The sequence below is a fragment of the Apium graveolens genome, chromosome 9 (assembly GCF_009905375.1).
Source record: "Apium graveolens cultivar Ventura chromosome 9, ASM990537v1, whole genome shotgun sequence".
NCBI lineage: Eukaryota > Viridiplantae > Streptophyta > Magnoliopsida > Apiales > Apiaceae > Apium > Apium graveolens.
This window is the reverse complement of record NC_133655.1, coordinates 253,770,562-253,914,740: the sequence shown is the minus strand read 5'-3', so window position 1 is coordinate 253,914,740 and position 144,179 is coordinate 253,770,562. Positions and strand designations below refer to the sequence as shown.

The following is a 144,179-nucleotide window of genomic DNA, read 5'->3' as shown; positions in this document are numbered from 1 at the left end:
AACACTATTCATAAGGGTTTCAAAAATTCCCAAAAATTGGGGTTATTACAGCTAATACTCTCGGTAACTAAGCACATTTGTTTTAATTACAGTATTGCATAACAATTCCAATTGGAAGATTGGGACATTCACCGGAGCCGCCGCCATACGATAATCAGTCGTATATCGAAAAATTTGTAAACCGTTCCTACTAGTAAAAGGATGACACATTCGTATCCCGGTTATCACCCTGGCCGCATTCGGGCTATGTGTCCCATTTTGGGTATACACACACTTCATAGGCTCCTGAGTACACATAGTAACTTCACATGCGGTACATGTTGGGTATAATTCTAAATAGAACTAACACTACGCGCAACAATAGGACAGTTATATATAACAAATTAACAATAACATGAAAATTCAACCAAGGAACGAAACAAACACGAAGGCACAAACAATATATAATTAGTGACCGAATTGACAAGAAATTAGAGAAAATCACTTAGCTCTATGAAGCTTTATCATAATTAGAGAATCAACTGAGTCGTCAAGCCCTCGAGAAGACTTGACTGTTCTTGAAGAGATTATTGTTCCACTTACGTTGTGATGGGTTGCCGCAATATCACTTCCAGGATAAAACAGCTCAGAGCAATTTGTTCACAGATACAAGAAGGCTCAACAACGACCAACACCTCAATTCACTAAGAATTTCAATGAATATATGTATGTATATGTGGGAGAGAGCCAGAGAGATGATATTCTGGGGTTTCTTTTTCTATTTTCCCCAATCTATCTCCCTCTCAGATTTTCACACACTTCAACTTTTGCTCTTCTTTACAAAAGTAACGTTTGTAATCTGATCTATTATATATTGTATAAGAGTCTAATTATTATTATTATTAAAATAATAATAATAATACTCACTCACATATTAATATATAATATACTTATTTATACAAAACATGTTTATATAGTTTTAGCTATTGGCTTCCAATTCAGGCCCTGAACATAAGCCTCAGGCCCTAAACAAACCAAAACTTTTCAGCACCTCAGGACCTGAACATCTAGCCTCAGGCCCTGAACATTCCAGAAACGTTTTCAGCATACCATCAGATCCTGAGCTTCCAACCTCAGGCTCTGAACATTGCAGAAACTTATTTCAACACATCATCAGGCCCTGAACCTCTAGCCTCAGGTCCTGAACATTGCATAAATTTCACAATATGCTTCTCAACTAAAACTGAAATAACTCTTATACAAATAAGCATTCTTGCTCTTATTTCTACATGGATTTCACTAAGAAAATGTCTTAGATCCAAATATGAAAGTTTATGTCCTTATTGCAAGGAACAACCTCCACTTGTTATTAACCGGAAATTACATCAAGAAGACATATTACATGTGTCCTCAAATTTCCATTTTCTAACAATACATTTGGTAGTCTCCTTAGTACTCGTAGTACTAGAGTCTACCCCTCTCAGTCCTTTTAAAGAATCTATCATATACTTAGAACTCGAACTATATCAGAGTTTCCCAAGCGTTTTGCTTGTTGATAGGCACATCTCATCTCATATATGTATATATGTACTTCCGAGAATTTTCATATGAAGTCTTAAGATAATGTGAGTTTACCGTTGTCAACATATAAATAATTAAGGGGAAGTTTCTTTTGACATAATTGTCAAATTATTCAAAATAGATTGGAATAATATTTTTCGAAGATTGAATGATCTAAACTGATTTTCTAAAATTCAAAAAATATTTTAAAATAAGGGTTATGATTTTTAAATCATACTAAATCATTTAATAAATATTTAATAATTAATATTAATTAATAAATAATTAAATCTCGAATAATTCTATTTTAAATGAATATTTGAAATAATAATCCTCAACTGATTTATGTTTAATATAATAATTTAAATCTAAAATAAATAATAAATGCTTGAAGTTAAATAATTAAATAATCGTCTATAAATATTTTCTCGTCTAAATGAATGTTTAAAATAATATTCATCAGTTAAAAACATATAAGTTGAGGGAATATGATATTTGGAAGTCGTTTAATAAAAGTTCGAGGTATTAAATATACCGCAAGGGCATCGAGTCCCTCAGAGTATTTACTTTAATAACAAAATAAATATGGACTTTATAATTCCAAACATCTCCGGAATACTTCCGGATTTTCATTAACTTATACTAACCAAATCTCGGTCTAAATATACATCTCACATATATACAACACTACTCTCTAGCATTACAATTGAGATCCGGGATTATACTTATAAGTTATAACAACATCATCAACATATTTTATGATATTAAATATCACGCAAAACATTGTAAATACAACATCATGTATGTATCACAGTTATTGAAAATATTAACAACACAACAGTTTGTAAATGTAAGGTTTGAAAACTTGTCTAGGGATTTCGAGGTGGAGGGTGCTCGTGAGTTTGTCCGGTAATCTATAAACAAGAGCATTATCGTTCTATTAGTTATAATTCGTACTTAGCGTCGCTTGTTAAGTACGTAACATATTATAATCGTATAATGCGACTCTTCCTACTCTCGTCATTTTATTAAAGATCGATTTAGATTTTCAATCCTTATTGTCTAATTTACTTATCCAAATTACAAGTCGGCTCCCCTCGCGAGTTATAGGGAATTCTACTTGCACAATCCCGGCTCCGACATTTTATAAAATTAAAAATTTATTATTTTTACTTGAAATTTTAATGGCAGCTCATTTACTCCACATCCCAATCTATGTTAAATTTTCGTGACTTTTGAATAGTTTTAAGTCGGTCATTTACACTCCCAAAATTAATAATTCGTAACAGTTTTTGTCACGTAAATCGTGTTTACTAAAATGGACCTAACTTTTAAATCGTAAATTGAAATTAAGCGATTCAGGTGCCTAAACGATCCTTACGACAAGCTCTATCATTTAAAAGCCTTAGTTTTCAATAAAAACAGTTTACTCATTCTGTAACTCTGCAGAAAACTAAGTCGTCACGAATCGAACATTATAACGACGTAACGCTACGATCCATTGTTTCATTTTAACGCTACTACATTACCGATCACCCAAAATTATGTTATCAATCTTGTACGATATAGACATTATTATATATATTGAATATATAACTAATTTACAAGAACATTGCTAATTCTTAAATCACATAAGCATATAAGAATTAATAATTAAATTAGGAGAAGGGTTTGAGAAAATAAACAGAGATTGGATTTAATCTCGAATCCAGAAAACTGTCTCATTAGGGCAGTTTCGCCCGCACCATCCGTGTTTAGCGACCTGCTTCCCAGGATAAATCGAGATACTAGTATAATTGATATATCGAAAATATTCTCAGCGAACTTGAACTGAGCCCGAGAACTATCACCGGAATAATTGGAAAATTTAAGACTGAAGAGACCGAGAATTAAAGAGACGACTCTTATTTTCTCGACTTAATAAAATTGGTGCCCTAAGACTCTATATATAAAGAGAGGCTTGAAAGGACTTGAATTTCATTTCAATGTGGTACATGGTATTTATAAGAAAAACCAAGGAATAGGTTTGTGCTACTCTCGATGTGGTACAAAACCCACTTTTCACATTAAACGGTCACACTTTGGAACATCAGTTCTCATTCACATTTTACTCATTTTGAGCGTGTACGTTCCAATAAATATACGCCACTAACAAATAATATGTCTCACTCATATAGAGTCTCAAAATAATTCACAACTTAGTCTAAAATACTAAGTTTCTCCAACAATCCCCCACAAATGAGATTGATGGCCCAGTAGCACGCACCACATAGACAGACAGACACGGAGCTTGACTTGGTGATAGTTCATGCTGTCAAATATAACATACGATAGGTAGAAAATCCTCCTTGAACCTTTGCTCGAATAAGTATACCGACTTTACTGGTAGACCAGTATGACGCGATGTCCTTGAACTGTTCGACCGTTTGTGTAAACGATGATATACTTATTACTGTATCTTTCCGAACTCATTCAGTTCTCATGATTATGTCCATTTTGGCCCTGGAACATCGTCTTGGTTATGCAAGAGTTTCTAAAGAATCGTGCCTCAAAATTCTCCTTTGAAGCGGCCCCACTTCTTTCTCACATAGGTGATCTTTATCTTATAGAGTAACCCGTATTTACTCAACCGAATTCCATGTATTCAAACTTGAAATTCATGTATTCGTCAAAGATCATTAAAAGCATAAAGCTTAACCTCGTACCTTACGGGTCTCACTGTTTCATCATCATAGAAATAGGCCAGGGGTTACCCCTACAGTGATTTGGTCATCATGATTTAGTTGTCCCATTGAACCAAGTTCGCGGGATCTCCAGTCAGCAAGGTTGGGTGTCCACCATGACGCCGTTAAGCAATAGGCAAGGCCCATTCCTCTCGATGATTTTACAATTATCTCTCGGTCTAACTAGATTCCCTTGGTTTAAACAGATTCGCTCAGTTTAACCATCTGGTTAGTGGATCCAAATATTATCATTTGACTTTACATAGTCAATCATGATAATTCTCGTTGAGAATAGTTGTTTAATGGTATTATGTCATCATCATAAATGTGAGATGTACCATTGCATACACAACAATGTGATCTCCCAATCTGTAAATTGATTACACAATATATGCATATTGAAGACACGTTTTCCTTATCATTTAGGAATATCCTTATAAAGTGGCTATTCATCTTTGAAACTACATTTATTTTATGCACCGGACTCGTATTCCATCATGAATCGAGCTAAGTTGAGGATTTCCATGACACGACTGCTAAGTGTGGAATGTATTCTCTAATGACTTTTAAGTTCTTAAATTCAAATATCTAACTTACACACTATATTCACATAGTACAATTAGATATCTTTCGTATTGCATTCCAAATTCACGAGCACATATCATACACCTTAAATCCCATTGCAATTACTTCCAAGTGACCAATTTATGTTGTACTCGTGCATCTACTCAGTTTACGAACTATGTAGCAAGTGTCTGATTTTGTATAAATTTAAAAAGTACAACAGACTTGCAATCCTTCTTGAGAGATCCTTGATCATCTAAGCTAGGATAAATACAAATCCATTTTAGCTATGACAACTTTAGCTTCGTTGATCTCTTCAAGAATCACATCACCAACATGTAACATGTATCATTTAAGATTTCTAAAGTCACGAAGATTGTAATCTTCAAATCAAAACTTTTCAATCTCATTAACATTTTCAGAGATGATCTTCTTGTCATTACTTCTCGTAATGATCAGATCACTCACATGCAATCAATTATGACTTGCATATCATGTGTAAATAACATATACACACTTGTCAATTCTCTAATTTTGAATCAGTTTGACATCTCATATTTTATATTTATGAAATAACGTTACCAGTTATTACTCAAGGCTTCCACTTGTTATTGATATTACCAGTTTTTAGCGTCCCAAAAACCAGCAATTTCAGTTTGCATCATTACCGAGTTTAAGCGTCCTTAAACTGGAAATCCTTATTCACATAATGACTAATTTTGAGATTCCTCAAAATGGAAACCATGTCGTTTATTTGAAGCCATTGTTTATCATAACAATATCAAATTTAATATGCCATTATTTCGTGTCCATGTTGTTTCACTCAACATGATCACCGAAAATACAGACTTTCTACTCTTTCTTTATCTAGAGAAACCTTCAGGTTCACGTAAATAGATATTTCTCCAAATATCTATTTAGAAAGACTGTATCAATGTTCATTGATGCATTTTAAAATTTCACAATACGATAATTTTAGTATCATCTTAATGAACCTTATTCTCAAAACTCGAGAATATCTCATAAAGTATATAAGGTCATCACTTTTGACTGCAATATTTTATTACCAGTCTGACCTTTTACTTCCTTCCGACCCACATATATTTTCCCAATTTGAAAATTCATTTGGGTCCTAATGCTTCTATCTCGTAAGAAGATCCATATATTTTTTAAACAAGATTCTGTCAAATAGAACCACTTTCTCTATTTCTTAAAATTCTTTCCCCCACAAAGGACATAAAGAGAACATACACAATCCATTTTCTAGTACACGTGCTAGAAAATCTTGATTTATTGATTTCTTAATAATAGTCAAATTTTCTCTTGATATATTCACTTATCAAGGAATTATACGAGAAGCGCATTGCTTCTATTAAATTTACAGGTTTACCTTCAAGCAAATTATCAAGACATTTGGGACTAACAATTACCCAAGTCTTTTTCTCTCTACAGGTTCATTCTCACATTCATCCAATAACTCGTAAGTTCATTTAGATGACTTTTAATTACAGATCGACTAGGAACTACTAGCTTACCGCATAAGCATTCTTAAACTCTGTAATAGTATTCTTACGAATCTCATAAATTAGATTCATATATCGGATATTATTAGACTCAACCATTGTCTATATATCCATCCAAAATATCTCAATTGATTTTGGATCTCATGTTACCAATAGAGGTATTGGTATCAAGTTTTGAGATACCCCCACATTTCAATTATTTTCAAGAATGTTTCATTACATTCCACTATTCATTAAAAATTCAATAATTTTTATTCTAGATACCACCACAATTTTAATATTTTATAGAATGTCAGAAAACATTCCAAAACTAATAGGAAATTTAATTATTTCCTTCCGTGGTATCTTGTTTAAGGAACGATTAGCCCTTCGTAACTAATATCCTCAAATTCAGTGATAGTCTTAGCTGATCACAATTATTTTGCATCTCCCTCAGGGCGCAACTCAAGCCAGCATCAACTTCATTTATTTAATACGAGTAAGGTGCAACGACATCATGAATATTCATGTTACAAACAGAATTTTCATGATGATTATTCATCATTAAATTTATTCACTATCATCTTAATTATCTGTATTAAGTTGGTTTTACCCTTGAGCTTATAGAGCACACATCTCTCTATTTAGCGTCAATATTGACTCGATTACAAGTACGAGCAAATGTTTTACTATCAAACCGAAAAGTAAACACATATGTTGGGAATATGTTGTGAACTTGATGATTACATTAACAAAATACCTTAGTAGATTCAAGTTAGTGAAAAATGTAGCACTCGGCGGATAATCAAATATAGTACCGACGGATGACTCAATATAGTCCCGACGGATAATGATTTGACATCCATCGAGTGAGTAGCTTATGTAACAATAAGTCATGTAGCACATTTCTGCAAACATCTTTGTATAGATTCTGTAGTAGCATAAAAGTCATGTTGACTTTAATTTGATATGCAGAATAGGTTGATTAATTATAAATATAAAATGTCTTGTAATTCTGCATAAATGAAATGAAGTCAAGTGTCAAATAGCTACCTGATGGATGATTAACAAAGCTACCCGACGGATGATCAACAAGGAAGCCCGACGGATGATAATCATGTACCTGACGGATGATCAATTCAAACATCTGTTGACAGTGACAACACAGTCACATGCGTCGAGTGTTTGCAAAAGGAATGTGGCAGCCTATTCAGCTGGGTTTTTGAGAACAAAGAAGCATTACCATTTCCATGCTATTATGAAGATATTCAAAGATACTGGAATAGAGTTGTGAAGCAGCATGATATTAGATTTGATAGGTTTTGTTTTATTATCTTGTCTTATTACTATGTAATCTTGGTGATATATAAACCAAAAGTAGCAAGTAGAACAACAAGAAGACTAAGCAAATACATTCTCAGAGAAACAATTGTAAGCTGAATCCTGTAGCATTTCTCTTTAAGTTTAGTTGTTCATATTTGTAAGCAGATGTGAGCTATTCAAGCTTCACAGGGTTCTCTTGATATATATATATATATGGTGGATACATTCAAATCCATCAGAAAGTTTTTAAAGACTTGTATTTTTAATTACTTGTGTTTTGATTTATCTAACTCTTCATTCCGCACTTTCCAAATCAAACACTTATATATTATTAAGTTAGAACCATTTTTCTTTAATCTCAAAAAGTAGCCAGAATTACATTCAACCCCCCCTTTTGTAATTCTTGTTGTATTGTTAGGGACTAACAATTGGTATCAGAGCAAGCTCTTGAAGCACAAAGAGTTTAAAGATCACAATAAACAACAAGATGAATAAGAAGGATGTTGGAGTCAAGATTCCTTTTCTGGACAAAGATAATTACCATCACTAGAAGGTAAAGATGCATCTTCATTTACTTTCTCAAGATGAGGCTTATGTGGATTGCATAGAGAGAGGTCCTCACGTACCAATGAGAGCTGCAACTGGAAATGAGCCATCAGTTCCCAAGCCAAGGCATGAATGGTCAGATCCTGATATTGAACAAGTCAGGAAAGACAAGAAGGCCTTGAATATTTTATTCAATAGAGCTGATGGTGACATGTTTGACAACATCATCAATTGCAAGACAGCCAAGGAGGTTTGGGACACCATTCAAATAATCTGTGATGGCACTGAACAAGTTAGAGAAAACAAGATACAGTTACTAATTCAGCAATATGTGCATTTCCACTGTAAAGAAGGTGAAACTCTCACTGATATCTTTAGTAGATTTCAAAAGCTACTAAATGCTCTGAAGTTGTATGGAAGAGTCTACCAAACCAAAGACTCTAACCTCAAATTCCTGAGATCCCTTCCAAAAGAATGGAAACCAATGACAGTCTCCTTGAGAAATTCACAAGAATACAAGGAGTTTACATTAGAGAGACTGTATGGCATTCTAAAGACTTATGAGCTTGAAATAGAGCAAGATGAAAGAATGGAGAAAGAGAGAAAGAAAGGACGGTCTATTGCACTGGTTGCTGAGTTAGAGAAAGAGAAGGAGATGAAAATAGAAGCTGTTGAGTCTACTTCAAAGGTTTGTGAAAACAAGGGCAAGGGGATGGTAGCAGAAAATGAAGATTCTTTTAGCCAAGATGATATGGATGATATTGATGAACATCTTGCATTTCTTTCCAGTAGATTTTCCAAGCTCAAGTTCAAGAAGAACTTTGGAGCAGCTAAGCCAAATATAAACATGGTGGATAAATCAAAATTCAAATGTTTCAAATGTGGCTTGGCAGGGCACTTTGTCAGTGAGTGTAGAAAGTCAGATTCTAGCAAGAAAAAGTTTGAGCCTATGGATTATAAACAGAAGTATTTTGAGTTGCTCAAACAAAAGGAAAGGGCTTTTATTACACAAGAAAGTGACTGGGCAGCAGATGGTTTGGATGAGGATGAAGATGTCAGCTATGTCAATCTAGCCCTAATGGCCAAGTTTGATGAAACAGAGACAAGTTCTTCAAGTAATCAGGTAATCACCACTAACTTTGCACATTTATCTAAAGCTGAGTGTAATGATGCAATTAATGGCATGTCTACAGAATTATATCATTTGTTTGTTACACTTAAGTCTCTCACTAAGGAAAATGCTAAAATCAAAGAAAAAAATTTGTTTTTAAGTGAGAGGAATAATGTGCTAGAGTCTCAATTTATTGAATATGAAAAATTGAGAATAGAATGTAAGATTGCTAAGGAGGAATTAACTGAGTCCTTGAAGAAAGAAGAAATTTTGAAGAAGCAACTTGATCGTGAACAAGAGGTGATTAAGGCATGGAAATCATCTAGAGATGCCCATGCTCAAAATACCAAAGTTCAAGTATTGAGTCTTTTTGTGATGCAGCCTGAAAAAAGAGTAAAGGGAAGCTAGAATCCAATTTGGTTGAAGGATTGCTAACAGATGTAGACTCGATGGATGATGAGAGTCATCCGTCGGATAATCAAAAAGGTTATCCGTCGAGTGACATAAACCTCATCCATGGGATGTGAGCAAACCTGTGAGTAAAGCCAAACTTGCCAAGTTAAATGAAAAATATGGATCTGTTTCCAAAAACTTTATTTCAGGAAAATCTAATCAAGTGAAGAAGGAGAAGAAAGTGAATGTTGGTCATCTGTCCATCAAGAAATTTAATGACAGACTAGAAAAGATTGAGGTTAAAACAGAGGCTAAAAAGAAAAACAATAGAAAAACAAACATAACAACTACACACCTGATAAGTATGCTCCTAGAAAAATCTGTGTTAAGTGTGGTAGTGTTAATCATCTGTCTGTTAATTGCAAACTTACCATGCCTACTTCCATGATTGTACCACCTTCTTTTCCCAACATGAGTGTTATGCCATCTATGCCTTTGAATGCTATGTCTACACATAATATGAATGCACAATTTGCTAATATGTCATTTGCACCTAATCCTTATTACGGTGCATTTAATATGCCTCAAATGCTATTTAGCATGCCCTACTGGAATAACATGTTTGCAAATAGCATGCCATTTCCTGTTAATCAAAATGTGCATGATAATTATGTTTTAATGAATGGTTTCAAAGGTCCAACTCAGATGACTAATGATGAATCTGATATCCCCAAGTCAAATGAGATCAAACCTAAGAAACAAAAGAAGAAAGCTAACAAGGCAGGACCCAAGGAAACTTGGGTACCAAAATTAACTTGATTTGATTTTAATGTGTGCAGGGAAACAGAAAGAATCTGTGGTACTTGGATAGTGGTTGTTCAAGACATATGACTGGAGATTCTACCCTGATCACAGAGTTCAAGGAAAAAGCTGGCCCAAGTATTACTTTTGGAGATGACAACAAGGGTTATACTGTGGGATATGGCTTGATTTTAAAAGACAATGTCATTATTGAGGAGGTTGCCTTAGTGGATGGTTTCAAGCATAATTTGTTGAGTATCAGCCAACTTTGTGATAAAGGCAATTCAGTAACCTTCACTATAGAAGCATGTGTTGTGACAAACAAGAGGAGCAACAAAGTGGTTCTCACTAGAGTGAGAAAAGGAAATGTGTACCTAGCTGACTTCAACTCATCAAATGCAGAATCTATTACTTGTCTTCTCAGTAAAGCAAGTCAAGATGAAAGTTGGCTATGGCACAAGAAGCTATCCCATCTAAACTTCAAGAACATGAATGAGCTTGTAAAGAAAGAACTGGTTAGAGGTATTCCTTAAGTGGAGTTTTCTAAGGATGGACTGTGTGATGCTTGCCAAAAGGGAAAGCAGATCAAAGCATCATTCAGAAAGAAGCTTGATTCAACAATTAAGGAACCTTTGCAACTGCTACACATGGATTTGTTTGGACCAGTCAATGTGTTATCCATCTCAATGAAAAGATTTTGCCTAGTAATTGTAGATGATTTCTCAAAGTTCTCTTGGACATATTTCCTAAAGTCTAAAGATGAGGCTAGTGAAATCATCATCAATCACATAAGGCAAGTCAACAATCATCCTGATTTCAAAGTTAGAAGAATCAGGAGTGACAATGGAACTGAGTTCAAGAATTCTGTTATGAGAGTATTTTGTGAAGAGAATGCGATTATGCATGAGTTTTCAGCAGCAAGAGCTCCACAACAAAATAAAGTAGTAGAAAGAAAGAATAGATCACTTATTGAAGCTGCAAGGATAATGCTTGAAGAATCAAAGTTACCAACATATTTCTGGGCTGAAGCTGTAAATACTGCATGCTACACTCAGAATATTTCTTTGGTCAATCAGGCAAAATGCATGACTCCCTACCAATTGTTCAAAAACAAGAAGCCAACTCTAAATTTTCTTCATGTCTTTGGCTGCAAATGTTATATCTTGAGAAATCAAACTGATCAAAATGGAAAGTTTGATGCTAAAGCAGATGAAGGAATCTTTGTTGGATATATTGTTGGTAAAGCATACAGAGTCTACAATCTGAGAACCAACATTGTTATGGAATCAATACATGTTGTGTTTGATGATAAAAAGATTGAAGGACTACAAGATGGAGATTACCATGAGAGCCTCAAGTTTGACAATGTGAAGATGGTTAGTGATGACAGTGATGATGAAAGTGATCAAGAAACTACAACTAAGGAAAGTGCAAAAAAATCTACTACCAATGAAGCTAATAACTCAACATCCATTGAGTTATAAAATGCTTCATCCTTCGGTAGACAATCTGCATCATCCATCGGGAGACAATCAGCTTCATCCGTCGGAACTCAAAATTCACTATCCGTCGGGACTTTAAAAGAAGCTGAAAGTCAAAATAGATCACTTGCAGAAAGTTCCCCTTTCTCAAATCATAGATTCGCAAACTCAGGGGGAGTTTCTAATAATCAAAACTCAATCACACATCAAGCCAACAATGAGGCCTCTTCATCTAGAGCTAATCTACCTCAACGAATAAAATGGACAAAGGATCACCCATTTGAGCTCATCATTAGTGATGTATCTTCTAGAGTTCAAACAAGGAGAGCAACTCAAGAAGAATGTCTATATACCAGTTGCCTATCTAAGGAAGAACCAAAGAAGGTAGAAGAAGCCTTGTTGGATCCTGATTGGATTTTAGCTATGCAGGAGGAGCTAAACCAATTTGAAAGGAACAATGTATGGAAGCTGGTACCCAAGCCTAAAGGAAAAAATCCAATAGACACCAAATAGGTATTCAGAAACAAGATGGATGAAAATGGCATAGTAGTTAGGAACAAAGTTAGATTGGTTGTTAAGGGCTATTGTCAACAAGAAGGAATATATTTTGATGAAACTTTTGCTCCTGTTGCAAGACTTGAAGCCATCAGAATCTTCTTAGCCTATGCAGCCCATACCAATTTTAAGGTCTATCAAATGGATATGAAGAGTGTCTTTCTAAATGGAGATTTGGAGGAGGAAGTCTATGCCAGTCAGCCTCCTGGTTTTGAAGATCCAAATCTACCTGATCATGTATACTATCTTTTGAAAGCGCTCTATGGATTGAAGCAAGCACCTAGAGCCTGGTATGACACTTTGTCAAAGTTTCTTTTAGAGAATCACTTCACTAGAGGTACTGTAGACAAAACTTTATTCTTTAGAAGTGTTAATGGCTCTAGCATACTTGTTCAAATTTATGTAGATGACATTATTTTTGGCTCTACAGATGAAAAACTTTGCAAAAAGTTTTCCAAATTAATGCAAAGTAAGTATAAAATGAGCATGATAGGAGAACCAACTTACTTTCTTGGTTTGCAAGTTAAGAAAGTTAGTGATGGAATATTCATTAGTCAAACTAAATACATTTATGATCTTGTAAAGAAGGTTGAACTAATGGATTGCACATCTGCAAAAACTCCCACGGCCATTGCAACTAAACTTGAATTAAACACTACTGAAAAGTCTGTGGATATTTCAAGTTATAGAGGCATGGTTGGCTCACTTCTATACTTAACAGCTAGTAGGCCAGATATAATGTTTGCTACATGTCTTTGTGCTAGATTTCAGGCTGATCCTAGAGAATCTCATTTAATTGCTATTAAGAGAATTTTCAGATATCTCAAAGATACACCAAAACTTGGCATTTGGTACCCTAGAGATTCTGGTTTTGATCTAACTGGTTATTCAGATGCAGATTATGCAGGTTGCAGAATTGATAGAAAAAGTACAACAGGAACCTGTCAATTTCTAGGAAACAAGCTTGTGTCCTGGTTCAGTAAAAAGCAAAATCCAGTTTCTACTTCTACAGCAGAAGCTGAATATATTGCTGCTGGCAGTTGCTGTGCACAGATTTTGTGGATGAAAAACCAATTGTTAGACTATGGTCTGGAAGTGGAAAGAATTCCCATTTTCAGTGATAACACAAGTGCAATTGCCATCACTGAGAATCCAGTACAGCATTCAAGAACAAAACACATAGACATCAAGTATCACTTCATAAGGGAACATGTAATGAATGGTACTGTGGAACTATATTTTGTTCCAAGTGAAAAACAGCTTGCAGATATATTCACCAAGCCACTGGATGAATCCACCTTTTCAAGGCTGGTAAGTGAGTTAGGTATGCTTAATTACTCTTGAATCTTTTCAGATATTTTGCAAGTTGTAATGCAACCAAAACTTTAATTGATTTTTCAGTCTTGGATGAAATTTTGGCTAAGTCAAAATTTACATCCCGACGGATGATCATTATCCATCGAGTTCGATCATCCGTCGATATACAATTTGTTAATAAAATCAATTATTTTTCTGGAATATTTTATATCTCGACGGATAACTGATTTATCCTCATCCGTCGAATTGTCTCATTCCTAGCCGTTGATTTTCTGAACATTATCCATCGAGTATACTTACAGTTTGTAAGCATAACACGACGGATAAGTGATGGAATTTTTACAGTTTATTTTTTAAACGGCTATTTTGGGCCATTTTTATTGGTCACTTTATTTTACTTTATTACTTTTGACAGTTATTTTTGAGATAGTATAAAAGCAAAATTTATTTTCATTTATTTTCTTTTATCATTCTTAATTCATCTGCTCTAACTTCTTTCTTTCTCAAAAGCAATTATCCTCTTTCTCTCTGCAATTTTTATTCTCTAACAATGGCACCAGTCATCAAAATCATGTCTCAAACTGGCTTTATCTATGAGAAGAATAACTTCACGACCCTAGTGAACAAGGAGATTCAACAGTCTGGTGACTACCACAAAATGATAGATTGTGTGCAAGGTTGTAAGCTCAAATATGCCATGTTGGAGTCTCCCACTACCTACTGTGAGGTTGTGGAGGAAATATGGACGACTGCAGTGTACAACTCAACTGACAAGACCATCACTTTCACTATTAAAGGTAAGGAATTCTGTGTTAATAGTGACATTGTTAAAGCATGCTTTAAGATTCCTGATAATATTGTCACTACTCCACACACAGACACTAATATTGTTAACATGTTATACTTCATGGGTTATGCACTTACCATCTCTAAATTAAGTAAAATTAGGAGATTGGGTCTTAGGAAAGAATGGAATTATCTGTGTGATGTAGTCACTAAAGTATTTTCTGGTAAAATTAGCAATTTTGATTCTGTCAATATCTCCATGCTCAACATGCTTTACATGCTAGTAACTGATGATAAATACTTCAATTTTAGTGATCTTGTCTTGTTTGAGTTGGGGTTTAAGTTAGGGGAGCTTAAAAAGAGGGGTAAGAATATTTATTATGCTAGATTTCTAATGATGCTTGCTAACCACCTCTCTGAGGATATTGTGCTTGAGAACCCAACCAATAAGTTAGATAGTCGGGTTCAAGAAAGGAGAATTATTGCAGATCTCAATAGAGCAGATCACCACAAAGAGGTGTCACTCTTCTATTTTCCTGTAATGGAGGCACCTTAGGTAAGTGAGGTAATTTCAACTGTCTCTACTCTTCCAACCTCAACCATTTCTTTGCCTTCTAGTGTAGCAGTGACATATGTGTCAATGACCAGACATATGCCTATCCAAGCTACCAAAACCAAAGTTTCAAAACCAAAGACAAAGAAAACCCCCTCTGGTGTCACTCAAAAGATGCCAGTTGTAAAATCCACTAAACACAAAGAGGGGAGTGTGAAGGTGGGAAAGACAAGTGAGGGACAGGGTGAAAATCAAAGAAGCCCTAAGGATAAGGATGGTGAGCATAGTGTACCCAAACCAAGCCACACCAAAGTTTTCCAACAACTTATGGTTGTTAATAAGGATAAAAGCTCAATTCTAGTTTCATCCTCCCAAAAGATGTAACTATTGAAACAAGCTCTCAACCAGGAGCACTGAACAAAAGGGGTAGGGACACAAGTTCACCACAAACCCACACAAGAAAGAAGAAATCTAAAACCCTTGGGGATGCACAGGGTACACACACAGTGTAAACTGGAGCTAAAGACCCAGTCACTACACCATCTCAAAGTCAAATTGATTTGGATCCAACAAATGTGGAGTCACAGCCAAAATCTGTACAAATTGAAACACCTCAAACACTAAATTATCCTACACAATCTTTGGATGTTGACATGATTCAAACATCACAACCATATTCTCCATCTTTAACTCTGTTGGAGAAGCCAAAAATCCATGCAAGTGAGCATCATCTTCTAGATGATTTGTTGGCTCACTTGCCATTTCTTTCTGAGACTGTTAGGACATCTGTGCCAAAATTTTCATCAATCTGCACAGAGTCCACAATAGTTTCCACTTCAAAATCATTCATTTCTACTCACTCGATGGATATTGTTCATCCGTTGAGTAGTGATTGTATCCCGACGGATGTGCCTAATAGCAGTCATCCGTCGGATAGTCAAATTACTACCCCGATGGATATTTCTCATTCGTCGGGTGTCTCTGCATAACTCCAAAGTTCAACTATAGTCACAAGTGCAGATGACTTAGTAATTGTGCAATCACTATTAGGATTGAGGGAAGGTAGTGACATGAGTGAGAGTCTGGGTTGCTCCCAGGAAAAAGGAGAGAAAAAGAGTGATCCAATGCAGTCCACTTCTTCAGGACTGGAAAAAGTGAGTGTGAGGAGTCCCACCTTAGATGGTGAAGGTGAGGGTGTGAGGGTGGGGAGCCAAGGTGAGACCTTGATGCAAGAAAAGAGAGATAATGAGAGAAATGCAGGTACTGGAGATATAAGGGTGAATGTCATTGTAAGTGAGTTAATGAATGTCCAAGATGCAGACAGGGAGGGACTATCTCAACAAACTCAAGTTGTTATAGATTCCACCTCCTTAGATGCTGAGACATTTACTCACCCTGTTCCAGCCTATCAACTTCTAGCTGGACAAGTCAATGACAATGCAGAAAGGATGTTAAACTTGGTGCACACCACACAGTCCATGCAAAGAGCTAAGGATGCCATCACATCTTTGCCTTCAACGGGTGGTGATGTTGATTATGAGACTGGTGGTTCAGAAGAATTCTTTGGAGGTGAGGGTGGAGATAGTGAAGAAGAGCCATTGGACATAGGGGGAGAAGTAGGCCCTAGTTCAAGATCAGGCATGTCATCTTGGGCATTTTCAAAGCAATGTGATGAACACTACTTTAAGATAATCTTGATTCAACTTATAAATCAGACAAATTCTGCTCTTCAAATCACCACAAATGCCAGCACCAAAAAGCTCCTTCAAGCACATCTTGCTTCTCTGCAACTACAACAAATCCAAGGTCTTCAACATGCTCAAGAAGTCAACACTATCAAAGGTGATATTGATCAGATGAAAAAGGACATTTCTGAAAGGATGGACTCTAAACTTCCAGAAGCTACAATGCTTGACATTAAGAGACAACTCAGGAAAAATTCTGATCTTGCCACAAAGATAGATGCCTTGGATACAAGAATGGCAGCAATGGAAGCATCTCTTACAGCAATCCATCTACACCAAGCTCAACAAATAGACCTGCTTCAGAAACTGGTGGTTGTACAGACCTCCTCCTCTACTCAGCTTGATGATAACAAAAAGGGGGAGAAAGAGAGCTCTAGGAGTAAGGGGGAGCAAAAAGTGCTCAACATTCAAGTGAGTAAAAAATTGTGCCAATAATTACTTTCACAAAGCCACCAGCTAAAGATAACATTGATCTAATTAATGAAGCAGCAGCCACTTTGAGAGCAGCTGAGAAAAAGCAGTTTAGTATAATAAACTGGGAGAAAATTGATGAGGATATTCAAAAGAAATTTAGTCTAGCAAAAAAGCCAGAAAAATCAGCCATTCATCACTCTCAAGTCAGGCAAATTTTTGTGAATGAAATGAGCATGAACTATCTGGAAAGAGGCCAGACATCCTGCATCAAGTCTCCAAAGGCAGATCTAATCATGATGCCAAAGGTGAACTACCTAAAATATTCACTAAAGAATCCTTTGGACACAGTGTATGAGACACCAAAGCCTGATGAGAAGAAACTGTTGTCAAGATCTATTGCATTCTACAAGGATCCAGCTGATTCAGCATTGAAAAGGAGAATTGTAAAGATTTTCAGAAATGGTAAGGAAATTTGTGTGGTGGCTGGATACCCCCAATTTATTGAAGCAAAAAGGGAAGAAAAGGCAAGATTGAAGCAAGCTGCTCTAGATGCTAAAAATCTCAAACAAAAGAAGGAGCAAGCTGCTATCTTGGCTAAGTTGCAAGCTGTGGAACCCACACGACAAATTTCTGCACAACCATCTGTCATTGCTGAATCTCAAGATCAAATAGTGCAAGATGGACCTCCAAAGACAAAGAAACCAAGGTACAAGCAAAGAATCAAGAGAAAACTGGATTTCAGTGATGAGGAGATGGAAGAATACTTTCCCAAGGAGTCTACTTCTACAACAACTCAAACATCCATGCCCTCTGTGGCACATGAAGAATTCAAGATAGATTCATCCAAGAATTTCCATGATGAACCTATCATTCCTAAGGATGAGCCAATAGACTGGGATAGTCTACCAATTCCTGAACTCAATCTACCTCATTTCATGAAGCCAAAGAAGACAAAGACCAGAGCAGTCAAGAAAGTGAAGCCCTCAACTCTCAGATCCAAGTCCCTAACAAAAGCTCAAACCAAGGTCAACAAGGGAGATATCATGTACATCTGTGACATCAAGTAATTCTTTGATCTAATCCTCTATCTAGATGAACTGGAAGAAGTTAGAGGGATTGATGCTTACAGGAATCTGCCTGAAAGGTTAGTATTCAAGTACAAAGGAGGAAAAGAGATACCATGGCCACTTCACAGGATTCTTCAAGAGAGCCAATCTGTACTGATAAAAGTTTATTCATCCTTCAAAAGGAACTTTGGATTCAATATGACATCTAGAAGATTAGTCCTAAAGAAGATTGAAGAACTGAGGAGTATTAGAGCCAAAGATGCACTCCCAAAGACTTTAGCTATTCCTTACACAGGGAGTAGAGTGCATCTAAGGCCCTACTGGCTAATGGATTTTATGGATGATAAGGGAGTTAGAAGATTCTTCAAATTAGAAGACCAGTTGAGCATCTCTAGCAATAAGACTCTTCTGGAAATGCAAGGAATACTAGATCTTTCAGAATATGATGAACTTGAATTTCACAGACAACTCCAAAATCAGATAGAAGAAAACAACATGAGGCTTGGGAAGAAATCCAGACAATCAAGGAAATAGATCAATCTTCTTAGACTAGAGGAGCACCTTGAAAATGATTGTGAGCAAATCTTTGTACACTTTGTCTTGTAAATTTTTCAGTAACTAATGCAACACTTTTTAGTTTTATCTATTACTTTTTTAAATCTGTATTTTTAGAGTGTTTTGTTATCATCAAGTTTCTCTTAATTTATGGCTACAATTCTAGTAGACATAAATTGGGGGAGATTATTGGGAATATGTTATGAACTTGATGATTACATTAACAAAACACCTTAGTAGATTCAACTTAGTGAAAAGTGTAGCACTCAACGGATAATCAAATATAGTCCCGACAGATGACTCAATATAGTCCCGACGGATAATAATTTGACATTCATCGAGTGAGTAGCTTATGTAACAATAAGTCATGTAGCACAGTTCTGCAAACACCTTTGTATAAATTCTGTAATAGCATAAAAGTTATGTTGACTTTAATTAGATATGCAGAATAGGTTGATTAATTGTAAATATAAGATATCTTGTAATTCTGCATAAATTAAATGAAGTCAAGTGTCAAATAGCTACCTGATGGATGATTAACAAAGCTACCCGACAGATGATCAACAAGGAAACCCAGCGGATGATAATCATGTACCCGACGGATGATCAATTCAAACATCTGTTGATAGTGACAACACAGTCACATGCGTCGAGTATTTGCAAAAGGAATGTGGCAGCCTATTCAGCTGGGTTTTTGAGAACAAAGAAGCATTACCATTTTCATGCTATTATGAAGATATTCAAAGATACTGGAATAGAGTTGTGAGGCAGATGATATTAAACTTGATAGGTTTTATTTTATTATCTTGTCTTATTACTATGTAATCTTGGTGATATATAAACCAAGAGTAGCAAGTAGAACAATAAGAAGACTAAGCAAATACATTCTTAGAGAAACAATTGTAAGCTGAATCATGTAGCATTTCTCTTTAAGTTTAGTTGTTCATATTTGTAAGCAGCTGTGAGCTATTCAAGCTTCACAGGGTTCTCTTGATATATATATATATATATATATATATATATATATATATATATATATATATATATATATATATATATCTGGTGGATACATTCAAATCCATCATAAAGTTTTTAAAGACTTGTGTTTTTAATTACTTGTGTTTTGATTTATCTAACTCTTCATTCCGCACTTTGCAAATCAAACACTTATTTATTATTAAGTTAGAACCATTTTTCTTTAATCTCAAAAAGTAGTCAGAATTATATTCAACCCCCCTTCTGTAATTCTTGTTGTATTGTTAGGGACTAATAACATATCGTGTCACTACCTCTCATCTGAGCGGGTTTTACGTCACTCATTAAAAACATATAAGGTTTTAATATCATGTTTAAAGAACTTTCCGTAGTTATTGTCACTAGAAATTCAATTACCGAATTTCTCTAAAAGTTTTACATGGTTCAAACGAACCTACATTTCTGGCTCACCTACTGGTACAACCATAAGAGGCCCATAGGCTTCCAATAAACCCACATTCAGTGATCCTTGATTAATTGATGTGTTAGGGTTTACATCATTCCGGATTTTTTCGAAATTCAGTTGACAAAGCTGACATCAATAGTCGCCATATTAGGTATCATACAGATCACCGTAATAGGCTCGTGTGTCACTGCCGCAGCAGACCAACACCAATATGAGAGATAATAATTTAACTGGAAAAAAAATCAACTAGAAAATATTAATATCATGCCGACCCATGACCTGTATTTGGTACCAGGCCCGTTAGGTTTTTAACGTTCCGCACATCCACGAATGATTAAGTTCATCTGAAGTGACATGATTATCAAACATCCATATTTCCTTATTACCTTATGATGCCTCCCTGTAGGCTGAAACCATTAAAATCTTAACGACAAATTGTCAATTAAATTCTTTGCTGAACAAAACATGGTCATTAGTTAACAAGTTTCCACGAGTTAACAAACAAACATTACAATTTAAGTCATGCATTAATAAAATGCATTTTCAGAACCAATCAATCTTACTTAGTTAAAACTAAATAAGAAGTAACAATTGTGAACATAATTGCCGAATTATCAGTTCTATCTGCAATACTGCTTGTATAACATAACTTTCCATGAGTAAATAAATTATAAACTCACTAAGATTCTTTATAATAAAGTTTGTGATTTCCAACCAAGACTAATTCACCAGGAAACCATTTCCGTATACAAAAGAGTTATATCCATGCATTTATTATAAAACCGCTAGTCCATATAAATGTTACAACAGGGTAACTAAGGTTGTTTGATATCCAATTATCGAACTAGAGAAATTCACGCAGGCAGTCAAGTTTTCCATCTATCATGTTATACTCATCAAATGTGAAGTAATAAAATAAGACAATTAGTCCAACATCACCGTGATCATGATAAAAGGTTTAATAATCATTGTCAACTTTATTTGACATATATGTGATGTGTCAGTGATATACACTATTATTCTAAGAGTAATAATCATACATCTGTCGATATCACTCATGAATAGATAGATATGTATTAGTTATCCGAGCAAAGGCTTATCATTAATAAACATGGCACTCAATTAATTAATGATGAAAATCATTCCAATGTCAAAGACCATATTACGTGAAGCACATGTTCATAAATTCATATTGTGACATGACATAAATGGTTATGTATTTGGTATGCATGTACCAACAAACATGGTAGACCATGATAATAAACTAACCTTTTGCAAAATCACGCACAGGAAAAGCTAGAACATTCCATTGCTGCGACATACGTGTTTAAACTTTAACCACATAACATAAAAAATAGTTTGAAACTTATATAAAGTAAAATGCTTTAAGATTGTTATCAATCTTGTATGATATAGACATTATTATATATATATTGAACATATAACTAATTTAGAATAACATTGATTATTCTTAAATCACATAAACATTTAAGAATTAACAATTAAATTAGGAGAAGGGTTTGAGAAAACAAATAGAGATTGGATTTAATCTCGAGTCCAGAAAACTGTCTCCTTAAAGCAGTTTTACCCTGCACCATCCGTGTTTAGAGACCTGCTTCCCAGGATAAAACAAGATACTAGTATAATCGATAAATCCAAAATATTATCAGCGAACTTGAACTGAGCCCGAGAATTATCACCGGAATAATTGGAAAATTTAAGACTGAAGAGACCGAGAATTAAAGAGATGACTCTTATTTTCTCGACTTAATAAAACTGGTGACCTAAGACTCTATATATAAAGAGAGGCTTGAAAGGACTTGAATTTATTTTCAATGTGGTACATGGTATTTATAAGAAAAACCAAGGAATAGGTTTATGCTACTCTCGATGTGGTACAAAACCCACTTTTCACATTAAAAGGTCACACTTTGGAACATTAGTTCTCAATCACCTTTTACTCATTTTGAGCATGTAAATATGCGTTGGAATCCCCTCGAAGAGGAGAATACGTTCCAATAAATACACACCACTAACATATAATGTGTCTCACTCATACAGAGTCTCAAAATGATTCACAACTTATTCTAAAATACTAAGTTTCTCCAACAAATTCAACAATTCATCGTTTAACTACTTAATTATCTCAAGAACTCAAGGTTTATTGTTCATCAACATCATCTTTTACTGAACAACTTTATCCACAACAATCAACTACTCCCTCCATCTCACTGGGAAGTTTACATACCCAGTGGGCACGGAGGACAAGACAATACAAAATAATCAATAGAATAAGAGAAACAAGCAGTAATTAAGCTTAGTTTAATATAAAGGTACAGAGTAATTAGCTAATGGGGGGAAACTAACACAACTACCCGCCCAAATTACAATACAAATTGGGTCCACCAAAATTTGGCTCCAAAAGTGAAAAACAGAGATCCTATAAATAGCCAGTTGACACATGTGCAAACTAAGTTACCAAAATATACATATAAATACACTTCATCTACCAAAGATAAAAACATGGCAGCTACATTTCCAAATCCAGGAGATCTAAGTGATGCTTTAATTTCATGTCCAGTTCTGGGCACTGCAAAAGGAAAGAGATTATTAAATGCTAGAAAAGAATCAAATTGTTCAAGTACTATCAATAAACTACAACAATAAGAAGCTCAAAAGGGGAATGATAAAAAAACTTGCCTCCGAATATGCAGTGAGCAGAGTGACAATTTCAAAGATATGGAGAGTGGTTTTACAATCAATAAAAATTGGTGAAGTTCCTAATGTCCAGAGAAAATATAAAGGTACGTGCCATCGATATATAGTGGTTCTAGAAAAGGTACGATCAATTCCTCTGTATTTAAGAATAAATATTAGAACACTTTCTTGTCAACTTGGTGCACCTAAATCTACCGTTCATAGGCTGATTCAGAAAGGAAAAATCAGATTGCATTCAAATGCTTTAAAACCCTTTTTAACACTTCTAAATATGGAGGCAAGGTTGAAATTTGTCTTAACCCATATCGAAAGATCAACACTACACACAAATCCAACCTATGTAGGCATGTTTTCTATAATTCATATAGATGAAAAATGGTTTTATATAGAACAACACAAAAGTACTACTTGCTACCGGATGAAACGGAGCCACATAGAACCTCCAAATCAAATAGATTTATAACCAAAATAATGTTTATGAGTGCTATTGCTAGACCTAGGTATGGTGAAGATGGTACTTGTACTTTTGATGGGAAAATAGGGATATTTCCCTTCATAATTGAGGAACCAGCAGTTAGGGCAAGTAAAAACAGGGCTTGGGGTGTTATACAAATGAAGCCTATCGAAAGTATCACTAAAACTGTGATAAAGGCATGTTTACTTGAAAAAATTATCCCGTCTATTATGGCGAAATGGCCATCCGGCTGTGATAAACATATTGTCGTTCAACAAGATAATGCAAGTCCTCACATCAACGACAATGACTTAGATTTTGTTGATGTTGCACAATCTGATGGATTTAATATTACGCTAGCTAATCAACCGGCAAATTCTCCGGATCTCAATATCAATGATCTAGGCTTCTTTAGGATTATACAAGGACTACAACACGAAAAGCGCCTAAAATGGTTTGTCAGTTAGGTGATGCAGTCAACAAAGCCTATGAAGAAGTCATCGATTCAACTTTAAATTGTGTATGGTTATCACTAATGAGTTGTATGACAGAGATACTCAAGCTTGGCGGTAATAATAACTATAAGCTCCCTCACATAAAGAAGGGAAAGCTGGCCCGTCGGGGACAGTTACCAAATGTTTTAACTGCTCCACTGGATATTGTGGAAAAGGCACTGGACAAGGCAATCAATGGACAGTCAATTTAGGATCAAGGCCTGATATTTTTGCTTATTGTAAGTACTATTGTGGAAAAGGCACTGGACTGCTCCAATGTAAGTACATGTAAGTACTCTGATGTAAGGCCTGATATTTTTACTTATTGTAATATTAACGCAGGTTTAGCATTATGTGAAATTCTCGACAAACAGATTATGACTCCACAATTATGACTCCACAATTGAAAACATTATGACTCCACAATTGAACACATTATGTGAACTGGACTGCTTTAACTTAACCGAACAACATAAATACATTTTTCAACTAAACTCAAGAATAATGATGAGAATTTCATGATCAAAGGTCAGGAAAAATAGTGAACTTTAAATTAAAACAAGAGACAAATAATGTGGCACCACACAATAGACAAACAGATTATTTCTTGTCATAGTCTTACAAAGATGCAGAGCAGATAGGTAATCTAAATAAATAAAAAAATTCTTCTGCAAACAAAATCAGCTGCAGGAACCAACTATGTCGCAAATCCACAACCAAATAAAGATAAAATGCACCACATAAAAACAAATGTCAAACAAAACACCTATAATCTCCCATATATAAAATCATTTACACTAATCAATAAGCTGCAAATTCACTAAACAAATCCAATTCACGTAAACAAATCGTAGACATGAGCATTAGTAGGAGCACAACATCAAACTGAAAAAATAAACAACAAAAAAGTGATACACAGAGATGGAAGAAGAACAACAGTCATACCCGCCCTTTTTGAAAAAACTGGGAGGAAAATCATGCAACAGTCCAGTTGGGTCATCAAACTTCACCCTTTCAACAACATCCTTCTTCAACCTCTTTGCTTTGAAGTTAACTGGGTCTTGTTCATCAACACGTTTCTTCATCTTTTTCGGACCATCAAATATTAACCTTCTTCCTTTTAAATTACCTGCCTCCTCTTTAATTACGTGATTATTCACCCTTTCCGGAGTATCTTCAACAATCATGTCATACAAATCCACAATATCTCGGACTGGAGAGACTAACGATGACGGAGATGATTCGATTTCAGAATCTGAATAAAAAATTGGGACTGAATCGTTTATGATTTGAGACTCCATTGAATAAGTTTAATTGAATGTATACAGACGATACAGAGTAAAACCGGAGATTTTTAATTTAGGGTTCTTGAAGAATAGAAAGAGATTAAGCAGATGGGTTCGACCGACGTGTTGGTATAATAAAATTAAGAAGATAAGGAGTTGGTGGGTGGGCTTGGTTTAATTCATAAAATATAATTATATTTTCATTAATTTTGGATTATAGTCTTGTCTGAGCAGTAATTAACTTCAGTACAATAATTTTATATTATTAAATTTTTTACTATTTTTGGTAGTGTAAAGAAATGAGTGGGACGACTCAAAATAGTAACTGTAAAGAATCCTATGGGACGGAGGGAGTAACATATAACTACTATAATCTTAACCAATAATCAAGATCAATGCTTTTCTTGAAAAGTTCTTTACTAAACGAAGTTTGAAAAAAGGTTTTATATATTTCTTGGGATCTTGGAAGGCTCTCCTTGGATGGATGATAGTTGATATGCTCTTGGGTGTGCTTAAAGATCCTTAATTATCCAAGAAATCAACTAAAACAACTTGAAGTTACTATTTGGTTACTATTCATTATTATCTTTATCATTTTAATTACCTAGGAAAAACTCAAAGAAATGGGGTGAAAGATTTCTTTTACCTTAGTTTGATAATATGGAAGCTTGGGAATTAATTGTAGGATTTTTTCAAGGCTTAAACTTGAGCTTTGAATTTTGGTTTCCTCCTTTTCTTGGAAGGGGCCGAATGGAAGGAAATTGGGGGGGGGGTGCTTGCTTGCTTGCTTGCTTGCTTTCTTGATACTTTGGAGTGTTGGTTGATTTTGTGATTATTTAGGTATGTATTTTGTAGAATCAAGAAGTAAGATTTTTCAAGGCTAGAAGCTAGGTTAGTACTTCCACCATCACTTTTATTATTCACTCCAACTATGTTACTATGCTTCTTTGATGAGTTACTATTTGATCATCAATCCTTGGTTGCATTTTGTACTAATTGTTTGCATGAGAATTTGCAGGGGTTTATTTTGTTTATTCATTCACTTACTTACTTACTTGGTTGCTTCCTCGTAATAATGGTAATTCCTCGTAAGTGATTGGAGGGGTAATCATTTCTTATGAATCCTTATATTTTGTAATCTTATACTTGGGTTTTATTCATAGGATTTTAAATCCTTGATTGTAATATGATTCTCGTATTCCTCGATTGTTCGTAAACTAAAGCCGTTTTGAAATATCGGTTTTATTCGAGAACTAACGACTTTTACACATACTCATTTGGTATGTATTAACACAATATCAACTCGGAAACTTAATTTACATATCCTAATATAGTGTGTACTTAAAAGTTTTTCCTTAATCGTCAGGATTATTATTTAAAATTCATTTTACAAAGTCCCAGAAATTCGGGTTATTACACTTTAATTATATATTGTTTGTGCTTTCGTGTTTGTTTCGTTATTTGGTTTAATTTGCAAGTTCTTGTTAATTTGTGATATATAACTGTCCTATTGTTGTGCATATAGTATTATTCCCAACAATCTTGAAAAGATTATTTGTGTTATATTATAGTTAGCAAGATGGTTAACGAAACTAGTGATATTTATAAGACTGTTGAGTCTATTTTTGGTTCTGGGATACTGTTTTCACCATTGGTTGGATTACGTACCGTTTTCCCTGACCTATTGATTTATCGGGCATGCCGATAAATTTAGTGATGTAGCTTCTTTTTCTCGTTGGGAGAAAAAGATAAAACTCTGGTTAACGGTCAAGGGTCCATAGTCGGTGGTGTAGTATGATCAACATGATTTGGATCAAAAGAAAGCTGAATCTGTTAAGACTTATGCTTTATGGACTGAAAAGAATAGAACGGCTAGGACAACCATTTTTGCAATTTTGGCGAACATCTTGTTCGATATTTATTCATCAGATGCCTAAACTGCTAAAATATTGTGGGAGAAGTCCCGACTGGATCTTATTATATTATGTTCCAACAGTCACTGATATTGGAATTACAAGTATCGTATTCAGGATTACAGAGTTACTATATCCACTGTTGTCATACTGCACTAAGGGTTAAGGAGTTGAGGTCCTTCACCTTCCTCCGGAAATCACAGTGTTGGCATATGTAATTAAGTATACCAATGAAGCTCAATTTCGCAGCAATAGATATGTAACACATGTACATTAGTTAGGATCGGGAGTTACCAAACTTTGATAGAAAATTTAGCTGTCAGTGTGTAACATAACATGGCATGTTTCTGTAGTTTCTTTAATTGTCCAAGCATTTGCCATCGCAACAATTGATTGAATGCCAAATGAGGAATTGAGGACAATTGTAATGATAATGGGATGAAAGATTACATGAAAGATGATTTGTTCTTCTTTGCCAAAGGTACACATTAACCACTCTATGCCAAAAATAAGAACTAAGTGTATTAATTATTAAGGCCCTTATGTAGTTTGGCCCTGGAGAAAAGGGAAACACAAAAGCAGAGGGACAAAGGGCAATCTCCTTGCAAAATATAAAGTATTGAAAGGAAAGAAAGCTGAGCTAAATTATAAAATAATATGATTTCGCAAAGTTTAAAAAAAATTATGTCTAGCAAAACATGTGATACAAGTAATCTGACTGCATTTGTAAGTAAAGTACCAGGGGCCATAAGCTGGCTGCAAACAAGGCAACTATAGATAATTCTAGTTCGCATTGATCATCCAGAGCTAATACAGACTAATACAGAATCTCCAAAACCATCACCCTCTTTAGCAGTAGAGTCACCCTCCACTACTAATCAAATATATATGTCAAAAGTTCAAAATCGTTGATGGTTACGGGGTGTTCCAAGTCTCTGATATGTGTTCTTGATGAAGCTCTAGAATTATTGCATATTCTCTTCTGCCATTGTTAATGCTACATCCTCCTTTATGTATATACTACGGTGGATGGACATTGTTTTAAGCAGCCGACTATGGCCTAGTTGAAAATTGTCAAACTCCGTCTCAGTTTTAAGACCCGAGAAATATCTGAAAGTAACAATTTCAAGATGATCAATATTCAATAATACAATCTTCAGAATGTTCTATCCAATAATTCTCGAGATCCTCTTAATTGGCACATCACAAGTCACAATCGTCTTCATGGTAACAATCATAGTGCTGATAGAGAAAATATTATAGATTTGTTGTACGGTAGCTATAGAGATACAGAATGAGTTGAAGTGCATATCACTTACCGGGATATGTAGTTTGCACAAGTTGGGAGCACTTCTAATCAAACAAAGCAAACAAGAAACCTCTGACAAATCAGCAAAGTTCAGATCCCAGATATTTAGCGTATTTAAGTAAGGTAGTGGTTGATAAAGTCTATTTGAGCAAACAAGTTGCAAACAAAGAGAATAAACAATTGAACTTTCCAATTTTAAGTGAGCTATTGAAAACCTTGACCACATTGGATAATTCTACCTTAATGGATCTTCTACCAAGACGTGAGAATACTCTATGGTTTTCTAAGCTGGCTAAATCAAAATCTAAGGTATATGGTAACATACTTGATGTAGGCATTTGAGATCAGGAGCATGGAAGTTGAAAGGGAAGAGTCTGCTACAAAATATCGAGGTCAACTTCTCAAGCGCAGGGCAATTGAAAATGATTTGTCCAAAAATTAAAAGTAACATGAACTAGCTCAAGATTTATCAGAATATTAAATCCTCCAGATGCAGTTTTGAGGGAAACAAACTTCTTGTGAGATTTATTCTTAACCCGCAAAAGAATATACTGCAGGTATTTCATTTATGCATTTGAATTGAGGAGAATGGAAGTTGGTAGGGGAGAGTCCTGCCTAAATTGTCAAGGTTAACTTCTCAAACATTGGTTTGAATAAGCTTTGTATGGTATAAGAGACAACTACTAGCTAAAGGTTCTTTCCACAAGTAAATCCTCCAAATGCAGGTCCGAAGGAAATCGATCTATTTTAAGACTCAAATGACTCAGGCAGTCGGGCTTGAGAACTAAAAACTAAATTAACATACGGAGAACAATGCGATAATCAAGGCCTTGTGATTTACACCAATATACATACATAAATGTGTGTTAACAAAAATAAAATTGAATAATACTTTATTTAGGTTATATATGTCATGATTACTTTTGACACTTCCAGTAGCTGGTAATTAATTAGTATAAACACAAATGAAAGCAAACCTAGTTGTAGTCAAAAAACTATATATACATAAGAAAACACAAGACAGTTTTTGGCAAAAAACACAGGACAATATTTAGCAAAAACCACAGGATAAAAACTTACTAGTTGCCTTCCTTACAAATATGATGATGATAAAAACCATCTAGGCTCCCCCTCTGATAAAACTAATATATAACAAAATAGAAAACTCAAGTCATCAAATTTCCTATATACTGTATATGTTGAGGCTGTTGCCTACTTGTTATATGCTATAAAAGTATTAATATATATACACATTCTAGTTTCTCTGCCTTTATCTTTCTCTCCTCTGCTATGATCCCTTTAATATATTTCTTCTATTCCCATATTATCTTAAGAATATTAGTTTAAATTGCACGAATTTGGAGCACTTCGAATTAAACAAAGAATACAAGAAACATCATGCAATTCTGTATTTATGTGAAATACTTATCAGATATATTCAGTGTCTTTAGGCAAGGAAGTGGTTTTGAAAGTCTGTGGGGAACCTCCTGTAGCCAAGTACTCTGAATCATGCTGCAGACAAAGAGCACAAATAGTTAAAGTTAAATGTATATTGTAAAGCTACCACAAACAATGTCAAAAGATTCGAATATTACCTGCATATATAAATTTTGCCCAATACCATTGACCTGATAACTAGACAGAGCAAACATTATGCATCCTGCAACAAATCAAAGGTGTTATTAAATATATATATATATATATATATATAAGGTTCATATACTACACTCAGGATGCATTAGCTATATTCACCAGACGCATTGAAAATCAAGGATCTCCCTCTCTAATTAAAAACTCTTCAATCTTACCTTTCAAAATGTAATATAATATTGACCTGCTGTAGTATATTGGATAAGACAGAAATTTAACTCTACTCCAAAACCATTCAATACATTTTTTCTTTGAAAATATTATACCCCATAAGAAATTCTCTGTTTACCAGTATGTAACTGTCATACAAGACCATTAACATAAATCGACCATATACAAATAATTATTAATTAAAACACTTCACAAGCTCGTGCTACAAATCGACCATCACTCAACTCTATAGTACTTGCAGAGTGTTGTGGTTTCTCTTCAAGCTTCAATGTCAAAAGCTACAATACAATGAACATAAAAGGTTTAACCTTTCTGGTCTGACGGATGAGAATTCGACAGCAAAAGAGATGACTAATACAACCTACAATCCTAAAATAAGTACAGATAATATGTTTATAAACTCAAACAACATGCAAATGCATGACAAAGTAGTCTCTAAACATATCATATACCAATTTTATAAAAGAGTTATTGTACAAAACAAAATAAACACTAAAATTGTCGATGTAGAACAAACATAGAGTTCTTGCAACCCTGCGACAGATTGGTAAGCTACCTTACAACTAAATCAGTTCCTAGACAATTATATAAATGTAAATTATTGTTACAAAGAATTGGTTGGTAAAAAATGATTCATTTTACAATGATACAAGGCCTCTTTAAAAAGGTAGATATCAGGGAAAAAACTGAAGTATTAGTAAAATAAAGTTTTTACCAACTTCTAAACATTATTATGAGGAACTCCTGCACCAAGGTTCAATTATGTCATTATTATACAAAATTGGAAACCTAGCAAGTTGCATATTTTTTATAAAGAAAATTACTTTGTGATTGTGATATCAATTTAGGCCCTATTAATCCTTCCATCCAAAGACTTTGTTTTCTTTTATAGGTTTGGATCCAAAGAATCTCAATGATCCAGAATATGGAAAACTGGGCAACTTTGAAAGTTTTTCGGCTCTGTTCTTGTAACTAGGGGATGTTTCCTAGAAGGATCATACAGATACCCATACTAGACGTCCCTAGAACTCTGGGACAACAGAAACCTGTTGGGTTTTGTTGCCAGAATTTCTAGAAAATGGACAACAGAAACCTTAACAAATTTTCCGGTAGGCTACCAGAGTCTATGGCAATTTCAGATAAGTAACTTGGCATCTTGTCTAGGATATAGATAACAGATTGCAAGTTCAGCCACGTTTCATCAAATTTGATGCGAAACCTCACCGAGCAAATACCAAACAGGATCTCGAATCTTAGGAATGGAACTCTCGCATATTTAAAATTCTCTCAGAACCACTTACTGAGTATCCAAAAACCTTATACTGTCCATAGTTCTGATAAGTTCAAGTGTCCTTCACTTGCAATCTAAACAACTAATTGAAAATATTACAGTACCGCCTGAAACTGAGCATAATATAAAAATACAAGAAAAGGTTAAAAAGAAAAAACTTGGAAGAAAGTTTGAAATGAGATTTAAAGAATGTTGGGGTAGAAATCCTACAAAAAATCCAGAATTAATACTATCTCTACTACCATATATCATCAATGTGATAAGTTTACACTTCAGTGATACTCTGTTATCATGTTTTTAGGAATAAATTCTACAATATTAATTACTGTAAATTCAATACAAAAATGATTCATAGTTTGACCACAGGGTGTTTATAGTTGGTCGCTTGTCATCATCTATGTTACCCGGACTCGGGTATGGATGTCGGACACGGGTTCGTATCCAAGTGTCGGACTCGGCAATATTCTGAAAAATTTACATGTTTTTGACCTAAAATAAGTGTCCAAGTGTCCATACCCATGTCCAAGTGTCGAATGTCCGACACGGGTACTCGAAGCAAAATGAAGAGTCCGGGTAACTAAGGTCATCATGGCAAAAGGAGATGTATTTATAAGCAAGACTAAACATAACAAAATGAGCAACTTAATTTCATGTCATTTGTTCAAAATCGTGCAAGGCTTCAAATGTGTTTATAAGGTTAAGGTTAGAAATTCAAATAGATCTCGTGAATCAACTTATCCGCTTGCCGCATATGGCATCTAGATTCAGGAAAGCCAACCGGAAGCCATATTTTCTGTTTAAAACAAGTAGAATATTAATTATTATAATTTTCTTAAAGGGGTATCATCGTACTATTGACTATTCTGAGTAGCGCAAAACATTTTTGAATTGTTCGTAGTATCCCAAAACTTGTGACTTTATTACTCCTTTACCCATGTCATCAAACAACGTAATGAAAAGTTAATCTATTACTTCAAATGATAATAAAACACAGGTGCAATAATCAAAGTACTAAATGATGAAAGAAACACAAATCACAGAGTCATCATCCTAGCAGATACAAAACATAGAAGTCACCAACTTATAAAGATACATTGGTAGCAATGGTTGAAATAGATGGTTGTATTAATCTTCTTTGCGGAACTCCACAGGTGCAAAGCACGAGCCAGAAGCTATGCAACAGGATTAACTCTATAGATCATATTAATTCCAAAATTAATCACCAATCCCATCTGACCGAATCCACACGTCATACAACTAATAGAAACATGAAAATCCTTTCCAAAAGGCATTTTGGTCAGCTGTAGCTAGTCTTGAATGTTTAAGTAACAGAGTGTTGTTTTTATGTATGCATCCTTTTAAACAATCCAATCAAGAGAACTTAGCCAATATTTAAACATAGCAAATAAAATCCAATCAACAGGGAAACTTAGCCATATTTAGACAGTGCAAACAACATTCAATCAATATAAGAAATTAGCCCATATTTAAACAATGCAAACAAAATTCGAAGGAAATTAAGAAAACTAAAAAGGAACTATATAAGTACTGATCATTCCTGACTCATGCTAGCAAATGCTTACCCCATACATAGCTTCTTAGTCCCGCAGAAACTTTCTTCCTCAAACTTCCTTTTGCCAAGCTTGGTGGTGTCTTGAACCAAATCTTCATCTGTTATAGAATTCATAATTTCAGAAATCCAATCCTCATCCAAACATAAATCATCACAAAAAGAGAACTCCCCACCTTGGTCATCAAAACAAAAATCCGCCCCAAACATATTAATATCTTGAACCACAACAGAATCATCCACGACTACACTTGGCTCAATGAGAGTTGAAGTCGAATTTGTCTCAATATCAGCAATTTCTGGACAAACCATTTTTTTCGAAGAATCATGAATGATCTTGCAAAGAACATGAGTACGAGAAGGATCAAACCTTTCATTAATTCCACTCAAGCAATACTCATGCATCCTAAAAGAACCGAACCGAGAGCCACTGACAGCAGCAGCATTATCTTTAATATCGAAAACCAAATATCTTCTCTCGCCAACAACATTACCATGAGAATCAATAATCTGTTCAGGCTTTGACTTGGCAACCCAAGTCCCACAACCAGCTTTCTTTGAAGTATTCTCTCTTGATCTCCCAATCTTGTTCTTCTTAGCAATCTTGGATAATTTCGTAAAAACAAGCCTAACCCTCTCAGTTTCTTTATCTGCACATTCGAACCAAGATTCATCATCATCAAGATCAAAGACTTGCCATGGGTTTGAATCTGGGCCGTAAACTTGTTTGTTCTCCACAACATCAAACACAAGATCAAGCCCTAAAACTTTAGGTTTCAAGTAGAAATCAATCACTTGTCTGTCAGTCGGCGTGAAGAAGGCACCAGGGGGGAATCCAAATCTTTTGGACGCCATCATAAATCCTCCTTCTTGCACTACAATACTACTACAATACTACTACTACTAAGTATGTATAATGTATGTAATAATTTTTAGAATTAAGAAACTGTGTGTTGAGAGGAGAGAATGAAGAAACTGTGAATAGAAATAATATGTATGTGCTAACCTATATATATAGGTGAGGGGTGAAAGAGTTAATTATGGGCTGGCTTATCATTACTAACCTAAATCCTAATTTAATAAGGATACTTACCTAGGATTGCGTGTGTCTGTGCCTGTGTCTGTGTCTGTATAAGGTAAGTATCTGTGTTCCTAGTTAAAGTTGGATTGTAACTTCGTGCTACAGTCTATCGCTTGTGTCAAAGGAATATAGTGATGATGGTTAAAGCTATGAAGGTTGTATTATGGTTTGGAAGATTGAAATTCCTTCTGATGACTGTGCAATACCCAACCGTAATAGTAGTTTGGTAAAGATTTAATTTGTGTAATCGTCATGAGCGGGCTATCTATCTCAGAAGGTACTATCTTGAGAATAATCCAGGACCATGTTTCAAAAAGGACTAAACGAACCTTTGAGTTAAGTCTTCTATTGAAGGCATATGATTAAGAATGGTATTAACCTGCTATCGTTGCTTTGATTGAAACTCTTCTGCAATTTTATATGATTCATGTCATGAAAGTACGTCAGGATCTGGAGTGTTCTTCATGAATTATGAATGGGGGTTATGTTAACTCCTTAGAAGTATTCTATACGACATGTATGGACTCCGTATGGTTAGATATTAAGATTTCATGGAAAGTGAATGACGACAGTAAGTCAGTGGTGGACCATAGTAGTGCAGCAATGATAATTGGTTGTTTATTATGACATTTTATTATATTTCATTAGATAAAATTACTTCTATTACTTTTGAAAAAAAAGAAGGTTTGGTTGAAAAAATTAGAAAGATAATTAATTGGTACATTATTATTACTTTGTTAAATAGACTTGTTAGTTTTGGAAAATGAGGTGTTTCAGTCGAGAAAAAATGGAAAATATAGCGTGTTTTAGTCAGAAATGTTAATTGTTGTTTTATTTAGTGTTTTAGTAAAACGATGATTGGTTATTTGAAAAATACAGTGTTTTAGTTGAAAAATACATATTTTTAATTAAAAACATACAAGTAACGTGTTTTCGTTGATAAAGATAATTAATATATTAGTATGTGTCAAAAATATAAATACATGAATTGAGATTACAAGATATAATCCTCCTTCACTAATAATTGGGTGATTATTATTAACAAATTTAACTATTTTTAATATATATTTAATTTAAAATACATATAATTACTTATTTTATACATATGTATCTAAAATAAATAAAATAAAACAAAAATGTACACAAAAAAATTTGTATCCAATTATATAATTATACAATAATATATTTAAATTAATGTATATATCGACCGATATGTAAACTAATAACTTCCCTTCATCACATTTACATTTTGAAGGTGTCATGAAGATCGTATTGAGAGATGATGTAATAACCCCAATATTTGGAAAATTTTTGAAACCCTTATGAATAGTGTTTTTGATGAATGAGAAAACTTTTCATGCCACACTATGTAGGGGTTCTGTTATTGATCTTCTGGGATATTATTAGTACTCTATGTGGTATATAAGTGTATGTACAGATCGTCAGAATCCAATTCCGAACACTTTGATTTTTCCCGGAAATCCACTAGATACGGAAAGAATTAAGTATAAGGTAACAGTATAAAAAGGATTTAAATTAAAGGATTATAAGAGATGATCATAAAAGGATTATAATGTATTGAGAAAGGTTAAGGAAACCCAAGTAATAAGATCCCGGGTATGATCCCTCAAACGATAAACGAAAATGAAAGTTAAGTGAACCGTATAACAGATCAGCGGTCATTAGGCAAACAATTAGGAAGTTAATCAAAGAGATTAGAGGGGATGATGTCATCCAACCAATGAGAAGAGGACAAAGAGGGGAGGATGACATCACATGATGACATAAGCATGACATAGGGAGGAAAGAGATGTGGTTGGTTTATAACCACACAAAGTCAAGGTTAGAAAGGTAATTACCCAAAAACAAATCAAAAACAACCAACCAAAGAATCAAATCAAAGCAAAAACACAAAAATCTCTCTTTCTTCCAAGCTTGCTCTCGGCTTTTCTTCTTTTTCAAAGAAGAAATTTTCAAAAATCAAGTTCCAAGCATTGTTAAATCACATGGTAATTATCGAAGGTTCCTTGTACATAAATATGGATATCCTATAAGTTTAAGCTCCTAATTCCTTCACAATCTCTTCCAATAAATCAAGGAAGAAGATGGTAAATAGTAACCTTCAAGAAATAACTTTAGTTTTCTTGAATTTTTATGAAAGTTTAAGGTTATACAAGCAAGGATCAAGGTTCTTTAGGCATTCAAAGCTCTTGTGTTGTGTTAAGAAGCTTCAAGGAAGGTATAATATCTTAACCAAGCTTTGTTATTGAATGTTAAGAGCATAATATGAGTATTCTAGTTCATGAGAGGCTTGATGGTTGTGTATGTAGAGATTAGTTGGTTTTGGGATGTTTTTGGAGTTGTAAATCTTGGTTGTTGATTAATGAACTTAAGTGTAGTTTAAATTCATGATAAAGAATAGTATAAATTGTTAATGTTGAGTTGTTGGGGCTGTTATGATAAAGTATGGATGGAGTTTTGATTGGGTTGTGATTGTGGGTTGATTGTGAGATGATTTGGAGTGGTTTAGAATTGGGTAATCGCGTAAACATAGCCGTCGTAATGCCCGATTTACCGTAGACTGTTTTTGTTCTTAAGATCAGAACCCTTGAACTCACTGCTAGATTTTGACCATTGCCATGTTTAGAAAGTTCATGTTACGAGCTTCGTTTTGATATGTAGTTCGTTTGATTCCTATGTACGGTTTAGGAGAAACGACCGTTTTAAGTAACGACGTTTCGCGACCGAACCATTACCCCTCGCCTTACTTTGAAACCTTGGTTAAAGACCTTAAAGGACTAATTGGAGTATGAAACAATTATTTTAAGTGGATTAGGCAGTTGGTAAGGCACTCGCGAAAGAATCGCTTTAAAACTCGTAATGGGTAATTTATTAAAAATGGTGGAGCCGAGGGTACTCGAGCGACTTAAGTAAATCTTTAAGCACGAAAGCGAACGTTAGGACTCTAAATGGTTAAAGTCTAGTTTCTTAAGCGACCGGGGTTTAATTCTGACTTATGTTGTTGTTCATAGGTTATCGGACCCACTCTAAGCTTAAGTCTATCCGGGAGCACTCAGGCAAGTTTTCTACCCGTTATACTGTTGTTGTGATGTATATGTGTATATGCATGATCTTGCGATAAATGCATATTTGTTATTAGCAAATTCTTGCGATATATTGTAGCATGTGATATGGTATATATGCATGCCTGTTTCATATTCTTGGATTATATATCTGTTGGTTCAGTTGATAATACCTATGCTAGAGAATAGCGGTAATTTGCATATACCCTTAGTATAGGGACCCAAAGGTGAAAACATTTTCTAAAACCGGGAGTCGAGGATCCCGAGTAGATTATATATATATATATTTATATATATATATGGTTATAGTTTTCAAAACTATTAATCGAATAAGGTTTATTCGATAACTTTATTTTATTAATGAATATTACCTTGAATATTCATTCGAGGACTTATGACTCCTTTATATTATTTATTGAATATTACTTGGATATTCATTTGAGGATGTATGACTCAACTTATTATTTAATGAATATTATTTCGAATATTCATTCGAGGACTTATGACTCCTTTATTTTATTATTGAATATTATTTCGAATATTCATTCGAGGGCTTATGACTCAGCTTAATTTATTTATTGAATATTATTTGAATATTCATTTGAGGATCTATGACTCCGATTATTTGTTGAGATATATTCTTTATTTTATTAAAGAATAAGGTGTCGATAATCAAACTCACTTTTGATTATTCAAATAAAGATAGTACTTTCGTATAAGTATATCTTTGGTTATTTAATACTCATTTCAAGTATAAGTCTTACAACTTCTACTTCAATTATTTGTATAAAGATTATTCTTTATGAGAATATTATTTAAATAATAATATTCAGACATTTTCTAAATATATTGGGACTGATTTACTTCATTAAATCAGCATTACTCCAAACACTCTTTAAAGTGTTTTCGAGTCTTCAAAATGATTTTTAAAAGTTAGAGCGGATCCCAAAACTCATTTTTATATTTAAGATCTTCCTTTTAAAAAAGGGATTTAAATACTCGCTCAAAACCTGGGGAATCCGGCTCTGTGGTGTATTTTACATTCGCAACGTGGTTGCTGTTTTGAGAAAACAATTTGATTACTTGCCCAACGTTCGGGAAGTAAGTCCATCTAATTGAGTCGGCATAAGCGACATGCCGGGGTACGGTCTATCAAAGTGTAAGTGGCTGGGTGGCAGTCCATCAACGCGTAAGAGGCCGGGTGGCGGTCCAGCACAAGGTCCTTATGTGGCCAGGGTGATGACCGGTGGGGGATTCATCCATCTACTAGTAGAAAAGGTTACTTATTGGTATCTTTGCCTGATCAGCAAGATATCAGGTTTATGCCAAGGTTTTCTCCTTTCCAAATTCATTGGTGTTAGGTCCCAATGTGTTTGTAGAAGGGGGGGTTGAATACAAACAGTACCGAATAATCGAATTAAATGCGGAATAAAAAATGTGAAACAAAATTCAAGTTAAATAAAAATATTATTAAACTTGAAAGGTGTTACAACAACTGTATCGATTACAAGGAATTAATCTCAAATTAATTATCACAAATCTAGAATAAATTCGACATGAACTTTTTCTATTTTTGTAATAATTAGAATCAAGTGCTAAACGCAATTTGAGATTAAGTTCTTGGGATTTTGATCCGCTAGATTGTTACACAAGAACAAGATAATGATTTCTAGTGGTTTGGATTTAACTTTACTAGCTAGAAATTGTGATCTTGATTTTAGCAGAGAAGAGATGATATATTTTTCAGCTTCTGCTTTTCTTTGTTCTTGAACTGTTTTTCGGATTATGAAGAATGAATGCTTCTGCTTCTTTTAATCAATTCAGCTGAATGAAAATAGAGCTGGCATGACAATCCTTTGGCTCAGTAAGACAATCGGTAGGACTATCTTTAGAGCTAGCAAGACAATCAGAATGAACTAGCAAGACTTTCGGTATGACTATCAATTGTCATACCGATTGTCATAGTAGTTCAAACAGATTGTTTTTGCTGAATTAATAAGTGATTTTAATCTAATAATAATTCTGGTAAGACAATCAACTGAATTAACATGACTTTGGGTATGACTATTGATTGTCATACCGATTGTCATACTAATACAATCAGTTGTCTTTTTGGAATTAAAACAGATTTTAACCAATTAAAAATTCTGAAAAACCTTAATATTAATTCTGAATTAATTAATCAATTAATTTAATTAATCAAATAAATTAATCTTTTATAGATATAATTTATTTTCTTAATTAAATTATATGACTTAATTAATTAATAGAGAATTAATACTAATCTTGAGCAACATCAATTCTTCTGTATATCTTCTGAAAATCATTGAAATATATGAATCAATTCCACCACTTCAATGTTGACACTCGATGTACTGTCTGGTTCATGAGTGACTAACTTCCGTGACGTTTCTTCATGTCTTGACTTTGACACTTTGATTTTCTTCAGATTAAATCCTTGTAATTAATTGATACTCTGACGAGATCTCTGTCACTTGATTAAATCTATGATCTTGATTTATATCACTGAGGCTTGATCAATTTCTTGAACTTCTTCCAGTGAATTAACTCCTCAAGTCTGTAGATGAACCTTGTTTCTGAATCCTCTGACAGATGTTACTTTGCGAGATCTCTCTGACGGTAGATCCACTATTTACTTATTACATTCTTATTTGAGTTGAGTTGAATCCTCGAATATACAAATAGGCTATGACATATGACTTACAATCTCCCCCTATTTGTTTGTTAGACAATAACACACAAATACCTAGAGGATAACTCAACTAACAAATAAGAAAAAGATATAAAAAGAAATGCAAAGTAAATAGTAGAAAAGTTCTGGACTAGATTTAATATTTTCCAGATTCCAAGTAGATGTTCCTCTAGACTGAACATATCTTCAAGTAGTTACATCTTCATTTGTACAACCACATTTCCTGTTGAGAAGCCCATATCTCTCTTGCTTCTCCCCCTATGAGAATCAACTGATTAAAGAAGATCACCTTCGTTTACCACCTCTCCCCTTGTGGTGTGTGTGTTTATTGTGGGGTCACAGTACAGAGTAGTTGATTAATTATTAAGATTGGGTGTTGTTAAGGGAAATGGAACTCGTGACAACCCGAATCCCCGACCCCGGATTTGGGGGTGTTACAGAAGTGGTATCAGAGCTAAGCGTTATAAACCTCAGAGATGATGTGACGTTAATGTTGGATTTTTAAACGCAGCGGGGCGTGGAAAAACACTTTTACACACACAAAATCCAAATAAAAGCATATAAATTGTGAATAAAAATTCGAGGGATCGAATCTAACCTTTAAAAATAATTCGGAGACAACGATCAGAGATCCTTAGCAGTTGCTCCTCAAGTGTGAAGCACTCCACCGGTATCCACCAAGAAAATGACTTTTAGGAGGAGGAGGAGGTGGAGAGAATTTGGTTTTCTGAAACTTTTGGGTTTCTGGGGTTCGATGTGGGTTAGAATAAAATAGGGTCTATAATAGTGTATTTATAGGCAAAATTTTCAGCTGAAATTTTCCCATAAATATTATTATTATTTTCCCATTTATTATTCTTATTAATAATTAAAACACCTTTTAATTATTAATCCTTTTTCTAAACACTTTAGAAATAATTCTCTCTCTTGATTTAATTTCCAAAAATTAAATCCTTTAATTAATAATATTAAGAACTTTTCTTCATTAATTTATAATCAATTAAATCTCATTTAATCAATTATTAAATTTTCCAATTAATTATTTATTTCACAAATAAATAATTATTAGCCATTATTAATTAATTCCTCCACCAATAAATCATTCTCTTTTTATGGTGTGACCCTGTAGGTTCAATATTAAGCCGATAGTAGAAAAAAATAATAATAAAACTATTTTATCATTATTTATATAAATTCTCTAATTTATTAAATATGATTAATTAATTAATCACATTTATTCTACATCGTGAGTGATGCTTCTCAACATATCACGACTATCCGGATAATATGAATTCACTGCTTAGAATACCAAGAACCTGTCAGTGAATAGTTACCGTACAATAAACTCCTTCTACCCTACAATGTCCCGATTAAATACAAGGCATGGATCTCGTGTCAAGTCTATCTAATTCAATCACTTGCTTACCATTTACTATGCGTAGTTCTATGCAAATTAGAAACTCCTTTCTAATTTCATTCACTCTGGCCAGAGATTCCTGAACTAGCATAAGTGGATTAGCCTTGAACATTCGCTTCCTTCACTGGAAGGGGTAGATCCTTTATTGATCATACACTATCTCCATGTACAAATTTCTATACCCAGAAGAGCCCTAATAATTGTCCCTGGAGACTAAGAACTAAACCAAAGCATAGTTCAGTGTACACAAGATGACTATGATGACCTCAAGTCTAAGGATACTTGTACAACTATCACTAAGCGAACAACTGCTGACACGTGAGTGAACTCCATCAGTTGTTCAGCTGGGCGAGTCATGTTCAGTGAACTTATTCTATAATAAGCACCTACATACTAGCTATAGTGTCACCACACAAATGTCTATGAGAACAGACATCCTTCATAATGAAGCAAGCATAGTATGTACCGATCTTTTGATAAGTGGCATTTTATACCACTTAGAACGTCTTAAAATGGCTTAAATTGGTGTCTTGAAATCAAGTATTTTATGTATTTGATGCGTTTTTCTAGTGTTCATGCATTTCAGGGTATTAGTTGCATTCCGGGGGAGGAATCATCAAGAATAAGCCTTGGCATGTGTTCACCATTGCGAGAGGAAAGGAACGGGCAGATTACGGCGAAGAAACGGAGCAAGCTTGGATTTTTTCCAGTAGAGGCCTGCGCGCCCGCGCAGCTATGCTGAGCGGCCGCGCAGCAACCTGCGCGCCCGCGCAGCTATGCTGAGCGGTCGCGCAGGGTCGGGAATTTTGCTGAATTATTTTAGACTTCTACTTCTGTTTGGCTTCCAACTTCTATGTAATCTGAGTTTTATGGGACTATTATATAAGTAGATTTGAGACGTTTTCACGGGGGAATCAAGAAGAAGAATATTGTGTTTTACGCAAGAAGCGAAGGGGATGCCAAGGAGAAGACCTAGAAGCACAGAACAACTCCGAAAAAGAAGATCTTGTTTTCAACTTGTGATTCTTTGAATTAGTTATAACTTTGGATGCTCGTTTTCGTTCTTGTTGAACCTAGATCTCGTTTATTCGTACTTTGATTATTATTTAGTTTATTAAGACCTTGTTTATACCATGCTTTCATTGGAACCCATGGTGACGATGAGTTCGATTATGGGCTAATCGTTGTCATGGGGTTCTAGCGGATTTACTTATGGATTTCAATAATTAATTATTTCGATATCTTGGTGTGTGGTGATTGAATGATATCCTAGTATTGGTTGTGCTTATTCGTCTTATGTGCGTAGCTAACATATAAGATAGCGTGTTAATCTCTATTGAAGCGACAGTGAATATAGAGGTTTAGAACTTGCCATGCTAGCATAGGTTCTTGTACGTGTATGCATGATTCGTAGGTAACTCTAACCGTTTTACTTGCCCTATGTAATCAAGATAGATAACTTGTTCTTAAACCGTTATATTGTCAAATTCTATAGATATATAGGGTCTCAATATAATTGGTGCCTATTTATCTTCTATCTCTTTTGTGGATGTCTGGTAGAATGGTACTCGTGCAACGAAAGTTGGCGTTTATCAGTTTCGTGTTATCTGATTAGTGTCCTCACCATCACATGCTAAGGTTAAGAACAATAAGGCTATTGAATGAATTATTTAATGAAGTTAGAATCCCATGTTTATCATATATATTAATTTAACCTCAATTCTCTTAGTTAATGTTATTTAATATAATCTCTTAGTTTAATAAAAACCCAATTTGTTATTTGTCTTAGCATTGAGCGATAACCATACATTGTTGCATAGGTGCATAAATTGAACTTAACCTAAACCAGTCTCTGTGGGAACGAATCTGATTTATATCTTATACTACTTGCGAACGCGTATACTTGCATGAATATTAGCGCGTGTTTTCGCCCTAACAAGTTTTTGGCGCCGCTGCCGGGGACTCGGTGTTAATTTTTAGTTTATGTGCTTGTCATCAGTGGTCGTTAAAGTTCACTGACTCGGATTCTTTTACTTTCACGGTTTATTTGTTTGTGTTTCAGGTACTCATTACAATGGGAGATCCAGCAGCACGAATAAAAGCCTTGATGGATTTTTCTCAACCCAAGATCAATGACATTCAATCTAGTATTGTCCGGCCAGCTATCACATCTAATACCTTTGAGATCAAGCCCGGCATAATTCAATGGGTACAGACTTCAGTCCAGTTTGGGGGTTCTCCAACGGAAGATCCCAATACACACATTAGGGATTTCATTGAGATCTGCGACACCTTCAAGTTCAACGGTGTTTCCGAAGATGCTGTGAAGCTGAGACTATTCCCATTCTCTCTGAAGGATAAGGCTAAGAGCTGGTTACACTCTCTACCAGCTGGTTCAATTACTACTTGGGAAGATCTTGCTTAGAAGTTTCTTACTAAATTCTTCCCTATGGCGAAGACAACTACACTTAGGAATGCTATTACTCAATTTGCGCAGCAAACGGGAGAATCGCTAAGTGAAGCTTGAGAGCTCTACAAGGAGATGCTTAGGAAGTGTCCTCATCATGGAATTCCTGATTGGATGATCATCACTTGTTTTTACAATGGGTTAGGAGCACAGTCCAGACCCATGCTCGATGCAGCATCAGGCGGAGCATTATGGGCAAAGAGCTATAAGGAAGCTTATGATCTAATTGAACTGATGGCTGCTAATGAACATCAGTATCCAACCCAGAGATATCCACAGGGCAAGGTAGCAGGAGTTCTTGAAGTGGATACAGCTACAGCTATCACTGCTCAACTAAAGGCGTTGTCTATGAAGATCGATTCTCTGGCTAACTATGTTGTTAAGCAGATAATTAGTGTTTGTGAGCTGTGTGCAGGTCCGCATGTGACTGAACAATGTGCTATATCTAGCGACTCAGCTCAGTTTGTGAGCAATTTTCAGAGATCGCAGCAACCAGTTCCAGACACTTATCATCCTGAAAACTGGAATCATCCTAACTTCAGCTGGAGCAACAATCAGAATGCGATGCAACAACCGTTCCAGCCGTTTGGAAATAAGCTGTTCAACTCTCTTGGTTTTCAGCAACAACTCCAACTTCAACAACAAACTCATGATGCAGGTCTATCTTCGAATGAAAAATCTGAATTAGAGGAGTTGAGGCTTATGTGCAAAAACCAGGCTCTTATATGCCAAAGCCAAGCTGTTTCTATCAAGACTCTGGAGAACCAAATAGGGCAAATTGCTAATGCCTTATTGAATCGACCACCAGGAACGCTTCCTAGTGATACAGAAGCCAATCCAGGAAAGAGGGAAGTTGAAGAACATGTGAACGCCATCACCTTAAGGTCTGGAAAGGTCGCAAGCCCCCAAATTCAGCAAGACGAAGAGCCTGAAAAATCTCAAGATTCAGAAAATGCAGTTGTGGCTGAAGAAGATATTCAGAAGGGAGTAGAGGTGGAACCAAGGAAGACTACTGTGGAACACACTCCTCCTGAGGGTAATACAGGGGAGAAACAGATCTATCCTCCACCTCCTTTTCCAAAGAGGCTGCAGAAGAAAAATCCGGATAAGCAGTTTGAGAAGTTTCTGGAGGTGTTCAAGAAACTTCATATCAACATACCTTTCGCTGAAGCTCTTGAACAGATGCCTAGCTATGCGAGGTTTATGAAAGGTATTCTCTCTCGGAAAGTGAAGCTCGATGACTTAGAGACCGTTGCTCTAACGGAGGAATGCAGTGCTGTGCTGCAACAGAAGTTGCCTCCGAAGCTTAAAGATCCTGGAAGCTTCACTATTCCTTGCACCATCGGAAACTTGTCGTTCGACAAGTGTTTATGTGATTTAGGAGCTAACATCAATCTGATGCCCTTATCTATCTTCAAGAAGCTTGGACTGCCTAAGCCGAAACCAACATACATGTCATTGCAACTAGCTGACCGTTCCATCGCTTATCCACGAGGTATAGTGGAGGATGTCTTGGTCAAGGTGGATAAACTCTTCTTCTCTACTGACTTTGTAATTCTTGATTTCGAGGAAGATAAGAAGATTCCCATTATCTTGGGAAGACCATTCTTGGCTACAGGCCGAACTATGATCGATGTGCAAAAAGGAGAGCTTACGATGAAGGTTCATGATCAGAAGGTCACTTTCAATGTGTTCAAGGAAATAAAATTACCCACAGCTAAAGAGGAGTGCTTTAAAGTAGAGCAAATTCAGGTTTTGAATGCACCTCTGTGGAAGAGGAAGTTGGATGTGCCATTCGATTCTCTTGGGTTAGCAGAGCTGAAAATTTCTCAGGATCGTCTCGAGTCGTCTATTGAAGATGCTCCTACACTTGAGCTCAACCCACTACCAAATCACTTGAGTTATTCATTCTTAGGTGCACCCCCTGACAAGGGGTTGGGATATATCTTTGATGATGTAGAGGGTAGCCGAACGGATCCTCCAGTGCCTATAGAGGGTTCTTCTCATGTGCAGCAGATAGTTGATAGGACTGGTGTTGGTGATGAGCAGTACAGGCGAGTAACTAGGCGTATGGAGGCCATGCACGATATTCACCGTCATTTTGCTGCAGATTTGACACATGCTTTCGGTACTGTTGTTCGAGACACTGGTGGCGAGGTTGATTGGCCACCTGATCCTCCACCCGACGAGGGTGAATCTCCCGCTAATTAGGTATGCCTGAAATCCTTATTATTGCCTTCAATGAGGACATTGAAAATTTTAAGTATAGGGATGGTAGTTAAGGAATATTGTGTGTGTGTCATTTAGTTGCATATTCATGATAGTTTAGTTCATATAGTTGCATAATTTATGCCATATAGTTTTTTTTTATGAATGTCATGTAGCTCATGCATTTACCATGATCCCTTTTGCAATGATTTATCGACTGAATTGTGATATTGATGTGAGTGTAGTGATAGCATTAAAGTGATATTAAGTTATGTAGGTTGATATGCATGCTAGAAACAATTGTAAGTCCACTAAGTCTTAGAGAATGCGAAAGGGCTAGATTGTGTTATGATTTGGTTGTTTTCAAGGTCAATCTACTTATTATGCTTAGAATTCGATTATAGGTTCTTAGTGATAAAGACATGAAAAAGAAAAATTTTGGAGAAAAAAATATGGAAGTTGTTGCTAGTTGTGGCTAGGCGTCAAATGGCTAGTAGCCGGCTCGCGTATGTTGCGAGTAGTCTAGGGTTGAGCAAGATGGAGCGAAACGCACTTGCTCAGAAATTAAAAAAAAAAAAAAAAAAATTGGCATAATTGATCAAGAGTAGGCTCTTTGATATTCGAGTTATTAAGTTCTTAGGGGACTTTGTGCCTAGCGACCTAAGGCTTTTAGAGTCTGGGATCCGCTAACCTAACGCTCGTTACATGGATATCATTGTATAAGTCTTTTGTGGACCTCACTCATTGCACGGTCAAATAAGCATTTGAGTTGTAAATAAAAAGCACGATTCCGTAGTAAGCTCCGGAGTTCTTGTAGTGTTGTATATCACTTTGTGCCTGGAATTTTTATTCTTTGTATAATCGTAGGATTGCCTTGAGGATAGTCTAGTCATAGTAATTGGTCTAGTTCCGAAGCATATCTGTTAAGCATTTACACACACCACGTTTATGGTTGTATGTCCGTTTGCATGAGTTTATTGATCTTTAGTTGTCTAACTGCATTCGTTGAGATGTGGCAATTTGGTTGATTAATTGTAGTAAGGGGATCGCTGCATTTTCATATAGATTGTATTCATTCATATTTTTATTTGTTTTTGAGTCTGTGACGCTTGAGGGCAAGCATCGATTTAAGTTTGGGGGTGTGATAAGTGGCATTTTATACCACTTAGAACGTCTTAAAATGGCTTAAATTGGTGTCTTGAAATCAAGTATTTTGTGTATTTGATGCGTTTTTCTAGTGTTCATGCATTTCAGGGTATTAGTTGCATTTCGGGGGAGGAATCATCAAGAATAAGCCTTGGCATGTGTTCACCATTGCGAGAGGAAAGGAACGGGCAGATTACGGCGAAGAAACGGAGCAAGCTTGGATTTTTTCCAGTAGAGGCCTGCGCGCCCGCGCAGCTATGCTGAGCGGCCGCGCAGGGTCGGGAATTTTGCTGAATTATTTTAGACTTCTACTTCTGTTTGGCTTCCAACTTCTATGCAATCTGAGTTTTATGGGACTATTATATAAGTAGATTTGAGACGTTTTCACGGGGGAATTAAGAAGAAGAAGATTGTGTTTTACGCAAGAAGCGAAGGGGATACCAAGGAGAAGACCTAGAAGCACAGAACAACTCCGAAAAAGAAGATCTTGTTTTCAACTTGTGATTCTTTGAATTAGTTGTAACTTTGGATGCTCGTTTTCATTCTTGTTGAACCTAGATCTCGTTTATTCGTACTTTGATTATTATTTAGTTTATTAAGACCTTGTTTATACCATGCTTTCATTGGAACCCATGGTGACGATGAGTTCGATTATGGGCTAATCGTTGTCATGGGGTTCTAGCGGATTTACTTATGGATTTCAATAATTAATTGTTTCGATATCTTGGTGTGTGGTGATTGATTAATATCCTAGTATTGGTTGTGCTTATTCGTCTTATGTGCGTAGCTAACATATAAGATAGCGTGTTAATCTCTATTGAAGCGACAGTGAATATAGAGGTTTAGAACTTGCCATGCTAGCATAGGTTCTTGTACGTGTATGCATGATTCGTAGGTAACTCTAACCGTTTTACTTGCCCTATGTAATCAAGATAGATAACTTGTTCTTAAACCGTTATGTTGTCAAATTCTATAGACATATAGGGTCTCAATATAATTGGTGCCTATTCAGCTTCTATCTCTTTTGTGGATGTCTGGTAGAATGGTACTCGTGCAACGAAAGTTGGCGTTTATCAGTTTCGTGTTATCTGATTAGTGTCCTCACCATCACATGCTAAGGTTAAGAACAATAAGGCTATTGAATGAAGTATTTAATGAAGTTAGAATCCCATGTTTATCATATATATTAATTTAAGCTCAATTCTCTTAGTTAATGTTATTTAATATAATCTCTTAGTTTAATAAAAACCCAATTTGTTATTTGTCTTAGCATTGAGCGATAACCATACATTGTTGCATAGGTGCATAAATTGAACTTAACCTAAACCAGTCTCTGTGGGAACGAATCTGATTTATATCTTATACTACTTGCGAACGCGTATACTTGCGTGAATATTAGCGCGTGTTTTCGCCCTAACATCTTTGCGGATTATTAATTACCAGTTAGTAATCCTATGACCAGGAACTATTTAAGTTTAGAGTTATCATCTTTTTAGGTCTCACTATTATGATCTCATCATAATCCATAAAAAGCTTTACTCTAAACTATGGTATATCTTATTTAAACACTTAAATAGATAGAGCCCGTAATAAAAACAAAACAAGTCTTTATTAATATCAATGAAATCAAAACAGATTACATAAAAGTTATTCCTAAATCCTAATACACATTGGACTTAGGACATATTCCTTTCAATCTCCCACTTGTACTAAAGCCAATCACTCTGGTATCTAATACCCATCTTGACGATCAAAGTGACTTTCATAAAGTAGCTTTGTAAGTGGGTCTGCTATGTTGTTATGTGTGTCAACTCTATTTCAATACAATACAAGAAATGTTATCGCGCTCCCACTAACCCTTTTGTAGACGCATGGTTCATCCACGTTTTTAATAAAATCAAACTCTTTGATTGTCTCATCAAAACGGATGTTCCATCTACGAGAAGCTTGCTTTAAACCACATATGGTTCGCAGCAGCTTACACACTAGGTTTTCATTTCCCTTGGAAAGAAAACCATCTGGCTATTTGCCAGATCTCATAGTCGTAGTAAGCAGCATTCGCAAGCAAAATCCGAACTGATTATAACAGGGCTACAGGTAAAAGGCTTCATCAAAGTCAATCCATTGCCTTTGTTTGAATTCTTTTGCCACAAGCCTGGCCTTATAGGTCTCCACCTGGCCATCTGCTATAATCTATCTTTTGTATACCGTATACATAGATTCCATTCTGGATTTCATGGCACTATACCATTTCTCTGAGTCAACACTACTCATACCCTCATTATAGGTCACAGGGTCGTCATCATCAAATGATTGACAACTCATTGTCATTCTCAATGACAAGGCCATATTACCTCTCAGGTTGGCGAGACACTCTCCCTGATCTATGAATGGGTTGTTCCACAAAAGGTTGTTCAGTGAGAACAGGTGTTTCTACTCGATCTGTTGTAGTTTGTGCTTCTTGAACTTCATTAAGTACAATTTTGCTTCCACTATTTCCTTCAAGGATAAACTCCTTTTCCAAGAAGGTAGCATGTCTGGAGACAAACACCCGATGATCTGTGTAAAAGTAATACCCTAAAGTCTCTTTAGGATATCCCAGAATACTACATTTTCGGATCGATATTCCAGCTTGTCTGGGTCAACTTACTTGACATAAGCTGGACATCCCCAAATCTTAACGTGTTTAAGACTCGGTTTCCTTTCTTTCTATATCTCATATGAAGTTTGAGGAACAGATTTTGGAAAGCACCTTATTCAGTAAATATGCTGAGGTTTCCAATGCATAACCCCATAGGAATACTGGAAGATTTGCATAGCTCATCATGGACCAAACTATGTCTAACAAAGTTCGATTTCTCCTTTCAGATACCAATCTGGAGGAGTCCACTGAGAGACTATACCATTTACTTTGAGATAATCTAGAAACACTCCATTAAAGTATTCACCACCTCGATCTGATCGAAGAGTTATAATACTATGTTTGGTTGTTTCTCCACTTCATACTTATATTCTTTGAACCTTTCAAAGGCCTCAGACTTGTGTTTCATCAAACACATATCCGAATCCAGATCTATCATCTATGAAAGTAATGAAGTATGAAAATCCACCCATGGCTTGCTTAGACATTGGTCCACATACATCTGTGTGTACCATTCCTAGCAAATTTGCAGTCCTCTCTCCATGTCTACTAAATGGAGACTGCAATGCCACTATAAAGTGAGATTTTCATCATCCCTTTTCTTTTATTAGTTTGTTCAATCTGAAATAAATTATGTCACATACATACAGACCATTATTTAAAGCACCACGTCCATAAAGAATATTATCTCTAAGAATAGAACATTCATTATTCTCAATAATAAATGAAAATCCAGCCAAGTCTAACATGGGAATAATATTCCTTACAATCGAGGGAACAAAATAACAATTATTTCAAACAATAGTCTTGCCCGTAGGCCTATGTAAATGAAATGATTCTACATTTTCAGCAGCAACTCTTTCTTCATTTCCATCAGTAGAATCACCTCCTCTTCCTCAAGAGTCATACTTCTCCTTGGTCCCTGCAACAAATTACAGATTTGAGAACCACAGGCGGTATCTAATACCCAAGTAGAAATTTGATTTAATGACATATTCATTTCTATCATGAACATACCTGAATCAGAAGAGGTAGTCTCACTACCCTTCTTCTTCTTTAATTCTGCAAGGTAAACCTTGCAGTTCCTCTTCCAGTGCCCCACCTTGTTACAGTGAAAGCAAACAACTTTGCTCTTGGGGTCTTCAGCTTTTGGTGGAACCGACATTTTCTCACCTACTTTCTTCTTCTTGGAAGGGTTCCTCTTCCTTTTCTTAGGATTGGAACCTTCACCAATTAGAAGAACAGAACTCTTCTTAGGGGGAAAATTCGATTCCGCAGTCTTCAACATGTTGTGGAGTTCAGGCAGGCTGACATCCAACTTATTCATATGAAAGTTCACAACAAACTGCGAGAACGAACTCGAAAGCGATTGCAAGACCAGGTCTTGGCTCAGCTCCCCATCCATGACAAAACCAAGTTGTCCAAGACGTTCAATCAAATTGATCATCTTAAGTACATGGTCATTCACAGATGATCCCTCAGACATCCTACAACCGAACAGCTCCTTCGATATCTCATATCGAGCTGTCCTTCCCGCCACATCATACAACTCTTGTAGATGCATGAGGATAGTGTGAGCATCCATATGCTCATGTTGCTTCTGTAGCTCAATGTTCATGGAAGCTAGCATGATGCATTGAGCAACATTTGCATCATCTATCCACTTACGATACACAACATGTTCATCATTATGTGCATCACTAGCAGGTTCAGCAGGCTTAGGTGAGTCAATCACGTATTCCAGCTTCTCAATCCTGAGAACAATTCTCAAGTTTCGAAGCCAGTCAGCATAATTAGGACCAGTCAATTTGTGAGCATCTAGTATGCTCCTGAGTGATAGTGCAGAAGACATAACGTACAAAGTAAATCTGTAAATGATAAACACATAACAACACTTAGCAAATATTCGATTTCATTTCAAAACACTATATGAATCGGGTCTTTATTCATAAGTGGCTCCCACTAGTTTTCCTAATTTATTCAACCCCCTACATGAAAAATTAAGCATTCATAATGCTAGTGGGAATAGGGATCCTACATTCCATTACACAACCCCGGCTGTAGCACGAACCGCCATACAATGTTCAATAGGCAGACAACTCTTGTCAATTACATCTAATGTTATTCCCTAATCAAACTTTAGCCTCTTGAATAATTGAGTCACGGCTGTGGCACGACAAACTCAATATTCTAAGTCAAGTCTAACCCAACATTCCGTACAATTGAATCAGTCCCCAAAGGCCCACGGCTGTGGCACGTAACGACCTTTAGATTCTTATTCAATGTACACATCTCTATGTAATAGACAAGTATTTCTTATTTCGAAATCAAAGCCCTCGGCTGTGGCACAAAACGACAATGATTCAAAAATAAGAACTACTTTCTACCATGTTGGAAGGCTATGACCGACACAAGCCCGTTGTGTCATTGGCCAATTACTACTTGATATTATTTAATTTTAGAGGGATTATATTACGTTACAATCATAATCATATTATAAAAAGATTCTTCCTTTTAAATTAAATATTTCAAATCAATAATCAATAATCAGATGATTCCCAGATCGGGTGGAGCATTGTCAAGAGGCGTCACTTAATAACCCTTTCTTACAGATAGAAATCTGTTGTTGACAGAATCATCCTTTCTCTCATATCGAAAATTCATATTCAATTACGTGTTTCATAAACACAAGAATCTCATGATTGTATTCATAATATTATTATTAAGGTTATGAAATAATTTCACTATACTAGGTTGTCTAACAAACGCCTTATGTCTATTTAAGTTCACCTAAATCTATCATCGCATGATAAACTAAGCATATATCACATATATCAACATGAATAAACATCAAGATAGGCATGTTACATCATCTAGCACATTAGTCTAAGCATTATACATCTCTATGTATCACATGAAGCATTTAAAAGCAATCAAAAACAGTCAAAAACAGCTCTTCATGGAAATATAAACAGTTCAAAACTTTTATATAAACTAAAATTGATCGCTCCATTAGATCCGTCTCGGAAAACGAATCCAACGGTATATTACACGCCCAAAACGGAGTTACGAAACTCCCAGAAAATCAAATTTAATATGGACAGTCGGGCTGTAACGCATTACAGGAACGCGTTACAAGCCCTGTAACGCATTCCGGTGATGCGTTACAGCCTTTTAAGCCATTTAAAAGGTGTAACGCATTCCCTGAATGCGTTACAGGTGTGTAACGCATTCCCGGAATGCGTTACACCTCTATATTTTATTTATTTTTTTATTTTCTCAGCCGCTGTTAGGGCGAAAACACGCGCTAATATTCACGCAAGTATATGCGTTCGCAAGTAATATAGAATACTTTCTAGTTCATTCCCTTAGAGACTCGGACTAAATTATTGTCTAATTAAACTCACTCACCAATGTATGATTACTTCTCAATATTAAGATAATAACACTTAAAATTGTTGATTAAATATTAACTATAATTAACTACTTAATTAACCACTTAACTAACACTTCAATTTATCAATAATAAAATACTCATGAGATCACAACTTCATTATTACTTCCTTCTATAGCCATTGTTATTACCTTTAGCATGTGACAGTGATGATATTAATCGAATAACACGAAACTGATAAAAGCCAACTTTCATTGTACTAATACCATTCTACCAAGCATCCACAATTAAGATAGAAGTTGAATAGTCATCAATTATGTTGAGTTCCTATATATCTACAGAAATTGACAACACAACGATTTAAGCACAAGTTATTCCTTTTTTTGATTACATAGGGCAAATAAAACTGTTAGAGTTACCCACTAATCATGCTCAACGTACATGAACCTATGCTAGCATGGCAAGTTCTAAATCTCAAGATCCACCGTCGCTTCACAAGAGATTAACACCCTATCTTATATGTTCGCGACGCACATAAGACGAATACGCACAACCAATACTAGATATCAAGCAATCATCACACACTAAAGTATTAAACAATTAACTAAAGAATTCCATAATAAATCCGTTGCAACCCCATGATCACGATTAGCCCATAATAGAACTTATCGCCATCATGGGTTCATATGAAATCATGATAAACAAACACAAGAAAATAATAACTAAACTAATTATATTAAAACAGAGTACGTCACAAGAGTAAATAAGTCAAAGCAAGAAAACTAGCATCCAACGTTACAACGAAACAAGAATCACAAGAAAATATGCTTCCTCTTCGTTACGGTGTGCTAAATCGGTCTTCTTCCTTATCTCCTTCGCTTCTTGCGTAAAACACAATCTAAAATATAATCCCCTTAATACTCTCTGTGAAAACGTCTCAAATCTACCTATATAATAGTCCCATAAAACTCAGATTACATAGAAGTTGGAAGCCAAACAGAAGTAGAAGTCTAAAATAATTCAGCAAAATTCCCGACCCTGCGTGGCCGCTCAGCATAGCTGCGCGGGCGCGCAGGTTGCTGCGCGGCCGCTCAGCATTGCTGCGCGGGCGCGCAGGCCTCTACTGGAAAAAATCCAGGTTTGCTCCGTTTCTTCGCCGTAATCTGCCCATTCCTTTCCTCTCGCAATGGTGAACACATGCCAAGGCTTATTCTTGATGATTCCTCCCCCGAAATGCAACTAATACCCTGAAATGCATAAACACTAGAAAAACGCATCAAATACACAAAATACTTGATTTTAAGACACCAATTTAAGCCATTTTAAGACGTTCTAAGTGGTATAAAATGCCACTTATCACACCCCCAAACTTAAATCGATGCTTGTCCTCAAGTGTCACAGACTCAAAAACAAATAAAAATATGCATGAATGCAATCTATATGAAAATGCAACGATCCCCCTTACTACAATTAACCAACCAAATTGTCACATCTCAACGAATGCAGTTAGACAACTAAAGATCAATAAACTCATGCAAACGGACATACAGCCAGAAACGTGGTGTGTGCAAATGCTTAACAGATATGCTTCGGAACTAGACCAATTACTATGACTAGACTATCCTCAAGGCAATCCTACGATTATACAAAGAACAAAAATTCTAGGCACAAAGTGATATACAACACTACAAGAACTCTGGAGCTTACTACGGAATCGTGCTTTTTATTTACAACTCAAATGCTTATTTGACCGTGCAATGAGTGAGGTCCACAAAAGACTTATACAATGGTATCCATGTAACGAGCGTTAGGTTAGCGGATCCCAGACTCTAAAAGCCTTAGGTCACTAGGCACAAAGTCCCCTAAGAGCTTAATAACTCGAATACCAAAGAGCCCACTCTTGATCAATTATGCAAAATTTTTTTTTTTTTTTTAATAACTTCTGAGCAAGTGCGTTTCGTTCCATCTTGCTCAACCCTAGACTACTCGCAACATATGCGAGCCGGCTACTAGCCATTTGACGCCTAGCCACAACTAGCAACAACTTCCATATTTTTTTCTCCAAAATTTTTTCTTTTTTCATTTCTTTATCACTAAGAACCTATAATCGAATTCTAAGCATAATAAGTAGATTGACCTTGAAAACAACCAAATCATAACAATAATCTAGCCCTTACGCATTCTTTAAGACTTAGTGGACTTATAATTGTTTCTAGCATGCATATCAACCTACACAACTTAATATCACTTTAATGCTATCACTACACTCGCATCAATATCACAATTCAGTCGATAACTTATTGCAAAAGGGATCATGGTAAATGCATGAGCTACATGACATTCATAAAAAAAAAACTAAATGGCATAAATTATACAACTATATGAACTAAACTATCATGAATATGCAACTAAATGACACACACACAATATTCCTTAACTACCACCCCCAAACTAAAAATCTTCACTGTCCTCAGTGAAAGTAGTAGAAAGGAACACAGGGTATACCTACTCGGAGTCATCATCATCATCACCCTCAGTGGGTGGAGTATCAGGCGGTGGGTATGCAGAGTCCTCACCAAAAACTGGCCACTGGATATCAGCTCCAAGGCCTCGAAAAGCAGTCCCTAACGCAAGGGTGAGCTCCTGAGTAAACCTGCTCTGCGTCTCATACATGGCATCCATCCGCCGTGAAAGCCTCCTATACTGGGCATCACCCATCCCAGCACCCTCCTGAGCTCTCGAAGAACCAGCCTCACCACGCCCTGGCCTAGACATAGTAGCACCTCGTGCTGGACGCCCTCCTGGAAGACGATAACCCAGCCCATGCTCCTCAGGCTCACCACCGGTCCACTCCTGCATCCCATTCAGAGTGCCAGAATCAATCAGAGCTGCTGGCAACTGCAACTGCTCATGAGCCGGCCAGTTCACTCCCACTGCTCGGCATAGCTTCGTAACCGTGGATGCATAAGGGATGTTCATATGCTTTGCTCCCCTCAAAAACTTCAGAATTCCTTGGTAGATAAAATCACCAAGGTCCACATAGTACTCATCATGCAGAATTCCCCACAACAACTGTGCTCTCTCAACTATGACCTCGTGTGCATGTGAAGAAGGCAAAATATTAGCACATATAAATGCATTCCATGCACGGGCATACCTGTTCATGGCGATCGCCGGAAAGTGACGATACTCATTATTGCCTGGACTGCGGGTCCAAACTGTGCCCGGTCGACAGAGAGTCGCACAAATCAAATCCAAGTCAAAATCCTCAGCAGTCTTTTCATTCCAGTTCTCCTCCTCGGGCTTCCTCTCTCGCTGTCCAATCACACGGCGAATCGCCGCAGGATGATAATCAACCATCAGCCCACGGACTATAGAAAACCCATTCTTTTCAGCCTTCGCGTTCGCGTAGAACTCGTGAACAACGCTCATCGGTACTGCTTCGGGTGACTCACAAAAAGCTATCCACCCCTTCTCTGCAATCATGGGCAACAACTCACCATCCCTCCCTGATGGTAAAAACCCCCTCTCCTTCAGAATCGGCTTCCCCAACAGCCTAGTGTACTCCTCCTCCGCAGCTCTGTCACTTAACCGAGGCCTTGCAGCAGTACCCCTCGATGAATCAGCAGTAGGAACTGTGCTGCTGCTGTCAATAGTGCGTGCTCTCTTGGGTGCCATTGATTCATGAATAAAAGTGTGTAAGAACTGATTTTTGATGTTTGTGAGAGGGTTTAAGTGTAGGAAGTTTTGTGGGAGATATGTAGGATAGGTGTATGTATATATAGGGTGTGGATTAGATTAGTGTTTGGGAATTAAGGGATAAAATGATGGGGTAGTGGGAACAATTCGTGGGTTTATGGGCTAAAACTGTTTTTGTGTTTTTGTTTGTTTTTTTTTTCTGAACTGTAAAAAATTTTCTGGAACTCGACCCCTGCGCGGCCGCTCAGCATAGCTGCGCGGGCGCGCAGAGGGTCTCTGGAAAAAAAAAATTCAGCCCCTGTTTTCTGATTTTTTTGTGTTTTTGGATAGGTTATTAACTTCTAAGGGTTCCTGTAACAACAATTCATGGGTTGCCTCCCACGCAGCGCTTCTTTTTCGTCATTAGCTTGACGTTCCGTACCTTTCTCAAGTAGTCAACAAAATGGCACTAACCACCTCTCGGTTTGCCATGTCCCCATAGTAGTGCTTCAACCGCTGACCGTTAACCTTGAATGCTTGGTCCGAATTATTCTCAAAAATTTCCACCGCTCCATGTGGAAACACAGTTTTGACAATAAAAGGTCCAGACCACCTTGATTTCAACTTCCCAGGAAAAAGTCGGAGCCGAGAGTTGAATAAAAGAACTTGTTGCCCTGGCACAAATAACTTAGGATGTAGCTTCCTATCGTGCCTCCTCTTCACCTTTTCCTTATACATTTTGTTATTCTCGTACGCTTGAAGTCGAAATTCATCAAGTTCATTAAGCTGAAGCATTCTTTTCTTACCAGCTGCATCTAAATCCAGGTTCAATTTCTTCAATACCCAGTAGGCCTTATGCTCAAGCTCCGCCGGTAGATGACATCCCTTACCGTACACCAACTGAAACGGTGACATCCCAAGTGGAGTTTTGTATGCTGTTCTGTAAGCCCAAACAGCTTCATCGAGCTTTAAAGACCAATCCTTCCTTGACGGACAAACAACCTTCTCTAGAATGCGCTTTATCTCTCTGTTAGACACTTCCGCTTGACCATTTATTTGCGGATGATAGGCAGTAGCTACTCGATGATTCACATTATAACGCTGCATCATAGAAGTGAACTTACGGTTGCAAAAATGCGATCCTTCATCACTTATGATTACCCGAGGTGTTCCAAACCTTGTGAAAATTTGCTTATGAAGAAAATTTAGCACTGCCTTTGCATCATTTGTCGGTAAAGCTTTAACTTCGACCCATTTTGAGACATAATCGACTGCCAGCAAGATGTACTGATTATTGCAAGACGAGATAAAAGGCCCCATGAAATCGATTCCCCATACATCAAAGACCTCGACTTCAAGCATCACATTTAATGGTATTTCATCCTTCCTTGACAAATTTCCCACTCTTTGGCAACGATTACACCTTAAAACAAACTGATGAGCATCCTTGAACAAAGTAGGCCAGAAAAAACCTGCTTGCAGAATACGAGCTGTCGTCTTCTCACTTCCATAGTGTCCCCCATAAACCGTGGAATGGCAGTCTCGTAATATCCCCTCCGTCTCACAGAACGGGATACATCTCCTGATGATCTGGTCAGCTCCCTGTCTAAACAAATATGGTTCATCCCACATATACCACTTCACCTCATGCAGAAACTTCTTCTTTTGAGCGGATGTCAAATTAAGAGGCATTATATTGCTGACGAGATAGTTTACAATATCTGCAAACCATGGTTCTTCCTCCTGAATTGCAAACAACTGCTCATCCGGAAAAGATTCATTGATTAACGTCCTATTTTGTGAAGTAGAATCGGGATTCTCCAACCTAGAGAGATGGTCAGCTACTTGATTCTCAGTACCTTTTCTATCTTTGATCTCTAACTCAAATTCCTGAAGTAAAAGCACCCAACGAATGAGTCTCGGCTTCGAATCCTTCTTAGAAACCAGATAGCGAATAGCTGCATGATCAGTGAATACTGTTACTTTCGTACCAAGCAGATAAGATCAAAATTTCTCAAAGCCAAAGACTATAGCCAAAAGCTCCTTCTCAGTAGTGGTGTAGTTCAATTGGGCACCATTTAAAGTCTTACTCACATAGTAGACCACATGGAAGAGACTTTTCTTGCGCTGTCCCAGAACTGCACCTACCGCATAATCACTCGCATCACACATCATCTCAAATGGTTCTGTCCAATCTGGTGCTGTAATAACTGGTGCAGTGATCAAACTCTTCTTGAGAGTCTCGAATGCTGCCAAACATTCATCATCAAATTTGAACGGCACATCTTTCTCAAGCAAATTGCACAACGGCTTAGATATCTTTGAAAAGTCCTTGATAAATCACCGATAAAAACCCGCATGACCAAGAAAACTACGGATTCCTTTCACAGAATTAGGTGGGGGAAGATTTTCAATGACTCCCACCTTGGCCTTGTCCACCTCCAGACCCTTGCTAGAGACCTTATGCCCAAGGATAATGCCTTCACGCACCATAAAATGACATTTCTCCCAATTAAGCACCAAATTAGTTTCCACGCATCTTTTGAGTACGGCGCGCAGATTATTCAAACATTCATCATATGAGTGTCCAAAGACGGAGAAGTCATCCATGAACACTTCGACGTTATTTCCAATCATGTCAAAGAATATAGCCATCATACATCTCTGAAAAGTGGCTGGGGCGCCACATAACCCAAACGAAACTCTGCGAAAAGCAAATGTGCCAAATGGACAAGTGAAGGTAGTCTTTTCCTGATCCTCTGGTGCAATACAAATCTGATTATACCCGGAGTAACCATCTGGAAGACAAAAATACTCATGACCCGCCAATCTGTCAAGCATTTGATCAATAAATGGAAGGGGGAAGTGATCCTTCCTTGTGGCTTTGTTCAATTTTCTATAATCCATGCATACTCTCCATCTTGTAACTGTTCGAGTAGGGATGAGCTCATTCTTTTCATTTGTGACCACAGTGATACCTCCCTTCTTAGGTACACATTGTACGGGGCTCACCCACGAGCTGTCAGAAATAGGATAAATGATGCCTGCATCTAGCCATTTCAGAATTTCTTTCTTCACCACCTCCTTCATGATGGGATTTAGTCTTCGCTGCTGTTCCACAGTTGGCTTACTACCTTCCTCTAGCAGAATTTTATGCATACAATATGAAGGACTTATCCCCTTGATGTCTGCTATGGTCCATCCTATAGCCGATTTGAATTCTCTCAAAATCCTTAAGAGCTTGTCTTCCTCACTACCTGAAAGGTCAGATGAAATAATAACAGGTAACGTAGATGAATCACCTAAAAAAGCATACCTCAAGTGTTCAGGTAATGGTTTGAGCTCCAAGGTAGGTGCTTCCTCTATTGATGGTTTGAGCTTCCCTTCAGCATTCTTAAGGTCAGAAGTACCAAGAGATTCAAATGGTATGTCCAGCTTTCGCTTCCATGGAGAAGCGTTCAGATATTGTAATTGCTCGTTGCTATCTTCATCATCGCTGTCAAAATCCCCCACTAAGGCCTTTTCCAATGCATCAGACATTAGCATGTGATCGAGTTCCGAAGTAACCGCAGTATCAATCACATCCACTTTTAAGCACTCCTCATCTTCTGTAGGGAATTTCATTGCCTTGAATACATTGAAGGTCACATCCTGATCTTGGACCCGCATAGTAAGTTCACCTTTTTGCACATCTATCAAGGTACGGCCAGTAGCCAAGAAAGGCCTTCCCAAGATTATGGGAATCTTCTTATCTTCCTCAAAATCCAGAATAACAAAATCTGCTGGAAAGAAGAGCTTATCCACCTTGACGAGCACATCCTCAACTATGCCCCTTGGGTAAGTAATGGAACGGTCAGCCAATTGTAGCGACATGTATGTGGGTTTTGGATCAGGCAGATCCGGCTTTTTAAAGATCGATAACGGCATCAGATTAATGCTTGCTCCCAAATCACAAAGGCACTTGTCAAAAGTTAGATTGCCAATGGTGCAAGGAATGGTGAAGCTCCCTGGATCTTTCAGTTTTGGTGGTAACTTTTGTTGCAGAACAGCGCTGCATTCTTCCGTGAGAGCAACGGTTTCAAGGTCATCCAGTTTCACCTTCCTTGCAAGAATAGTCTTCATAAACTTCGCATAACTAGGCATTTGTTCCAGAGCCTCAGCGAAAGGTATATTGATGTGAAGTTTCTTGAACACCTCCAGAAACTTCCCGAACTGTCTATCCAGCTTTTGTTGCTGCAATCTCTTAGGAAAAGGTGGTGGAGGATAGAGCTGTTTCTCCCCTGTATTAGCCTCAGGCAGAGTGTGTTCAACAGTAGTCTTCCTTGGTTCCGCCGCTTTCTCCTTTTGCTTAGATTCTTCATCTCTAACTTCAGCTTCGACTTCCTTTGCCTTTTCAGCATCAGCCACTTTTCCAGACCTTAAGGTAATAGCCTTGACTTGCTCTTTAGCTTCCTTCCTGCCTGGTACTTCCGTGTCACTGGGAAGAGTGCCAGGTTGACGATTGAGCACTGCATTGGCTAATTGACCGATTTGATTTTCCAAGGTCTTGATAGAAACCGCCTGACTCTTGCACAACAGCTTAAGTTCCTCAAAATCAGCACTTGTGGGTGCAGCTGTACTTCCCTGTTGAGGATATGATTGCCTTGTAGCATACTGCTGTGGTTGCTGGAATCCAGGTGGGTTAAACTGTTTACTCATTCCTTGCTGATATGGTGGCTGAATAGCATTCTGATTATTCCCCCAGCTGAAATTTGGATGATTTCTGTTATTAGGATGATAGGTCGTTGGCACAGGCTGCTGTTGTCGCTGATAATTATTCACATACTGAACAGATTCGTTGACAAGAGAACACTAATCCGTAGCATGAGAACCTGCACAAAGCTCACAAACCATGGCTATTTGATTAACTCCATACGTAGCCAGAGAATCAACCTTCATTGATAGCGCTTGGAGCTGGGCTGCAATAGCGGTGGCTGCATCAACTTCCAGAATACCTGCTACCTTGCCTGACGTCATCCTCTGAGTTGGGTTTTGATGCTCATTTGCAGCCATCGTCTCTATAAGACTATACGCCTCAGTATAGCTTTTAGCCCATAAGGCTCCTCCAGCTGCTGCATCGAGCATGGGCCGAGATTGGGCCCCCAAACCATTATAGAAACCAGTGATCACCATCCAATCCGGCATTCCATGATGTGGACATTTTCTCAACATTTCCTTGTAGCGTTCCCAAGCCTCGCACATAGATTCTGTAGGTTGCTGCGCAAACTGAGTAAGAGCACTCCTCATAGCAGCAGTCTTTGCCATTGGATAAAACTTCACCAGAAACTTTTGCGCAAGATCTTGCCACGTAGTGATGGACCCAGCTGGTTCAGAATGTAACAAGTCTTTAGCCTTATCCCTCAGTGAGAATGGGAAAAGCCTCAACTTGATAGCCTCATCAGTCACGCCATTATACTTAAAAGTGCTGCAGATCTCGACAAAATTCCTTATGTGCATGTTGGGGTCTTCAGTTGCCGCTCCTCCAAAAGAAACAGAATTCTGCACCATCTGAATAGTGCCCGGCTTGATTTCAAAGGTGTTAGCTTGAATAGCCGGATGAAGGATGCTTGACTGAATGTCATCAATTTTAGGCCGAGAAAAATCCATAAGAGCTGGATCAGCTTGAACAATACGATCTCCCATGTTTACTGGTTCTTTCTGCTCAGTTCCTGAATCCGAATCCTCAAAATCTAACTTCTCCGGAATATCAAGAAATTCGTCTGTCTCCTCAGCTGTATCTAAAGTCCTCTTGCGAGCACGAGAACGAGTTTGCATAAACGCTTGCTAAAGTACCTGAAACACAACCGGAAAAAATAAGTAACTACTACGTCCTAATCACTGAGTCCTAATGACCAATGATGGTAAGTACATAAACTAAACAAATACGCCGAGTCCCCAGCAGCGGCGCCAAAAACTTGTTAGGGCGAAAACACGCGCTAATATTCACGCAAGTATACGCGTTCGCAAGTAATATAGAATACTTTCTAGTTCGTTCCCTCAGAGACTCAGACTAAATTATTGTCTAATTAAACTCACTCACCAATGTATGATTACATCTCAATGTTAAGATAATAACACTTAAAATTGTTGATTAAATATTAACTATAATTAACTACTTAATTAACCACTTAACTAACACTTCAATTTATCAATAATAAAACACTCATGAGATCACAACTTCATTATTACTTCCTTCTATAGCCATTGTTATTACCTTTAGCATGTGACAGTGATGATATTAATCGAATAACACGAAACTGATAAAAGCCAACTTTCATTGTACTAATACCATTCTACCAAGCATCCACAATTAAGATAGAAGTTGAATAGTCATCAATTATGTTGAGTTCCTATATATCTACAGAAATTGACAACACAACGATTTAAGCACAATTTATTCCTTTTTTGATTACATAGGGCAAATAAAACTGTTAGAGTTACCCACTAATCATGCTCAACGTACATGAACCTATGCTAGCATGGCAAGTTCTAAATCTCAAGATCCACCGTCGCTTCACAAGAGATTAACACCCTATCTTATATGTTCGCGACGCACATAAGACGAATACGCACAACCAATACTAGATATCAAGCAATCATCACACACTAAAGTATTAAACAATTAACTAAAGAATTCCATAATAAATCCGTTGCAACCCCATGATCACGATTAGCCCATAATAGAACTTATCGCCATCATGGGTTCATATGAAATCATGATAAACAAACACAAGAAAATAATAACTAAACTAATTATATTAAAACAGAGTACGTCACAAGAGTAAATAAGTCAAAGCAAGAAAACTAGCATCCAACGTTACAACGAAACAAGAATCACAAGAAAATATGCTTCCTCTTCGTTACGGTGTGCTAAATCGGTCTTCTTCCTTATCTCCTTCGCTTCTTGCGTAAAACACAATCTAAAACATAATCCCCTTAATACTCTCTGTGAAAACGTCTCAAATCTACCTATATAATAGTCCCATAAAACTCAGATTACATAGAAGTTGGAAGCCAAACAGAAGTAGAAGTCTAAAATAATTCAGCAAAATTCCCGACCCTGCGCGGCCGCTCAGCATAGCTGCGCGGGCGCGCAGGTTGCTGCGCGGCCGCTCAGCATTGCTGCGCGGGCGCGCAGGCCTCTACTGGAAAAAATCCAGGTTTGCTCCGTTTCTTCGCTGTAATCTGCCCATTCCTTTCCTCTCGCAATGGTGAACACATGCCAAGGCTTATTCTTGATGATTCCTCCCCCGAAATGCAACTAGTACCCTGAAATGCATAAACATTAGAAAAACGCATCAAATACACAAAATACTTGATTTCAAGACACCAATTTAAGCCATTTTAAGACGTTCTAAGTGGTATAAAATGCCACTTATCAGCCGCCGCCTGGTTTCTTGGAATCCGCGCCGCCTGACATCTGACCTTCTCTTTACAGCAGTAGACAGACAACATATGCAGAATACAGCAGAACAGATATATACATACAAACAATTCATATATATATATATAACTTAATTTAATTACGAATTTAATTGATACAACTTCAAAAATTCATAATAAAAAATCTATACATCATAAAATTATGAAAAAATACCCAGACGATCTACAACACTTGTAGAACCCAGATCAACATTCAAAATTATTCTGAGAAACGATTTCTCATCAGGCAAAATTAATCCATAATATAACTTATAAAATCATAATTAATTCATACAAGCACATAAAATTCTGAAATTTTTACCACAGATCTATATGCATACAACCTACGCTCTGATACCATTGTTGGATTTTTAAACACAGCGGGGCGTGGAAAAACACTTTTACACACACAAAATCCAAATAAAAGCATATAAATCGTGAATAAAAATTCGAGGGATCGAATCTAACCTTTAAAAATAATTCGGAGACAACGATCAGAGATCCTTAGCAGTTGCTCCTCAAGTGTGAAGCACTCCACCGGTATCCACCAAGAAAACGACTTTTAGGAGGAGGAGGAGGTAGAGAGAATTTGGTTTTCTGAAACTTTTGGGTTTCTGGGGTTCGATGTGGGTTAGAATAAAATAGGGTCTATAATAGTATATTTATAGGCAAAATTTTCAGCTGAAATTTTCCCATAAATATTATTATTATTTTCCCATTTATTATTCTTATTAATAATTAAAACACATTTGAATTATTAATCCTTTTTCTAAACACTTTAGAAATAATTCTCTCTCTTGATTTAATTTCCAAAAATTAAATCCTTTAATTAATAATATTAAGAACTTTTCTTAATTAATTTATAATCAATTAAATCTCATTTAATCAATTATTAAATTTGCCAATTAATTATTTATTTCACAAATAAATAATTATTAGCCATTATTAATTAATTCCTCCACCAATAAATCATTCTCTTTTTATGGTGTGACCCTGTAGGTTCAATATTAAGCCGGTAGTAGAAATAAATAATAATAAAACTATTTTATCATTATTTATATAAATTCTCTGATTTATTAAATATGATTAATTAATTAATCACATTTATTCTACATCGTGAGTGATGTTTCTCAACATATCGCGACTATCCGGATAATATGAATTCACTGCTTAGAATACCAAGAACCTGTCAGTGAATAGTTACCGTACAATAAACTCCTTCTACCCTACAATGTCCCGATTAAATACAAGGCATGGATCCCGTGTCAAGCCTATCTAATTCAATCACTTGCTTACCATTTACTATGCGTAGTTCTATGCAAATTAGAAACTCCTTTCTAATTTCATTCACTCTGGCCAGAGATTCCTGAACTAGCATAAGTGGATTAGCCTTGAACATTCGCTTCCTTCACTGGAAGGGGTAGATCCTTTATTGATCATACACTATCTTCGTGTACAAATTCCTATACCCAGAAGAGCCCTAATAATTGTCCCTGGAGACTAAGAACTAAACCAAAGCATAGTTCAGTGTACACAAGATGACTATGATGACCTCAAGTCTAAGGATACTTGTACAACTATCACTAAGCGAACAACTGCTGACACGTGAGTGAACTCCATCAGTTGTTCAGCTGGGCTAGTCATGTTCAGTGAACTTATTTTATAATAAGTACCTACATACTAGCTATAGTGTCACCACACAAATGTCTATGAAAACAGACATCCTTCATAATGAAGCAAGCATAGTATGTACCGATCTTTGCGGATTATTAATTACCAGTTAGTAATCCTATGACCAGGAACTATTTAAGTTTAGAGTTATCATCTTTTTAGGTCTCACTATTATGATCTCATCATAATCCATAAAAAGCTTTACTCTAAACTATGGTATATCTTATTTAAACACTTAAATAGATAGAGCCCGTAATAAAAATAAAACAAGTCTTTATTAATATCAATGAAATCAAAACAGATTACATAAAAGTTATTCCTAAATCCTAATACACGATTGGATTTAGGACATATTCCTTTCAGTTAAGATAATAACTAAGATAATAAGAACTCTTGCCAAGTTCATAGTCGGGCTACCTAACGTAGTACTGACAGTTAAAACCCTTATGGGAACCCTTATAAATATCGTGATAGAAGCGTAGTTCGTTATCGTATATGGTAGCGGGACTCCGCACCCTGAGGTTGAGGAGCAACAACGCGATGATGTTTTATTACTTATTGGAGATCAGATTATGGATCTGATAGAGCATCCTAACGCAGGATCGGATGATGTTCATATTGAGGATGTAGCGGTGGAGGATGTTGTCCTAGAAGGGACAGTTGCTGAGGAGAATCCCATGGAGGATCCTGACAAGAATGAATAAAGGACCACTGATGAATTGATGACCATGGTTAGGTCGACTACCAGAGGTAGGATTGGTCGGTCATTACCGGAGGTTCGTTCAAGTTTGTAAAGATAGTAGCCCCCTTTAACGCGGCTTACTCGTAAGACTGAGAAGTTCGAATGGACAGAGAAATGCGAGAATAACTTTTAAGAACCGAAGCAAAGGTTGGTGATGTTCCCTATGTTGGCGTTGCCGGATGGAAAATGAGATTTTGTGAAGTGTAGTGACGCTTCGCATAAGGAATTAGGGTGCTTCTTATACAGCACAGCAAGGTAATCGCGTACGCGTCAAGACAATTAAGGGAATATAAAATTCAATATCCCCACCCATGAGCTTGGGCTCGTGGCAATAGTTTTGCCCCAAATATTGGAGGCACTACTTGTATGGAGAGAAGTGCGAGATTTACACAAGCCATAAGTGCCCTAGTGCATTTTCACGCAGAAAGAGCTCAACATACGCCCGAGGAGGCGGTTAGAGCTAATCAAGAATTATGATTGGGAGATTCTGTATCATTCGGGGAAAGCCCATGTGGTGGCTGATGCCCTTAGTAAAAAGGAGAGACTCAAGATGATCATGTCTTTGAGAGAGTTTATAAGAGATTTTGAGAAAATGGAAATAGAAGTGAAGGTAACCGGAGCCGGTACTGAAAAGATGTTTGAGATTGCAATACAGTCCGAATTATCGGAAAAGAACATATTGTGCCAGAAAAAGTGATGAAGGAAGGCAAAAAGCCAACAATTAGATAAAAGATTAATACCGAGAAAGATGAGAAAGGAATAATGAGGTATTCCTATAGAATTTGGGTTCCAAATGTTCAAGAGCTTAAAGATGAGATCTTAGATGAAAGCTAGTTTGAGGAATAAGATTTAGAGCTAACCCTGAACGTGATAGTCAGGGAGGTCGCCATCAAGATAGAAAGAACCCATAACATAAAGAAGTTGAAAATGAGGATTTAAAACATGAAGGATGACCCTGATTACGGGGAGGAGGAGGAAATGTTTAGACTAAGAAAACAGAAGTTGAGCGAGATAAGGAGACCCGAGATGGTACTCCTATACGGAAATTCATGGACCTGTCTAAACAGAACTTAGACTATTATCCCCAACCACCACCTTGAGGAAACAATACGGTAGGAAATTCTTTCAGGACCTTTAAGTCTCTAAGCTCTCAGAGTTCCAAGGAACAGGTTGACCTAGTCGAGGCAAGAGCCTGGCTAAAGGAAATAGAGGAATCATTTGAGATTCTGAATGATTGACGAATCACAAAAGACTGTTTTTGTCACTTACCCTCCTAAGAGAGAGACCACCCGCTGGTGAAAGGCCAAGGAAGGCACGGAGCAAGAGATTATAATAAACTGATTAAAGTTCAGTCAATTGTTTTCAGGAAAGTACTTCCCAAGGTTATGGGGACAGTGTAGAAGCTTTAGAGCCAGAACAAAGGCAGAAGAGTATGATGAATTATGAATCTAAGTTGTAAAAGTTGTCAAGATTCGTTCTGAGGACACGAATCCAGAATGACGGGATGTTTGAAATCAATACTTATGTTGTGTTGGTTCATGAAATAATGATAAGAGAAAGGAGTTGGGTATGAGGAAACCCTAAAAACTCGTAGCAATAGAAATAGAAAAGTATGTAATCGTCAGGATGCGGGTGATTCACCATGAGTTAAATTGATGGTTCAAGGAATAAGAGATAAATATATTTTATCCCCTGTAAGTTGGGAGGATTTGAGGAAACCTTGAGATAGTTCGAAGGATAAATATTGAGACACGGATAGACTGAGGAGACAAGAAAGTAAGAAAGTAGGAAAATTGGATGAAGAAAGTGACCTTCAAGAATGTGAAATGTAAGACCGGTGGCTCGATACCCAAAAAGGGAGACGCCAGGTATGAGAGTTATCCCAACATTGAGATGACTGTTGGGATAAACAACAAAAGTAAATAAGGAATTATTAAGAAGAAGTTCACGTTGAACACGACCAATATCTTCCAGAACATCCTTGTTATCATTACCAAATTAGGCAAGAAAAGCGGATAACCGTTGTTATCTTTTGGAGGCCATATTGATTGACCTCATTTTGAATACAAATGTTATTGTGAAATTAGGCATATACTACCGAGGTGGAAATGATTGAATAAGACACCCTTATCAGGGATATATGACTTGATTATCCATGGAAGGATGCATGTACCTTTTTAAAGGTGGAATTAAGGATAGAACATCGGTAACTTAAAATGAATCCTAGGGGAATGCATAAAGGTTGACATTTCACCCTTAATAGGGACAGTATGAGTTTTGACAGTATGAATTGGAAAGGATAAAGGTAATAACAACCTTTAAGGATCAGTGGAGAAATTTTTCAGAAGTATATAGACAATGATTCTGGTATTAATAAATGGTATCTTGATATGCCCTGTATCTAGGGAATACAGGAGGAACGATTCAAGAATAACCTAAGAGGTTTTACAAGGAGAAAGGTAATATTCAAAGTTCTCAAGAATAGAAATTTTGATAAAGGAAATGTGACGTAATTATAATGATGCCAAGTGGGGCACGTGTTAAACCACGAGAAAGTATGGATCGAACCAGTAAAGGTCGAAATTGTTCAGGGCAATTAGAGCCTAAGATAAAAGATGTTCTAAGTATAATTGAGAGTCGGTCGTGACAGTGATTAACCTCTAAAGACTGAGGCAATAACTTATGAAAAAATGGTGATATTTTTTTTACTCATCAGATTTTAAGGAAAACATCTTCACATAAGCTGTGATTGAAATGAGGTATAAAATTTATTTGAAGGTGGTTAATAAAATAAGACAATTAGTCCAACATCACCGTGATCATGATAAAAGGTTTAATAATCATTGTCAACTTTATTTGACATATATGTGATGTGTCAGTGATATACACTATTATTCTAAGAGTAATAATCATACATCTGTCGATATCACTCATGAATAGATAGATATGTATTAGTTATCCGAGCAAAGGCTTATCATTAATAAACATGGCACTCAATTAATTAATGATGAAAATCATTCCAATGTCAAAGACCATATTACGTGAAGCACAGGTTCATAAATTCATATTGTGACATGACATAAATGGTTATGTATTTGGTATGCATGTACCAACAAACATGGTAGACCATGATAATAAACTAACCTTTTGCAAAATCACGCACAGGAAAAGCTAGAACATTCCATTGCTGCGACATACGTGTTTAAACTTTAACCACATAACATAAAAAATAGTTTGAAACTTATATAAAGTAAAATGCTTTAAGATTGTTATCAATCTTGTATGATATAGACATTATTATATATATATTGAACATATAACTAATTTAAAAGAACATTGATTATTCTTAAATCACATAAACATTTAAGAATTAACAATTAAATTAGGAGAAGGGTTTGAGAAAACAAATAGAGATTGGATTTAATCTCGAGTCCAGAAAACTGTCTCCTTAAAGCAGTTTTACCCTGCACCATCCGTGTTTAGCGACCTGCTTCCCAGGATAAAACAAGATACTAGTATAATCGATAAATCCAAAATATTATCAGCGAACTTGAACTGAGCCCGAGAACTATCACCGGAATAATTGGAAAATTTAAGACTGAAGAGACCGAGAATTAAAGAGACGACTCTTATTTTCTCCACTTAATAAAACTGGTGACCTAAGACTCTATATATAAAGAGAGGCTTGAAAGGACTTGAATTTATTTTCAATGTGGTACATGGTATTTATAAGAAAAACCAAGGAATAGGTTTATGCTACTCTCGATGTGGTACAAAACCCACTTTTCACATTAAAAGGTCACACTTTGGAACATTAGTTCTCAATCACCTTTTACTCATTTTGAGCATGTAAATATGCGTTGGAATCCCCTCGAAGAGGAGAATACGTTCCAATAAATACACACCACTAACATATAATGTGTCTCACTCATACAGAGTCTCAAAATGATTCACAACTTATTCTAAAATACTAAGTTTCTCCAACAAATTCAACAATTCATCGTTTAACTACTTAATTATCTCAAGAACTCAAGGTTTATTGTTCATCAACATCATCTTTTACCGAACAACTTCATCCACAACAATCAACTACTCCCTCCATCTCACTGGGAAGTTTGCATACCCAGTGGGCACGGAGGACAAGACAATACAAAATAATCAATAGAATAAGAGAAACAAGCAGTAATTAAGCTTAGTTTAATATAAAGGTACAGAGTAATTAGCTGATGGTGGGAAACTAACACAACAACCCGCCCAAATTACAATACAAATTGGGTCCACCAAAATTTGGCTCCAAAAGTGAAAAACAGAGATCCTATAAATAGCCAGTTGACACATGTGCAAACTAAGTTACCAAAATATTCATATAAATACACTTCATCTACCAAAGATAAAAACATGGCAGCTACATTTCCAAATCCAGGAGATCTAAGTGATGCTTTAATTTCATGTCCAGTTCTGGGCACTGCAAAAGGAAAGAGATTATTAAATGCTAGAAAAGAATCAAATTGTTCAAGTACTATCAATAAACTACAACAATAAGAAGGTCAAAAGGGGAATGATAAAAAAACTTGCCTCCGAATATGCAGTGAGCAGAGTGACAATTTCAAAGATATGGAGAGTGGTTTTACAATCAATAAAAATTGGTGAAGTTCCTAATGTCCAGAGAAAATATAAAGGTACGTGTCATCGATATATAGTGGATTTAGAAAAGGTACGATCAATTCCTCTGTATTTAAGAATAAATATTAGAACACTTTCTTGTCAACTTGGTGCACCTAAATCTACCGTTCATAGGCTGATTCAGAAAGGAAAAATCAGATCGCATTCAAATGCTTTAAAACCCTTTTTAACACTTCTAAATATGGAGGCAAGGTTGAAATTTGTCTTAACCCATATTGAAAGATCAACACTGCACACAAATCCAACCTATGTAGGCATGTTTTCTATAATTCATATAGATGAAAAATGGTTTTATATAGAACAACACAAAAGTACTACTTGCTACCGGATGAAACGGAGCCACATAGAACCTCCAAATCAAATAGATTTATAACCAAAATAATGTTTATGAGTGCTATTGCTAGACCTAGGTATAGTGAAGATGGTACTTGTACTTTTGATGGGAAAATAGGGATATTTCCCTTCATAATTGAGGAACCAGCAGTTAGGGCAAGTAAAAACAGGGCTTGGGGTGTTATACAAATGAAGCCTATCGAAAGTATCACTAAAACTGTGATAAAGGCATGTTTACTTGAAAAAATTATCCCGTCTATTATGGCGGAATGGCCATCCGGCTGTGATAAACATATTGTCGTCCAACAAGATAATGCAAGTCCTCACATCAATGACAATGACTTAGATTTTGTTGATGTTGCACAATCTGATGGATTTAATATTACGCTAGCTAATCAACCGGCAAATTCTCCGGATCTCAATATCAATGATCTAGGCTTCTTTAGGATTATACAAGGACTACAACACGAAAAGCGCCTAAAACGGTTTGTCAGTTAGGTGATGCAGTCAACAAAGCCTATGAAGAAGTCAGCGATTCAACTTTAAATTGTGTATGGTTATCACTAATGAGTTGTATGACAGAGATACTCAAGCTTGGCGGTAATAATAACTATAAGCTCCCTCACATAAAGAAGGGAAAGCTGGCCCGTCGGGGACAGTTACCAAATGTTTTAACTGCTCCACTGGATATTGTGGAAAAGGCACTGGACAAGGCAATCAATGGACAGTCAATTTAGGATCAAGGCCTGATATTTTTGCTTATTGTAAGTAATATTGTGGAAAAGGCTCTGGACTGCTCGAATGTAAGTACATGTAAGTACTCTGATGTAAGGCCTGATATTTTTACTTATTGTAATATTAACGCAGGTTTAGCATTATGTGAAATTCTCGACAAACAGATTATGACTCCACAATTATGACTCCACAATTGAAAACATTATGACTCTACAATTGAACACATTATGTGAACTGGATTGCTTTAACTTAACCGAACAACATAAATACATTTTTCAACTAAACTCAAGAATAATGATGAGAATTTCATGATCAAAGGTCAGGAAAAATAGTGAACTTTAAATTAAAACAAGAGACAAATAATGTGGCACCACACAATAGACAAACAGATTATTTCTTGTCATAGTCTTACAAAGATGCAGAGCAGATAGGTAATCTAAATAAATAAAAAAATTCTTCTGCAAACAAAATCAGCTGCAGGAACCAACTATGTCGCAAATCCACAACCAAATAAAGATAAAATGCACCACATAAAAATAAATGTCAAACAAAACACCTATAATCTCCCATATATAAAATCATTTACACTAATCAATAAGCTGCAAATTCACTAAACAAATCCAATTCACGTAAACAAATCGTAGACATGAGCATTAGTAGGAGCACAACATCAAACTGGAAAAAATAAACAACGAAAAAGTGATACACAGAGATGGAAGAAGAAGAACAGTCATACCCGCCCTTTTTGAAAAAACTGGGAGGAAAATCATGCAACAGTCCAGTTGGGTCATCAAACTTCACCCTTTCAACAACATCCTTCTTCAACCTCTTTGCTTTGAAGTTAACTAGGTCTTGTTCATCAACACGTTTCTTCATCTTTTCCGGACCATCAAATATTAACCTTCTTCCTTTTAAATTACTTGCCTCCTCTTTAATTACGTGATTATTCATCCTTTCCGGAGTATCTTCAACAATCATGTCATACAAATCCACAATATCTCGGACTGGAGAGACTAACGATGACGGAGATGATTCGATTTCAGAATCTGAATAAAAAATTGGGACTGAATCGTTTATGATTTGAGACTCCATTGAATAAGTTTAATTGAATGTATACAGACGATACAGAGTAAAATCGGAGATTTTTAATTTAGGGTTCTTGAAGAATAGAAAGAGATGAAGCAGATGGGTTCGACCGACGTGTTGGTATAATAAAATTAAGAAGATAAGGAGTTGGTGGGTGGGCTTGGTTTAATTCATAAAATATAATTATGTTTTCATTAATTTTGGATTATAGTCTTGTCTGAGCAGTAATTAACTTCAGTACAATAATTTTATATTATTAAATTTTTTACTATTTTTGGTAATGTAAAGAAATGAGTGGGACGGCTCAAAATAGTAACTGTAAAGAATCCTATGGGACGGAGGGAGTAACATATAACTACTACAATCTTAACCAATAATCAAGATCAATGCTTTTCTTGAAAAGTTCTTTACTAAACGAAGTTTGAAAAAAGGTTTTATATATTTCTTGGGATCTTGGAAGGCTCTCCTTGGATGGATGATACTTGATATGCTCTTGGGTGTGCTTAAAGATCCTTAATTATCCAAGAAATCAACTAAAACAACTTGAAGTTACTATTTGGTTACTATTCATTATTATCTTTATCATTTTAATTACCTAGGAAAAACTCAAAGAAATGGGGTGAAAGATTTCTTTTACCTTAGTTTGATAATATGGAAGCTTGGGAATTAATTGTAGGATTTTTTCAAGGCTTAAACTTGAGCTTTGAATTTTGGTTTCCTCCTTTTCTTGGAAGGGGCCGAATGGAAGGAAATTGGGGGGGGGGGTGCTTGCTTGCTTTCTTGATACTTTGGAGTGTTGGTTGATTTTGTGATTATTTAGGTATGTATTTTGTAGAATCAAGAAGTAAGATTTTTCAAGGCTAGAAGCTAGGTTAGTACTTCCACCATCACTTCTATTATTCACTCCAACTATGTTACTATGCTTCTTTGATGAGTTACTATTTGATCATCAATCCTTGGTTGCATTTTGTACTAATTGTTTGCATGGAAATTTGCAGGGGTTTATTTTGTTTATTCATTCACTTACTTACTTACTTGGTTGCTTCCTCGTAATAATGGTAATTCCTCGTAAGTGATTCGCGGGGTAATCATTTCTTATGAATCCTTATATTTTGTAATCTTATACTTGGGTTTTATTCATAGGATTTTAAATCCTTGATTGTAATATGATTCTCGTATGTTCGTAAACTAAAGCCGTTTTGAAATATCGGTTTTATTCGAGAACTAACGACTTTTACACATACTCATTTGGTATGTATTAACACAATATCAACTCGGAAACTTAATTTTCATATCCTAATATAGTGTGGACTTAAAAGTTTTTCCTTAATCGTCAGGATTACTATTTAAAATTCATTTTACAAAGTCCCAGAAATTCGGGTTATTACACTTTAATTATATATTGTTTATGCTTTCGTGTTTGTTTCGTTATTTGGTTTAATTTGCAAGTTCTTGTTAATTTGTGATATATAATTGTCCTATTGTTGTGCATATAGTATTATTCTCAACAATCTTGAAAAGATTATTTGTGTTATATTATAGTTAGCAAGATGGTTAACGAAACTAGTGATATTTATAAGACTGTTGAGTCTATTTTTGGTTCTGGGATACTGTTTTCACCATTGGTTGGATTACGTACCGTTTTCCCTGACCTATTGATTTATCGGGCATGCCGATAAATTTAGTGATGTAGCTTCTTTTTCTCGTTGGGAGAAAAAGATAAAACTCTGGTTAACGGTCAAGGGTCCATAGTCGGTGGTGTAGTATGATCAACATGATTTGGATCAAAAGAAAGCTGAATCTGTTAAGACTTATGCTTTATGGACTGAAAAGAATAGAACGGCTAGGACAACCATTTTTGCAATTTTGGCGAACATCTTGTTCGATATTTATTCATCAGATGCCTAAACTGCTAAAATATTGTGGGAGAAGTCCCGACTGGATCTTATTATATTATGTTCCAACAGTCACTGATATTGGAATTACAAGTATCGTATTCAGGATTACAGAGTTACTATATCCACTGTTGTCATACTGCACTAAGGGTTAAGGAGTTGAGGTCCTTCACCTTCCTCCGGAAATCACAGTGTTGGCATATGTAATTAAGTATACCAATGAAGCTCAATTTCGCAGCAATAGATATGTAACACATGTACATTAGTTAGGATCGGGAGTTACCAAACTTTGATAGAAAATTTAGCTGTCAGTGTGTAACATAACATGGCATGTTTCTGTAGTTTCTTTAATTGTCCAAGCATTTGCCATCGCAACAATTGATTGAATGCCAAATGAGGAATTGAGGACAATTGTAATGATAATGGGATGAAAGATTACATGAAAGATGATTTGTTCTTCTTTGCCAAAGGTACACATTAACCACTCTATGCCAAAAATAAGAACTAAGTGTATTAATTATTAAGGCCCTTATGTAGTTTGGCCCTGGAGAAAAGGGAAACACAAAAGCAGAGGGACAAAGGGCAATCTCCTTGCAAAATATAAAGTATTGAAAGGAAAGAAAGCTGAGCTAAATTATAAAATAATATGATTTCGCAAAGTTTAAAAAAAATTATGTCTAGCAAAACATGTGATACAAGTAATCTGACTGCATTTGTAAGTAAAGTACCAGGGGCCATAAGCTGGCTGCAAACAAGGCAACTATAGATAATTCTAGTTCGCATTGATCATCCAGAGCTAATACAGACTAATACAGAATCTCCAAAACCATCACCCTCTTTAGCAGTAGAGTCACCCTCCACTACTAATCAAATATATATGTCAAAAGTTCAAAATCGTTGATGGTTACGGGGTGTTCCAAGTCTCTGATATGTGTTCTTGATGAAGCTCTAGAATTATTGCATATTCTCTTCTGCCATTGTTAATGCTACATCCTCCTTTATGTATATACTACGGTGGATGGACATTGTTTTCAGCAGCCGACTATGGCCTAGTTGAAAATTGTCAAACTCCGTCTCAGTTTTAAGACCCGAGAAATATCTGAAAGTAACAATTTCAAGATGATCAATATTCAATAATACAATCTTCAGAATGTTCTATCCAATAATTCTCGAGATCCTCTTAATTGGCACATCACAAGTCACAATCGTCTTCATGGTAACAATCATAGTGCTGATAGAGAAAATATTATAGATTTGTTGTACGGTAGCTATAGAGATACAGAATGAGTTGAAGTGCATATCACTTACCGGGATATGTAGTTTGCACAAGTTGGGAGCACTTCTAATCAAACAAAGCAAACAAGAAACCTCTGACAAATCAGCAAAGTTCAGATCCCAGATATTTAGCGTATTTAAGTAAGGTAGTGGTTGATAAAGTCTATTTGAGCAAACAAGTTGCAAACAAAGAGAATAAACAATTGAACTTTCCAATTTTAAGTGAGCTATTGAAAACCTTGACCACATTGGATAATTCTACCTTAATGGATCTTCTACCAAGACGTGAGAATACTCTATGGTTTTCTAAGCTGGCTAAATCAAAATCTAAGGTATATGGTAACATACTTGATGTAGGCATTTGAGATCAGGAGCATGGAAGTTGAAAGGGAAGAGTCTGCTACAAAATATCGAGGTCAACTTCTCAAGCGCAGGGCAATTGAAAATGATTTGTCCAAAAATTAAAAGTAACATGAACTAGCTCAAGATTTATCAGAATATTAAATCCTCCAGATGCAGTTTTGAGGGAAACAAACTTCTTGTGAGATTTATTCTTAACCCGCAAAAGAATATACTGCAGGTATTTCATTTATGCATTTGAATTGAGGAGAATGGAAGTTGGTAGGGGAGAGTCCTGCCTAAATTGTCAAGGTTAACTTCTCAAACATTGGTTTGAATAAGCTTTGTATGGTATAAGAGACAACTACTAGCTAAAGGTTCTTTCCACAAGTAAATCCTCCAAATGCAGGTCCGAAGGAAATCGATCTATTTTAAGACTCAAATGACTCAGGCAGTCGGGCTTGAGAACTAAAAACTAAATTAACATACGGAGAACAATGCGATAATCAAGGCCTTGTGATTTACACCAATATACATACATAAATGTGTGTTAACAAAAATAAAATTGAATAATACTTTATTTAGGTTATATATGTCATGATTACTTTTGACACTTCCAGTAGCTGGTAATTAATTAGTATAAACACAAATGAAAGCAAACCTAGTTGTAGTCAAAAAACTATATATACATAAGAAAACACAAGACAGTTTTTGGCAAAAAACACAGGACAATATTTAGCAAAAACCACAGGATAAAAACTTACTAGTTGCCTTCCTTACAAATATGATGATGATAAAAACCATCTAGGCTCCCCCTCTGATAAAACTAATATATAACAAAATAGAAAACTCAAGTCATCAAATTTCCTATATACTGTATATGTTGAGGCTGTTGCCTACTTGTTATATGCTATAAAAGTATTAATATATATACACATTCTAGTTTCTCTGCCTTTATCTTTCTCTCCTCTGCTATGATCCCTTTAATATATTTCTTCTATTCCCATATTATCTTAAGAATATTAGTTTAAATTGCACGAATTTGGAGCACTTCGAATTAAACAAAGAATACAAGAAACATCATGCAATTCTGTATTTATGTGAAATACTTATCAGATATATTCAGTGTCTTTAGGCAAGGAAGTGGTTTTGAAAGTCTGTGGGGAACCTCCTGTAGCCAAGTACTCTGAATCATGCTGCAGACAAAGAGCACAAATAGTTAAAGTTAAATGTATATTGTAAAGCTACCACAAACAATGTCAAAAGATTCGAATATTACCTGCATATATAAATTTTGCCCAATACCATTGACCTGATAACTAGACAGAGCAAACATTATGCATCCTGCAACAAATCAAAGGTGTTATTAAATATATATATATAAGGTTCATATACTACACTCAGGATGCATTAGCTATATTCACCAGACGCATTGAAAATCAAGGATCTCCCTCTCTAATTAAAAACTCTTCAATCTTACCTTTCAAAATGTAATATAATATTGACCTGCTGTAGTATATTGGATAAGACAAAAATTTAACTCTACTCCAAAACCATTCAATACATTTTTTCTTTGAAAATATTATACCCCATAAGAAATTCTCTGTTTACCAGTATGTAACTGTCATACAAGACCATTAACATAAATCGACCATATACAAATAATTATTAATTAAAACACTTCACAAGCTCGTGCTACAAATCGACCATCACTCAACTCTATAGTACTTGCAGAGTGTTGTGGTTTCTCTTCAAGCTTCAATGTCAAAAGCTACAATACAATGAACATAAAAGGTTTAACCTTTCTGGTCTGACGGATGAGAATTCGACAGCAAAAGAGATGACTAATACAACCTACAATCCTAAAATAAGTACAGATAATATGTTTATAAACTCAAACAACATGCAAATGCATGACAAAGTAGTCTCTAAACATATCATATACCAATTTTATAAAAGAGTTATTGTACAAAACAAAATAAACACTAAAATTGTCGATGTAGAACAAACATAGAGTTCTTGCAACCCTGCGACAGATTGGTAAGCTACCTTACAACTAAATCAGTTCCTAGACAATTATATAAATGTAAATTATTGTTACAAAGAATTGGTTGGTAAAAAATGATTCATTTTACAATGATACAAGGCCTCTTTAAAAAGGTAGATATCAGGGAAAAAACTGAAGTATTAGTAAAATAAAGTTTTTACCAACTAAACATTATTATGAGGAACTCCTGCACCAAGGTTCAATTATGTCATTATTATACAAAATTGGAAACCTAGCAAGTTGCATATTTTTTATAAAGAAAATTACTTTGTGATTGTGATATCAATTTAGGCCCTATTAATCCTTCCATCCAAAGACTTTGTTTTCTTTTATAGGTTTGGATCCAAAGAATCTCAATGATCCAGAATATGGAAAACTGGGCAACTTTGAAAGTTTTTCGGCTCTGTTCTTGTAACTAGGGGATGTTTCCTAGAAGGATCATACAGATACCCATACTAGACGTCCCTAGAACTCTGGGACAACAGAAACCTGTTGGGTTTTGTTGCCAGAATTTCTAGAAAATGGACAACAGAAACCTTAACAAATTTTCTGGTAGGCTACCAGAGTCTATGGCAATTTCAGATAAGTAACTTGGCATCTTGTCTAGGATATAGATAACAGATTGCAAGTTCAGCCACGTTTCATCAAATTTGATGCGAAACCTCACCGAGCAAATACCAAACAGGATCTCGAATCTTAGGAATGGAACTCTCGCATATTTAAAATTCTCTCAGAACCACTTACTGAGTATCCAAAAACCTTATACTGTCCATAGTTCTGATAAGTTCAAGTGTCCTTCACTTGCAATCTAAACAACTAATTGAAAATATTACAGTACCGCCTGAAACTGAGCATAATATAAAAATACAAGAAAAGGTTAAAAAGAAAAAACTTGGAAGAAAGTTTGAAATGAGATTTAAAGAATGTTGGGGTAGAAATCCTACAAAAAATCCAGAATTAATACTATCTCTACTACCATATATCATCAATGTGATAAGTTTACACTTCAGTGATACTCTGTTATCATGTTTTTAGGAATAAATTCTACAATATTAATTACTGTAAATTCAATACAAAAATGATTCATAGTTTGACCACAGGGTGTTTATAGTTGGTCGCTTGTCATCATCTATGTTACCCGGACTCGGGTATGGATGTCGGACACGGGTTCGTATCCAAGTGTCGGACTCGGCAATATTCTGAAAAATTTACATGTTTTTGACCTAAAATAAGTGTCCAAGTGTCCATACCCATGTCCAAGTGTCGAATGTCCGACACGGGTACTCGAAGCAAAATGAAGAGTCCGGGTAACTAAGGTCATCATGGCAAAAGGAGATGTATTTATAAGCAAGACTAAACATAACAAAATGAGCAACTTAATTTCATGTCATTTGTTCAAAATCGTGCAAGGCTTCAAATGTGTTTATAAGGTTAAGGTTAGAAATTCAAATAGATCTCGTGAATCAACTTATCCGCTTGCCGCATATGGCATCTAGATTCAGGAAAGCCAACCGGAAGCCATATTTTCTGTTTAAAACAAGTAGAATATTAATTATTATAATTTTCTTAAAGGGGTATCATCGTACTATTGACTATTCTGAGTAGCGCAAAACATTTTTGAATTGTTCGTAGTATCCCAAAACTTGTGACTTTATTACTCCTTTACCCATGTCATCAAACAACGTAATGAAAAGTTAATCTATTACTTCAAATGATAATAAAACACAGGTGCAATAATCAAAGTACTAAATGATGAAAGAAACACAAATCACAGAGTCATCATCCTAGCAGATACAAAACATAGAAGTCACCAACTTATAAAGATACATTGGTAGCAATGGTTGAAATAGATGGTTGTATTAATCTTCTTTGCGGAACTCCACAGGTGCAAAGCACGAGCCAGAAGCTAAGCAACAGGATTAACTCTATAGATCATATTAATTCCAAAATTAATCACCAATCCCATCTGACCGAATCCACACGTCATACAACTAATAGAAACATGAAAATCCTTTCCAAAAGGCATTTTGGTCAGCTGTAGCTAGTCTTGAATGTTTAAGTAACAGAGTGTTGTTTTTATGTATGCATCCTTTTAAACAATCCAATCAAGAGAACTTAGCCAATATTTAAACATAGCAAATAAAATCCAATCAACAGGGAAACTTAGCCATATTTAGACAGTGCAAACAACATTCAATCAATATAAGAAATTAGCCCATATTTAAACAATGCAAACAAAATTCGAAGGAAATTAAGAAAACTAAAAAGGAACTATATAAGTACTGATCATTCCTGACTCATGCTAGCAAATGCTTACCCCATACATAGCTTCTTAGTCCCGCAGAAACTTTCTTCCTCAAACTTCCTTTTGCCAAGCTTGGTGGTGTCTTGAACCAAATCTTCATCTGTTATAGAATTCATAATTTCAGAAATCCAATCCTCATCCAAACATAAATCATCACAAAAAGAGAACTCCCCACCTTGGTCATCAAAACAAAAATCCGCCCCAAACATATTAATATCTTGAACCACAACAGAATCATCCACGACTACACTTGGCTCAATGAGAGTTGAAGTCGAATTTGTCTCAATATCAGCAATTTCTGGACAAACCATTTTTTTCGAAGAATCATGAATGATCTTGCAAAGAACATGAGTACGAGAAGGATCAAACCTTTCATTAATTCCACTCAAGCAATACTCATGCATCCTAAAAGAACCGAACCGAGAGCCACTGACAGCAGCAGCATTATCTTTAATATCGAAAACCAAATATCTTCTCTCGCCAACAACATTACCATGAGAATCAATAATCTGTTCAGGCTTTGACTTGGCAACCCAAGTCCCACAACCAGCTTTCTTTGAAGTATTCTCTCTTGATCTCCCAATCTTGTTCTTCTTAGCAATCTTGGATAATTTCGTAAAAACAAGCCTAACCCTCTCAGTTTCTTTATCTGCACATTCGAACCAAGATTCATCATCATCAAGATCAAAGACTTGCCATGGGTTTGAATCTGGGCCGTAAACTTGTTTGTTCTCCACAACATCAAACACAAGATCAAGCCCTAAAACTTTAGGTTTCAAGTAGAAATCAATCACTTGTCTGTCAGTCGGCGTGAAGAAGGCACCAGGGGGGAATCCAAATCTTTTGGACGCCATCATAAATCCTCCTTCTTGCACTACAATACTACTACAATACTACTACTACTAAGTATGTATAATGTATGTAATAATTTTTAGAATTAAGAAACTGTGTGTTGAGAGGAGAGAATGAAGAAACTGTGAATAGAAATAATATGTATGTGCTAACCTATATATATAGGTGAGGGGTGAAAGAGTTAATTATGGGCTGGCTTATCATTACTAACCTAAATCCTAATTTAATAAGGATACTTACCTAGGATTGCGTGTGTCTGTGCCTGTGTCTGTGTCTGTATAAGGTAAGTATCTGTGTTCCTAGTTAAAGTTGGATTGTAACTTCGTGCTACAGTCTATCGCTTGTGTCAAAGGAATATAGTGATGATGGTTAAAGCTATGAAGGTTGTATTATGGTTTGGAAGATTGAAATTCCTTCTGATGACTGTGCAATACCCAACCGTAATAGTAGTTTGGTAAAGATTTAATTTGTGTAATCGTCATGAGCGGGCTATCTATCTCAGAAGGTACTATCTTGAGAATAATCCAGGACCATGTTTCAAAAAGGACTAAACGAACCTTTGAGTTAAGTCTTCTATTGAAGGCATATGATTAAGAATGGTATTAACCTGCTATCGTTGCTTTGATTGAAACTCTTCTGCAATTTTATATGATTCATGTCATGAAAGTACGTCAGGATCTGGAGTGTTCTTCATGAATTATGAATGGGGGTTATGTTAACTCCTTAGAAGTATTCTATACGACATGTATGGACTCCGTATGGTTAGATATTAAGATTTCATGGAAAGTGAATGACGACAGTAAGTCAGTGGTGGACCATAGTAGTGCAGCAATGATAATTGGTTGTTTATTATGACATTTTATTATATTTCATTAGATAAAATTACTTCTATTACTTTTGAAAAAAAAGAAGGTTTGGTTGAAAAAATTAGAAAGATAATTAATTGGTACATTATTATTACTTTGTTAAATAGACTTGTTAGTTTTGGAAAATGAGGTGTTTCAGTCGAGAAAAAATGGAAAATATAGCGTGTTTTAGTCAGAAATGTTAATTGTTGTTTTATTTAGTGTTTTAGTAAAACGATGATTGGTTATTTGAAAAATACAGTGTTTTAGTTGAAAAATACATATTTTTAATTAAAAACATACAAGTAACGTGTTTTCGTTGATAAAGATAATTAATATATTAGTATGTGTCAAAAATATAAATACATGAATTGAGATTACAAGATATAATCCTCCTTCACTAATAATTGGGTGATTATTATTAACAAATTTAACTATTTTTAATATATATTTAATTTAAAATACATATAATTACTTATTTTATACACATATATCTAAAATAAATAAAAAAAAATGTACACAAAAAAATTTGTATCCAATTATATAATTATACAATAATATATTTAAATTAATGTATATATCGACCGATATGTAAACTAATAACTTCCCTTCATCACATTTACATTTTGAAGGTGTCATGAAGATCGTATTGAGAGATGATGTAATAACCCCAATATTTGAAAATTTTTTGAAACCCTTATGAATAGTGTTTTTGATGAATGAGAAAATTTTTCATGTCACACTATGTAGGGGTTCTGTTATTGATCTTCTGGAATATTATTAGTACTCTATGTGGTATATAAGTGTATGTAAAGATCGTCAGAATCCAATTCCGAACACTTTGATTTTTCCCGGAAATCCACTAGACACGGAAAGAATTAAGTATAAGGTAACAGGATAAAAAAGATTTAAATTAAAGGATTATAAGAGAGGATCATAAAAGGATTATAATGTATTGAGAAAGGTTAAGGAAACCCAAGTAATAAGATCCCGGGTATGATCCCTCAAACGATAAACGAAAATGAAAGTTAAGCGAACCGTATAACAGATCAGCGGTCATTAGGCAAACAATTAGGAAGTTAATCAAAGAGATTAGAGGGGATGATGTCATTCAACCAATGAGAAGAGGACAAAGAGGGGAGGATGACATCACATGATGACATAAGCATGACATAGGAAGGAAAGAGATGTGGTTGGTTTATAACCACACAAAGTCAAGGTTAGAAAGGTAATTACCCAAAAACAAATCAAAAACAACCAACCAAAGAATCAAATCAAAGCAAAAACACAAAAATCTCTCTTTCTTCCAAGCTTGCTCTCGGCTTTTCTTCTTTTTCAAAGAAGAAATTTTCAAAAATCAAGTTCCAAGCATTGTTAAATCACATGGTAATTATCGAAGGTTCCTTGTACATAAATATGGATATCCTATAAGTTTAAGCTCCTAATTCCTTCACAATCTCTTCCAATAAATCAAGGAAGAAGATGGTAAATAGTAACCTTCAAGAAATAACTTTAGTTTTCTTGAATTTTTATGAAAGTTTAAGGTTATACAAGCAAGGATCAAGGTTCTTTAGGCATTCAAAGCTCTTGTGTTGTGTTAAGAAGCTTCAAGGAAGGTATAATATCTTAACCAAGCTTTGTTATTGAATGTTAAGAGCATAATATGAGTATTCTAGTTCATGAGAGGCTTGATGGTTGTGTATGTAGAGATTAGTTGGTTTTGGGATGTTTTTGGAGTTGTAAATCTTGGTTGTTGATTAATGAACTTAAGTGTAGTTTAAATTCATGATAAAGAATAGTATAAATTGTTAATGTTGAGTTGTTGGGGCTGTTATGATAAAGTATGGATGGAGTTTTGATTGGGTTGTGATTGTGGGTTGATTGTGAGATGATTTGGAGTGGTTTAGAATTGGGTAATCGCGTAAACATAGCCGTCGTAATGCCCGATTTACCGTAGACTGTTTTTGTTCTTAAGATCAGAACCCTTGAACTCACTGCTAGATTTTGACCATTGCCATGTTTAGAAAGTTCATGTTACGAGCTTCGTTTTGATATGTAGTTCGTTTGATTCCTATGTACGGTTTAGGAGAAACGACCGTTTTAAGTAACGACATTTCGCGACCGAACCATTACCCCTCGCCTTACTTTGAAACCTTGGTTAAAGACCTTAAAGGACTAATTGGAGTATGAAACAATTATTTTAAGTGGATTAGGCAGTTGGTAAGGCACTCGCGAAAGAATCGCTTTAAAACTCGTAATGGGTAATTTATTAAAAATGGTGGAGCCGAGGGTACTCGAGCGACTTAAGTAAATCGTTAAGCACGAAAGCGAACGTTATGACTCTAAATGGTTAAAGTCTAGTTTCTTAAGCGACCGGGGTTTAATTCCGACTTATGTTGTTGTTCATAGGTTATCGGACCCACTCTAAGCTTAAGTCTATCCGGGAGCACTCAGGCAAGTTTTCTACCCGTTATACTGTTGTTGTGATGTATATGTGATATGGTATATATGCATGCCTGTTTCATATTCTTGGATTATATATCTGTTGGTTCAGTTGATAATACCTATGCTAGAGAATAGCGGTAATTTGCATATACCCTTAGTATAGGGACCCAAAGGTGAAAACATTTTCTAAAACCGGGAGTCGAGGATCCCGAGTAGATTTTATATATATATATATATATATGGTTATAGTTTTCAAAACTATTAATCGAATAAGGTTTATTCGATAACTTTATTTTATTAATGAATATTACCTTGAATATTCATTCGAGGACTTATGACTCCTTTATATTATTTATTAAATATTACTTGGATATTCATTTGAGAATGTATGACTCAGCTTATTATTTAATGAATATTATTTTGAATATTAATTCGAGGACTTATGACTCCTTTATTTTATTATTGAATATTATTTCGAATATTCATTCGAGGGCTTATGACTCAGCTTAATTTATTTATTGAATATTATTTGAATATTCATTTGAGGATCTATGACTCCGATTATTTGCTGAGATATATTCTTTATTTTATTAAAGAATAAGGTGTCGATAATCAAACTCACTTTTGATTATTCAAATAAAGATAGTACTTTCGTATAAGTATATCTTTGGTTATTTAATACTCATTTCAAGTATAAGTCTTACAACTTCTACTTCAATTATTTGTATAAAGATTATTCTTTATAAAAATATTATTTAAATAATAATATTCAGACATTTTCTAAATATATTGGGACTGATTTACTTCATTAAATCAGCATTACTCCAAACACTCTTTAAAGTATTTTCGAGTCTTCAAAATGATTTTTAAAAGTTAGAGCGGATCCCAAAACTCATTTTTATATTTAAGATCTTCCTTTTAAAAAGGGGATTTAAATACTCGTTCAAAACCTGGGGAATCCGGCTCTGTGGTGTATTTTACATTCGCAACGTGGTTGCTGTTTTGAGAAAACAATTTGATTACTTGCCCAACGTTCGGGAAGTAAGTCCATTTAATTGAGTCGGCATAAGCGACAGGCCGGGGTACGGTCTATCAAAGTGTAAGTGGCTGGGTGGCAGTCCATCAACGCGTAAGAGGCCGGGTGGCGGTCCAGCACAAGGTCCTTATGTGGCCAGGGTAATGACCGGTGGGGGATTCATCCATCTACTAGTAGAAAAGGTTACTTATTGGTATCTTTGCCTGATCAGCAAGATATCAGGTTTATGCCAAGGTTTTCTCCTTTCCAAATTCATTGGATATTGCAACTCTGTTTATAATTTTCATAACAGAGGTTTTCAAGGAGTGTATGAAATATATATATATATATAGGTGTATATATATATCGGGACTTAATGAAGTATCTCGTAACTTCATTATTTATAATGATGTTCAAAGATTGAATCTATTCAAATCTTGTCTTGTAGTCTCATCTATGTGATGAACTTTTGAAACTAATTATAACTTGAATGGTGGTAGTTCAAGTAGTATTTGGAAAAGATATAAGTATATTGGAGTATCTTGTAACTTCATCTTTTAAACTTATATCTAGTAAATGATTATCTTATGCATGACAAAGATTTTCAGAAAAACGTTGAGACAAGGTTAGTTATATGAGATCACCTTGCAACGATAGTTTTATACAGTTATAAACTGGAACTCTGTGTATATTATGCATGGAAGAGGACTTCCAATATTTTGAAAAGTATATATGTATATATATATATACTGAATATTTTGCGACTTCATCGTATTAAGATATCCACTTGGTTCATTTCTTTTGACCAAGACTTTCACGAGTACTATGAGAAGGCTCATATATTGTTAATCATTATACATAGTATTTTGGTGGGCTTGCTGCTCACCCTTACTTTCTTCTTTCATCACACAACATCAGATAGACAAGATGAACATGACCAAGCTCCCAATTCGCGAGCGGATAGGAAACGTTCAGCAGTTTCCTATAGGCGTTGATGTCGCTGTAGCTGAGGTAGGAACTACCAATAGGCTAGGCTTTCAACTTTTGATGTATCAGATTATGTATATTTATGAATTGTAATAATGGCAAAGAAATGTAAATTTATTCAGAAAACCTTTTAAGGTGTATTGGCAGATAATTGTGGAATAAAATGACTTGTGATTATTTTTGGATGTTCATCTCTGAGACTATAACGTGTGGTGTGTGTGTTTATTGTGGGGTCACAGTACAGAGTAGTTGATTAATTATTAAGATTGGGTGTTGTTAAGGGAAATGGAACTCGTGACAACTCGGATCCCCGACCCCGGATTTGGGGGTGTTACAGATGATTATAATTTTCAATACTTATATTACATAAAGGTTTACCGCAAATTTGTCAATAAAGTGTTAATGCAGTGATTAAATTCCGTCTAACCCATTATTTACATAAGATTAAATCCCAACTATATATATATAATTTTTATTTTCATCCCCCGTCCTTTCTCTATCTATCACCTACACCGGCCTATGAGTCATTTCTTTATCCATCACCTACACCAGCCTATGATGCGTCAATCCCGGACCCGGTCGCCGTCGCCGTCCCCCGCAAGATATATTCTATCTCTCTACATCCCTCCTTCCCTTCTTACCAATATTTCTCTTATCCTGCTTTCCGATATGGAACTCCAATTTAATTTTTTCACTGATAAAACTCAATTGACCGAACTCATATCTAAAATTACAGTACTTCTATTTGATTTTTTCGGATATTTGTTCCATTTTTGATAATTTTATACAATTTGGTGTTAGAGGCCCACTGCTAGCGGGATCATATCATCACTTTGGGATGAAAACGAACAAAGGATACAGGGATCGATACGAGGCCCACCCAATAACAAAGGCAAATGATGACTCAGCAGTGGCGAAGAACTAGTCTGGTAGCCCACAACGTCCACTTCCCCCTAAAAGTGGAACCAACTGATACCTCCGGAACATAACGTTAATGTACAGGTTATATACATCAGGCGATGCACGTCCAAGAACACACACACATATTACAACACTATCTCGTATTCCGAATTATCCATATCTAAAACCTATTAACTTATTCTCACATCGGAGGTGAATCGGGGGATCATTATTCACATTATTCTCTTTGCAGGTCGAAGTCAACATGCGAGACAAAAATCGGGTCGGCAGAAATTAGTTTATAACATTTGGTATTACTCGGTGATTTTATAATGGTAATATTTTAAATACATGGGTTTTTCGACGGTGATGCATGGTAGTGATAAAATGGGGTGATATTGGTGATATGTGACGTTATTATAATGGTGAAAATTGTTGGTGGTGGTTGAAGTGCGTAATAGTGTGATTTTAGTGTTGAGCGGTGATGATTAATGATGATTTATAATGATGTTGTGGTGATATTGTAGGTTAGTGGTCGGAGTTGGTGATCATGGTCGGATCTTGTGGGAAAAGATAACAGCCGAATTTGTTGATTTGTGATTGTCGGCGATCAGTTTTTATTTTCAAGTAGTGATTTTTCATTTTTCAGAGTTGATTAGGTCCAATAGGGTCATTCTACTAGCACAATTTTTATTTGACGGTGGTGATTTTTCTGGTGGTCGCCGGAGGCAGTGATGATGATCGAAAATAGTGGTTGTCGGTGGTTGATGTTAATGGGTGGTTGAATTGGAAATAAGATGGTGAAATATTAAAATATTAAATAATTGATGAAAAATGATTGTGATGTATTTAAAATTGGGCTTAGGGTTAGATCTCATATCTTACCGGAATCCTCATTTGAGCATGGTCCTTTGTGTTTCGGGTTGCGCTTGAATGACAACTTTTTAAAATAGGAACTGTTAGAACTAGTATGTCTGTAGTTGAAATTGATGATTTTTTGAAAAGTTGAAATTTTGAATCTAGTAAATTGGTGATTTTGTGCAAATCAAAAATTTTAAAATTTATAAAATCATCAATTTTAACTGTGAAAATCGCTAATTCTCACAATTCTCATTTTTAAAAGTTCTCATTTGAGCAAAAAATTATGTCTTTAGAATACTTGATAATTAAAAATATTTTCAATAAATCTAATTATATTAAAAACCTATCCAATATATATATATATATATTAAATTAATAGGAGTAAGGGAGTTTTGGTAATTTGATCGGGATAAATTAATAATTACAAACCATTGTTATGGGTAGAAAAGAATGAACCTAATTGTGATGGGGTTCGAAAAGAAAAACGTAATACGTATCAATATCATAATTCACGAAGCCTATATATATTTATTATTAACATAAGTTTTAAGTAGCATTATATAAAAAGTGAAAATATTGTTAGATGTGATATATCTTATTAAAAAATTGTGGATGAGGTTTAAAAATATAGTACAACAAATATAGAGTGAAAAAAATATGAAATATAAATTTAATAATTTTAAAATTAGAATAAAATGATATTCCATAAAAAATACACCAATAATTAAAATAAGAAAAATTAATTGTAATAAATAGGTAAAATAAATAAATTTCTAGATAAAAATATATTTTTAATAATATATATCGCACCGATACAAAACTAGTCTACTTTTAACTATCATATTATAAACACATTTTTAATTATCATATTTATTGATATTGTAGACATATAGCCACAACCACTTGTAGCTAGTCTATTTTTAACTATCATATTTTAGACATCTAGCAATTAAAAACAGTATATATCTTTCGAAAAAAAAGGAGAGGCTATATCCGGGTCGTAATAATGGGCCTTATCCCGGATTAAGTTGGTTAACCGGGCCCAATCGAACTTGGTTTTAAAGTACCCTAATTTGATATCTGGGCGCCTAGGGTTTTAGGGTTTAGTTCAGTTCAGACAGAACACAAAGCTTCAGCTTCACTTCAGCTACACACGAGGTAATAGAAACCAATTTAATTTTTCTTTAACTCTATAATCACATTTAGATTGATTTAATATTTGTATATTTGCATTTTATTTTGATTGTTTATGGGTTTTGTGTTGTAGTTTAGCTCTATAAAGTGTTGATTTTTAATTGATTTTGTTTAATTGTAGCTGTGTGAAATGGGTTTAATTTCACAAAATCTTGAAAATTTTAACGAGGGTAGTAAGAAAAAGAGTAAAAGGAAGGTTCTTGATGAGATAGAGGTTGTTGAGCAAGAATCTGATGTGGGTATTTTGGGAATTAAGAAAAGTAAGAAGGCGAATGTCGAAAATGAGGAGATGATCATGAAGGAGGAGATGGAGAGGAAGAAAATTGAGAATCTTTTGTTCGGGTCGTTGCATTCTCCGGTTGTGTTTGGGAAGGATGATGACGAGGATGATGATGATGATGATGATGATGGGTATGTGGGAGGTGTTGGTGGGGGAGATTATGATCGTGCGTTGTTTTTTGTGGATAGGGCGGCAGATAGTCATTTGTCGGTTTATGAGGATGATGAGGATTTTCCGGAGGAGAGTAAGGTGGTTAAGGGAATGCAGGAGAGGAAGTCTGTTTGGGTGGATGATGAGGAAGAGAAGTTAAGTATAAATGTTGCTAAAGTTAACAGATTGAGGAAGTTGAGGAAGGAAGAGGAGGAGAGTGTGATTAGTGGTGCTACTTATGTGTCGAGATTGAGGGCTCAGCATCAGAAGCTTAACAGAGGGACCGATTGGGCTCGACTTGATTCGAGGGAGAAAGATTATGATTCTGGAGAGGATACAGATGAGGAGTCTGGGGTTGTGGAAGCTAAGGGTTACAAGGATGATGAAGATGTCAATGATATTCTCCGAAGTGATCAAGATCTTGTTGTGAAAAGCAGCGGGAAATTGTTGCCCGGACTTCTTGAGTACACGAAATTAGTTGATGCTAATGCAGAGGAATGTTCTGCTGGGCCGGTTACTTCTGTTCAGTTCCATAGAAATGCACAACTTCTTTTAACTGCTGGATTGGATAGAAGGCTTAGATTTTTTCAGATTGATGGTAAAAGGAACACTAAAATTCAAAGTATTTTTTTGGAAGATTGTTCGATTCAGAAGGCCTCTTTCCTCCCAGATGGATCTCAAGTTATTATATCTGGAAGAAGGAAGTTTTTTTACAGTTTTGACCTAGTGAAGGCTACAGTAGATAAAATTGGCCCTTTGACGGGAAGGGAGGAGAAGAGTTTGGAATATTTTGAGGTTTCACCAGACTCTAAAATGATTGCTTTTACTGGCAATGAAGGCTACATTTTACTAGTTTCTGCAAAAACGAAGGAACTGATCGGAACATTAAAGATGAATGGGACTTGTCGCTCTTTAGCTTTTTCTGAAGATGGGCAACAATTACTAAGCTCAGGCGGTGATGGACATATCTACCACTGGGATTTGAGGACAAGAACTTGCTTCCATAAAGGTGTTGATGAAGGTTGCATAAATGGTTCATTTCTTTGTACATCCCCTAGGGGGAATATGTTTGCTGCTGGTTCAGACAGTGGGATAGTGAACATTTATAACCGGGAGGATTTCTTGGGGGGAAAGAGAAAACCTCTCAAGACAATCGAAAATTTAACAACAAAAGTTGGTTTTATGAAGTTCAATCATGATGCTCAGATATTAGCCATCAGCTCAAAATATGCGAGTAAAAGTCTGAAGTTGGTTCATGTTCCTTCATTCACTGTTTTCTCCAACTGGCCTCCACCAAATAAAAGTTTGAGTAATCCCACCTGTTTGGATTTCAGTCCTGGTGGAGGTTTCATGGCTTTTGGTAATGCTGCAGGGAAGGTACTACTGTACAAGCTGCATCACTACAACCGTGCATAGAATGAATGATGACGGTTCTGTGCCTTGTTGTTTTGCCAAACTATAGGAAAGACCATAAAACCGGCTTTAAGGTTATTAAATTTTGTTCTTGTTTTCAGTGCTCTGCATCTGATTTTATGTTGTTTTCAGATTCGCAACTATCTGCAGAATAACATTGTTTGTTATATTTGTCCTTAATTATATTCACCAGATTTTATGAAGCAAGAGTTTAATTAAACCCCAACTCTGTTATCTTTTCAATGCATATTCACATTAGTGATTAGACAATGGTATATACTATATAATTTATTTTCAAATTGAATTTTGGAAATGTTCAGCATTTGCTGCATTTGGCAACAGAAGTAGTTTGGTTGGGGGTCTGAGAATCGTTTGCATCTGTGTGTATTATTATGCCTGCCTCCCAATATGGTATCCGCTACCAACTAAGTCTGCTTAACCGAGGTTTAGCTATTAATATCTGTAATCCTTTGCCTGTGTTTTTTTAAAAAAAACTATCAAGCATATCAAGAATTGAAGATAATTTGGGTAGATGTCTAGACGATATAATAGGTTTTCGACTATAAAGCCCCTATGTTGTCAGTGTGAATTTGTCCGAAGTACACAATATGTATAAGTAAAGAACTGAAGCGCAAAAATTTCAAATTTTAGATACAATTTGCAAAATGCAATTTTGCAAAATGTTTTTGGTGCTCTGCATTTAATTTTATGGTCCTATTTGCAGAATAACATTGTTTGCTATTTTTGTCCCCAAATCTATTTACAAGTTCAACGAAGCTAGAATTTATAGCTCAACTCTGTTCAGTTCTTATTCGTTAAATGCATATTCACATTATGCAATGGTATAATTTGTTTTCAAATTGAATTTTGGAGATGTTCAGCAGTTGCTGTATTTGGAAACAGAAGCGGTTCAGTTGGGGGTTTGCGAATGAGTTTGCAGCTGTGTGTATTATTATGCCCACCTTCCGTATTTCCAGTATGGTACTCCCTCCGTCCCATTTTGTTCTTCCTCTTTTGACTTTCGCACCTGTTCACGGTAAGCGATTGACTACTAATTTACGTCTAATCTATAATATCAAACATAGTCATGAGTGATCTCGTTGGATTCGTATTTATCAGTATTTTAATACAGTGAAATTTTTATATTTAATACTAATACGAATTTAAAGATATTAACAATCAAAAGTGTGCATTGGCAAACGTGTCCAACACAAATAGGAAACGTTTTTAGGGACGGAGGGAGTAGCTGCTACCAACTAAGTTTGCTTACCTGAGGTTTAGCTATTAGTTTCTGTTTTTTTTTAAAAAACTATCAAGCATATTAATAATTGAAGATAATTTGGGTAGATGTCTAGATGATATTGTAGATTTTCGATTGTAAAGCCTTTGTGTTGTTAGTGTGAATTTGACAGAAGTGCACACTCTGCATAAGTAACTATAGCAAAGATACACCAAGTGTCGAACTGAAGTGCAAAAACTGCAAATTGTAGATACACAATGCAATTTAATCTTCATATAATCTATTGTTACAATATTTGTTATTCAATTTAACAGGGTTTTGCTTGGTAGCTTGAATTAATTAGCTCTCCTTATGTTAAAACGTTTGCCAGGGTTTTTTTTTGGGGTCTGTAAATAAGGAGAGTTGCGGGTAATGGTCCTTTAGGTTTGAATTGCAAAGTATTTCTGCAGTTATTGGTCGTACTTTCCTTTTTCAAGTTGATGAATGATGGTTAACAGAAAATTTTGATCTTTGTGATTGGTTGACTAAGTTTCAGAGGTTAATCTATTTTGATTTAGTGTAGATCAAGTAGATTAATGAGCCTACTCAGTTTATAGTTATTATTGTGAGCATGTCTAGTCCATTAAGTTTTTTTTACCTGCAGGGTTTCTTGGAAAAATTTAGTATGCGTGCCTCTATTTATGGTTCTCACATCTGTGTACTGAGTGGAAGTTTTGATACAAAAGCATTGACTGTTAGATTTCTATTTTAAGCGTAAGAGTACAAATAGTTTCTGAAAGAGAAGATGATACAGCCTCTTAATATTTGCTCATAATACTCTTAAGCAAAAGGCTCGCGATGTGAACGTATGCTTCTCAAGTAAAAATTAGGTACTGATGAGTATTTTGTAGACCCATATTATTGTTAAGTCATATTTCAGTATCCTGTCACTGTTTCTCTTTGCAAATGGCGTGCAACTTGCTAGAGTTCGCTTGTGAGTAAGCATCTAACCATTTCAAACATGTTGTTGCAAGTTTATCGTAATGGCAGAGAGAGTTTTTACTTTATAGCTTCTAATATATATATGTTATCCTTTGTCTGTTTTCATTCAACTATACAGTACATCAATAGCTGAAGATAATTTGGGTAGATGTCTAGATGATATGATTTACATCTTTAGTGTGAATTTGATCAAGTACATAATTTGCATAAATAAGTGTAGCAAAGGTACGTAAAGTCTCGAACTAAAGTGCAAAGTTTACATCCACGAAACACAACTTGTTACGACCTCTCCCTTTCATTTCTCTACACTTTCCTTCTTGCCAAAAATAATAAAAGCCTTATAATATAAAACTTAACTATACCCACAACTTTTTACCACTACACTAATTTTATATATTTAATATTGATTGATTTTACCACTTTATCCATTTTTCTTACTTTTTTATAACATTCCACTTTTTTCTTAACCTCCGTGCCCAAAACAAACGTATAGAATTGAAATGGACGGACGCAGGAGTATTCTTGTGCTCTATAAAGTTTTAGCAGATAGCAAGATCTATTTCTGAATCACGCTGTAATGGTAAATACTATGTATATATATATATATATATATATATTTTAATGGAGAGAGCATGTTTGGGTTTAAGAGTAAAAGCAGCAATATATTCATATATATATATATATATATTTAGTGACCATTTCTTAAGATCTATCAATACCGTAATCGCTAATAAATGAAATCAAGAAACAAATATTTGTGATAATGATAAACGGTGTTGGTGAATTGAAGTGACAGAAGCCTCACTAATTGACAGCCCCGCATTTGTTTCGAATCTCTCCTTCTGTTCCAGTCAAAACATCAAGGTTTCCAAGGTGCACCATGGCTTCTGCAAAGTCCTTGATCCAAACTTCAGGATAATCTATATATTTCTTCACAATTTTAGATGTCAATGGACTACTGGCAAGGACTTGATCTGTTGTCAGCACTCCTATATTCCTCTTCAAATTCTTGTAGTACTGGTTATCCAGACGATATGGGGTCACAACATCAAGATCCACACTGTTGGCAGCATTTTCAGGACACTTTTTCTTCAGGAAATTCGCAAACTTGGAATCCAGGGCGGGATCTTGTGGATGACTTGAATTAAATTGGTAGAGACGAGAAGAAAATGTACTACACTGAGACAATCCAATGGAATGAGCTCCAGAAAGGGCTGTCATTTCTTTTACCGACATATTTTTGTTGGTAAAAAACTGAATCATTGGTGGAACATCGAGAAATGGAGGAGGGAGAAACTGTGTAACTTCAGATTCCAAGGAAACAGTTCCGTCTCGACGCCCCGATGGAATTTTATAGTAAATACCACCGGCCTTGTAAGTACTATCTCTAGCTGCAAATGCCAGTATGTCAGCGCATGAGACAACTCCAGGACATTCAGCTTCAACCTCGGCTTTGACCATATCTATCACATCCAGTCCTCTTAAACCCTTGTTTGCAACACTCTCTTGTTCTGATGGATTCTTTGACGACGCTGTTTTGATCAGCACTGAAGCATCACAACCCTGGTGCACATAACCAGAAAATTATAAATGAATTCATTCAAGCAATGGTCCTTAAAAAGTCATATCTACTGCACAAGAGGAGTTTGGCTTAAGGTCAGTTCCCCATATCTGCAACATTGCCCTTGTTCTCATAAAGAGGCTGTTTCCAGGGATTCAGAACTTCGTATTCATGACTTGGTGGATAGCAAGTATTAACTTGACTATTGCACCAAACACGATTTTCTACTCACTACTGCTAAAATTGTACTTGAAGAAACAGTATGTAAAGACTAGAGAATTGTATGTTACCCTGACAAAGCAGTCATGAAAGTAGAGACGAATGATAGCAGCAGGTGCTGTAGGATCTTTTCTGACTGCTTCACTCACAGCCTTCCAAACTACGCGTTCAGCAGAAGGGCATGACTTCGAATAAAAACCTTCTTCCAAGGGTGAGTTAGCTGCTAAAATCTCTAGCGGTGCCAGAATAGCCATGGCTGCGAATAGAAGCGAGCAAATCATAAACATTGTAGACATTTTAGTTAAGCTTCCAAAATTTTCTTCTAATAATGATTGATAGAAGTGAGTATGCTTAGCCTTCACCAAGTTCAGGTATTTATACGGTCTAGTAATGCTGCAATCAGGTACATGCTGGCGCCTGGCTACTAATAAATTATTAATTTATCATCCCAGGAATCTAAATGGGTAGATATGTTTGATTGAAATATGTTATAGGCATACCAACAAAATGTTTTATGCAATCCATCATGTTTCTTCACGTGGATGCATGGAGTTTGTTTGTTCGTTTGGGGGCGTCCAAGTGATGCTTCTTTCGCAACATCATTGGAATTTTCATGTCGATAAACAATTATTCGCAGAGCTACTAGAATAATATGCCAACTGTTTAAACAGGACAAACAGTGATTGCCATTAGTTGATGCCGGCAGGGTCTAATTCAATTATTCCATTACTATATTTCTGGAATTTGAATCTTATATATATATAGCAGCTACTCCAATATAAACCAATTTAGAATAGAAACTAGAAAACAAATAATTTTTTTTAAAAATTAATTCGAAATATAACACATATGGTATGCAAATCGATCGTTGAGATATGTAGAAAAATACAGTGAAATCGGATTTTAAAAAAAAATACAGTTTGACGGGAAATATCAAATTAAAAACGGAGTGGAAAAACTGAAATTAGGTGTGGGAGAGTGCATGAGGGTTGGGTGGTGTGATTTAGGGGGACCATTAGATTGGGTAGATAAGTTTCTATTTTAATTTTAGTTTGTATTTGATCATTCCCCTATATATATATATATATATATATATATATATATATATATATATATATATATATATATATATATATATATATATATATATAGAGGGAGTTACTCAGATGAGAACCCCTATTATAATAAGATATGAGATTTAATCATGACCACACATATTTTTAAGTACTTTTAATCTGGACCATTCATTTAAATCATGTAATCTTCTATTACTACAGTAGACCCATTTCATTTCCCTCCCTTCTCTCAACAACCCCACCAGCAGCTCTACCACTGTCGCCGCCACCCCACCATGTCTCCGCCATCTTGTTGTTCCTCCGTTTCTATCTGCTTCTCTCTCCTCTCATTCTCTCCCTTTATCTCTACAATAATCAAAACCTCGTTTTTATATTATTTTGATGTCCAAATCAGAATTCCAGGTAACCAAACTCATCTTCTCGCAATCCTCTATCTATCGAACACCAATAAATCTTCCTTTTGAGCAATTTCGAAATCAAAGGTCAATAATGATTTTTAATTCGGTGATTATTGATGTTTTTAATAGCATGAGAGCACAGATCTGTTAAAATGGAGTTAGATGGTGGTGAAAGCCCTAGTTTTTGGGTGTCACCGGAATCAACCGCCGCCAGCGATAAGTTTCGGCGAGCCAGCGATAATTAATATTCGTTTTCAATTTGGTTTTTATGTTGTGTAGCATCTCTGTAATTGAGATTACGATGACTGTTGGAATTAATTGAGATTTTCGGATGATTTTTTCGTGGTGTGATAGGGATTGCGATGTTCATAGTTAATTTGTGGTGATTTAGATTTAGATCAGGTGATTTTCATTATGATGTTAGTGGTCGGAGTTGATGAACGGAACTCGTGGACGGATCTGCTAGGCAGAAATAGTGGCTTGATGTGGTGATTTTTCGTTATCTGGTGGTGATTTTTCATATTCCGATGGTGATTTTTATTTTGACGGTGGTGATTTTATGCTTACCGGTGGTGATTTTCTGGTGGTCGGCGGAGGTGGTGGCGGCGGCCAGAAATGATGGTTCACGAATGTGATGGTGGTTGAATTAGATAGAAGATGATAAAATATTAGATATTAAAATAATAAATATTAAATCAATGGTAAGAGATGAATATGAATTGAAATGAGTGAATAGAATTAGATCTTATATCTCATAATAGTATTGTTCTCATTTGAGTAAAACCCTATATATATGATAACTAAGTTCTCGCTAAGTGGCAACTACAAATTACACGAATAAAACGTCCCAGACAGCATACATGAAGGGGCAGGATCTAAAAATCTAACCTAGTCGCGGTAAAAAATACAAAAGGTTAGGAAAAAAAACTATGAAATAATTCAAACTCAAAAATAGCAAGTTGTAAAAATTTGACTAAGAACTTTTTTCGAAGAGACTTGAACTCAAAACTATATTCATGGATCCAGTATCAGGGGGACATGGATGATATCTAGAGCTGTAAATATACGAAACTGTTGTATATGAATGCAAGCAAGTCTTGTCTGATTCAAAAAATTGGAGGGTGTCAAATTATTATGTACATTTAAGTTACCAAAACATAATTTATCAGAAAATAGAGAGAAACAAATCCAACTCCTGAGAAAAATATGAGTTTTTCTTCTGTTTCCGAGTACACATGAGAAAAAAGAAATTACACAACTTTTAACTTAACTTCAGCAATACTCGTTAGCTCACTCCTGCGACAGCTTTGACTTCAGTATCAGTCATCCCCTGGATCAACAATAACAGGTTGTAACTAAATAAATAAACATTTTAGTAAGAACAAACTCAAGACATACAAGTAGCTCTAGTATTCAATAGTCTTGTTACACTGAGTAGGTGGTGCAAAAACACCACCAGAACAAGTGCATATATGAGAAGAGAACATAAGGTTAGCTCAAGATAACTAAATAAACGTTAAATTAAACAATGAGATGCTGACTGATACAACTGAAGTATTTGCTTATGGGGGTATAAAGGAATTAAAATGCAGAATATCCTGAGTGACAGAATTCTGCAACGATAATGTCATACTATCAATTATTAAGCAAGGATTTCCTGTTAATTATTTTCGAGTACTTTAATATCGAGAACCTGAATGAAGACCTAGCATGAAATTCAAATAATAGACTACAAAAACTTTGATGGTGTAGTATAAAAGTGTAGAAGTAGTTAAAAAGCGATCTGATAATGTATCCTATTACGATAACAATATTTTACGGTAACAAGGGACTCAAATATTTTTAGGACATTACGAACAATATTTTCCTTCCATTGGTCTACATAGGTACCACCAAATTTGAAATTTATCTTCCAAGTCAAAATGAAGTGGTATGATTGCGCACAATACATTGGAATGTTCGACATTGGACTTTTGCAATTTTAGGAAATGCTGAAGAAAGAAATTAGTACTAAACCTGAACTTCTACTTTAAACTTCAGGTTACCTAGATATTGGAAGAAAACTCTTTTCCCAGCTTCTAGCTTATTGTCAAATGTGAACTCATTCCATCCTATCCCAAATCTGAAAATGTTTTTCCTACATAGCACTTCAACAGTCCACTCCCGGTCGTTCAAAAACAACGAGACCATTGTCCTCTTTTTCCATGTTTTGCATATTGGCCACATACAATGTGGGATATACTGGATGCATAATCAAGTTAATGCGATTGATATTTACAAAACTATCATAAATTCCAAAGTGAAATGGAAAAAGCATACCACTCCATGACACTGTTGGTCAACATGTGATTTTTTCAGAAGCACATTAAAATGTATATCATCATTCCCCTCAGTAGCTTCACTATCTGAATATTGTAGTGTTTGTAAAAAGTTAGCACCTTTGTTTGCAGTTGTTGTAAAATGAGATATTGGAACTTGGTATACCTGATTCGTAATCCGCTGTTCCATCTAATAAGTGGATGATATCCATACCATGGTTTCCTAAGGAAAAGAATTGGTAAAGAGAAACGAATTTGTGATTTAATGGATAAAATAATATTTCGAATATGAAATAAAATTACATGTGCTATTATCTTCACTGTCGGACGAGACATGAAGAACATCTATATCACTAGAAGGCTTCATGAAATCTTGAAATTTTAAGTAACCGACAAAATCACGAAAATGATTCATATGTTGAGAATCATACACTGAAAGCTTGAAAGTTGAGTTCCCCAAATAATTGAAAAATATCACATAATCTTCCTTAATTGAGTACTTTTCAATAAAATGCTTAATACCATGTATTTTTTTTCGTCAGCAGAATATTTGAGTTTTGTACTGTAAGAATCACCAAGTTTGATGTGTATAATTTCACCAATAGAGAATCCATATTTCTTTCGAAACAGTCTCGGTAGCTCCTGTAAATGTAAAAAAGCGTAATATTATTTGACAACACTAGAAGTAATTAAAGTAAATTCTTATTCAAATCGTACCAGCTCTCCCACTTCTAAAGATTCCCAAGTCATGATTTTGTAAAAGTTTGCATATGAAGAAGATACGAAGATATCTGATCAGCAATAGATTATTTATATTAGTGTCAAGAAATTGTTCCCATCATAAAAGTAATGAAAATTTAACAATCATACCTCAGTTTGAACGATCATCAGCAACAATATTTTTAGCGAAAGATGCAATTTTGAACTTCAAAGCAGATGTTGTTTTGTAAATGATAATAACATCACCGGGAACAATGTTAGCATCTTTAACAAAGGTAAATCACTTATCATTGAAAAAATTCTCACCATCTACCCATTTCAATCTTATATTCCACTCATGTTCATCAAAAGCAAGCCTAATAAATTTAACTTTATCAGTTCATCGTATTTTGTAGCAAGCAGAGTTAGAGAGAACCTGCATTAAAAAAAATACCGGTAATTAATTTTATAATTTTGTAATTAAATAATTATGAACCAACAATACTATTCATATATATTTTTACCTTAACGTATGAACTGACATGAACATGCTTTGGTTCAATATCCAGGCTGTATATTCCTATAAAGTTACAAAAAATATTGTAATGAAAAGTAGATTTGAGTTTGTCGTTCTCGACTTCATTACAAGTGAGGTTGGAATCGGAAGAAGAGATTTCAGTAAGATAATTCATTTCAGTACCGTAAGGAGTATAAAATTTTAAATTAAATTCTCCACCTCCTTGATAGTGCAACAAAGCTAGATGATAAGATTTTAAATTGTAATAGACCATCATTTATTGAAGACCTTCAATATATTTACACTGCCCACTGAAATTACCCTCCCAAACAGCATCAGGCTTGACATGCAACTTCACCTTCCCGGGTAAATTATGTTTATTTTCAGTATAAAAGGGTAAAGCGAGGCTCTGTAATTTAGAGTATTATCTCAACATCAGCAAGAATATAACTTAGAATAAAAGAACAAACAGTGATGGAAAACATGGCAATACATACCAATCGACCTTTCTTATAATCAGAAGAGGATATGAAAAAAATCATAGTGATCCTGCTCTGTCCTAAATCCATTAGTATATAACCTAGAATAAATGAATTCAAATTAATTGAAACTACTACATATAACAAGAATTAAATACAATAACACAATTGAATTGCATGCACAACATGAAATTGATTGAATAATTGTGAGGTTAACAATAAGGAAGAGGTACCCGGAGAAGATAACCGTATTCGAATGAGAGAGGAATAACAGTTCCACTGATGCAAAATTCACTTGAAATTAGAACTAATAGTGGGACTCTAATTGAAAGAAATTAATTATAATTTATCTTTAACAGCAGAGTAGGACATGTTAGAAGAAAATTTTAATACATAATTAATGTCCATCTTTTAACTACCCCTGTGTTGACTTTATTTTCCTGTAACAGTACTAACATTAATTTGATCATAAATTCTGTCATTTCATATATAGACATACTTGCGAAATATGTAATTATACTATACCGGCATGCAAATATAAATGCATCGGCTATTGTGAAAAAGCTATTGCATTTTTCTCTGTCAATCTACTAAATATAATCCCAATGGAATTATAAGAATTTTTGAACACAATTTTGAATATCAAATGTCCGTGTTGTTATGTTTCACGGTCAAGATAGTTATATTCCATTCTTAGTACACGGGGCATATCATATATAAATTTGAATAACTTATTCCAAATTCTTGAAATTGGAATCCAATGTGTTATTCAAATTATACAATCAGATAAATTCATGAAAATCATTTTAAACCAATATCAAAATTATCAAACACAAAATTTAACCATTTTATTTGAAAAAATTAATCAGCTCTAATCTTATTGATATGATCTTCAAATATATCATAGTCCCAAACCGATATGAAATTTCTCCAACCCAGCATAATTTGAATTTTTGCTTTTCTGTATCGAACTATGATTAATACCGGAATATATGTTGAGAAGATATCTACCGTTGATGTCATATCTGAACCTTATATATGAGTCTTTATAATGAGGTTCATACGTACAAATGCTTTACAAGTTGTCAAGTTCTACTGCTTCTACCCCAACAAATTTGCACACTTTAACATTATGGAGTACTAAAGCCTAGATGAATTATCTGAAGAACGGAATCAAATGTCAATAATCAAAGTCAAAGTTTCAAGGAAGTGGGAAGAAAAGCATCCAGCTACCAGGGATTTGATTGGCCTAAATCTCATTCTCATTGATCAATATGTGAGTGCTTTTTTTATCAGCTTAAAAATTTAACAATTATTGCATAATTGAAATATTGAACATAATGTTGTGAAATTGAAATTTCGTTTATTTCTTATTGCATCAGTACACACGTATTCATTGTTGGGTAGATAGGACCTTGATGAAACAATATGCTGACCTTTTATGTGAAGGTAAAATGTATAATATTGACAACTTCAGTGTTAAAATTTATACTGGTAGCAATAGGTGCTTTGAGATGGATCATCACATCATTCTTTTGAAGTCTTCTTTAATCTCAAAAGTTGATGATCACTATACCATTGTTCCCCCGGATATATGCATGTTTGCTAATCTTAAAAACATTCATGAATTGGGCAGTGCAGATTCAGCTTTGATAGGTATTTATTAATACAATGTCAATTTTTTTAGTAAATACAATGAATAAGCTATGTATACTCCTGCATTCATCAATTTATTTATTTGTGATAGATGTTGTTGGTATGGTATGCTCTGTTAAACAAGAGAAGAACATTACTACGCATAGTCTAGAAGGGAGAACATATGTTGACTTCAAGATTACTGATTTCATGTAAGTATCTTATTCTTGAACACTATAACTTATTGGAAACCATCCGAATATGTTAGAAAAATGAGGAAGAAATTTTACATTAAAAATTTATGAAGAGACACTATATTTTGGTCATAGAAACAAGGTGAAGGTCCGTTTCTGGGACGATGTCGGCCATGAATTTTATAACTCTTTCAGCCAAGCAACTGTCTTGCCTGCTGCTATTATCATTGCAAGTGCTAAACTCAGAAGAAACAATTATACAAGATTGTCAATGTTGACAAATGCTCCTGCCACTGTATTTTACATCAACCCAGATTGTGAGAGGGTTGAAAGTCTAAGACGCAGGTGAAAATTTTAAGCACGGTTATTTTTTTAAAAGAAATTTAAAATATATTAATCTAACAATTTTTTGTTTCCAGGTTTTGGGAAATTAATGGAATATGAATTTGATACCTTAGTTTAGAAGGCAATGTCGAAGAATATGTTATGCAGTTTCTATGTTATTTTTCTTTTAATTTGTTGTTGATCTAATCAGACTCGTGTTTGTAATATATTGAATTATGCATGCTTCTCTATATTTTTTTATGTTGGAGATATAATATGGTGATTTTTTCACTATGTTGCTACATTTTGACGTCCGATTTGGTGAATCATTATTTTGAGTCTATCAAAATCAAAATTAGAAAAGAAAGAAATATTTAAATCATGGAAAAACAAATTCTCAAAGATGTACAAATGATCTATTCTTGAGGAAGACAAATAAATTTATTTGACTAAGATTGTAAAATTGCGCAGAAGCTATCTCATGTAATTTAACGTCTGAGATATAATATAATTTTTTATTCATAAAAAAACTTTTCCATTATGAAACATGCATGGCAAGAAAGCAGATGATTTCAATACATTATCTTATAAAGTTTATTTTATACAAAGTTCCATTCGACTATATACATTTGAAATTTTATAGAAATTAGCAAAGATTCACATTAGTAAAATTAACGAGGACCGTTACTTTTGTTCACTACACAATAGTGTTTGGTGCTGCAATTTTTCCCACTTTTACTACTTTTTTGCAGTAAATTAAACATTTTTTTTAATTTTCATGGCCATTTCATTCGTATAGAAATCAACAGAACCGAAGTAATATAGATTAATTAAACAACAATCTTTACTAAGACAACAACCCATAACTTTTTACTTTTATACATTAAAGGCTGCAATAGGGAACTTGAGTTTACATACCTAATATCACAAGTTTCGGTGGATAGTTGAAAGCAACCGTCAAATCCTACTTCAAAAGCATGCAGTTGGTTTGCCTAACTTACATAACTAAGATTTTGTAGTATCTTTTTACAATAATATGAACTTATATTCTGAATAGTACATCAATCCATCAATTGATTTGTGCTTCCAAGAAACTAATATAAAATGTCCGTACATAACTCAGTAGTTACACCTTACTCTCATGTTTTTGTCATTGCGTCTTATAATTTAAATGTATTACGATTTCTTTATATATTAGTTCAACCATTTAGTACAACACACAACATTCAAGTTCATGTGTAAGAGGTTCAGATTGTAAATAATGGCACATCATGCTATCAGTGATCTAAAATGCAAGCGCAAATTCAACTGGAAAATAAGAGTAAGGGTTATTCGTAAATGGTTTGACAGAAATGCTGTTACAGGATGTCGGAATGGACTCAATCTGATTTTCATAGATGAAGAAGTAAGTATATTCCTATTTGCCAATATAAATTCTTCAACTTTTCATATGCTTACAGCTTATTTTGTTCTCAGCATGAACGTGTGCATGCATGGAGCGGTGAAACAACTTTGTTATATTTTGACAAACTGTTTCGCGAAGGCAACGTTTATGAAATAAAGAATTTTGTTGTTAAGTATTATGAATCTTCAGAACTCAACATGTGTTTTAGTGATGACAAACGCATAATTTTGTCATGTCTGACGAGAGGTGTTGCATTAAAAAATGAGTATTGCCATATACCTTTTGATATGTGGAAATTTACAGATCTTGGAAAACTTTTCGAGTTTGATGAAAATATCAATCACTTCATAGGTACGTATTATTGATTCAATTTTGTTGGAATCAAATTTTATAAATATTTCATTCAGATGTTTCTTATATTCATTTGAGCCTGTATTACAGATGTTGTTGGAATTATTGATTCCGTTGACGAAGCAGAAGTTGTTAATATTCCCGGAAAGAAACCCCAAACATTTATTATCTTCTGCATTACCAATACCATGTAAGTAATATTTCTGTTTCATTATTATTTAGTTCGTTATATGTGTGCTTTAAAAATTATACACATGTTGTAATAATACAAAATTTTACTTCCAGTGATAAAGTCAAGGTCAAATTCTCTGGTAAATTTGCTCTATTACTTGATGAGTTATTAATGAAAGCAAATGAGCATCCTGTTGTAATATCAATTTCAAGTTGCAAAATTTGTCTTTCAAAAGATTCTGAGGAAAGAAGCATTTGCAGTACATTATCTACCAAATTCACTACAAATGACAATATGCAAATTGTTCAAACACTTCGGAAAAGGTAGGTTTCATATATGAGCATTTTATTACAATTATGTTGAATATTAATTGATCGACTAATCACGTAATCTTACGTTTTGTGCAAGATTCTGGGATATGCATGGAGGATAAAATATAGGAGAACTTTCTAAACTTCTGTATTACATCCTTTTACGAGATATTTAAGTCGAGTTTCGTAAGTAATATATTAAAATTTATGCTAGCAAATTAGTTAAGATGCTGACTCTTTGTAAGCACTAATTACATACAATTGTTAAGTAGTAAAGGTTGAATTTCACCACTAATATTAGGAACGATTTGTTCGTAAAATCATGCATACTTGGTATTTTATGTGACTGAGTTGTTAAGTTTCAAAACTTGCGAAATGATTGAATGATTTTGTCTCCATTATAAAGAAACTTGAAGATGTGTCATTATTCTTTTAGTACTAATTAATACACCAAGCAAAGTGTTTTTTGGCACCGGAATAAGTGAAATAAATTCATGAAACTTACATTTGATATCATATTCGAATAATAAATTTTAATAGTTATCGTAAACACATTTTAAACAGATTTGACAATTAATTCAACATAAAAGTTAAATGAAAATTATTAAAAAATCAAATACAAAATTAATCTTGACTGCATATTGTTGGATTTGAATCAAAATTGAATTGTATTTTAAAGTCGATTGGACTGAAATAAAATATCATCGGATTCGATCCAAATTATCTTCAATTACATCGTTAACCAATTATACCAATTGGTAGGTGTACTTATGACGGACTCACTGTTTGCACCATTCTTTGATTAAGGAGGTGAAGTAGTTAAATATAATTTTGACTCTTTTTTGATATAGTTGTCCTTATTAGAACAGTTTTAACCCCTGCACAATTAATAATAAATTTGGTACATTGTGTAACGAACAGGTCCAATATATCGTTTTCCTTAAAAGTGCATATATTTTCATACAAATTTTACAACTTATGCACTTAAAATTTATATATTGTGGAACGTACATTTATGTATATTTTCCAATGCATCGCAAGAGGAACATGAAAAAATAATTTGGTTATGAGCCGATGACCTCATTTGAGTTAGTAGTTAATGTTTGTTCTTAATCTTTATTTTTACATTCATTGTGGAGAATGCTATTAATTTTGGACAAGGTATTACTGCTACTTAGTTCGCAATCTTCATTTTCTCAGACATAAGGTAATTTTTTTTTTATAATATGTTCACTAATTTGTTTACATGTGGGATAAGTACACTTAGAATTTCAGTATTGCTTTTGGATAAAAATATCATAATTTTTTCAAATAATACCGGAATGTAATATCGGATAATGTATGTATTACATACAGTTCTGTTATGTCAAAATAAATGTATACAAAAATGTTCGTCGTAGCTAAATTTCATCGTGTATAAATTTGCCTAAGCAAAGCGGGCAATAATTCTAGTATTCAATAGTCTTGTTACACTGAGTAGGTGGTGCAAAAATACCACCAGAACAAGTGCATATGTGAGAAGAGAACATAAGGTTAGCTCAAGATAACTAAATAAGCGTTAAATTAAACAATGAGATGCTGACTGATACAACTGAAGTATTTGCTTATGGGGGTATAAAGGAATTAAAATGCAGAATATTCTGAGTGACAGAATTCTGCAACGATAATGTCATACTACAAATTATTAAGCAAGGATTTCCTGTTAATTATTTTCGAGTACTTTAATATCGAGAACCTGAATGAAGACCTAGCATGAAATTCAAATAATAGACTACAAAAACTTTGATGGTGTAGTATAAAAGTGTAGAAGTAGTTATCCCAGTCAAAAGCGTCTAGTTAGAGGCATTAACAATTGACTATGAAATTGTTACTGCATTGTGAAGCTTCTGCTCCTCTATTTTAAGCTAATTCATAAATTGACTTGATAACATATTCTTATGAGTTGTACAATGTATCCTCTGGATCAGAGACTAGCCAAATCTGTTGACTTGATCAACTAAACATGCATGACACATATCTGATTTTCCACAAGATTGTCTCATCCCACAAAAATTAATTAAGTACTCTGTAACTCTCCATTAAATTTTTAAACAGAATCAATCCATGTCACCCTGACTCTAATTATAATTTATAGAAAGTTTAAGATCTATACAGATTCATTGACTTGTACAAATTCAACTTGACTTAGCAATGTAGCTGTCAGCTTCTCTCAGAGATTAGTATATATGAGCGGAGCATTGTATGACATGGTTTTAGTGTATCAATGCAGCTAGAGAAAATGACCCTGTTATTTCAGTTTATTGTTCTCCTGAGCTTGCATGTCTTTTTGTGCACATCACAATCACAAACTATTCCCCCCAGTAAAAGCACGACGTTTCATGTCGGGGTGCTTCTTGATTTGGATTCACAAACAGGAATCATTGGCTTAAGCTACATGAAGATGGCACTTTCTGATTTTTATGCACTTCATACAAACTATACCACCAGGCTAGCTCTACATGTTGAGAACCCAAAGGGACATGTCATTGATTCCGCTGCTTTAGGTATATTCTTCTCTGATTCTTGATCAGATTTTGATCCAATATATACAGCTTGCATACATTTAAACTTTGGTTGGCTCGCTGATAAGCGTGATTACCAGACACAGTGTTATTATGATAGTTTACAGAATGTTGATCCACGTTATGCTTCTTGACATGTCCAAACACATCTAATCTTTTGCATTTCTTTTTTTATACCTGTTCTGCACGAAGCTTATCTTTGATTTCTTGTTGTTTTTTTTAAAAAAAGAATAAGAAGAAAAAAGTACCTGCACAATGAGCACATCACCAACTGTCTGTTGGAGGCCGTTGCTTGATAGTTATTATATACCAATCATAACCACCTTCCTCTTCTGGACTATTATATGGTCACCTTTCAGCATCTGAAAGGCCTTAATGAATATATACATTTTTTAAATAGGTCAACAATCAATGAGATACTGTAATTTAACAATAAGAGGCATGGATGAGCAAACATAAGAAAGTTTGAATCAATGAATATAAAAAATACTCATTTTGATCTATACATGAAATTTATTTTAATTTTGCATGTGTTTCAGCTCTGAAACTGTTGAATGATGTAAGGGTAGACGTAATAATTGGTCCACAAAAATCTTCACAAGCCAATTTTGTGATAGATCTTGGTGATAGAGCCCATGTACCAGTCATTTCATTTTCTGCAACAAGCCCTTCTCTATTTCGCCGGACTCCGTACTTTATTCAGACAGCTCAAAGTGATGCAACTCAAGTAGGAGCAATTGCTTCCATATTTAAAAAGTTTCAGTGGAGAGAAGCAGTAGTAATATTTGAAGATACGGATTATGGGCATGGAATGATTCCGTATCTAGCTAATGAATTTTATGATAACGACGTGCGGCTTTCATACAGAAGCATCATTCCTCTTCACCCAACTGAGGATTTTATTCTCAAAGAGCTGTATAAAATGATGACTATGCAGACAAGAGTATATGTGGTGCATATGTCACGTCCTCTTGCTGCTCGCCTCTTCTTGAAAGCACAGGAATTAGGAATGATGAGTGAGGGCTACGCATGGATTGTTTCAAGTGGTATAATGGACATGATGTCCTCACTGGACTCGCTCGTTGTGGAATCAATGCAAGGTGTATTGGGAGTCAAGCCTCAGATTCCAGAGTCAGAAAATCTTAATTCTTTCTCTCGAAAATTCTTTCAGAATTCAAACGTCAACAAAGAGACAAATCTAAGTTTCATCGGTTTATGGGCATATGATACTCTTTGGGCACTTGCATTGGCTGCAGAGAGAGTTGGATATAGTGACTTAATACCTAATCCTAATGGAAGTAATATGGATACAACAAACCTACTTGATCTTAAAATATCTGAAACGGGTCCTAAAATTCTTCAAGCAATGTTGCTGACGAGGTTTAAAGGACTTAGTGGTAAGTTCAGTCTTGTTAATGGACAAGTAGAGCCTTCAGCATACCAAATACTCAATGTAGTAGTAGGAGGGGTGAAACAAGTAGGAACCTGGTCTCCGGCACATGGTCTATCAAGGATGTTAGAGAAAAGTGGTAAAACTTATCAAGGGACGGAAGATCTTCAGGGTGTCATATGGCCAGGAGAATCAATACATATTCCTAGGGGATGGGAAATTCATGTAGGAGGAAAGAAGCTAAAAATTGGAGTGCCGGTTAAAGATGGTTTTACAGAATTTCTGAGTGCAGAAAGAGACCTTCAAACCAATACAACAAAGGCTAGTGGGCACTACATTGATTTGTTTGATTCTGTCATCAAAGCATTGCCATATTCAGTACAATATGAGTATGTTCCTTTTCTGATAGGAATTGATGGGAGTTACAATGATTTTGTACATCAAGTCTTTCTTCAGGTTAGTAAGATTCAAGGGCATTTCCTTTATATCAAAATTTTTATTTCAAATTGTAGAAAGAGGATAAATGGTTTTGTTTTCAATATTGTTTGTCCATGATATAGAAATTTGACGCTGCTGTGGGAGATATTACAATCACTACAAATAGATCACGGTATGTAGACTTCACAATGCCTATTTCAGAAGGAGGAGTGTCTATGATTGTTCCCATTACGTATGAGGATTCAAATAACAAATGGACATTCTTAAAGCCCCTCCAGAAGGATTTATGGTTAACAACCATTGCATTCTTCATCTTCACTGGTTTTGCTGTTTGGGTTCTTGAACACCGGATAAATACTGCTTTCAGAGGTCCGCCTTCCCAGCATGTTGGCATGATCTGTTGGTTCCCCTTGTCCACCGTAGTATTTGCTCACAGTAAGTGGTGATATTGTCGTTTAATTCATTCAGTTATCATATAGAAAAATGACCTTGCGACACAATAATTTGGCCACTATCTGGGTTATTATGATGTCTCCAATTTATTATGGAACGTATCAAGATCCATAAATTGAGGTATTGTCCTCTTCGGAAGCAGGCTCTTCCCCTAAAACGTGCGGTTCATCGACTGGGATAAGCGTTATGTGTCATAACCCCAATCAAGAACTCATTTAAATAAGGAGCCAACATGGAGAAAATGTCACGTCACTTGTGTTTGTTAACTTGTTTAGTTATATGAACTTTTGGCTTGTGCAGGAGAGAAAATAATGAGCAACTTTGCCCGTTTGGTTGTTGTGGTCTGGATATTTGTGGTGCTCATTTTAAGCTCCACTTACACTGCAAGTTTATCATCAAGATTAACAGTACAGAGGCTTCGACCAAGTTACACAGATGTAGAGGAGCTTATTAAGAATGGAAACTACGTTGGCTATCAGGCAGGATCTTTCCTTCCCAGCCTCTTGAGAGATTTGGGGTTTGAAGAATCGAAGATGAAACCTTACAGGTTTGCAGATGAATGCAGCGAAGCATTGATTAAAGGAAGTAAACAGGGAGGCATATCAGCATTTTTTGATGTCACCCCCCATACCAAGCTATTTGTATCCACTTACTGCGACAAGTTTATGGAAGTTGGTCCAACCTACCAAACAGATGGATTTGCATTCGTAAGTATGTAAAATCTAGGTTTTCTGAAGCTTTGCATATATATTTAGCCCAGCTGGAAAAGCTTCAACCAAAAGCTTCTTTGCCAATGCTTATTTATTACAGCTTTACATAGTTTAGTATTTGTTGAATAAAAATATATTACTGATAAGACTTGTGTGTCTACAGGTTTTTCGAAAAGGATCACCTCTAGTTGCTGATGTCTCTCGAGCAATAATCAGCGTTACAGAAGGTAAGAAGATATCTGGAATTGATCCACAATGTCGAGATTCAGGAAGCAGTATAGGATCAAATAGTGTGAGTTTGAAAAGCTTTGAAGGCCTCTTTGCAATCACTGGAAGTGTCACAGCAACGTGCCTTGCCGTTTTCTTAATTTTATACCTACACAAGAACAAACTATTTCTTCAAAGAATCATTGCAAATTCAAGCTCCACTACTTGGTCAAAAATATGTGAAGTCTGCAGACATTTTGACAATAAAGATCTCTCATCTTTTCCTTTTAGCCGGAGTACTCGTGACAGAAAATTACAAGTTGACAATACTAGTGTTTTTTCACATTCAACTGCTGATTTGCAAACAAGCTCTCATGTAGACGGAGGAACTCATCCCACACAAGTGGCAAGTGATGGTGCAAATCATGAGATTATCCCACCAAAACCTCACGATGTTGTATGAGAAAATAGTCTATTTGTTCATCTTTGTTTACCCCTAACACCGATTAGTTATTTTTTTAGTCAGCAGTAAAATCATGGTAGTAGCTTCATGGATTAACTAATACCCCTAACCACATTTAGTTGCTTCTAAAAACAATATCAACTAAACTTTTAGTGTTTGTAAGCTTATTTTTTACAGAGAATACACATGTGGTTCTGTATGATCACAACTCAAGAGAGTGTTCCCCAATTTGACAGGCCTCCACCTATCTTACACGTGCTGCCACTCTTAAGAGGTTTATATTGTACATCATTAATCTAGTAAATTCATAAATCCTCATACATGACTCTATCTCACAGAATCCAGAAGTTTCTATCATCTTCAAGCAAGTAACACAACACTTCCTAATCAACAAGTGCATAGTGTTAAAACTTTTATACGGGAGTTACAGCCAACTACGGAACAATGGACCGAGTCTACAATCAAATAAGTATCTAAAAACCTGCACGGGGTTAAATAGCTTAAGCCTTGTAATTGACTTCAGAGTTAACGTTACAGCAAAATTTAAAAAATGTTTCCAAAACATAGAAACTCTTACAAACTATTAAGACGTTAAATGTACCTGAATCTATATTACCGAGTAACTGTTAGCAGTGGACTCCATTAGTTATATTATGATCAGTTGCTGAAGCTTTATGCTTCCTCTATCTAGGTTTCAGTTCTATCAGTGTCTTGTGTTCTCTTGTTTTGTTTGAACTCCTGTATAATCAAACCAAAGCAAACGTACCCGGTATATATCGCTCAGAATGGAGAGGGTAAACCATGCCTCTGCTATGAAAAAGAGGGAGGTTGTTTTTGTGAAGACCCATGGCTCAGTGCACGATAAAAATAGTATGTGATAAATGTATACGGTAACAAAAATGATAAATGTAAATACAATATACAAACATGAGCCCATAGAACGTACCTACGAGGATGTTTCTCAAAATTTAAGATGCTTCATGTTCCCAAATTGACTGATATGTAATCTCGCCATATCTCATCTACTCTAATGCGTCTCTTGCCCCCAGACGATATGTACCACTTCAACTTCTCCCTAACAATTAAAACTGTATATGTATTTTTCCACCGTTGCAATGTTCGAAACTTTGCATCCAATTGTCTGTTGAAGGCCTCGCACAGGATCGAACCGAGAACCATTAATGAATCGAGGACGGGAGGGAGTATATTGGAGGTATTTCAATAAATTGGATTTTTTTAAAAAAAAAACAATGTCCTCAACAAACAGTCAAAAAACCATCAATCTAAACTTCACCTGTCAACAACCACAAACATTACATGAAAATCCCATATTATACTTGCTAAATATTTAAGTCAATAATACACAGCAACACAAGAATGCCCAAGTGTTACAGGTAGTATTGTGGGCACACATCTCTCCCCCTTTGATCAAGTCAAGTCGTCCAGCAATCCAGCTCAACAATCAAGTGGTCCAACAATCCAGCTCAACAAAATTAGTTAGGGTATAGATGTCTTTGTACGAGCTGTCTATAAAAATTTTGTGGGTGTAACAAACTACTGTCAATTTACATGATATAACTTTCTATTCTACAAGTTGATTGTTCTCTGAGAATACAGTTTATGAGCTTTAATGTTTGTATCATGGTATCAGAGCCTTATGCTCAAATAATCATCCATTAATGGCAATCTGAAGCTTCATTTATTGATAATTTTGTTGTTTTTTTCAGCAATTGCTAATCTGAGATTTTCATCATTTCATCATGACACCTGCATCTTATTCTTCAGTTACTTCTGGATCAACATCATCCAGTTCGTCTTTAAGTATTGATGTTAATCATCCATACTATTTGCATCCTTCTGATAATCCAGGAATGCAATTAATATCAATGCTCTTAACTGAGAGTAATTACAATCAATGGAGCAGATCTATGGAGCAGATCTATGGAGATTGCGTTGTCTTCTAAATTAAAGCTCGGTTTTGTTGATGGAACGTGCCCTAAACCAACTAGCAACTCACCTGTACTCACCTGAATTACTAGCTATGTTTCCCAATCAACGGTTGGTTTGCAGACTCCTCAAGTCCATTTATGGGCTAAAGCAAGCACCCTGTCAATGGTTTCTTGCCTTAACTACTGCTTGAAGGCCTTTGGTTTTGTTCAACTGGTTAGTGACTCAAGTTTGTTTCAGTTCAAACTTAATTCCAGTATGGCATACATGCTTATCTATGTTGATGATATGTTGTTAACTGGTGATTATGTTCCTTTACTAGCTAAATGAAATTTTTCAGTTTCTTAGTACACGTTTTAAGATCAAAGACTTGGGTCCTCTTGCGTATTTTTTGAGCCTTGAACTTTGTCGATCTCATACTGGTATTCTTGTGCATCAGCATAAGTATATGATTGATATTGTTAAGGATTATGAGCTTTTAGATGCTAAATCTTCATGCATTCCAATGGAGCAGCATCATGTCTTGTGGGGTGACACTACTTCGCAGTTTCTTATCAATGTCTCTTCTTACAGACGGCTTGTTGGGCGTCTCATTTACTTGACAATTACACGTCCAGATTTATCTTACCCAGTACATGTTCTAGCTCAGTTTATGACTACTGCTCGCGAGTCCCATTGGTTTGCAGCACTAAAAGTTGTGAAATATATCAAAGGTACTTGTCATCAGGGTTTGTTATTTTCCTCCAATCCTTGTCTGTTACTGTGATGCAGACTGGGCCAGTTGCCCTTCTACTAGATTGTCTCTCACTGGTTTCTGTGTTCTGCTGGGGGATTCTCTTGTTACTTGGAAATGCAAGAAACAACAAATTATTTCTCGTTCCTCGGCTGAGGCTGAGTACCGGGCGCTTGCTGATACATGTTGTGAACTGACTTGGATAGTTTCCTTGTTGACTGAAATGCAGTTCTCTGATCTTACTCCTATTCAATTGTTCTGTGACAACAAGTCAGCTTTGCATATTGCTTCTAATCCGGTGTTTCATGAACGAACCAAGCACATTGAAATTGATTGTCACTTGGTTCGTCAGAAACTGCAGACTGGGTTGATTGCTACTCAACATGTGGCTTCTGTGAATCAACCTGCCGATGTGTTTACTAAAGCTTTGGCTTCGTCTCAACTTCACTATCTCCTTTCCAAGTTAGGTGTCTGTGATTACTCTTTGACTCTAACTTGCAGGGGGATGTTACAGGTAGTATTGTGGACACACATCTCTCCCTCTCTGATCACGTCAAGTTGTCCAGCAATCCAGCTCAACAATCAAGTGGTCCAGCAATCCAGCTCAGCAAAATTAGTTAGGGTATAGATGTCTTTGTACGAGCTGTCTATAAAAGCTTGTGGGTGTAACAAATAATTTTCTATTCTACAAGTTGATTGTTCTCTGATACAGTTTATGAGTTTTAATGTTTGTATCACCAAGGTCTCAAAATATCTTGTCAATTTATGAGTCTTTGTCCTCTGTTTCCAAATAAATATAAGAAAAAAGAAAATACAAAACATCTCACCTGAATCCAGCAATACTAGTTAGCACAATGACTCTTAAACTCCTTGACAGCTTTGACTTGGAAATGGAAATATGGAAATGGTGGCACAAAAATTGTTTATCAGAGTTTCAGAAACAAGACTGATCTCTGAACATGAATTACACACAGTTTTTGTATTTTCGAGATCTCGGGGATGAGGAATAACAGTGTGATTTATAACTTTTTTCAGAACTTTCTCCACTTCCTATAAGGCCGTTTCTAATGGTGCTTCTATGGTGGTTAAGGGGAAGAGGCATAGGGGAAGACAATTTGTGATCAACAAGATTAGATTGAAAGTTAACAATTGGAGACACGTGGTGCCTCATATGGGGTGTTTTTCATCCATTTGGGGTCGGAAGTAACAAAATCATCTGAACATCAAAAATTAATCCTTGTAGGAATGTCCCATGTATACAACCATGGGGTCCATCGGCTTAAGAGATTTGGTTAGGGTTTCATCAACCATACAGTAAGCGGTCTTAATTATGAAAATGCATTCACTTAGAGGTACTGTCTTAAAACTATCACACACTATTTTATGTACTATGCACTAAGCCGGAGGTCTTCACGAAATCAGTGTTCCCAGCATACATCTTACCCTCCCCAGACTCCGCTCTAAGCGGGTTATACTGGGTAATTGATAAGTGATGAGAATATAATGAGTGCTAGGTATTTAAGTATTTAACCACTAGTGGCTTCTTTCAAAGAATAATGTAAAATCCAAAACAAAGAATACAATGAAGAGATAGAAGTAGCTTCAGTAGAAAAATAGTCTTGTTACACTAAGTAGGCGGCATTGAAACATCACCAGAACAAGTGCATATGCGAGAACATTATGTTAGATGATGATAATTAATAAAAGTATAAAACTAACAATGAGATGTTGAAAGATACAAGTAGAGTATTTTGTTACGGCCTATGGGTATGAGGGAATGAAAATGCAGAATATCCCAGTGAAGTGATTATGAAACGATAATGACACATGTATAGATTATGCAAGCTTCAGCGTTCCATATGAGATCTTAGTGTTAAAACCTATGCCTCTGTCATTCGTGAAAGAGCCCATGAGCTTGTAAGATCTTTTACTTCAATAAATTGAAAATAGTTTTATCCAAAAAATATGATTGTGCCAATGATAAAATATGGGTTTTAAAAATTAAACTAACGTCTAGTTAGAGGCACTTGTGATTGACTAGGAATTCTTTAACTTTGTAAAGAGCTTCTGCTCCTGAATTTTTAAGCTACTCTACATTGACTTGATACAAAATTCTTATAATCTGATGTGTTGCACATTCTATCCTCTGGACGGAGAGTAGATTAATCTGTTGACTTAATCAACTAAAAATGTCTCATCTTACAAAAAAATATCAAGTACTCTCTAAGACTCTAACCCTCCATAGGATTTTTAAACAGAATCAATCCATGTCACCCTGACTCTAATTAACATTTAGAGAAAGTTTAAGATATATACAGATCCATTGACTTGTACAAATTCAACCTGACTAAATAATATAGCTACTAGCTTCTCTCGCAGATTAGTATATAGACATAGTATGACATGATTTAAGGTATAAGTTGATGTATCATATGCACTTTCTGATTTTTATGCACTTCATACAAACTATACTACCAGGCTAGCTCTCCATGTTGAGGACCCAAAGGGAAATGTTGTTGATTCTGCTGCTTTAGGTATGTTCTTTTCTGATTCTTGATTGTAAGCATACATTTCTAATTTGGCTGGCTCAGTGATTAGCGAAATTAGAAGACACAGTAATCTTGAGATAGTTTACAGAATGTTGATCCACATGTTAATTACTTTGAGCCAGTGATTAGCAAAATTAGAAGACACGGTAATCCTGCGACAGTTTACAGAATGTTGATCCACATGTTAATTACTTTGAATTCTGGCTATTATGTTTTGTTAAAGCCCTTAACTCGTCCAAAGACGTTTATTGTTTTGCATTATTTCATTTTACCCATTACGCATGAAGCTGTTATGTGAGTATCTTAATTTTTCTGAGAAAAAGAACAAGAAGATGAAAGTACTTGCACCATGCACATCACCATCTTTCTGCTGGAGGCTGATGCTTTAATAGCCCAATCATAACTTGGGAATATAGAATTATACATTTTTGATTTTTTTTCATTCTGGACCATTTCTTATATATGGTCAAAGATGAAGGGGCAATATGCTTTCCGCATCTGAAAGATCTTAATGAATACGAAAAATAAATTTTTTAAATAGGTCAACCATCAATGAGATAATAAAGTTTAACAAATTTCTAAATCATCAATTAAGGAACATAACTGCTGCCTTGCGGTTGTAAGAAGCATGAATTAGCAAACTTAAGAAAGTTTAAAATATTGATCATAACTATAACATACATTATTGGTAATTCTTCTTGTCCTGTCGATGAAATTCTGATTTAAGCATGTTAGGCCCTATACTTTAAAAGAACCAAGGACTCACATGTCAGTTTCCCCTGATATCTAAATTACGGACTTGATCGATTGATTATTAGCATAATTTTAAGTAGATTCTGATATAAAGAACCGAGTCAAACAGATAGCCATGTAGTTTGTGGCTAAAGCGAGGAACTGCATTTTTTAATTATAATCTACCTAAAATTTCCTTCTTCTTTATTGTTTGTATCAGCTTTGAAACTGTTGAATGATGTAAGGGTGGATGCAATAATTGGTCCCCAAAAATCTATACAAGCCAGTTTTGTGATAGATCTTGGTGATAGAGCCCATGTACCAGTCATTTCATTTTCTGCAACAAGCCCTTCTCTATTTCGCCGGACTCCGTACTTTATTCAGACAGCTCAAAGTGATGCAACTCAAGTAGGAGCAATTGCTTCCATATTTAAAAAGTTTCAGTGGAGAGAAGCAGTAGTAATATTTGAAGATACGGATTATGGGCATGGAATGATTCCGTATCTAGCTAATGAATTTTATGATAACGACGTGCGGCTTTCATACAGAAGCATCATTCCTCTTCACCCAACTGAGGATTTTATTCTCAAAGAGCTGTATAAAATGATGACTATGCAGACAAGAGTATATGTGGTGCATATGTCACGTCCTCTTGCTGCTCGCCTCTTCTTGAAAGCACAGGAATTAGGAATGATGAGTGAGGGCTACGCATGGATTGTTTCAAGTGGTATAATGGACATGATGTCCTCACTGGACTCGCTCGTTGTGGAATCAATGCAAGGTGTATTGGGAGTCAAGCCTCAGATTCCAGAGTCAGAAAATCTTAATTCTTTCTCTCACAGGTTAGAACAAAATTTCTTCCGAAATGCTTCAAATGTCAAGAAAGAGACAAATTTAAGTTTCATTGGTTTATGGGCATATGATACCCTTTGGGCACTGTCATTGGCTGCAGAGAGAGTTGGATATAGTGACTCGATTTTTTCTAAATATAGTGCATGTAATATAAATTTGACAAACCTATTTGATCTTAAGATTTCTGAGTCTGGTCCTAAAATTCTCCAAGAAATGTTGCTGACAAGGTTTAAAGGACTTAGCAGTGAGTTCAGTCTTGTCGATGGACAAGTAGAGCCTTCATCATACCAAATACTCAATGTAGTAGGAGGAGGAGCAAGAGAAGTAGGAACCTGGTCTCCAGCACCTGGTTTATCAAGGACGTTGTCGGAAAGTGGTAAAACTTATCAAGTGTCGGAAGATCTTTGGGGAGTCATATGGCCAGGAGAATCAACACATATTCCTAGGGGATGGGAAATTAATGTAGGAGGAAAGAAGCTAAAAATTGGAGTGCCAGTTAAAGATGGTTTTACAGAATTTGTTAGAGCAGAAAGAGACCCTCAAACCAATTCAACTACAGCTAGTGGATACTACATTGATTTGTTTGATTCTGTCGTTAAAGTATTGCCATATTCAGTGAAATATGAGTATGTTCCTTTTCTGATAGGAATTGATGGGAGTTACAATGATTTTGTACATCAAGTATTTCTTCAGGTTAGCAAGATTCGTACATAAAATTTTAATGTCATAAATTACATTTCAAATTGTAGACAGAGGATTAAAGATTCCATTTTTATTTTTTTTGCCCCTTGACATAGAAATTTGATGCTGCTGTGGGAGATATTACAATCACTACAAATAGATCCCTGTATGTAGACTTCACAATGCCTATTTCAGAAGGAGGAGTGTCTATGATTGTTCCCATTACATATGAGGATTCAAATAACAAATGGACATTCTTAAAACCTCTCAAGAAGGATTTGTGGTTAACAAGCATTGCATTCTTCATCTTCACTGGTTTTGCTGTTTGGGTTCTTGAACACCGGATAAATACTGCTTTTAGAGGTCCGCCTTCCCAGCATGTTGGCATGATCTGTTGGTTCCCCTTGTCCACCTTAGTATTTGCTCACAGTTAAGTGTTGTTATTATACATCATCTTTATATCATCAAAAAGTAATATGAACTCAGCAACAAGCTCCACTTTCTCTGTTAACATGTTTAGAATTAGAACCACGAGTTGAAGCATTGTCCTACTCAGAAGTAGGGCTCTCCCCGTAAAATGTGTGGTACGTAGACTACGAATTATAGTGTCGTGTACCCTAGCCAAGGACTCATGTATATTGGAGCCAATGACAGTTTCACTTTCTTAAAAAAAACAATTTCACTCCGAGTCTTGAGAGAAGTACATGATAGAACCGGATAATACCTAATTTTGTATGTGTGCACGGATAAAGTGGAACATGTCACTTGTATCTGTTCTCTTGTTTAGTCCATATAATATATGAATTTCTCTTGTGCAGGAGAAAAAATAATGAGTAACTTTGCCCGGCTGGTTGTGGTGGTCTGGATATTCGTGGTGCTCATATTAAGTTCCACTTACACTGCTAGTTTATCATCGAGATTAACAGTACAGAGGCTGCGACCAAGTTACACAGATGTAGAGGAGCTTATCAAGAATGGAAACAACGTTGGCTATCAGGAAGGCTCATTTATCGCTAGCCTCTTGAAAGGTTTGGGGTTTGAAGAATCAAAATGAAATGTTAAAGAGTTGCAGATGAATGCAGCGAAGCTTTGACCAAAGGAAGTAAACAGGGTGGTATATCAGCATTTTTTGATGTCGCTCCCTACTCCAAGCTATTCGTATCCAAGTATTGCAACAAGTATATGGAAGTTGGACCAACCTACCAAACAGATGGATTTGCATTTGTAAGTATGCGCATACCTGAGTTTTCTGAAGCTTTGCATAAAGGAGGCCAGCTTTGAAGCGTGTTTTGCTAATGCTTATTAAATAGAAGGGTTTTCTTCCTAATAATCCACATATAATAGTGATAACACTCATGTATCTGCAGGTTTTTAGCAAAGGATCACCTTTAGTTGCAGATGTCTCTCGCGCAATAATCAGTGTTACAGAAGGTAAGAAGATGTTTGAAATTGATCCAATATGTTCAGATCCAGGAGGAACAGGATCAAACAGTGTGAGTTTGAAAAGCTTTGAAGGCCTCTTTGCAATCACCGGAAGTGTTACAGCAACGTGCCTTGCCGTATTCTTAATTTTATACCTATACAAGAACAAACCGCTTCTTCAAAGAATCATTGCAAATTCAAGCTCCACTACTTGGTCCAAAATTTGTGCAGTATGCAGACATTTTGACAAAAAAGATCTATCATCGTTCCCTTTTAGCCGGAGTATTCATGACAGCAAATTTCGATATGACAATAACAGTCCTTTGTCGCATTCAACTGCTGATTTTCCAACAAGTTGTCATGTAGAGGGAGCAACTCGTCCCATACGAGTGGGAAGTGAAGATGCAATTGATGAGACTATCACACCAAACCCTCATGATGCCGTCTGATGGTATGAGATAGTAAACTTTATATTAATGGTCTTGTTTGTTCTCCTCTCAGTGTCTAGTTATTTTTTATCCCAGGCTCTCATTGTCTAGTAAGCCCTTCACCTTGATTAGGTCCCAACTTCGCTTACATTCCTCTGCTTAAGTGATTCCAAAACTGTTCTCCGATGACAAGTATTGCCATTCAATTCATTAATTCTATATGCATACAAATTACAAGGGGCCTCTTTATTTTTAATTACATGTCCAATCAAATCTTGTCAACTAACCAGTTTCTACTCCATGTGGAAAAAATTCAAAACTCTAGCATATATTGCATTGATAGAAACAAATGGTTTTGGGGTGAAGCGGCAAAATAACAATTTTTTAGACCGAACAATTTTCGGAAAGTGGCGGAATATACAGGATATAATATGCATTTGGCACCAGGGTATTAGCAAACACATGAGCTTGGATAATACAATCAATACGCAATTCCATGTTACGCGATTCCATGTTGGTTAATATGAAGTAAATATATTTTAAAAAAATAGGATATGCAATAGTAGGTTGGGTATCTTTTAAAAATAATTTTTTTTTTATTAATCCTTTCGAGGGCAACAACGAACAGGTAATACCCAATTTCATGGAAATGAGTTAGGCCTGAACAATTAAACCCGAATTGGGTTAGGTCAGATTTTTAAAAAGTTAAAATTTGAATCAATCCAATATAACAGGATCAAGGGAAATTTAACCCAATTAACCCGCAGATTTGAATGATTCGATTTGGTCGGCCCAATTAAAAGTTAGGTTGGGTTGATTTAAACGAGCTTGCTAACCCATGGGCAGTCTGTTAGAGAGTCCCGTAACAATCTGTAGTTTTTTAAAAGGATATTTTACATATAATGCGCCCAGATCACTGGCAGCAGTTTTCCTATCTTGTTTTATACTGCTGTATTGCATACGGAGGGTATGAAATCTAGCAGCCATTCAACACTTTGTCTCTTTGATTCGCGTTAGTACATGGAGAAGATTGAAACATCGAATGTTCATATTGGGCTACATCCGTATCTGGTTCAATTTTGAAATACGCAAATATATACTGCGCAAATATATACTGCGTAATAGAATGGTTATTTTCAGTCACCACATCCGCCATGGTTATATTCTAAATTAAAAAATGGTTATATTTTACTACAATTTTTTATTGGTTTTGAAATGCCCCGTGTACAGATATTTAACTTTAAAAGAAAATAAAAAATTGCAACAACAAAACCTAAATCCCATGTCTTAAATCTCAACTTCACTAGAAAATGAAATATCCTCTGCATTTGACCATAAAAAAAATCCTCTGCATTATAGTTTTAAATCGGAGTCCACATCATCATCATAAATAAATATTACTACACGAGATGGTTAATTGGTCAAAGGGTGTCAGCTCTGACAACTATTGTATTCAATTTCCCAAACATAAAGTAAAAAATATACATATTAGAAGTATGGTGTTATATTACTAGATCTTTAACATGTAGCTCTGTTCCAGAAAAACATTAATCCTGCAAGTCTATACCCACCACGAGACGGGACCTAGTCCATCAGCATCAAGCGAACCCTGCCATATATATATCAGTGTGGTAAACCACTTCGTTAAGAAAAATTGTCAGTTACAAGTAAAAGACATCAATGTGTGTACGTGTGTGTTTCAAAACTTTTGGTAACTGGTGAAACAATATTTGAAATACTCCCTCCGTCCCTCTCAATTCTTTACATTTGAGAGGGATGGTTCTGCACGCATTTTAAGACTCCTATATAGTATAGTTTCATAAATTTTTATTTTTTAAAATTATTCTGTTTAAAAATTCAATGTTTAAATTTTTATTTACAAAAAAAAATTAAAAAAATAAGTTATGGAACTATACTTTATATACGCCTTAAGATGCGTGCCGAGCAAGATATGTAAAGAAATGAGGAGGACAGAGGTAGTCTATGATAACCTACTTCAACTCTCTAAACACACAACTACAGAAAATATTACATTAAATTGTCAGTCCATCCAACTATATACGGAACCAATTACAAAGCTTTATAGTCTATTGTCATTTGTAGCCAACATTTTACAGTTACTTTGAATAGTTAACGTCATCAACCATCCTAACAGATAACTATTACAATATATCTAAATTCTAAAACGTTCCTAATTGACAAAAGAGTTAAATGCAATTTGTGTGGCTGAACTATTGCCTTGCGCAATTTCAGTACCTTGACTACTTACTAAATTAGTAACTAAACCAATTATTAGTTCAGTGCATCTAAATAATAAACTAATTCAATAAGTTCCTAGCATGCATCCAACTCTACGAATGACACTATGTTATATAGCAAAGCTTTATCCTTGTAGCCTAAACAATAGGATCCTCCACCTTGTCCATACTCTAATTATCTAATTCAATATGTACCAATAGAAAGGAAGATGTTTTATATGGCGATGTATATCAGAGTAGTCTGTTATAACCTTAATGTTTTCTAGAATTTAAATATTATAAGTATATTTCTTATCCAAAATAAAAATTACTTCTAAAATGTTTTAATGCTAAACTTATATAACAATATTATTGTGCCAGCCATCTAAACAACTATAAACAAACTTTATATATACATGGTATGTATTTTATAAAATGTAAAAGGAACCAACATCAGCAAAATGTAAATAAAACTAAAACTAGGCAAACTATGGGGTAGATATTTTTGTAAAGGCACTTACAGTAATCACCATGGGTGCAAAGCGCTTCGATTCTTTATCCGCTTCAATTGGTATAGGAGGGTAGCTTATATTGTTCACTCTGAACCTAATCTGCAGTAGAAGACCCCAAGTTAACATTAATTTCTTTGCACAACAGTAGTTTTAGTGAACTTTCATGTCTAACAGAGTAACAGTATAAAAAACAACCTCATCAACTCCATCTATGTCATAATTTTCGTCTTGATATTCCCATTTCCAGAAAACATGATTCCTGAAAGAAAAAGTAATTGTCTGATTTATTAAAAAAAATCTATTTAAGAAATCTTAATTTAAATTAATAGAAACTCACTTATTAACCAGGTCTGCCACGAAATGGGAAGGATTTGGCATCAAATGGACAGGAACATATATGTCAGTGAAAAATCCAAGTGATACTGCCAATAACAATTACAAAGATCAGATAGATAAATATAGATAGGTAGTATCTGCATAAATTAACTAAGTGGTCACATACACTTGTTCGCATTGCAGAATTAAAACATGATAAAAGTAAACTTTAGAATAACTCTCAACCCTCGTAGATAGATTTCCCTCTCACCCAATAACATATAAGTTGAAGTAAAACAAAGTAAACAAAGGTTAAGCCTTTACAAGCTGTTATGTAGTAACAAATACTAAATGTGACATTTTATATAGTTCTCTTAAAGGGAGTAAGGACATATATTCTTAAATTTAAATTTCATAAGGAATAAAATTTATTGCATGCTTTTTATAACCATAATCGAAATTTGAGATATGTAGTCATGCTACTGGATTGACTAATACCCCCAACCATATTTTGTTGCTTCTAGGTAAACTTTAATCATTTGTATGCTTATTTTCAACAGAGAAATGATAATACAAAAGAACTCAAGGAGGAAGAAAGCTTTCTTTACTAGACTTCTGAGTATGCAACTTCGGATTTTAATGATCACAACTTAAGAGAGGTTTCCCCTATTTATAGAAATTCCCTGTCTCAAAAATGTGCTGCCTCTCTCTTAGATGGTCATAGTACATAGAAAATCTAGTAAATTCAAATATCTATTTACTAGTACTATTCCACATCCAAACTTATATGTTAAAAGAATAGCAAAAGTCTTTTGGAATCCAGGAAGTACTATCTCCTTCAAGTAAGTATCACAATACTTCGCAAGCAACAAGTGTGTAGTATTAGATGGGAGTGACAGGAAACTATGAATCAATGGCCTTCGCCTACAATCGGATAAGCTTCTAAAAAACCTTGATGGGGTTAAATAGCTTTGCCTATAATTGAGTTAAAAGCCTTCACTAAATTAACAAAAAACTAATGCAGAACTAAATTCTAACCCATCGCCAATCTAACAAAAATTACATCCACATGTGCCTAAAACTATATTACCAGTCTAACAATGGCCTTGGCCTACAATCGGATAAGCTTCTAAAAAAACCTTGATGGGGTTAAATAGCTTTGTCTACAATTAATTTAAAAGACTTTACTAAGTTAACAAAAAACTAATGCAGAATTAAATTCTAACCCATCGTCAACCTAACAAAAACTACATTTACATGTGCGTAAAACTATATTACCAAGTAAAACACTGTACGAAAGAATGCACTAAGATATAAAAATTAAGGAAGCAAATTAGAAGACATTACAGCGTAAACCATTAGTAGTGGACTCCAGTAGCTTAGCAGTAACAACCTCCCCAACAAACGGTCGAAAAACCACCAATCTAAAACTCACCTGTCAACAACCACAAACATTACATCAAAATCCCACTCTTATACCAAAACAAACTACACCCGTCAATCGTCATCCATAACATTTATATGTTACCGTGTAGGTAGATGCACCATCACTTGGAAACACAAACCCTCCATTAATAGACTTGATATCATAAACAGATACAACAAGACCCAAATTAGCAACAACCTGTCAGAAACACATTCATCACTCATTGAGGCATTTAATCAAACAGGTAGACTATATATATATATATAACAGAAAAAATAAAAATAAAGAGAAGAGAGAGAGAGAGAGAGAGAGAGAGAGAGAGAGAGAGAGATCACTCATTGAGACATTACATACAATCAAACATGTTGGCTACGTATTCAAAAAGAGAGAGAGAGAGAGAGAGAGAGAGAGAGAGAGAGAGAGACTTTATCTAAGAAGAGACGCTCAAGTTCTCCTTGAATGGCATCATTGAGTGGGAGATTGAGAAGATGGGGTGGTACTCGCATAGTGTGCTCAATTTCACTCAAGTAGAACATAGTGTGCGTGTGTGTGTACAATGTAGGTATATTGTTGTAATATATACGCATATATGTCGGAAAAGAATGTTATCGCCGGCGGTTGGATGAATATAATCAGGGTTCAACCTAAACCCTATTGTTCATAATTCATTTCCGTATTTTCTAACTTCCGATTCCGAGTACCTTTTTTTATTTTCATTAGGGAGTACCCTTCTTTATTTTCTATTTTTTTTCTTTAAATTGTAGTATAAATTAAAAAAAGAAAACACTTTAATTAGCACCTTTTCTTTTTTATAAGCAGGAAATTTTATAACTACGGCCCTAATCAAGTGACCAAGAAAATACAACAGTGGTAATTACATTAGATGATAACAAGTGCGAAATACGGGTCGAGATTAAAATAATAACGATTATAAAAATTAATTTTAAAATAATTAAAATATATAATAAATAAAATTGTAACCCTTAAAAGATTGATTCCCTTATTAATAACAATGTATAAATGATTCCATTTTATTATTTTAATAAAAAATAAAGAAGAAATTCTACATAAAATAAAAATATCATAATTATAATAAGATTCCAACTATCTATATAAATCTAGGGGTGAAATCAAAATACGACGATGAAACCAAGTACCCTATCAAGAAATAATTTAGAGTTTTACGGAAATATAATTGTAATCATAATACGGTTTGAACATTTTTATTATCTTTTAGGTTATAATATACATATTATTTTATTAAAATGAAATTCCACCAACGAATTAAAATATTCTAAATTAAAATATTTCAATTCGAACACATGACCTATTTACTTGGTCGTTGTTTATATTTTTCAAATCCTATTTAGTTGGGGCAATATATGAACCTATTTATTTTAAAACATAATTAAAATTGGATTCAAACCTATAAAAATAATAAAAAAGTGTGGCTTATAAAATTCAAAAAACGGGTAAAAATAATACATATAGAATTGTAAGTCATATAGGAATAAAAAAAATGATAAAAATAATACACTTAAAATTATAACATGAATCATAAAAGGTGAAACCAAATTGTGGTGGAACCAAAAAATAAGTGAAACAAAAAAACCACTTAAAAAGAGGTTTTACTTATTAATAAAGGTTGTTAATGTATAAAGGATTCCATTTTATTATTTTAATAAAAAATAAAAAAGAATTCTACGAAAAATAGAAATATCGTAATAAAAATATGATTTCAGCAATCTATATTTTGTTAAAAAACAATATAAAACTCTACATGATATAGAAATCTAGGGGTGAAACCAAAATGCGGCGTAACCGTACTAAGATGAAACCAAGTACCCTATCAAGAAATATTTTGAGTTCTTACGGAAATAGAACTGTAATCAAAATACGGTTTGAACAATTTTATTATTTGTTAGGGGTGAAACCAAAATTCAGTATTTATAATATCCATATTATTTTATTAAAATGGAATTCAACCAACAAATTAAAGTATTCTAAATTAAAATATTTCAATTTAAACACGTGATCTATTTATTTGGTCGTGGTTTATATTTTTCAGAACCTATTAGTTGGGCCAATATATGAACCTATTTATTTTAAAACATAATTAAAATTGGATTTAAACCTATAAAAAATATTGGCTTATAAAATTGAAAAATGGGAAAAAATAATACATATAGAACTATAAGTCATATAGGAATAAAAAAGGATAAAAATAGTACACGTAGAGTTATAACATTAACGGTAAAAGGTGAACCAAAATGTAGTCGAACTAAAAAATAAGTGAAATCAAAATATCACTTAAAAAAGTTTCGCTTATTAATAAAGGTTATTAATGCACCACAAATAAGAGCAAAATGGAACACTACAGAGACTTAAAAGAATATAAATTTAAACATGAAAGACTGCATAAGAGCACGTCCAAAATTACCCTAAATAGTTGTCCTAAGTTAAATTTTGAGTCATGTTAGATAAATAAGTGTTTCATACGATATTCTAGTGGTTTCTGAGACACTGCCACATTAATCATGTGCCTCATTTTTATGGCACCACTAAACATGTTCTACCACATTAATTATGTGCCTCATTTTTAAGGCACCATTAAACATGTTCTATCTCATTTTTTTAATAAAAAAATTATTTCCCTCACTTTTTACACATCTCTCGCCTCTCATCATTTCATTTTGTTAGATATATTTAAGATGTCATGTCTAATATATTTCATATTTAGTTTTTCAGATCTTAATAAACATGAAATATCAGTATTTACTGGAATCAGTACTTAATGGAAGTCAGAACTTAAGGATATTAGAACTTAGATTATTAGAAGATAAATATCAGAACTTAGGTACGAGAGGACTTACAATTAAGGAAGGAAACTGATTTACAGGATAGAAGATCGAGACTAAAACAAAAGAAGATATGCATGGAAAGATTTAGAAGATAAGAAGACTTGTATAAGATATCTGATTGATATATTTTAGGAGACATAATTATATTCCATATCAATTAGAAGTTATCTTGTAACTGTGTACTATATAAACACAGACATAGGTTTACATTATATGTGTTATCATTATCGAGATACATTATTTATTGTAACCTACCAGCTCTCGTGATATTTGTTCATCGCTGAGAGAGAACAGTTCCATTGTAACAGAGTTTATTATATTGAATATATCTGTTTATTGTTACTTGTGTTCGAAATCGATTTGATTGTATTAAACACTGTATTCAACCCCTTTCTACAGTGTTGTGTGACCTAACAATTGGTATCAGAGCTTATCTGGTAACACACATACAATAAAGATCCAAACAATCATGTCTGAAGAAGCAGAAAATCCAACCAAGCCCACCAAAACTGAAGAAACTAAAAACACTCAAATCCACAGTCGATATGAGACTATTAGGGTTCCCATACTGAGACCTTCTGAGTATCTCATATGGAAAGTGAAGATGGCTATGTTTCTGGAAGCTACAGATCCAGAATACCTTGACAGAATTAATGAAGGACCACATATGCCAACCAAGCTCTACGTTGTAGTTGCAGATCAACCATAAAAGACCATACCAAAGGAGAAAAGTGAGTATACAGCTGAAGATATCTCATCCATTGCCAAGGATGCAAAGGTAAGACATTTGCTGCATAGTGCTATTAATAATGTCATGTCAAACAGGGTAATTCATTGCAAGACTGCAAAGGAGATATGGGATGCTTTAGAGACAAGATGCCAGGGAACTGATACAATCAAGAAAACAAGAGGACTATACTCACTCAAGAGTATGAGCACTTTGACTCAAAAGGTGATGAGTCATTAACTGACTTATATGACAGGTTTTTCAAACTCTTGAATGATCTGTCACTGGTGGACAAGGAATAGGATCTTGAAGATTCAAATCTAAAATTCCTTTTAGCTCTTCCTGAGAGTTGGGATTTGAAGTCTACTACTATAAGAGACAACTATGCTCTTGATGAAACTACTCTTGATGAAATTTATGGTATGCTCAAGACTTATGAACTTGGGATGGATCAAAGGAGCAAGAGGCATGGGAGAAAGTCAAGGACAGTTGCTCTTAAGACTGAGGAGGAATCCCCCAAAGTGGCTGTCTCAAAGAAAGGCAAAGGAAAGGCTCTCATCATTAAAGGCTGATTCGAAATCATCAAGTTCTGATGATGATGATTCAGAAACTGAAAGTTTACCTGAAATAGATGCTGATGAAGAGATGATAAAATTGTGTGCTCTTATGGTGAAGGGTATCACAAAGATAGCCTACAGGAAATTCAGAAGGGGAAATAAGTTTTCCAAGAAAGGTGGAAGTACTGATAAGAAAGGGTTCAGAAAGTATGAAGGCAAAAGTGCAAAGTCTGACAGAAGAGACAACTCAAATGTCAAATGCTACAATTGTGGTGAAAGAGGCCACATATCTTCTGACTGCAAGAAAGGAAAGAGTGACAAAGGAAAGGCACTTGTCACAAAGAAGAAAAGCTAGACAGACTCTTCAGATTCTAAAGTTGAGGTGAATTATGCTTTAATGGCAAATGCTCATAACAACCTTGAAACTGCTGAATTGAAGGTACCTCAAACAACTTATGCTTTTCATACTGATGATATTACTGAGTTGAGATTGTATCTTAAAACCATGTTTATTAGCTACAGAGATCAAACTTTAACTTGTGAAAGATTAACTTCTGAAAATCTTACTTTTAAGAAAATGAATGATTATTTAGAAAAAGAGTTAGTTATGTTCCATCAAACTCAGAAAGAAAGAGATGATGCTTTTTATGTTAGAGATGAATTGCTAAAATTGAATAAATCTCTAAAAACTGAGTTAGAAAAGGAAAGAGAGATTATTAGAACTTGGACTAACTCTGGCAGAACAACTCAGAATTTATTAAGTAGTGGAAACTGAACAAATTGAGCCAATTATTGTTAAACAGACTGCTAAGCCAAAGGTAAATCCTGTTAAGTTTGTAGCTAAAACTGTAAAGTCTGATTCTGAAAAGATAAAATAGTCTGTGACAGAAGTTAAGGAGAAGTCAACTTCTGACAAATTAGAACATGATAAACCAACTGAAGTTAACATAGGCTTAATGACAAAGAAGCAACTTAAGCATAAGCTGAAAGAAATAAGGAATGTCAACAAGGTAAAGGCAACTAGGAAAAATAGGAATGGAAAGGAAGGTGTGAATAAAAGCAATAATTATATGCCTGTTCTAAATGCTCCTAGAAAGAAATGTTTTAACTGTGGAAACTCTAACCATCTTGCTTCTTATTGCAGGAAGAATAAGAATATAAACTCCTTACCTCCTAAGTCAGGAGTTAAGAGTCAGTCTGTTAGGTTTAAGCCACAAAATTCTTGTTTTCATTGTGGTAGTTTATGGCATTCCATTTATACTTGTAAGGAATATCATAGTTTGTACTATGATTATTATCAAAGAAAACCTTCTTTGAAGAAAGTTAGTGTAATTCCTTCTAGTGTAAATTCTGATGCAAAGTCTGATATTAAATCCGCTGCAAATGCTAACAAACTTAAAAATGCCAAAGGATCCAAGCAAGTCTGGGTCCTTAAAACTAACCAATAGTGGTCTTTGTGATTGCAGGGCAACAGGAAAAACATCTTAGTTCTGGATAGTGGATGTTCAGGATATATGACTGGAAATAAAGCCCTGCTATCGGACTTTGTGGAGAAAGCTGGCCCAGGAGTTTCTTATGGAGATGACAACATGGGAAAAACTCAGGGATATGGTAATATCAATCTTGGGAATGTCATAATTGAAACAGTAGCTCTTGTCTCAGGACTTAAACACAATCTGCTGAGTGTGAGTCAAATCTGTGACAGAGGTTATCATGTGGATTTCTTTGAAGAACACTGTGAAGTTGTAAGAAATTCTACAGGTAAAGTGGTTCTGAAAGGTTACAGGCATGGTAACATTTATGAAGCCTGGATTCAACAAGTTCTAATGGTTCTGCAATCTGTCTGTTGAGTAGAGCATCAATTGAAGAAAGCTGGAATTGGCACAAAAGACTCTCTCATTTAAACTACAACAACATAAATGAGCTTGTAAAGAAAGATCTTGTGAGAGGACTGCCAAAATCAGTATTTGCTCCTGATGGCCTTTGTGATTCATGTCAAAAGGCAAAACAAAGAAAATCTTCTTTCAAGAGAAAAACCGAGTCATCAATTCTTGAGCCCTATCACCTACTACATGTTGATCTATTTGGTCCAGTCAATTTCATGTTCATTGCAAAGAAGAAATATGATATGGTTATAGTGGGTGAGTTCACAAGGTACACTTGGGTATACTTCTTGCACAAGAAGAATGAAACTGCATCTACTCTAACTGATCATGTCAGACAGCTGGACAAGTTGGTCAAAGATTCTGTTAAAATTATAAGAAGTGATAATGGCACTGAGTTCAAGAATTCAATCATGGAAGAGTTCTGCAAAGAGCATGGAATCAAACAGGAATTTTCTGCACCTGGAACTCCACAACAAAATGGATTTGTAGAAAGAAAGAACAGGACTCTCACTGAAGCTGCACAAACTATGCTTGATGAAGCAAAGCTATCAACCTACTTTTGGGCCGAAGCTGTGCAGACTGCTTATTTTACACAGAATGCAACACTCATAAACAAGCATGGAAAAACACCATATGAGATGGTGAAGAAAAAGAAGCCAAAGCTGAAATACTTTCATGTATTTGGATGTAAGTGTTTTGTTCTTAAGACTCATCCTGAACAGCTGTCAAAATTTGATCTAAAAGCTGATGAAGGAATTTTTGTTGGATATCCACTTTCCACAAAAGCCTTCAGAGTCTACAATTTAAGAACAAGGGTTATCATGGAATCTATCAATGTATCTTTTGATGATAAGAAGATTACTGGACTTGAAGATTTCAATGATCATGATCAGCTGAGATTTGAAAATGAAGACTTAAATTCTGATTCTGTAAATTCTGATGACTTAAACTCTGATCTTGTAAGTACTGATGTCATTGAATCTGTGGTAACAACTCCAAAGGAAAATGCACCTGTCCAGGGGGAGCAAGCTGGAAATCCTACCACATCTCAAGACTCTCAAGAAGCATCAGAACCTGACACTAGCTCTTCAAGTTCTGATAAATCTAGTTCTGATGAGCCAAATTCTGATAATTCTGGAAACTCTGATACTTCAAATCATGAAGGATCCAAGTCAAATTCTGAAGTCTCAGAAAGCAGAACTACATGGGGAGCATCAGAAAATGCTTATGGAGACAACATGGATCATGGGGGAGGATCCAGTTCTAGAAGTCAACTTCAATCTACAAGGAAGTGGACCAAATCACATACACCTGACTTAATTATTGGAGATCCTGAAGCTGGTGTCAGAACTAGAAATGCAACATCAAATGAATGTCTCTATCATTCTTTTCTATCTCAGACTGAACTGAAGAAAGTGGAAGAAGCTCTTCAAGATACTGATTGGGTGCGAGCAATGCAGGAAGAGTTAAATGAATTTGAAAGAAATAAAGTCTGGACCTTAGTGCCAAGACCAAAGAACAGATCAATTGTTGGCGCAAAATGGGTGTTCAGAAACAAAACTGACAGTGATGGCATAATAATAAGGAATAAGGCAAGGCTGGTTGCTAAAGGCTACTCTTAACAGGAGGGTATTGATTATGATGAAACATTTGCACCAGTTGCTAGATTAGAAGCCATAAGAATATTTTTGGCTTATGCTGCTCACAAAAAGTTTAAAGTCTTTCAAATGGATGTGAAAAATGATTTTTAATGGAGAATTGGAAGAAGAAGTCTATGTTGAACAACCTTCAGGCTTTATAGATTCAAAATTTCCAAATCATGTATACAGGCTTGACAAAGCACTTTATGGCCTTAAGTAAGCTCCTAGAGCATAGTATGAGACTTTAGCTCAATTCCTTCTGAGAAGTGGATTTCACAGAGGTACAATTGATAAAACACTGTTCTACCTCAACCATAGAAAAGATTTACTTTTGGTACAGATATATGTTGATGATATCATATTTGATTCTACAAATGCCAAACTCTGTGAGAGGTTTGCAAAGCTAATACAATCAAGATATCAAATGAGTATGATGGGATAACTTAGCTATTTTCTGGGACTTTAAGTCAAGCAAAATGAAGAAGGTACTTTTATTTGTCAATCCAAGTACACCAGAAATTTACTCAAGAAGTTTGGAATGCAAGATTGTTCAACTGCATCCACTCCCATGGCCACTGCAACCAAGTTAGATAAAGATACTGGTTCATCAGTAGATATTACTAACTACAGAGGTATGATTAGCTTTTTACTCTATTTAACTGCAAATAGACCTGATATCATGTATGCTACCTGTCTTTGTGCAAGATTTTAGGCTGATCCAAGAGAACCTCACTTAATAGATGTGAAAAGAATTTTCAAGTACCTTAAGGGTACAACTGATCTAGGATTGTGGTATCCTAGAGAATCAGATTTTAAGCTAATAGGTTACTCAGATGCAGATTTTACAGGATGCAAAATAGACAGAAAAAGCACTAGTGGAAGCTGCCAATTTCTTGGAGGCAGATTGGTTTCTTGGTTTAGCAAGAAACAGAAGTCAATTTCCACATCAACTGCAGAAGCAGAATATATTGCTGCAGGAAGCTGTTGTGCACATATTCTTTGGATGAAGAATCAGTTACTGGATTATGGGTTAGAATTTTCTAAAATCCCTATTTACTGTGATAATCAAAGTGCTATTGCTATGACAGGTAATCAAGTTCAACACTCAATGATAAAGCACATCAGCATTAGGTACCATTTTATAAGGGAACATGTGATGGAAGGTACAGTAGAATTGTATTTTATTCCAACAGATCAACAACTAGCAGATATCTTCACAGAACCACTATGTGAAGCTACTTTTACAAGACTGGTAAATGAACTTGGAATGGTTTCAGGTTCTTTCTCTAAATCTGCTTAGTTTTTGTTCTCATGCATCGGACTTTATGATCAGTGTTTACAGATTATCTTATCTTCATGTAATATGTGCTTAAATTGAAAATTCCTTAAATGCTGATTGTTATCTGATGTGGATCTTTAAACTCTGATAGTGTTTTGAATGTTCTGTGACTATTCAATCCAATGAGGATAATTGTGCTAGATGCTGACCTAGTAGTCTTTAACATACTAGAAATCCCATGTTTGAATTAGTTGTTTATGTGGAAACTCATTAACACAGGCAAATTCTGATTTTGAGCTTAGTCAAGTTTACTTTGTGTATCTTATTACTAAGTCACAAACTAGATTCTTGCTTCTTATCTGTTAAATTCTGATGTCAGTAAATCTTAAGGATGAACTAAATGCTGATAAGCCTCACTTATCAAAAGAAAAGAAAATAAAATAAAAGTCAGGTACTCCTTTGAGATCTAGAGTACATTTGTGGAAAGGAAGACCCAAGTGCATTGCTGGTATTAAGTAATATGCATTAGAAAAGCAAATAAATTTTCTTGGTGACTTTTCACATTCTCTGATTACTGGAGAAATACTCTGATAACAACATAAATTCTGATAAGCAGTCGTGACTCACTTACACTGAGAAGCCACTGTAAAAAGGAATTTCAAAAGATGCATAAAATAAGCACAAACAGTTGAGGTGAACTCTAGCATAAATTTGTTCTATAGTAGACTTCATGATTGATGACAGATTTTAAGCACTTTTCTTAGTTATGCCTTATTTCTAAAATGTACTGAAGTTTATCAGACTTTAATCTTTATCTAATATTCTGCTGAATGCACACACTTTGACTCTATATGAATGATGAAAATTATTGTGGTGATTAAGTTGTTTTTGATAAACAATTAAGTGTCATTTGCATAAAATTTTGAGGATAAGTTCTGATGGAAGTTCTGATGATTAAACTCTGAAGAAAACTAGTTAGTATTTGTAAGAAGAATCACAGAAAAAGATATTCACTTTTTGAGTACAGAAGCCATATTCTGATGACTGTTAAAATCTGGTATAAGTTAAGTTCTGATATTAAATCCTGATGGAATCCTTAATGCTTACGTGGCATTATTCTTTACTTGACTTATTTATGGTAAAAACTGAAACAGTCATATTTAATCAGAATATTTAGTTGAGATAAAAACAGTCATAATCATTATGGGTTAGTGGTAAACGTGTCTGTCCTGAAAAGCTGCATGTGCATGGTAATTATTGCTTATTTTACGTGCCCATTAACTCCTGCTTTAACTTTTTACTGTCTGTTCACACGTTGTCAGGTGTAAAGTGTATCCCATGCTTCAAAAATATAACTGTTGAGTGCAGATAGTATATATATGGGAGTTAAAAGATTTTCTAATCTTTTACTTACTTTTCTATTCTTAATCTCTTTTATTCTCTCTCTCTCTCTAATATTCTCTGAACCGTTTCTTACAGGACTTTTATCAAACACCTTGCAAACACTATCTTTCTCACTTAATTTCTTACAGAGATGGCACCAAAAGACTTGATTTTCAATGGATCTAAGTTTGTTCCTTACAACTACTCGTCTATTCTTAGCAAGGCTGAAGCTCCATCGGAACTTCACTTTATTCAGGATTTCCTTGCTAATTCTGATATTGGGTATGCTTTGACCCAACCTGAAGTAATCTTTGGAACCCAAGTGCTGGAGTTTTGGAGAAGTGGAATATATGATGATGGTGGTGCTTGAAAGGTATTTGTCCTAAGTCCAATCATGCATTAGGATTTAGGAATAACTTTTTATGTAATCTGTTTTGATTTCATTGATATTAATAAAAGACTTGTTTTGTTTTTATTACGGGCTTTATCTATTTAAGTGTTTAAATAAGATATACCATAGTTTAGAGTAAAGCTTTTATGGATTATGATGAGATCATAATAGTGAGACCTAAAAGATGATAACTCTAAACTTAAATAGTTCCCGGTCGTAGGATTACTAACTGGTAATTAATAATCCGCAGAGATCGGTACATACTATGCTTGCTTCATTATGAAGGATGTCTTTTCTCATAGATATTTGTGTGGTGACACTATAGCTAGTATGTAGGTGCTTATTATAGAATAAGTTCACTGAACATGACTCGCACAGCTGAACAACTGATGGAGTTCACTCACGTGTCAGCGGTTGTTCACATAGTGATAGTTGTACAAGTATCCTTAGACTTGAGGTCATCATAGTCATCTTGTGTACACTGAACTATGCTTTGGTTTAGTTCTTAGTCTCCAGGGACAATTATTAGGGCACTACTGGGTATAGGAATTTGTACACGAAGATAGTGTATGATCAATAAAGAATCTACCCTTTCAGTGAAGGAAGCGAATGTTCAAGGCTGATCCACTTATGCTAGTTCAGGAATCTCTGGCCAGAGTGAATGAAATTAGAAAGGAGTTTCTAATTTGCATAGAACTAAGCATAGTAAATGGTAAGCAAGTGATTAAATTAAATAGGCTTGACACGAGATCCATGCCTTGTATTTAATCGGGACATTGTAGGGTAGAAGGAGTTTATTGTACGGTAACTATTCACTGAATAGGTTCTTGGTATTCTAAGCAGTGAATTCGTATTATCCGGATAGTCGCGATATGCTGAGAAGTATCCCTCACGATGTAGATTAAATGTGATTAATTAATTAATCATATTTAATAAATTAGAGAATTTATATAAATAATGATAAAATAGTTTTATTATTATTTATTTCTACTACCGGCTTAATATTGAACCTACAGGGTCACACCATAAAAAGAGAATGATTTAATGGTGGAGGAATTAATTAATAATGGCTAATAATTATTTATTTATGAAATAAATAATTAATTGGAAAATTTAATAATTGATTAAATGAGATTTAATTGATTATAAATTAATTAAGAAAAGTTCTTAATATTATTAATTAAAGGATTTAATTTTTGGAAATTAAATCAAGAGAGAGAATTATTTCTAAAGTGTTTAGAAAAAAGATTAATAATCAAAAGGTGTTTTAATTATTAATGAGAATAATAAATGGGATAATAATAATAATATTTATGGGAAAATTTCAGCTGAAAATTTTGCCTATAAATATACTATTATAAACCCTATTTTTATTCTAACCCGAAACCCCAATTTTTATAAAAACCTAATTCTCTCCACCTCCTCCTCCTCCTTAACGTCGTTTTCTTGGTGGATACCGGTGGAGTGCTTCACGTTTGAGGAGCAGCTGCTAAGGATCTCCGATCGTTGTTTTTGGATCGCATATTAAAGGTTAGTATTCGATCCATATATTTTTATCACGATTTATATGCTTTTATTTGGATTTTACATGTGTAAAAGTGCTTTTACATGCTTCCGCTGCGATTAAAATCCAACATATGTTGAAGACTGCGGAATCAAATTTTCCCCCTAAGAAGAGTTCTGTTCTTCTAATTGGTGAAGGTTCCAATCCTAAGAAAAAGAAGAGGAACCCTTCCAAGAAGAAGAAAGTAGGTGAGAAAACGCCGGTTCCACCAAAAGCTGAAGACCCCAAGAGCAAAGTTGTTTGCTTTCACTGTAACAAGGTGGGGCACTGGAAGAGGAACTGCAAGGTTTACCTTGCAGAATTGAAGAAGAAGAAGGGTAGTGAGACTGCCGCTTCTGATTCAGGTATGTTCATGAGAAAAGTGAATATGTCATTAAATCAAATTTCTACTTGGGTATTAGATACCGCCTGTGGTTCTCATATTTGCAATTTGTTGCAGGGACTAAGGAGAAGTAGGACTCTTGAGGAAGAGGAGGTGATTCTACTGATGGGAAATGGAGCAAGAGTTGCTGCTGTAGATGTGGAATCATTTCATTTACATATGCCTACGGGCAAGACTATTGTTTTTAAATAATTGTTATTTTGTTCCCTCGATTGTGAGGAATATTATTCCCATGTTAGACTTGGCTGGATTTTCATTTATTATTGAGAATAATGAATGTTCTATTCTTAGAGATAATATTCTTTATGGACGTGGTACTTTAAATAATGGTCTGTATGTATATGACATAGAGCATGATTTACTTCAAATTGAACAAACTATTAAAAGAAAAGGGATGATGAAAATCTCACTTTATAGTGGCACTGCAGTCTCCATTTAGTAGACATGGAGAGAGGGCTGCAAATTTGCTAGAAATGGTACACACAGATGTATGTGGACCAATGTCTACGCAAGCCATGGGTGGATTTTCATACTTCATTACTTTCATGGATAATAGATCTAGATTCGGATATGTGTTTGATGAAACACAAGTCTGAAGCCTTTGAAAAGTTCAAAGAGTACAAGTATGAAGTGGAGAAACAAACCAAACATAGTATTATAATTCTTCGATTAGATCGAGGTGGTGAATACTTGAATGGAGAGTTTCTGGATTATCTCAAAGTAAATGGTATAGTCTCCCAGTGGACGCCTCCAGATTGGTATCTGAAAGGAGAAATCGAACTTTGTTAGACATAGTTCGGTCCATGATGAGCTATGCAAATCTTCCAGTATTCCTATGGGGTTATGCATTGGAAACCTCAGCATATTTACTGAATAAGGTGCTTTCCAAATCTGTTCCTCAAACTCCGTATGAGATATGGAAAGAAAGGAAACCGAGTCTTAAACACGTTAAGATTTGGGGATGTCCAGCTTATGTCAAGTAAGTTGACCCAGATAAGCTGGAATATCGATCCGTAAAAATATAGTTTTGTGGGATATCCTAAAGAGACTTTAGGGTATTACTATTACACCGATCATCGGGTGTTTGTCTCCAGACATGCTACCTTCTTGGAAAAGGAGTTTATCCTTGAAGGAAACAGTGGGAGCAAAATTGAACTTGATGAAGTTCAAGAAGCACAAACTACTACGGATCAAGTGGAAACACCTGTTCTGACTGAACAACCTTTTGTGGAACAGCCCATTCATAGAACAGGGAGAGTGTTTCGCCAACCTGAGAGGTAATATAGCCTTGTCATTAAGAATGACAATGAGTTGTCGATCATTGATAATGACGACCCTGTGACCTATAATGAGGCTATGAGTAGTGTTGACTCAGAGAAATGGCATAGTGCCATGAAATCCGAAAAGGAATCTATGTATACGGTATACGAAAGAATGATTAGAGCAGATGGCCAGGTGGAGACCTTTAAGGCCAGGCTTTTGGAAAAAAGATTCAGACAAAGGCAATGGATTGACTTTGATGAAACCTTTTACATGTAGCCCTGTTAAAATCAGTTCGAATTTTGCTTGCGATTGCTGCTTACTACAACTATGAGATCTGGAAATTAGCCAGATGGTTTTCTTTCCAAGTGAAATGAAAACCTAGTGTGTAAGCTGCTGCGAACCATATGTGGTTTAAAGCAAGCTTCTCGTAGATGGAACATCCGTTTTGATGAGACAATCAAAGAGTTTGGTTTTATGAAAAACGTAGATGAACCATGTGTCTACAAAAGGGTTAGTGGGAGCGCGATAACATTTCTTGTGTTGTATTGAATTAGAGTTGACACACATAACAACATAGCAGACCCACTCACAAAGCTACTTTATGAAAGTCACTTTGATCGTCATAAAGACAAGATGGGTAATAGATACCAGAGTGATTGGCTTTAGTACAAGTGGGAGATTGAAATGTATATGTCCTAATTCCAATCATGCATTAGGATTTAGGAATAACTTTTTATGTAATCTGTTTTGATTTCATTGCTATTAATAAAAGACTTGTTTTGTTTTTATTACGGGCTTTATCTATTTAAGTGTTTAAATAAGATATACCATAGTTTAGAGTAAAGCTTTTATGGATTATGATGAGATCATAATAGTGAGACCTAAAAGATGATAACTCTAAACTTAAATAGTTCTCGGTCGTAGGATTACTAACTGGTAATTAATAATCCGTAGAGATCGGTACATACTATGCTTGCTTCATTATGAAGGATGTCTGTTCTCATAGATATTTGTGTGGTGACACTATAGCTAGTATGTAGGTGCTTATTATAGAATAAGTTCACTGAACATGACTCGCACAGCTGAACAACTGATGGAGTTCACTCACGTGTCAGCAGTTGTTCACATAGTGATAGTTGTACAAGTATCCTTAGACTTGAGGTCATCATAGTCATCTTGTGTACACTGAACTATGCTTTGGTTTAGTTCTTAGTCTCCAGGGACAATTATTAGGGCACTACTGGGTATAAGAATTTGTACACGAAGATAGTGTATGATCAATAAAGAATCTACCCTTCCAGTGAAGGAAGCGAATGTTCAAGGCTGATCCACTTATGCTAGTTCAGGAATCTCTGGCTAGAGTGAATGAAATTAGAAAGGAGTTTCTAATTTGCATAGAACTAAGCATAGTAAATGGTAAGCAAGTGATTAAATTAAATAGGCTTGACACGAGATCCATGCCTTGTATTTAATCGGGACATTGTAGGGTAGAAGGAGTTTATTGTACGGTAACTATTCACTGAATAGGTTCTTGGTATTCTAAGCAGTGAATTCGTATTATCCGGATAGTCGCGATATGCTGAGAAGTATCCCTCACGATGTAGAATAAATGTGATTAATTAATTAATCATATTTAATAAATTAGAGAATTTATATAAATAATGATAAAATAGTTTTATTATTATTTATTTCTACTACCGGCTTAATATTGAACCTACAGGGTCACACCATAAAAAGAGAATGATTTAATGGTGGAGGAATTAATTAATAATGGCTAATAATTATTTATTTATGAAATAAATAATTAATTGGAAAATTTAATAATTGATTAAATGAGATTTAATTGATTATAAATTAATTAAGAAAAGTTCTTAATATTATTAATTAAAGGATTTAATTTTTGGAAATTAAATAAAGAGAGAGAATTATTTCTAAAGTGTTTAGAAAAAGGATTAATAATTAAAAGGTGTTTTAATTATTAATGAGAATAATAAATGGGATAATAATAATAATAATTATGGGAAAATTTCAGCTGAAAATTTTGCCTATAAATATACTATTATAAACCCTATTTTTATTCTAACCCGAAACTCCAATTTTTATAAAAACCTAATTCTCTCCACCTCCTCCTCCTCCTTAACGTCGTTTTCTTGGTGGATACCGGTGGAGTGCTTCACGTTTGAGGAGCAGCTGCTAAAGATCTCCGATCGTTGCTTTTGGATCGCATATTAAAGGTTAGTATTCGATCCATATGTTTTTACCACGATTTATATGCTTTTATTTGGATTTTATATGTGTAAAAGTGCTTTTACATGCTTCCGCTGCGATTAAAATCCAACAGTGCTCAAGGGTCCCCAAGTATTATCTTTACAACAGGGGAGGATGAGCATGTCGTGACTTTGGCTACAGTTCGCCAAGCATTGCAGTTGCCTGAGAACTACGCTTATACAATTGTTGAGGAGCCAGTTCTTCAAAATATGATGGTCAGTCTGGGGTATGAAAAGACATTGGCAAAGTTAGGTCAATTGAAGAGACCTTACATAAGGAGGGAATGGAGTTTCTTCTTTGACTGCATTACAAAGGCCTTCGCCAACAAATGTTCTAATTTCGATGCAATCCCCATACTTAGTCAACAAATCGGGTATGCTCTCATTAATCAAACTGATTTTGATTATGCAAGTGCTGTTTTGGAATTTATTGGGGATAGGATGACAGAAGATAGGAATACTGTCTATTTTGCTAGATTCTGTCAGCTTATTTATAGTGTTTGTTGTTCTGATAAGCCCCAATTAGCTAGTGAATAAATTTCACCATTTAGACTAGCTAAAAGAGCTTTTAATGACTTATTATTTACTGACAATAAAAAGGCTATATTAAGACCCCTCCAAATTCCTTTATCTGTCAAACAAGCCTTAATAAACTATGATCCAGTTATATACACTGTACTATATCCTGATGTTCAACCATCTGAACCTCAACCATCAGCACCTACCACCACTACCCAAACACCTCAAACTTCTCAACCACAACCAAAATCTACCATCAGGACATCTTTCAAACCATCAACTCAATCATCTTAACCTGAATCATCAGCACATACCATCAGATCTTCATCTTCCAGGACAAAGAGGACAAAGTCTGTTCCTCAACCTCCACAAAAGAGAAGGAAGATGATTCTCAGAGATGAATCTGATAGTGAAGAGGAAACAATTGAAGCACGGGTTCATGCATCAGAACCTGTGACAGTTGGAGCTGAGAATGTTACTTCTCAGAAAGAAACTACAGCCCAAAGTTCTGATACTTTGAAGAGGAAATCTGTAAGTCCTGAAGCTGCTAAAGCAACTCCTTCACTGGCAAAGAGACTAAAGAAAATGAGGGCAGAAAGGTACAAGGCCAAGCCTATATCTGAGGATTCAACTGAAGCTGAGGAAGGGGATCAGGAGTCTCTGATCTCATCAGAACCTGTGGTAATTGAAGCTATGTCATTCCCTACTCAAGCTCAGGATATTGTGTCAAAACCTCCTGTCTCTCCTATTAGAGCTACAGGTGATGCTAAAAAACAAGCTACAACTTCTGAAATAGATATTCATAATTTGAATATACCAAATGTTCTTTATCTGGAAGCTCCATCTACAGAAGCTCGGCAATCTCTAACTCATTCTCCAATTTTAAATGCTGAGATATGTTAGTCCCTTA

At 35.2% G+C, this 144,179-nt stretch overlaps 9 protein-coding genes, 1 long non-coding RNA gene and 2 other non-coding genes across 25 annotated transcripts; 6 read left to right on the top strand and 6 right to left on the bottom strand.

The window, feature by feature from the left end:
• Positions 1-27,922: 27,922 nt before the first annotated feature.
• On the bottom strand, positions 27,923-34,404 carry LOC141687108 (NAC domain-containing protein 71-like). Of its 7 annotated transcripts, none has more exons than XR_012560923.1 (5): positions 33,286-34,404; positions 30,186-30,250; positions 29,671-30,102; positions 28,601-28,662; positions 27,923-28,391 (listed from the first exon to the last, which is right to left on the bottom strand). XR_012560923.1 is itself a non-coding variant. In XM_074492273.1 (4 exons), exons 1-3 carry the CDS (start codon positions 34,128-34,130, stop codon positions 30,226-30,228), a joined length of 795 nt encoding a protein of 264 aa, XP_074348374.1. In that variant the 5' UTR covers positions 34,131-34,403; the 3' UTR covers positions 27,923-30,102; positions 30,186-30,225. The 7 variants fall into 7 exon arrangements, 2 of the variants coding, with proteins under 2 accessions (XP_074348374.1, XP_074348372.1); XR_012560924.1 differs by having other exon boundaries at positions 28,601-28,634; XR_012560920.1 differs by having other exon boundaries at positions 27,923-28,523; positions 28,601-30,102.
• A 9,626-nt stretch (positions 34,405-44,030) lies between these two features.
• Positions 44,031-44,137, bottom strand: LOC141688415 (small nucleolar RNA R71). Its single transcript, XR_012561859.1, has one exon. It is a non-coding gene; the product is annotated as a small nucleolar RNA R71 (small nucleolar RNA).
• An 18,145-nt stretch (positions 44,138-62,282) lies between these two features.
• On the top strand, positions 62,283-62,389 carry LOC141687900 (small nucleolar RNA R71). The gene has a single exon (XR_012561379.1). It is a non-coding gene; the product is annotated as a small nucleolar RNA R71 (small nucleolar RNA).
• A 9,649-nt stretch (positions 62,390-72,038) lies between these two features.
• LOC141686174 (uncharacterized) lies at positions 72,039-72,727 on the top strand. The gene is made up of 2 exons (XM_074491225.1): positions 72,039-72,483; positions 72,573-72,727. Exons 1-2 carry the CDS (start codon positions 72,039-72,041, stop codon positions 72,725-72,727), a joined length of 600 nt encoding a protein of 199 aa, XP_074347326.1.
• A 3,609-nt stretch (positions 72,728-76,336) lies between these two features.
• Positions 76,337-82,803, bottom strand: LOC141687011 (NAC domain-containing protein 71-like). Of its 6 annotated transcripts, none has more exons than XR_012560891.1 (5): positions 81,685-82,803; positions 78,600-78,664; positions 78,085-78,516; positions 77,015-77,076; positions 76,337-76,805 (listed from the first exon to the last, which is right to left on the bottom strand). XR_012560891.1 is itself a non-coding variant. In XM_074492147.1 (4 exons), the coding sequence occupies exons 1-3, from the start codon at positions 82,527-82,529 to the stop codon at positions 78,640-78,642; spliced, it is 795 nt and encodes a 264-aa protein (XP_074348248.1). In that variant the 5' UTR covers positions 82,530-82,802; the 3' UTR covers positions 76,337-78,516; positions 78,600-78,639. The 6 variants fall into 6 exon arrangements, 2 of the variants coding, with proteins under 2 accessions (XP_074348248.1, XP_074348247.1); XR_012560892.1 differs by having other exon boundaries at positions 77,015-77,048; XR_012560889.1 differs by having other exon boundaries at positions 77,015-78,516.
• A 7,781-nt stretch (positions 82,804-90,584) lies between these two features.
• On the top strand, positions 90,585-95,422 carry LOC141684135 (U3 small nucleolar RNA-associated protein 18 homolog). 3 transcript variants are annotated; one of them, XR_012560553.1, is made up of 3 exons: positions 90,585-90,735; positions 90,893-92,688; positions 93,499-95,422. XR_012560553.1 is itself a non-coding variant. In XM_074488975.1 (2 exons), the coding sequence occupies exon 2, from the start codon at positions 90,902-90,904 to the stop codon at positions 92,615-92,617; it is 1,716 nt and encodes a 571-aa protein (XP_074345076.1). In that variant the 5' UTR covers positions 90,585-90,735; positions 90,893-90,901; the 3' UTR covers positions 92,618-92,817. The 3 variants fall into 3 exon arrangements, 1 of the variants encoding a protein (XP_074345076.1); XR_012560554.1 differs by having other exon boundaries at positions 93,496-95,422; XM_074488975.1 differs by lacking the exon at positions 93,499-95,422 and having other exon boundaries at positions 90,893-92,817.
• Positions 95,423-95,639: 217 nt separating this feature from the next.
• On the bottom strand, positions 95,640-96,071 carry LOC141686173 (peroxidase 7-like). The gene has a single exon (XM_074491224.1). It carries the CDS (start codon positions 96,069-96,071, stop codon positions 95,640-95,642), a length of 432 nt encoding a protein of 143 aa, XP_074347325.1.
• Positions 96,072-103,556: 7,485 nt separating this feature from the next.
• On the top strand, positions 103,557-111,434 carry LOC141686172 (glutamate receptor 2.2-like). The gene is made up of 9 exons (XM_074491223.1): positions 103,557-103,758; positions 103,850-103,949; positions 104,067-104,276; positions 105,716-106,011; positions 106,102-106,201; positions 106,297-106,506; positions 108,982-109,037; positions 109,595-110,901; positions 111,006-111,434. Exons 1-9 carry the CDS (start codon positions 103,557-103,559, stop codon positions 111,327-111,329), a joined length of 2,805 nt encoding a protein of 934 aa, XP_074347324.1. The 3' UTR covers positions 111,330-111,434.
• Positions 111,435-111,523: 89 nt separating this feature from the next.
• LOC141686721 (glutamate receptor 2.8-like) lies at positions 111,524-112,894 on the top strand. The gene is made up of 2 exons (XM_074491770.1): positions 111,524-112,043; positions 112,210-112,894. Exons 1-2 carry the CDS (start codon positions 111,648-111,650, stop codon positions 112,714-112,716), a joined length of 903 nt encoding a protein of 300 aa, XP_074347871.1. The 5' UTR covers positions 111,524-111,647; the 3' UTR covers positions 112,717-112,894.
• On the bottom strand, positions 112,286-114,038 carry LOC141686722 (uncharacterized). The gene is made up of 3 exons (XR_012560786.1): positions 113,663-114,038; positions 113,318-113,523; positions 112,286-112,422 (listed from the first exon to the last, which is right to left on the bottom strand). It is a non-coding gene; the product is annotated as an uncharacterized LOC141686722 (long non-coding RNA).
• A 2,622-nt stretch (positions 114,039-116,660) lies between these two features.
• On the top strand, positions 116,661-122,291 carry LOC141686170 (glutamate receptor 2.8-like). Its single transcript, XM_074491222.1, is given in 7 exon segments — positions 116,661-116,710; positions 117,875-117,930; positions 118,898-120,222; positions 120,327-120,639; positions 121,029-121,259; positions 121,262-121,434; positions 121,578-122,291. Coding segments are annotated over 7 exon segments (2,652 nt in total). The 3' UTR covers positions 122,082-122,291.
• Positions 122,292-123,343: 1,052 nt separating this feature from the next.
• LOC141682982 (uncharacterized) lies at positions 123,344-127,270 on the bottom strand. Its single transcript, XM_074487673.1, has 7 exons — positions 126,976-127,270; positions 126,653-126,748; positions 126,472-126,559; positions 125,147-125,231; positions 125,005-125,068; positions 124,819-124,908; positions 123,344-123,669 (listed from the first exon to the last, which is right to left on the bottom strand). Exons 1-7 carry the CDS (start codon positions 127,135-127,137, stop codon positions 123,622-123,624), a joined length of 633 nt encoding a protein of 210 aa, XP_074343774.1. The 5' UTR covers positions 127,138-127,270; the 3' UTR covers positions 123,344-123,621.
• Positions 127,271-144,179: the final 16,909 nt, after the last annotated feature.

Bases quoted from the DNA above. Each gene is read 5' to 3' on its own strand.
- LOC141687108 (XM_074492271.1), bottom strand. From the start codon at position 34,130: ATGATGGCGTCCAAAAGATTTGGATTCCCCCCTGGTGCCTTCTTCACG. The intron at 30,251-33,285 runs GTAAGCATTTGC...GATTTGTTGCAG, and splicing joins ACTAAGAAGCTATGTATGGG to GATGCATAATGTTTGCTCTG.
- LOC141686174 (XM_074491225.1), top strand. From the start codon at position 72,039: ATGTTTATGAGTGCTATTGCTAGACCTAGGTATAGTGAAGATGGTACT. The intron at 72,484-72,572 runs GTTAGGTGATGC...GTTGTATGACAG, and splicing joins GCGCCTAAAACGGTTTGTCA to AGATACTCAAGCTTGGCGGT.
- LOC141687011 (XM_074492146.1), bottom strand. From the start codon at position 82,529: ATGATGGCGTCCAAAAGATTTGGATTCCCCCCTGGTGCCTTCTTCACG. The intron at 78,665-81,684 runs GTAAGCATTTGC...GATTTGTTGCAG, and splicing joins ACTAAGAAGCTATGTATGGG to GATGCATAATGTTTGCTCTG.
- LOC141684135 (XM_074488975.1), top strand. From the start codon at position 90,902: ATGGGTTTAATTTCACAAAATCTTGAAAATTTTAACGAGGGTAGTAAG.
- LOC141686173 (XM_074491224.1), bottom strand. From the start codon at position 96,071: ATGTCGGTAAAAGAAATGACAGCCCTTTCTGGAGCTCATTCCATTGGA.
- LOC141686172 (XM_074491223.1), top strand. From the start codon at position 103,557: ATGTATAATATTGACAACTTCAGTGTTAAAATTTATACTGGTAGCAAT. The intron at 103,950-104,066 runs GTAAGTATCTTA...TTTTGGTCATAG, and splicing joins TTCAAGATTACTGATTTCAT to AAACAAGGTGAAGGTCCGTT. The intron at 104,277-105,715 runs GTGAAAATTTTA...ATATGCTTACAG, and splicing joins GTTGAAAGTCTAAGACGCAG to CTTATTTTGTTCTCAGCATG.
- LOC141686721 (XM_074491770.1), top strand. From the start codon at position 111,648: ATGAGCAACTTTGCCCGTTTGGTTGTTGTGGTCTGGATATTTGTGGTG. The intron at 112,044-112,209 runs GTAAGTATGTAA...GTGTGTCTACAG, and splicing joins AAACAGATGGATTTGCATTC to GTTTTTCGAAAAGGATCACC.
- LOC141682982 (XM_074487673.1), bottom strand. From the start codon at position 127,137: ATGCGTATATATTACAACAATATACCTACATTGTACACACACACGCAC. The intron at 124,909-125,004 runs GTTGTTTTTTAT...CTTCTACTGCAG, and splicing joins ACATAGATGGAGTTGATGAG to ATTAGGTTCAGAGTGAACAA. The intron at 123,670-124,818 runs GTAAGTGCCTTT...TATATATGGCAG, and splicing joins TTGCACCCATGGTGATTACT to GGTTCGCTTGATGCTGATGG.